At 44.7% G+C, this 144,179-nt stretch overlaps 2 protein-coding genes across 4 annotated transcripts; both read left to right on the plus strand.

Annotated features, from left to right (window-relative positions):
* Nucleotides 1-17,813: 17,813 nt before the first annotated feature.
* Nucleotides 17,814-99,750, plus strand: sh2d3ca (SH2 domain containing 3Ca). Of its 3 annotated transcripts, XM_029657106.2 has the most exons (15): nucleotides 17,814-18,107; nucleotides 26,716-27,402; nucleotides 33,894-34,113; nucleotides 42,259-42,298; nucleotides 43,566-43,649; nucleotides 67,924-68,052; nucleotides 70,942-71,094; nucleotides 73,982-74,259; nucleotides 75,103-75,230; nucleotides 75,462-76,003; nucleotides 76,440-76,555; nucleotides 90,883-91,054; nucleotides 91,173-91,284; nucleotides 91,524-91,742; nucleotides 96,527-99,750. In XM_029657106.2, exons 1-15 carry the CDS (start codon nucleotides 18,086-18,088, stop codon nucleotides 96,700-96,702), a joined length of 3,078 nt encoding a protein of 1,025 aa, XP_029512966.2. In that variant the 5' UTR covers nucleotides 17,814-18,085; the 3' UTR covers nucleotides 96,703-99,750. The 3 variants fall into 3 exon arrangements, with proteins under 3 accessions (XP_029512966.2, XP_029512973.2, XP_029512980.1); XM_029657113.2 differs by lacking the exon at nucleotides 43,566-43,649 and having other exon boundaries at nucleotides 17,815-18,107; XM_029657120.2 differs by lacking the exons at nucleotides 17,814-18,107; nucleotides 26,716-27,402; nucleotides 33,894-34,113; nucleotides 42,259-42,298; nucleotides 43,566-43,649 and adding an exon at nucleotides 48,498-48,933.
* Nucleotides 99,751-102,390: 2,640 nt separating this feature from the next.
* On the plus strand, nucleotides 102,391-116,166 carry urm1 (ubiquitin related modifier 1). Its single transcript, XM_029657129.2, has 5 exons — nucleotides 102,391-102,471; nucleotides 107,378-107,448; nucleotides 113,725-113,806; nucleotides 114,813-114,861; nucleotides 115,272-116,166. Exons 1-5 carry the CDS (start codon nucleotides 102,437-102,439, stop codon nucleotides 115,338-115,340), a joined length of 306 nt encoding a protein of 101 aa, XP_029512989.1. The 5' UTR covers nucleotides 102,391-102,436; the 3' UTR covers nucleotides 115,341-116,166.
* Nucleotides 116,167-144,179: the final 28,013 nt, after the last annotated feature.

Raw genomic sequence — 144,179 nt, forward strand, 5'->3', positions numbered from 1 at the left:
CGCTGACAGGCCCACGCAATCGGATTGATGTGGTTTAAGCGTTGTTGTGGACTTGAACCATCACGTCTTTTTTCTATTTAAAAAAAAGTGAGATTTTGAGAGTGAAAATCGGATATATCTATAGGAAAACTAATAACAAACAGGATTATTATGATTTTTTACACAGGGTGACTTTCTGTAATGTCTGCTCCCAACTCACACTCTCAAACACATAGATCCCTGAACGCAGCTCACTTTCCAGCCTACTTTCCAGTCACCTGAATACAGATCACCTGTTCACACACCTGTATGTAATTTACACACACTATTTAGTTTGGTTCTTTGCGCCCCATCCTTGTGAGGTTTTGATACACATTCTATTCGGAGCTCTGTTTATTTCCATATTAGTCCTCCTGTGTATCGTAGTTTTTGGACATCCAAACTAACGATAACCTTTTGTCTATTTTCTGCCTGTACTTTTGCCTATCAGATTTCCTGTCATCAACCTCTTGCCTGTTCTCCCGGACTACATTATTAGCCTTTTTCCCTGCCTGTACTGTTACCTTTTTGGAGTCCCTGTGTATAACCTTCTGCTTGTCCCTGGACCCAGCTACCTGCCTCCTCCTGTGGTCCTTTACCAATAAACACCTGCTGCAACCTGCGCTTGAAACCAGCACTCTGTCTCCCATCGTATTCATTACACTTTCCTTCACTGGGTAGGCCGTTTGGGAACTATTTTGCAAAATTCGAGTGTACCCTCTTCTCCAGGCACCACTGCATAGGGCCGATGGAAAGACAGCTGTCACACACAGCATGATGTTAAACTTCCGGCGCCGACAGAGATGGCCGCATCGCTTCGCGTTCCTAGGAAACTATGCAGTTTTTTGTTTTTTTTACGTGTTATTTCTTACATTAGTACCCCAGGTCATCTTAGGTTTCATTACATAAGGTCGAGAAGAACTACTGAATATAGGATCAGCGTCAACTCACCATCAGTACGACCAAGAATATGATTTTCGCGACGCGGATCCTGTGTTCTGCCTTTCAACCAGGACAACGGAATGGATCCCATGCGGCGACCCAAAAAAACGACTCTAAAATCCGGAGACGGGCACATCGTGCACCACTCCCTAGCATTCTTCTCGCCAATGTCCAGTCTCTTGACAACAAGGTTGATGAAATCCGAGCAAGGGTAGCATTCCAGAGGGACATCAGAGACTGTAACGTTCTTTGCTTCACGGAAACATGGCTCACTGGAGAGACGCTATCGGAGGCGGTGCAGCCAGCGGGTTTCTCCACGCATCGCGCCGACAGAAACAAATATCTTTCTGGTAAGAAGAGGGGCGGGGGCGTATGCCTTATGGCTAACGAGACATGATGTGATGGAAGAAACATACAGGAACTCAAATCCTTCTGTTCACCTGATTTAGAATTCCTCACAATCAAATGTCGACCACATTATCTACCAAGAGAATTCTCTTCGATTATAATCACAGCCGTATATATCCCCCCCCAAGTAGACACATCGATGGCTCTGAACGAACTTTATTTGACTCTTTGCAAACTGGAATCCATTTATCCGGAGGCTGCATTCATTGTAGCTGGGGATTTTAACAAGGCTAATCTGAAAACAAGACTCCCTCAATTTTATCAGCATATCGATTGCGCAACCAGGGGTGGAAAAACCTTGGATCATTGTTACTCTAACTTCCGTGACGCATATAAGGCCCTGCCCCGCCCTCCTTTCGGAAAAGCTGACCACGACTCCATTTTGTTGATCCCTGCCTACAGACAGAAACTAAAAAAAGAAGCTCCCACGCTGAGGTCTGTCCAACGCTGGTCCGACCAAGCTGACTCCACACTCCAAGACTGCTCCCATCACGTGGACTGGGATATGTTTCGTATTGCGTCAGATCACAACATTGACGAATACGCTGATTCGGTGTGCGAGTTCATTAGAACGTGCGTTGAAGATGTCGTTCCCATAGCAACGATAAAAACATTCCCTAACCAGAAACCGTGGATTGATGGCAGCATTCGCGTGAAACTGAAAGCGCGAACCACTGCTTTTAATCAGGGCAAGGTGACTGGTAACATGACCGAATACAAACAGTGCAGCTATTCCCTCCGCAAGGCTATCAAACAACCTAAGCGTCAGTATAGAGACAAAGTAGAATTTCAATTCAACGGCTCAGACACAAGAGGTATGTGGCAGGGTCTACAGTCAATCACGGACTACAAGAAGAAAACCAGCCCAGTCACGGACCAGGATGTCTTGCTCCCAGGCCGACTAAATAACTTTTTTGCCCGCTTTGAGGACAATACAGTGCCACTGACACGGCCTGCAACGAAAACATGCGGACTCTCCTTCACTGCAGCCGAGGTGAGTAAGACATTTAAACGTGTTAACCCTCGCAAGGCTGCAGGCCCAGACGGCATCCCCAGCCGCGCCCTCAGAGCATGCGCAGACCAGCTGGCCGGTGTGTTTACGGACATATTCAATCAATCCCTATACCAGTCTGCTGTTCCCACATGCTTCAAGAGGGCCACCATTGTTCCTGTTCCCAAGAAAGCTAAGGTAACTGAGCTGAACGACTACCGCCCCGTAGCACTCACTTCCGTCATCATGAAGTGCTTTGAGAGACTAGTCAAGGACCATATCACCTCCACCCTACCTGACACCATAGACCCACTCCAATTTGCTTACCACCCAAATAGGTCCACAGACGATGCAATCTCAACCACACTGCACACTGCCCTAACCCATCTGGACAAGAGGAATACCTATGTGAGAATGCTGTTCATCGACTACAGCTCGGCATTCAACACCATAGTACCCTCCAAGCTCGTCATCAAGCTCGAGACCCTGGGTCTCGACCCCGCCCTGTGCAACTGGGTACTGGACTTCCTGACGGGCCGCCCCCAGGTGGTGAGGGTAGGCAACAACATCTCCACCCCGCTGATCCTCAACACTGGGGCCCCACAAGGGTGCGTTCTGAGCCCTCTCCTGTACTCCCTGTTCACCCACGACTGCGTGGCCACGCACGCCTCCAACTCAATCATCAAGTTTGCGGACGACACAACAGTGGTAGGCTTGATTACCAACAACGACGAGACGGCCTACAGGGAGGAGGTGAGGACCCTCGGAGTGTGGTGTCAGGAAAATAACCTCACACTCAACGTCAACAAAACTAAGGAGATGATTGTGGACTTCAGGAAACAGCAGAGGGAACACCCCCCTATCCACATCGATGGAACAGTAGTGGAGAGGGTAGCAAGTTTTAAGTTCCTCGGCATACACATCACAGACAAACTGAATTGGTCCACTCACACAGACAGCATCGTGAAGAAGGCGCAGCAGCGCCTCTTCAACCTCAGGAGGCTGAAGAAATTTGGCTTGTCACCAAAAGCACTCACAAACTTCTACAGATGCACAATCGAGCGCATCCTGGCGGGCTGTATCACCGCCTGGTACGGCAACTGCTCCGCCCACAACCGTAAGGCTCTCCAGAGGGTAGTGAGGTCTGCACAACGCATCACCGGGGGCAAACTACCTGCACTCCAGGACACCTACACCACCCGATGTTACAGGAAGGCCATAAAGATCATCAAGGACAACAACCACCCGAGCCACTGCCTGTTCACCCCGCTATCATCCAGAAGGCGAGGTCAGTACAGGTGCATCAAAGCTGGGACCGAGAGACTGAAAAACAGCTTCTATCTCAAGGCCATCAGACTGTTAAACAGCCACCACTAACATGGAGTGGCTGCTGCCAACACTGACACTGACACTGACTCAACTCCAGCCACTTTAATAATGGGAATTGATGGGAAATGATGTAAAATATATCACTAGCCACTTTAAACAATGCTACCTAATATAATGTTACATACCCTACATTATTAATCTCATATGCATACGTATATACTGTACTCTATATCATCTACTGCATCCTTATGTAATACATGTATCACTAGCCACTTTAACTATGCCACTTTGTTTACATACTCATCTCATATGTATATACTGTACTCGATACCATCTACTGTATCTTGCCTATGCTGCTCTGTACCATCACTCATTCATATATCTTTATGTACATATTATTTATCCCCTTACACTGTGTATAAGACAGTAGTTTTGGAATTGTTAGTTAGATTACCTGTTGGTTATCACTGCATTGTCGGAACTAGAAGCACAAGCATTTCGCTACACTCGCATTAACATCTGCTAACCATGTGTGTGACAAATAAAATTTGATTTGATTTAAAGGATAAGCAGTCCATAAACTCTGACATAAAAAGCCAGTAGGTCCCAATCATAAGAATACAAAAACACAACCATGAAGCATTTCCCAATCAAAATGTACAACGATTATTTCCCATTGCAAAAAAACATTTAATGTTTATCCCACAAAGTAACCTGTGACCTGAAGTTTAAAGTGGAACTGACAGTGTTTGAACTACTTTGCAGATACGAAACAGACAGACGAATATCAAATTCCTAGTTTATGCTACAAAACCAACTTCATAAGAGGTTTTAAAATAGGTTTTATTTGATTCAACATTCCATGACGTACACAAAGGCATTGTTGGCAGAATAGATAGATACATTGTTGGCAGAATAGATAGATGCAGTTCAATGCATGATTAATATAATTCACCAATACATTTCTTGATAGTCCAAAAAATATTGCTATCAGGTTGTAAATCACAGCTGGCCGGGTAATGTTACATTGTTTGCTGCCTCAATTCGGCATGCACTGTTTCAGTTTCAATGACTCAATATTCTGGACAAAAATGGACAAATGTAACTAACGTTGTGAATGTCAATACAATCAAACTATCAAGGGCAATGACCACAAGTCAGTCATAACGTGGCTAATAGGCTAGTTTACAGTATAAATGTATGTAGCACGCTAAAAACACAGAGCCTAACGTTAGCTAGATAGCTAGCTAGCTGCTAGGAGATTGTCATGACATGCAATTGGAGGAGTAGGTGAGTGACTGACTTTTCCCCTCGTATTGTTTTTTGGTGGCTATACACAGCTAGAGATGCAGGTGTCATTTGGTTAGCTAGCAAGAACTTGAACGACTGTTATCCAGTTGGCAAATCTCTCGCATTCGCAAATTCACTCTGGCGATCTACTCCGATTTCAGAGAACTCTCATCTGTGTGTGCCAGAGTGCAGAACAACTGATTCATTTACCAACGTGCTACGCCCTGCTGAATATGACAAACGTAGGCAAAAAAAAGTCATAGTTGGTAAATAACGCTCTAGATAACATGTAAACAACCTATCCAGCTCTGCTACAGCGAGTAAAATAGTCAGAGTGAGGTGTTCTCTCATTTGTGTCTGGAAATTAGCTAGCGAGCAAGCTAGCCAACTTTAGCCAGTTAGCTTTGGTGCTTGGTTGGGACAAGCAATGCATTGGCAGGCAAGCTGCAGAAGGACAAGGAGGCTACAGTTCCCCATGGTTTATTAGTGCAATTTTGACGGTCAACTAGCTGAAAAAGTTTCTGAGGGTTTAGCTAATGTTCCTTTAGCTCATCTTGCTCTGGCTAGCATTAGTTGTTGATCTTGTTGTTGATGGTGTGCATAACTGAGGGAGAGAGAGCATACAAGCATTTTGCTACATCCGCAATAACATCTGCTAAACACGTGTATCTGACCAATACGATTTGATGGACCTTTTCATGTTTGTTTGATCAATAACACTGTAATGTTATGTAAGAGGACTCCCGTGGTGTTTACACATTTGCAGAAATCCATTCAGGTGTATTTTCTGGCTTTTGGCAAATGCGCTCTAATTAACTAAAGTCGCACTGTAACAACTGCATGTAAACACACAGTAAGGTTGAAAGTGTATGATGACAGGCCCATGTGGCAAATGGCTTGTTTGTATAAAGGCCTACTGTAGCTCTGATTGGCTATAGCGCACGGGTCACTGTAGACTGCGGTCGTGGACAAGACAGATGTTTTTATTCTGTTTTATTTACTGCATTGTCTATTAATTGTATATGTAATCCCCAAACATTCTATGAATTGAAGTTGTTCTTGTCAGATTTCTTGTTGTTGTTGTGTGTTGTGTTATATTCTTCCTGGGGGTGTCACTCCAAAATGTTGCCCTAACACAGTTGAATGGCAGATGTCTTCATCTAGCTTCTAATGGCATAACCTATGGCTGATTTAGGTAGCTAGATTTATCTTCCTAGAGACCAGCAAAGAAAAATCCTGATTGGATATTTTTTTTCCAGTGTTAACCCTTTCCTTTCCCCCCCAAAATGAAGAAATTAAATTAGAACATAATCGATTTGCTCCGGTCTTGTTCTTGAAACAGTCTTGCTTTAGATGGTCTCGAACACAACACTGCTGTCTTGTCATTATTATTATTATTTTTATTATAGGATCTGAGAAAGAATAAACAAAATATTACACATTGTTAAGTCTCTCGTCACAGCCTTAACATTAGTTGATTTAGTTCTCAGTGCCATTATCTACATATTAATTACACCAAATGACTACAAATGCCATTATTAGTCCCCAAACGCCAACCATGTTCAGCAGGTCTCCAGTGTGCTGAGGTCAAGCTGTCCCTCCTCAGCCTCTCTGACCTTTAGGTCATCAAGAACTTGACCCCTGACCTCTACCTCAGAGTTTGGTCACCTGCATCCTCTGGTAACATGTAAGCCTGGGGGGTAATAAGGTTTACCAGATGGTGATACATAAAGATCATTATTCACATTAACTAGTTCTACACCCCGAGGCGTAGCATTTCAGCATACCATAGGAGATAGCACAGAAGTATATCCTGAAATCGACACGACACGTTTTAATCCTCTTGAAAGATCACCAGAGTCACCTAAATAACACACAGAGAGATGTGTGAACCTAGAGAGAATAAGAAAGGATTGCACTATCCCTGAGTCCTTGACCAGAGTCAGGTCCCTCAGAGTAGACACTAAACACACATACTGACAGGATGCAAGTGCACAGGAGAGGAGAGGAGAACATCATGTCATTAGCAGCACCAGTCTTGGCTCCACACAAGGAAGAAGAGATGAGGCACAGATAGCAAGGCAGGGTCTGCGTCTGGCTAGGACTCCTATCGCCACCGCGTGGTGAAAGATACGCCACTGCACCTCCATGTGCTGTGCCAACGCTCTACTGTCCTGTGATGAAGGTTTAGTACCGAGTATAGAAGCTTTACTGTAAGCTTGGAATTGGTTTATCTGCTGATCTGACAGGGATGGGATCAGACTACATGCTCCTTGCTTTGTATTCTCGCTATCTTTGCCCCGCCACACTACCATCCCACCTTACGTAATACTTGTGGTTCTACATCATCATTCTTACGTCATCCTATCTGCTAAGCTCCTATTTGAATTCCAGCTGTGTCTGCACATGCACACACGCACTCACTCACACACAGACAACACACATCACCAGCCCCTAGTATAAATGGGCTGTGTGGCGGATGGTATTGGCCGTGTTGAGAAGTGGAGTCATCCGCGTCAGTGATCAACGCTGTTTGTTGCACGGACCTACGATGAATGATCCTTTCTGTTTACTCCTGAACTACTGTCACGCACACGTATATATATATACACACACACACACAGACACACACACACACACACAAATACGCACGCACACACAGGCAAAAAAAAAAAGATTGAACACAAGTACCTCGATACAGTGTTTCAAAGTAACCCCAAGTCTCCCCACACTGCCATACTACCAACCCTCTCTGTACCAAACCTATCAACTCATTAATCCAAGAGGTCCTAAGGCAAAATGTGATCGCCAGGGCAACAGAGAACTCCTACAACTTTAACGCCAGAGCAACAGAGCACTCTACAATTGATGCAAAGCTTCTATTCTAATAAAGGGACGGGGCCTCTGAGATAGAGTAGAGAATCAAAACACAAGAACAATCTTTGTTTTTTCTCCTTCTACCTCCACTCTCCAGCCCTTCATAACCTAACTGGCATCGCTGATCCCAAGTGGAGTGACTGACCCTGGGGCACGGATGGGGAGGCACTCCCCTCTATCCCCTTCACCTCCCAGGAGCTCTGGACAAGGCCGACTCTTCTGGTGTGAAGAGGACTGGCAAGCTCTTAACAACAACACCCTGTGCTGTGCTGTACTCTGCTGTGCTGTACTGTGCCAGGTAGCTAAAGCTGGAGAAGCATCTTAGCAACCAACTCCCTTGTCCTGGAAAGAGAGAGGGGGAGAGAGAGGGATAATGTAGAGATAGAGGATAAAGGGATGAAAGAGACAGATGAGGGTAGGATAGTAAGAGAGAGAGAGAGAGAGAGAGAGAGAGAGAGAGAGAAAAGAGAAATAAAGAGGGAGGGGGAAGGGAAAGAAAGAGAGAGCGAGAGAGAAAAAGAGAGGGGACGAAGGAGAGCGAGAGAGTGAGAGAGAGAGAGTGAGAGAGAGAGAGGGAGAGAGAGAGAGGAAAAAAAGAGGAAAGAAGGAGGGCAACAGAGAGCAGAGAGCACCTGCTGTTCAGTCAGCTGTGTGGAAGAGAAGAGGAGGAACGAGCACACCATGGAAGTCACCTTCAAGTTCCTGGTCCCTGAGTGTGTGTTTATCCTGATGGATCCTGCAGTGTGTGTGTGTGTGTGTGTGTGTGTGTGTGTGTGTGTGTGTGTGTGTGTGTGTGTGTGTGTGTGTGTGTACTAAGAAGCTCTCAGGTAGAGGGCTGAGGAAGAGGACTGCACCACTGCTGACACAATGACGTCAAACTGTGAGATCTAGTGATAGCAAAAAGTGTTAAAAGATTAATCACATTCACCATCATGCTATAATTTGCCAACATGTTGTATTGATTGATAGAAAATATGGTTAACACTGTAACACCCCTAACCACACAGATATTGCCTAAAGAAATGTCATGCAAAATCTTCATTCAAAACACTTTGATGTCCCCATTGATTCTCCCTGCTGGTACATTGTGTTGGGAGTTGTGGCACATGCAGGCTGGGACGAGTCTAAAGAGAGCGAGAGAGAAAGAGTTGGTACCCCAAGCAGGCTGATTGTTGACTAACCAGCTAGAGAGGTAGAGGGAGGGGAGTCCGAGTGGTGTGATGAATGCTGATTGATGTCACCCCCGTGCTAATGTCTAATGTCTGACTCACTTGTAGAACAGAGTTGATAATCCATAGAGAGCTTCAAGGCCTGTGTGGGAGAGAGGAGTAGAAAGAATCTAACTTCACTTTACCCACACCCACAGAACTAATTCAACGGGATAACATGGAGTGCTATTAATCCACTTTTTTAGACAGGATATTGCATACCAGACACCATATATGGAGGGCTCCCGAGTGGCTCAGCGGCCTAAGGCACTGCACCTCAATGTCAGAGGCATCTCTACAGTCTCTGGTTCAATTCCGGGCTGTATCACATCCGGCCGTGATTGGGATTCCTATAGGGCGGAGCACAATTGGCCCAGCATCGTCCGGGTTTGGTCAGTGTAGGCCGTCATTGTAAATAAGAATTTGTTCTTAGCTGACTTGCCTAGTTAGATAAAGGTTAAATATAAAAACACATATATATCCTGATGCCTAGTCACCTTGCCCCTATACATATCTACCTCTATCATTCCAGTACCCCTGCACATTGTAAATATGGTAGTGGAACTGACTGACGTTTCTTGTTTTTTTTCTATTCTATGTTATTTTTAGTATGACTTATGTTATTGATTACTGCATTGTTGGGTTTGGAGCTGACAAGAAAAGGCATGTCACTGTACTTGGGCATGTGACATTAAAACTCGAAAATTGAAGAGCAGAGATGCAAAACAGCACTCAAATAAATCATTCACACCAATATGTTTCAGTAAGCTGGAATTGAGCCTTCCCTGTGGTGTCAAGAAAATAGATGATCAGGTCTCCCTTCACCAGACATCTGTTTATTTGACGGTCGGTGAGCAGCTATACTCTTCTTTTTCTCATCCCTTCACCTGTCACCCCCCCCCCCCCTCTCTCTCTTTGTCTCACTCTTTCCTCTAAGGCAGCAGAGTGGGGAGGTATGCAATACAGGAGGAGGAAGAAGGCCATGTTGAGAGAGAGAAAGAGAGAGAGAGAAATGGAAAGAGAGAAGTTTTCTGTGTGGATGATCTAATTTTCAACACAATGAGTGCAACTCATTTATAACCCACGGTGTCAATTAATAATACGTTTTCATTTTACATGAACTCAATTAAATGTATCTCAAGGTTTACAGACTGAAATATTGCAGGTGAGGAAAGCGAGGTCAGTATTTCCGTTAATGTCTCTGTATCTTTCTTCATCTCCCTATGCCTATACTGCTGGTCGTACATTGATGTGGCATTGAGGGGGAGTGACCTATTTAATCTCAATAAATGAGATAAGGAAGGGAGGAGAGATGGAGGTGGTGAAAGAGAGAGGAGAGGGAGGGAGTGAGCACGTTCAAGATCGGAGAGAGATGGGGAGAGAGAGAGAGAGAACTATGAATTATTGGCATCTTGTTGTGGTCTGGGTGAAATTAGACCAGGACACACAGAGAGATGACTGTCAACAGCCCTATGAGAACATGTGGGTACACACACACACACACACACACACACACACACACACACACACACACACACACACACACACACACACACACACACACACACACACACACACACACACACACACACACACACACACACACACACACACGCGCACACACACACACACACACATATACAGGAAAGGAAAGATGGGTACACACACAGAGCGTCTGCTAAATGACTTAAATGTAATGTAATGTAATGTCTTAGATTCATTAACCAACTAGAAGCAGGAAGGAGCACTGTGCAGCAACATCACAGATCAGACAGCCCTGGAACAGATGAGGTGCCACAATGTTAGGAAAGCTTCCCGCTGGAGGACTAACCAAAACTAAAGGGAGATAGCAGTCGTATAATAGAGTTGAATAGATCTCAACTGTCCATCTGAGGAAGGAAAAGAGATGAAGGCTGATGATGGATCAGACTTCAGTATTCAGTGACGCTGAAAGCCGTGTGCCTGTGCAGGTCTGAAACCATATTCTCATACAAACTCACTGACAGCCCTGAGCCTCATAACTACCCAGTGCTGTCTCACAACTTCCCCCTCCTCACCCCCTCCTCACACCCCCTCTCCTTCTCCTGACTCTCCCACCTCCCGCCTCCCCTACAACCTCCTCCCCTTCTCCCCTTCTCCTCCCCCGCCTCTTGTCTCTATCACATTGGTTCTGTGATTGATGCCCAAGCTCATAGAGAGTTGAGGGCTCATACGTCAACAGCCGTTGTCACGTTACTAGTTATTACCCTTCACACAGGCTGTCAGAGCAACCCGTGTGCCAACCAAGCTCTTAGAAGACCCAATAAAAACAGGAATCGAGAATATCACACATACTCACGCACGACAGCACGCAAGCACACACACACACACGCACACATACACATGCAAACACAGTGCGCATGCAAGCACAAACAAACACACAAACGAAAAACCTCCTAAAACCAGTTGATTCCAAGAATAGGCCTGCCGTCTGCATCTCAAACAGCTGCGGTGTTGTTGACAGGTTTGTGCGTGTGTGATCAATAAAAAAATCAGTCGATGACTCTCGGATTCTATGGGATGCCACCAAAGATTTCATAACAAAAAATTATCCAACTGCATTTGCATCTGGGTTGAATAAATCCAAATATAAGATGTCAGAATTGAAAATGTCGTTACCTGCGTTAGAGAGTTATAAGACCAGGTAGATCTTACTCTTTCCAGAGTCAAGACAGAACTTCATTTATTGATAAGGCAGAGAGCAGAATTTGCCATCCATCGAGTTAGTCTCAACCATTGCTTCCGTGGTCATCGTCCTGGTCGTTTACTGGCCAACAAGCTACACAGCATTGATCGGTTCGCTGATTTAGCAACTACTGAATCTGAAATGGGAATTACTATCAGAACCCAAATTAATGAATCTGTCACGTTCTGACCTTTATTTCCTTTGGTTTGTCATTATTTAGTATGGTCAGGGCGTGAGTTGGGGTGGGAAGTCTATGTTTGTTTTTCTATGATTTTGGGGATTTCTATTTCTATGCCTAATATGGTTCTCAATCAGAGGCAGGTGTCATTAGTTGTCTCTGATCTGCCAGAGCCGCCAGAGCCGCCAGTCAGCCAGGATCTGCCAGAGTCGTCAGCCAGTCTGGAGCTGCCCCCCAGTCCGGAGCTGCCCCTCAGTCCCGAGCTGCCCCTCAGTCCAGTGGGGCCATTTAGAAGGGTCGCCGTGTTTAGGAGGCCACGGAGGCGGACAATGAGGCGGAGAAAGACTGTGGTGAAGTGGGGTCCACGTCCCGCGCCAGAGCCGCCACCACGGACAGACGCCCACCCAGACCCTCCCCTAACCTAGGGTTTTGCGGCCAGAGTCCGCACCTTTGGGGGTGTCATTAAATGATGCATTCACACCACGCTGCGCTTTGGTCCGCTTCATACGACGATCGTGACAGAATCAAAGACTCTCGCTTCGATAAAGAACTGTATACTTCTGATTGTCACGTTCTGACCTTTATTTTCTTTGTTTTGTCATTATTTAGTATGGTCAGGGCCTGAGTTGGGGTGGGCAGTCTATGTTTGTTTTTCTATGATTTTGGGGATTTCTATGTTTCGGCCTAGTATGCTTCTCAATCAGAGGCAGGTGTCATTAAATGATGCATTCACACCACGCTGCGCTTTGGTCCGCTTCATACGACGATCGTGACAGAATCAAAGAATCTCGCTTCGATAAAGAACTGTACACCTCTGATTGTTAATCCACACCAAACCAGATGAAGTCCTTTCAACAACAAAATAAATGAAGAACTCCTCTTCTCAACAGAACACGCCACCTCGCTGGGAGCCCAAATCTCTCTCAGTGAAGTCAAAAAGGGCATTGCATAGCAAGAATAAAGGCAAATCATCGGGATGGGACCGTATTCCTCCTGAGGTCTGTTAAAAATGTTGAATCAATTAGGTCCGCTATTGCTCGAAATTACTAACACAGCCGTTCACAAAGGTCCATTTGGGAAAGATGTGAATACAGCCCGAATTTCTCATTCATAAAAAAAAAAAAAAAAGGCAAGGTTGCCACCTAATGTTCTCCATATTTCCTCCTATCTTTAATAAACACCATGTCTTTAAACTGCCATCCAGTCTCCAGACTCTATTACCCAAATTGGTCCGCGTAGACCAGAGTGGGTTTGTTAAAAACCCATTTATTCTCGGACAACGTCCTTCGACTATTACACATCTGAGATGCTTCATCAGGAACAACACTTCATTGGGCTGTATTATCTCTCAATGCAGAAAAAGCTTTTGATAGACTAGAATGGACATAATGCCAAGACTGTGCAAAGCTGTCATCAAGGCAAAGGGTGGTTCCTTTGAAGAATCTCACATTTCAAATATATTTTGATTTGTTTAACACTTTTTTGGTTACTACATGGTTCCATATGTGTTATTTCATAGTTTTGATGTCTTCACTACTATTCTACAATGTAGAAAATAGTTTTAAAAAATCAAGAAAAACCCCTGAATGAGTAGGTGCGTCTAAACGCTTGACTGGTACTGTAGTAAAATGCATTTTGGGCAGTTATTTTTCGAACAAAATGTTATCTAGAATAAAAACTGTACAAAATATGAACAATTCCCTCTAGGCAAGTCTGGAGAATATATCTAAGGATAACCACACAACATTTGATGAATGCAGATGCTTCTGAAGCTGAGAAAAAATGAGTTTGCATGTGGTAAGAGTCTGACTTTTGGGAAATGGCTGTTAAGGCGGTGTAAGGGAGGCGAAGTCAGGTGCAGAAGAGCAGAGTAGAGTGAACAGGCGCACTTTTATTCAGTTCAACTCTAGGCACAAAAAAATGACATAAGTCCCCAAAAACACGGAACATAAACTATAAAAGTGTGAACATACACCATTACAACGAACAATTACACACAAAGACATGATGGGGAACAGAGGACTAAATGCATGGAGATTTATTGGGGAATGAAAACCAGGTGTGTATGGAACAAGACAAAACAAATGGACATATGAAAAATGGAGCGGCGATGGCTAGAAAGCCGAAAGCAAAATGAGAGAGCAGCAGTGTGATTCCCATCAATGCGCTATGTAGATATCAATAATAAGTGATATCCGTATAGCCGCAGACCACATCACTGCTGTCATCCTTACCTCCAAACATTTATTCAAGTTGGATAATCTTTGGATGCCGACAGCAGTCGCACCATTGGAAGACATAGCTTGGACTATAGCCTACAAAAGCCTTCCGCCTTTTTTCAATGCTGATTTGAATGTCATTGAGAAAACAGAGAAGTGTCAAAGATTTTTTTCGCAAACATCCTTTCTGAATTTATAAGTAATACTCAAAGTAATCGTCCAGTTTTTCAAAAGTATTGGTAATCTGATTACAATATTTTTGCTGGTAACGTAATGGATTACAGTTTTTTTCTCTCGTAATCCCTTACATGTAACAGATTACATGTAATCTGTTACTCCCCAACCCTGTTGATGGTTGATACATTGTTGATATACATTGACAGTGTACTGGGGTGGGCAATAGATGCACACACAGACCAGCTTGCTCCTAGACAGACAGGAGCTGTGTGTGTATGCGTGCGAGCGAGCGCGTGCGTGTTTCAGCCATCTTGCCTCCTATTTCCAGGACAGGACAGAACGATGTCTGAACAGTGATACCCCTGCCCGATATAGAGCCGTCAATCAGACCCTGTCTGGCTGTCTGGGAACAACCTGGGTCACACACACACACACACACACACACACACACACACACACACACACACACACACACACACACACACACACACACACACAGTCCCTATTCTCACTCCCACATATCTCCCTGTCACCTCACTGATTCATACACAAACATAACGACAATAACCTCACATCATGTTCACATGGGCGAACACACATCAATATAGCCTACTGAATGTGATGGTAATTTATAGATCCATGTGATGCATCATTAAACATTGAACATGAAACATCATTAAACACGGTACCAAATGGCACCCTATTCCCTATATAGTGCATTACTTTTGACCAGAGCAGTGCACTATATAGGGAATAGGATGCCATTTGGGACGTTGTTAGTAAGGCATTCACTGTGTAATTAAAGACTATTTATAATTCTGACCTAATTTGACATGCACACATATGACCAATTTGTCCGTAGTTCCTTGTTTAAACATGCATGCACTCTAAGTTAATAAGCTGGTAATAACTAAGCACTAATTGGGGGCCTGATTCATCTACTGAACCAAAATATAAACGCAACATGTAAAGTGTTGGTTCCATGTTTCATGAGTTTCATGAGCAGAAATAAAAGATACCAGAAATGTTCTATACGCACAAAAAGCTTATTTCTCTGAAATGTTGTGCACAAATTTGTTTACTCCCCTGTTACTGAGCATTTCTCCTTTGCCGAGATAATCCATCCACCTGACAGGTGTGGTATATCAAGAGGCTGATTAAACAGCATGATCATTACACAGGTGCAACTTGTGCTGGGGGCAATAAAAGGCCACTCTAAAATGTGAAGTTGTGTCACACAACACAATGCCACAGAGGTTTCCAGTTTTGAGGGATTGTGCAATTCGCATGCTGACTGCAGGAATGTCCACCAGAGCTGTTGCCAGAGAATTTCATGTTAATTTCTTTACCATAAGCTGTCTCCAACGTCGTTTTAGAGAATTTGGCAGTACGTCTAAACGGCCTCACAACCGCAGACCACGTGTAACCACGCCAGCCCAGGACCTCCGCTTCTTCACTATAGGAATCGTCTCAGACCAGCCACCCGGACAGCTGATGAAACTAAGGAGTATTTCTGTTTGTAATAAAGCCCTTTTGTGGAGAAAAGTCATTCTGATTGGCTGCCCAGTCATGTGAAATTCATAGATTAGGGCCTAATTAATTCATTCATTTAAATTGACTTGATTTCCTTATATGAACTGTAACTCCGTAAAATTGTTGAAATTGTTGCATGTTTCTTTTATATTTTTGTTCAGTATACAGTACATTATAATTAGCTGTAATTCCCATGTCTTCTTTTATTACGATCCTATACTTCTTCTGATACATGTTCTATAAAAAACAAACAACTTAATCACGTGAAGGATCAAACCAGAGCCATGCATTGAGAGAGTTGAGGGACACTGAGGTTTCTGCATTACGATGCATTTATATGACACTACATTTTTGCGGCTGCCATTTTAGCTCCCCATTAAAATTACATGAGGAATGTTTAATCAATGGTGTGTCACTAAAAGTCTACAATTTGAACTTTAAAAAAAAAAATTATCTAAAGGGTGGCCCAGCTCTCAAAATTCTGCTGAGGGGAGAACGGCTCACAATAATGTCCAGAACAGAGCAAATTGAATGACACCAAACACATGGAAACCATGTCTTAGATGTATTTGATACCGTTCCACTAAACCCACTCCAGTCATTACCACGAGCCCGTTCGCCCCCAATTAAGGTGTCACCAACCTCCTGTGATCTGTAGGCTACATTAAATAACTTATTGTTGATTTATAGTGCCTTTGATGTTACCGCTCTGAGACAGAGTTCATGTGGGGGAACAATTCAGGCTACCATTCCAAAGGTGCATGGTTTTGAGTGGATGTTGACTGGAGCACAGAGAATGAATTCAATACAGGACTTGCTCTGTACCGAATACTGTATCTCTGCTGCATTCTAGTGTTCACTTAGAATACTGCAAGTAAAAACCGGAACAGCTGAACACAACCAGGTACACCTGGCTGACATAGATACCCACGTAAACAAGCTTGGAATGTAAGTAACGTAGCTATAAGCTATCTAAACTGAACTCCAAACATTTCGGCACAAATCTATAGGACGAGGCACTTTGCACTTGTCTCAGATAACGACACCAGGCCGATCATTATGCAAAGTAGCCTATACTAGAGAAATGTGAAGTTTGAAATGAAGTACGTTTGCTAATATGGGTGATTGTTAAATGAATGGGACAAATGGCTAAAACCATCAAACTAGTAGTAGTAGTTTAAAGGATTAAAAAAAAACGGTGGAGCACATTAACGTCGTAAACTTATCGTTCTATTCTTCGTAAATTGATGTTTGTCCATATCGCCCAACTCTAAAAGTAAGTGTCATTTCAGCTCTTAAAAACATGCACAACATGTTCCTCATTATTTGACATATATGTAGCTTCATATTTCCATATGGAGGAAATTGAAAACTCCGTAAACAAATACTTTCATGTTTTTGGTTGTTGTTGCATGCTGATGCTTTTCTCTGTCATAGACAGTCTGTGGGGAATGCCTTTCCTCATATCATTCATTGGTCTCCCTGTTCATAGTATATCTTCACTGCATGGGAATCTGTGTTTGTAAGTGTCAGATTGATGGGCCTAGAATCAGATATACTGTAGCCATCTCGTATGTACAAACGGTCCCTCAACAATTCACTAGTGGTCCCAGACTCCCGGGGTAAAATAACAACAACAGCTCAGAGATATGATATCAGACCAGAGATCTGATAGGCAGCTGGGGCTTTCAGTTTCATTAAGGAATCATTCATTATTAACTTCAGTCTGTGGGAAAAGGTCTCACATGCATGCAGCACTATCAGCCTCTGTCAGGCGCTGTCTGTTACATGCAGGGAGGGCCGGTTGTCTGCACCTAAGATTAGCACACACACACACACACACACACACACACATACACCGTACACCGCTGCACTACTTCTGTATAGCCACAATACAGTGACATGCTACAGGCTCCTCTACTCTCACCTCCCTGTTACCTACTCCCCACTGGCTAACACAGGAAGCACAGAGGCCTGTCTACTCCGCTTCTTCTGCGTGCATACATTTACACATCTGTTCTTGTGGAGCGGAACTGAACTGAACTGTGGCTAGATAGAGAAGAAGTTGGTTGGTTAAAGGAGTGGTTGGTTCCTGCTCTTAAAGACAGTCTACTTGGCACTGGAGATCGAGTAGCTCTCTTCCCCCGGCAGTCAGATAGTAAGCCTGAAGTTGGACCCCACAGCCTCACCATGAGCGGAAAACGGAAACTGAGTGAGTAGCCTACTACGGTGTGTGTGGAGTACCACTTCAGTGTGTGTGTGTGTGGTTAGAGGCTGAGGATTCACGCTAATCATTAACTAAATGCACCTCTCTTACAATTACGTCATGCTAGTGACCGTAGTAATGCGATATCTGTGTTTGAGCCACCTGCCATTCCTTTCACTGGTCTCATGCAAATAAAGCTTTAGACAGTATAACACACAAAAAAAGATCTACAGTGTAACATCTATCTTTTTAGGCTGACCTAGATACAGGCTTCTTTCTGATGAATAAATGAAGAGGGACATAGTAAATAATGCACTTCTGATCTAGTTGAAGGGTGTGCTACAGCTGCTAGCCTACACCATTTGCAATAACGTGAGTCATGACTATAGACTATGTACATGCATGACAACACCATGGACATCATATACTAAAGCAATAAGGCACGAAGTGCTGTGGTATATGGCCAATATACCACGGCTTAGGGCTGTTCTTAGTCACGACCCAACGCGTCGTGCCTGGATACAGCCCTTAGCTGTGGTATATTGGCCATATACCACAAACCCCAGAGGTGCCTTATTATTATAATAAATTGGTTACCAACGTATTCAGTATTCAGCAGTAAAAATACATATTTTGTCATAGCTGTGGTATACGGTCTGTTATAAGCTGATTGGCTGACAGCCGTGGTATATGAGACCGTAGACCACGGGTATGACAAAACGTTTATTTTTACTGCTCTAACTATGTTGGTAACCAGTTTATAATAGCAATAAGTCATCTCTGAGGTTTGTGATATATGGCCAACATACCACGGCTAAGGGCTGTGTCCAGGCACTCCGCGTTGCGTCGTGCTTGAGAACAGCCCTTAGCCATGGTATATTGGCCATATACCACACCTCCTCTGGCCTTATTGCTTAAATATACCACGGCTGTCAACCAATCAGCATTCAGGGCTCGAACCACCCAGTTTATATTGTATTAGAATGTATACGCTATATACATGTATATGATAGGCTATTATTGGTCTTAGGTCCTGACCTCAGCCTGGTTTAAGGGAGAAATTAGGTTCATTTTTGTACTTCACTGAGGGGAAGAGGAGGAGGAAGTGTGAAAATACCACACATGCGCGCGCACACACCACAGGACTTCCAAGATAGATGCAGCAGTAGCACACACAGGAAACTGTTCAGTTTCATTGGTTAACTGTTACCTTTGAATGTGCTTCACTCTACAGTGTAGATAGATAATATGAACGATGTCACAGCTACAAAATGATCCTTTAGTGGTATTACAGGCTTTGGTTTTTCTGTTAATATTTCGAGGTTGGACATTAGCACGTTAGCATATTGGGCGCGCAGATTGGTGTCATCTCGCTTCTCGTTAGTCAGAAGGTGTTTCACCTGTGCTGTCCCAGGTGATATTTAAGAGTGGCTGGACCAGTGCTCCAGTTGTGTTGAGAGATGTGAAGGGTTAACACCTTTAGTTGGCTCTCACTATTTGATTTATAAAAAATATAAAACATCTTTTCTTTATCCGATCTTCATTTTCTCCACTTTTTGGTTTGCTTCCTGTCTTTTAAGTATGGTGTGGGTTTGTATTTTGTTTGTCTCTTCTTGAGCAAATTTAGTGGGCGCTCAGAGTGGGTGTCTTTTATGTCCCAGTTGTTGTTGCTTGTCAACTTTCAGTGGACGACCTCCTTGTGTGTCTTTCAGAACCCCTCCTAGAACCCCCACCTGTTTAGTTTTGGTTGTTGTCAGTCACTCTTTTTTTAGTTCCCCCTTCTGTTTTTGCGACAATTTTCTTGCTGGGGAACGTAATAGTGGCCACTGCCTCTTTGAGGACAAAGTAAAGACAAAACGTGTAGTTTCTGTTTCATCCTCCTATCCAGTACAGTGCTGTCCGAGTTCTCTCTGTAAATGGTCTTCATATAGAAACACACATGGGAATCTAGAAAAAGTGCATAGAACAATTACTTTGAAAGTATTGGAGCCTACTTTAGCCTCACTTTCTGAAATCACAGGTATAAAAAAGCAGGCTACCTAAGAAATACAACAAGGCCTACATTCCCCATCACCACTGCGTCATCATCGTCATGTGATGTGCCGATCATCACGTGAGATGTTTTCCCTCCATTTCCCCCCACACAAACGGACTAATTGTGTGCAACAAACATTGTTAATTATCCTTGCAAACCTATGGCTAATCACTCAAACATTATGCTTTTGTTCATGTAAAATAACAAATGTCAGTCTGGTAATCAAGGTTATTATAGTTTTGTTTTTTCTATTCGTTTTTTTCTATTAGTTTCATCAATCTTTATTTGAAATTCAGTTTAGTTTCTTATTTGCTAGTTTTTATTTAGTTGTATAAACATTATTATATTTTGTTTTTTAAATATTTCGTTTTAGTTTTAATTTGAGTGTTAGGGACAGAAAGCATGACTGGGGGCCATTAGTGTTTTTTGTTTTGTGTTTTTTGAGATGTCATTTCTCGCAACTGGGGGGCAGTAATACGATGTGCAAGTGACATTTAAGATACATATACAATTATATTAATTTTTGTGGATGAATTTACTGCCATGATGTTTTTGCCCATTGAAAACTATTCAATAAGCCTACAAATGTTCAAAAACTACAAGGCTACTTCCTGGAAAATATGTCACTTTCATACATAAGGGGCACATTCAGCAGGATGCAATGTTTTGGAACGTTCAGATAGGTTAATTCTATGTAGAACAAACATGCCTCTGACATGTAGAATACGGAATCACATCAGCTCTAATCATGGCATTTTTATCTGGAACGTTGGAGAACGTTTGGCAACTGAACGTAGCCAAGATCTTGGGTCATGTCATAGGTTAAGTTAAAATTGGTGGAAGGAAATCCTCGCTCGCCCATGTTTACAATGAGGTATAAGGGTTTACCAATTCAATGCTTTTTAACTTTAGTAGCGCATGTAAAGAAGAATCCATTTTGCTACCTAGATCATTTTTTCATTGATAGCTAGTAATGGCTAGTGATACACAAGCTAGGCCATTTTAGCTCTCGAAAACCCTTGTTTGCCGTATGTAAGGTTTCCAGAGGTTTGTAGAAGATAAAAAAAAGTTTCCAAAAACGTACTGCAAGCGATGCGTGTTAATGTTTAGAGCAAGCGTAGGGCTCTTAACAAAACTACCACGGTCAGAAGATACTATCGTCAATAGGCGCTAAAGTAGTTAGCGTCTATGAATGGGGTAAGCCTATTTGAAACAGCATTTACTTGCCAGATTCATTAGCTTGAACCGCCCCCCCAAAAAAAAAAACTATTAAAAAACGTATTCAACTTTTGCCCAAAGATTAGGGGAAAAAAACAAAAAGGGACATCATTTTTTAAAATTTATTTTAGTTCGTTTCGGAGTCAAAGATAATTAGTTTCTGTTTAGTTTTTCAAACAGGTTTATTATTTTATTTTCATGATTCATTATCGGATTATTTTTCATTTACTATAACAACCTTGCTGGTAATCATGTCATTCACTTAACAGTGTTTATCTCTGTTTGAAAAGTCAAACAGTTCTAGTCACCACACCGTTGTGAACTGGCCAGCCGGTAAACTCACAACTTTATTCATATCAAATTTGATTTGTCACATACACGTGTTTAGCAGATGTTATTGCGGGTGTAGCGAAATGCTTGTGTTTCTTGCTCCAGCAGTGCAGTAATATCGAAGAAGTCAAATCTAACAATACACACGATCTAAAGTAAAGGAATGGAATTAAAATAGTATATAAATATTTGGATGAGCAATGTCAAAGCCGCATTGACTAAAATACAGTCGAATAGGATAGAATACATGAGATGAGTAATTTTTTTATATTTTTTATTTCACCTTTATTTAACCAGGTAGGCTAGTTGAGAACAAGTTCTCATTTGCAACTGCGACCTGGCCAAGATAAAGCATAGCAGTGTGAACAGACAACACAGAGTTACACATGGAGTAAACAATTAACAAGTCAATAACACAGTAGAAAAAAGGGGCAGTCTATATACAATGTGTGCAAAAGGCATGAGGAGGTAGGCAAATAATTACAATTTTGCAGATTAACACTGGAGTGATAAATGATCAGATGGTCATGTACAGGTAGAGATATTGGTGTGCAAAAGAGCAGAAAAGTAAATAAATAAAAAAACAGTATAAAAACAGTATGGGAATGAGGTAGGTGAAAATGGGTGGGCTATTTACCAATAGACTGTACAGCTGCAGCGATCGGTTAGCTGCTCGGATAGCTGATGTTTGAAGTTGGTGAGGGAGATAAAAGTCTCCAACTTCAGCGATTTGCAGTTCGTTCCAGTCACAGGCAGCAGAGTACTGGAACGAAAGGCGGCCAAATGAGGTGTTGGCTTTAGGGATGATCAGTGAGATACACCTGCTGGAGCGCGTGCTACGGATGGGTGTTGCCATCGTGACCAGTGAACTGAGATAAGGCGGAGCTTTACCTAGCATGGACTTGTAGATGACCTGGAGCCAGTGGGTCTGGCGACGAATATGTAGCGAGGGCCAGCCGACTAGAGCATACAAGTCGCAGTGGTGGGTGGTATAAGGTGCTTTAGTGACAAAACGGATGGCACTGTGATAGACTGCATCCAGTTTGCTGAGTAGAGTGTTGGAAGCCATTTTGTAGATGACATCGCCGAAGTCGAGGATCGGTAGGATAGTCAGTTTTACTAGGGTAAGCTTGGCGGCGTGAGTGAAGGAGGCTTTGTTGCGGAATAGAAAAGCCGACTCTTGATTTGATTTTCGATTGGAGATGTTTGATGTGAGTCTGGAAGGAGAGTTTGCAGTCTAGCCAGACACCTAGGTACTTATAGATGTCCACATATTCAAGGTCGGAACCATCCAGGGTGGTGACGCTAGTCGGACATGCGGGTGCAGGCAGCGATCGGTTGAAACGCATGCATTTGGTTTTACTCACGTTTAAGAGCAGTTGGAGGCCACGGAAGGAGTGCTGTATGGCATTGAAGCTCGTTTGGAGGTTAGATAGCACAGTGTCCAATGACGGGCCGAAAGTATATAGAATGGTGTCGTCTGCGTAGAGGTGGATCAGGGAATCGCCCGCAGCAAGAGCAACATCATTGATATATACAGAGAAAAGAGTCGGCCCGAGAATTGAACTCTGTGGCACCCCCATAGAGACTGCCAGAGGACCGGACAGCATGCCCTCCGATTTGACACACTGAACTCTGTCTGCGAAGTAATTGGTGAACCAGGCAAGGCAGTCATCCGAAAAACCGAGGCTATTGAGTCTGCCGATAAGAATATGGTGATTGACAGAGTCGAAAGCCTTGGCAAGGTCGATGAAGACGGCTGCACAGTACTGTCTTTTATCGATGGCGGTTATGATATCGTTTAGTACCTTGAGTGTGGCTGAGGTGCACCCGTGACCGGCTCGGAAACCAGATTGCACAGCGGAGAAGGTACGGTGGGATTCGAGATGGTCAGTGACCTGTTTGTTGACTTGGCTTTCGAAGACCTTAGATAGGCAGGGCAGGCTGGATATAGGTCTATAACAGTTTGGGTCCAGGGTGTCTCCCCCTTTGAAGAGGGGGATGACTGCGGCAGCTTTCCAATCCTTGGGGATCTCAGACGATATGAAAGAGAGGTTGAACAGGCTGGTAATAGGGGTTGCGACAATGGCGGCAGATAGTTTCAGAAATAGAGGGTCAGATTGTCAAGCCCAGCTGATTTGTACGGGTCCAGGTTTTGCAGCTCTTTCAGAACATCTGCTATCTGGATTTGGGTAAAGGAGAACCTGGAGAGGCTTGGGCGAGGAGCTGCGGGGGGGGCGGAGCTGTTGGCCGAGGTTGGAGTAGCCAGGCGGAAGGCATGGCCAGCCGTTAAGAAATGCTTATTGAAGTTTTCGATAATCATGGATTTATCGGTGGAGACCGTGTTACCTAGCCTCAGTGCAGTGGGCAGCTGGGAGGAGGTGCTCTTGTTCTCCATGGACTTCACAGTGTCCCAGAACTTTTTGGAGTTGGAGCTACAGGATGCAAACTTCTGCCTGAAGAAGCTGGCCTTAGCTTTCCTGACTGACTGCGTGTATTGGTTCCTGACTTCCCTGAATAGTTGCATATCACGGGGACTATTCGATGCTATTGCAGTCCGTCACAGGATGTTTTTGTGCTGGTCGAGGGCAGTCAGGTCTGGAGTGAACCAAGGGCTGTATCTGTTCTTGGTTCTGCATTTTTTGAACGGAGCATGCTTATCTAAAATGGTGAGGAAGTTTTAAAGAATGACCAGGCATCCTCAACTGACGGGATGAGGTCAATGTCCTTCCAGGATACCCGGGCCAGGTCGATTAGAAAGGCCTGCTCACAAAAGTGTTTTAGGGAGCGTTTGACAGTGATGAGGGGTGGTCGTTTGACTGCGGCACCGTGGCGGATACAGGCAATGAGGCAGTGATCGCTGAGATCCTGGTTGAAGACAGCGGAGGTGTATTTGGAGGGCCAGTTGGTCAGGATGACGTCTATGAGGGTGCCCTTGTTTACAGAGTTAGGGTTGTACCTGGTGGGTTCCTTGATGATTTGAGTGAGAGTAATGCAAAATATGTAAACATGATTAAAGTGACTAGTGTTCCAATTATTAAAGTGGCCAGTGATTTCAAGTCTATGTATATAGGAAAGCAGCCTCTAATGATATGTGCTATCGGGAATCCTTGGGATGTCCCTACCCCATTGACGTTTACATTTACATTTATTTGATTGAACCTTTATTTGATCAGGGAGTCATACGGCCAAGGTCTCTTTTACAGAGGATCCCTGATATACATAAATGACAGAAAATACACACATCAAAATATAAATAAGAAATGCAAGCAGAAAGAAAAACACAGTCTTAAAAAACAAACCCAATTTGTCAGCAATAAGGGCCTGTAATCGAACCCACAAATACTGATGCTCCAGATACTCAACTAGTCTAAATAAGGCCAGGTTTGATTGCTTCTTTAATTAGCACAACAGTTTTCAGCTGTGCTAACATAATTGCAAAAGAGTTTTCTAATGATCAATTAGCCTTTAAAAATGATCAACTTATTAGCTAACACAACGTGCCATTGGAACACAGGAGTGATGGTTGCTGATAATGGGCCTCTGTACGCCTATGTAGATATTCCATTAAAAATCAGCCGTTCCCAGCTACAATAGTCACTTACAACATTAATACAACATGTATTTCTGATCGATTTGATGTTATTTTAATGGACAACAAATGTGCTTTTCTTTCAAAAACAAGGACATTTCTAAGTGACCCCAAACTTTTGAACGGTAGTGTATATTTTTTGTAAATGTTTTTTTCTTCACGATATTGGAGATTTTCCCGTTACTCCATTTTCATATCAGGTGACTCCACATGGGGTAACTGATGGATTTTGATTCGTTAATTTTTTAAAATGTTACTTAGCACGCACGGGTGCGTCAATAGACTCTTATTAACTAAGCAGTGTGTTAATTTAACACTGGTTCCAGTGTGCATACGGTCCCAATTTTTCAGTGTTGATTTAACACTGGAGAATTTTATCTCCAATTTATCTCGCTCGAGTTGTTTTGATTATTAATTTGCTATCACAAAAGGGGTCCCCGTTTTTTGGGAGTGGTCTGAGTGGGGAGGGGAAAACTAGCTGTTATTGGCAGAGAGGTTTGAAACTCTCTTTCTTATTGGTCTATTAAATAATTTACCCCCTGGCGATGTCACCATGCAGGCCAAAACTCCATCCAACCAAAACAGGCAGGAATTTCAGGCGGTCACAATTAAAGGGCAATACAATTTCACAGTATTATTCTAACCTCATAGTGTGGAAATATATATAAAACAAAAAGGCAAATCAAATATAACTGCACTGGGCCTTTAAGTCATTGTTGCCATTTGGATCTGGAGTTGTGTTTACAAAAATGTACAGTCTTCAGAAACATCTGCACTGTAAATAGACTAAATAGCCTACCACCTATTTTGCATTTGATCTACTGTCTCTGTTTCAACTATTGCTGCTCCACACCAACTAAATAGGCTGCTAGTGCTGGGTCCCCTATCTTAACACATCACCTTCCTCAATATTCAATTGAAATAATTGTTTCAAAAGAACGAGTTAGCTCCTACACCTAAGACAAGCGCTTTCCGTTCCTGCCCAGTGTTTATGTATTGTTCCCCAGGACCCCGAGAGGCTGTTCTGGCTCTCCCACCAACTCTCAATCTGACCATGTTATACTGTTAACTTTGAACAGCTTGAAGTTTCTGAAGAAAAAACAACAACTATACATGCCAGCAGTCACCTCTTGCACTCCAACAACCCAGCCCAGGGGGTCACGTTCCAAACATTCTAGAACACACGCAACATTCTAGAACACGTAAACAGTGTATAAAAGCAATAATGTGAGGAAAGCAAAGACATCAGAATATATTTTAAAAAACGAGGTTAAAACATTAAGAACTGATTGCTGACATGCAAAACATTTTGGGACTATATATCGACAATGGATTAATGAAGCAAATACCAAATGTTTTTGAGTGGAATTTTATTTGAAGAGCATTCCAGGGTACTACTGTAAATGTATGACACATTATCTGTCTGTTTCCCTCAACAGGTTTAAAGTGGTTTGGAATTCTCCCTAACTTCTCCTTCCGTCGCAGCTCATTGTCTGACAAATTCGACTCCAAGTCCTCCTCCGCCGAGCCTGATGGGGCTGGGGCTGTGGAGACGTTTTTTGACGACATGGATATGATGCATCCATGCACATCCAGCTTCAGCGACAACTACACGCACATGGGCACCTTTCCCCGCTTCCTCCTCAGGAAGAGTGACAAGAGTGGGAATTCTGGGAAGAGAGGGACCAAGAAGATCAAGGAGAAGACAGGGGCAAGGCTGGGCAGGAGTCAGAGCCAGCGGCCGGCAGGGGACCATGTGTGTAGCTCTCACCTGCTCATGGTACAATCCAGCCGGCCTGGCTCCAGAAAGGACCAGCCTCTCTCACCTTTATCCACCCAGGCCGGTCCTGGTCCAAGGCCCCAATGGGACCAAGGGCTGCCTCCCATCCCCAGAGGAGGATCACTCGATAGGAATGAACACGGAGACCCACAGGCCCACTGTGAGGAAGAAGAACCACACCAAGGGCAGCTTATGTCAGCTCAGGATGTGGGGCCTCGTACCTCTAACGCCCCGCCGCTCACTTGTGAAGACGTCTCCAAAGAACGCGCATTCACCACTGATCAGGGTGCAGCTTCAAATACAGCTTCAACTGGTGGGGCTAGAAGGAACCTTGCTACTGTTCCTGGTCAGTCTGATTCCGTCTCATCATAGAGCCAGGGCTGTAACATGCACCTGTTATCCATCAATAATGATAAGCCGGGGGCCTCCCGAGAGGCGCAGTGGTCTAAGACACTGCATTGCAGTGCTAGCTGTGCCAATAGAGAGCCTGGTTCGAGTCCAGGTTCTGTCGCAGTCGGCCACGACCGGGAGACCCATGGGGCGGTGCACAATTGGCCCAGCATCGTCCGGGATTGGGAGGGTTTGTCCGGCAGGGATGTTCTTGTCCCATCGCGCACTAGCCACTCCTGTGGCGGGCCGGGCGCAATGCACACTGACACGGTAGCCAGGTGTACAGTGTTTCCTCCGGCACATTGATGAAGGCTGGCTTCTGGGTTAAGCGGGCATTGTGTCAAGAAGCAGTGTGGCTTGGCTGGTTTGTGTTTCGGAGGAGGCACGGCTCTCGACTTTCGCCTCTCCCGAGTCCGTACGGGAGTTGCAGCGATGGAACAAGACTGTAAACTACCAACTGGATACCACTATTTACTAAAAATAGGAAAGCACCCTTTGCTGGCCTGTTCTGAGTGATCTGAAGGAGAAAATTGTGTTTGAAAAAATACAATGCTATTTTTCAAAGAACAAATTAACTACTGACTTTCAGCATGCATATAGGGAAGGATACTCAACTTACAGTATACTGCACTGACTCAGATGACTGATTCATTTAAGTTGTATTTTTCAAATCAAATTTAATTTGTAACACGCGCCGAATACAACAGGTATTAGTGAAATGCTTTCTTACAAGCCCTTAACCAACAATGCAGTTAAGAAAAATACCCCCCCCCCCAAAAAACTAACAAATAATTAAAGAGCAGCAGTAAAACAACAATAGCGAGGCTATATAAAGGGGGTACCAGTACAGAGTCAATGTGCGGGGGCACCGGTTAGTTGAGGTAATTGAAGTCATATGTACATGTAGGTAGAGTTATTAAAGTTACTGTGCATAGATAATAAACAGAGTAGCAGCAGCGTAAAAGAGGGGAGGGGGGCAATGCAAATAGTCTGGGTAGAAATTTGATTAGATGTTCAGGAGTCTTATGGCTTGGGGGTAGACTTGGCGCTCCGGTACCGAGAGAGAACAGTCTATGACTAGGGTGGCTGGAGTCTTTGACAATTTTTAGGGCCTTCCTCTGACACCGCCTGGAATAGAGGTCCTGGATGGCAGGAAGCTTGGCCCCAGTGATGTACTCTTGCCAAAAGGACCAAATAAAATGTAATTTGTCACATACATAAGGTTAGCAGATGTTAATGCGAGTGTAGCTAAATGCTTGTGCTTCTAGTTCCGACCATGCAGTAATATCTAACAAGTCATCTAACCTAAACATTTGTGTAAAGGAATGAATAAGAATAAATAAAAATATATGAATGAGCGATGGCCGAACGGCATAGGCAAGATGAGGTAGATGGTATAGAGTACAGTATATACATATGAGATGAGTAATGTAGGGTATGTAAACATTATATAAAGTGGCATTGTTTAAAGTGGCTAGTGATACATTTATTACATCAATTTTTCCATTATTAAAGTGGCTAGAGATGAGTAAATATGTTGGCAGCAGCCACTCAATGTTAGTGATGACTGTTTACCAGTCTGATGGCCTTGAGATAGAAGCTGTTTTTCAGTCTCTCGGTCCCCGCTTTGATGCACCTGTACTGACCTCGCCTTCTGGATGATAGCAGGGTGAACAGGCAGTGGCTCGGGTGGTTGTTGTCCTTGATGATATTTTTGGCCTTCCTGTGACATCGGGTGGTGTAGGTGTCCTGGAGGGCAGATAGTTTGCCCCCGGTGATGCGTTGTGCAGACCTCACTACCCTCTGGAGAGCCTTACGGTTATGGGCGGAGCAGTTGCCGTACCAGGTGGCGATACAGCCCGACAGGATGCTCTCGACTGTGCATCTGTAAAAGTTTGTGAGTGTTTTTGGTGACAAGCCAAATATCTTCAGCCTCCTTCAGCCAACCACACCACGCTGTCTGTGTGGGTGGACCATTTCAGTTTGTCCGTGATGTGTACGCCGAGAAATTTAAAACTTTCCACCCTCTCCACTACTGTCCCGTCGATGTGGATAGGGGGCTGCTCCGTCTGCTGTTTCCTGAAGTCCACGATCATCTGTTTTGTTGACGTTGAATGAGGTTATTTTCCTGACACCACACTTCGAGAGCCCTCACCTTCTCCCTGTAGGCCGTCTCATCGTTGTTGATAATCAAGCCTACCACTGTAGTGTCGTCTGCAAACTTGATGCTTGAGTTGGAGGCGTGCATGGCCACGCAGTCGTGGGTGAACAGGGAGTACAGGAGAGGGCTGAGAACGCACCCTTGTGGGGCCCCAGTGTTGAGGATCAGCGGGGTGGAGATGTTGTTACCTACCCTCACCACCTGGGGGCGGCCCGTCAGGAAGTCCAGGACCCAGTTGCACAGGGTGGGGTTGAGATCCAGGGTCTCGAGCTTAATGACGAGTTTGGCGGGTACTATGGTGTTAAATGCTGAGCTGTAGTCGATGAACAACATTCTTACATAGGTATTCCTCTTGTCCAGATGGGTTAGGGCACAGTGCGATTGCGTCGTCTGTGGACCTATTGGGGTGGTAAGCAACTTCGAGTGGGTTTAGGATGTCAGGTAGGGTGGAGGTGATATGGTCCTTGACTAGTCTCTCAAAGCAATTCATGATGACGGAAGTGAGTGCTACGGGGCGGTAGTCATTTAGCTCAGTTACCTTAGCTTTCTTGGGGACAGGAACAATGGTGGCCCTCTTGAAGCATGTGGGAACAGCAGACTGGGATAAGGATTGATTGAATATGTCCGTAAACACACCAGCCAGCTGGTCTGGGCCTGCAGCCATGCATTTAAATGTTTTACTCACATTGGCTGCAGTGAAGGAGAGCCTGCATGTCAAGTGGCACTGTCTTGTCCTCAAAGCAAGCAAAGAAGTTGTTTTGTCTGTCTGTGATACGAGAATTCTGTTCTCAATGTTCATAAACCCAATTCACTACTCTGAAAACCCAGAATTGGTAAGAAACTGGTTGAAATGAATCAGACGGAGGCCCAGCTACGATAGTCAGTAAGTTTATTTGTTGTAAAAGACAATTAATTTTATACTGGCTTCTCACCCACACCCATTCACACTAATATACGCACACACATTGACACTAACATACGCACACACATTTCCTGCTACCAAGCCGACAAAGATTAGGGGATTCCGTGAGATTTACTCCACCTCCTCCCTCAAGATAGGAAGACTCTGGGAAGTACTCTGTGTCCCCAGCCAAGGTTGGCACTGAATCTTGCTCAGACAGAACGTTCTGGTCTGTTTTTAAGATACTATTATAGACATATTGTACAGACTATGGTTATACATAATTCTAATCAATTTCATACGATTATATGGCTTCAGGGTGGAATATTCTAGTCATTCATATAAATTCCATCAACAGTCTGGGAGCACGACATTGTGGTCCGCGATGGGGCTGGTTTTTCTTTAGTAGTCTGTGATTGACTGTAGACCCTGCCACATACCTCTCATGTCTGAGCCTCTGAATTGCGACTCTACTTTGTCTCTATACTGACGCTTAGCTTGTTTGATTGCCTTGCGGAGGGAATAGCTACACTGATTGTATTCGGTCATGTTTCTGGTCACCTTGCCCTGGTTAAAAGCAGTGGTTCGTGCTTTCAGTTTTGCGCGAATGCCGCCATCAATCCACGGTTTCTGGTTGGGGAATATTTTAATTGACGCTGTGGGTACAACATCACCGATGCACTTGCTAATAAACTCGCTCACCGAATCAGCATATTCATCAATGTTGTTGTTCGATGCAATGCGGAACATATCCCAGTCCACGTGATTGAAGCAATCTTGATGCGTGGTATCCGATTGGTCGGACCAGCGTTGAACAAACCTGAGCGCGGGGTGTTTCCTGTTTTAGTTTCTGTCTATAGGCTGGGAGCAACAAAATGGAGTCATGGTCAGCTTTTCCGAAAGGAGGGCAGGGGAGGACCTTATATGCGTTGCGGATGTTAGAATAACAATGATCCAGGGTTTTGCCAGCCCGGGTTGCGCAATCAATATGCTGATAGAATTTAGGAAGCCTTGTTTTCAGATTAGCCTTGTTAAAATCCCAAGCTACAATAAATGCAGCCTCAGGATATGTGGTTTCCAGTTTACATCGAGTCCAATGAAGTTCTTTCAGGGTCTGCTGTGATTATGATCTAAGAGAATTCTCTTGGAATTCTAAGTCAGGTGAACAAAAGGACTTGAGTTCCTGTATGTTGTTATGATCACACCACGTCTTGTTAATCATAAGGCATACACCCCCGCCCTTCTTCTTACCAGAGAGATGCTTGTTTCTGTCGACGCGATGCATGAAGAAACCAGGTGGCTGTACCGACTCCGATAGTGTCTCGAGTGAGCCATGTTTCCGTGATGCAAAGAACGTTACAGTCTCTGATGTCTCTCTGGAATGCTACCGTGCTCGAATTTCGTCTACCTTGTTGTCAAGAGACTGGACATTGGCGAGTAGTATGCTCGGGAGCGGTGCGCGATGTGCCCGTCTATGGAGCCTGAGCAGAAGACCGCTCCGTCTGCCCCTTCTAAATCACTGTTTTTTGGGGTCGCCGGCTGGGATCCGATCCATTGTCCTGGGTGGGGGGCCAAACAGAGGATCCGCTTCGGGAAAGTCGTATTCCTGGTCATAATGTTGGTGAGTTGACGTTGCTCTTATATCCAATAGTTCCTCCCGACTGTATGTAATAAAACCCAAGATTTCCTGGGGTAACAATGTAAGAAATAACATATTAAAAAAAACAAAATACTGCATAGTTTCCTAGGAACGCGAAGCAAGGCGGCCATCTCTGTCAGCGCCGGAAGTTAACACCATCGTTATGTTTGGAGGAAAAAGGGGGAGGCTTGCAAGCCAAAGAACACCATCCCAACTGTGAAGCACGGGGGTGGCAGCATCATGTTGTGGGGGTGCTTTGCTGCAGGAGGGACTGGTGCACTTCACAAAATAGATGGCTTCATGAGGAAGGAAAATTATGTGGATATATTGATGCGACTTCTCAAAAACTTCTCAGGAAGTTAAAGCTTGGTCGTAAATGTGTCTTCCAAATGGATATAAGGGTGATCCTAACATTTACTAGGATTAATGTCAGGAATAGTGAAAAACTGAGTTTAAATGTATTTGGCTAAGGTGTATGTAAACTTCCGACTTCAACTGTACATACCCCACCAGACACGCCACAATGGGTTTCTTCATGGTACCCAAACCAAAAACGAATGTAATGCGTCCATCATGTATGTATAAAACCATGTCATCGTGGAATGCTCTGCCACCAGAGGTTATTCAGGCAAAAAGCAAGTTTAGCTTTTAAAAAACCAGATAAACATCTTGTATCACAGCGCCTCTCCTCTTTCTAAAGATCTAATTTAACTGTATGGTATATAGGTACACTCAACAAAAATATCAACGCAACATGTAAAGTGCTAGTCCCATGTTTCATGAGCTGAAATTAAAGATCCCAGATGTATTTTTCTCCACGCGCACCAAAGCCTATTTCTCTCAACTTTTGTGCACAAATTTGTTTACATCCCTGTTAGTGAGCATTTCTCCTTTTCCTAGATAATCCATCCACCTGATAGGTGTGGCATATCAATAAGCTGATTAAACAACTGATGAATCTGTGGGTTTGCACAACTGAAGAATTTCTGCACAAACTGTCAGAAACCGTCTCAGGGAAGCTCATCCGCCGCCATCACCTTATGTTTCAGCATAATAATGCACGGCCCCACGTCACAAAGATCTGTACACAATTCCTGGAAGTTGAAAATGTCCCAGTTCTTCCATGGCCTGCATACTGACCAAACATGTCACCCATTGAGCATGTTTGAGATGCTCTGGATCGACGTGTACAACAGCGTGTTCCAGTTCCCGCCAATATCCTGCAACTTCGCACAGCCATTGAAGAGGAGTGGGACAACATTCCACAGGCCACAATCAACAGCCTGATGAACTTTATGCAACAGAGATGTGTCGTGCTGCATGAGGCAATTGGTGGTCACACCAGATACTGATTGGTTTTCTGATCCACGCCCCTATATTTTTTTTAAAGGTATCTGTGACCAACAGATGCATATCTGTATTACCAGTCATGTGAAATCCCGAGATAAAGGCCTAATTCATTTACTTAAATTTACTGATTTCCTGTAACTCAGTAAAATCTTTGAAATTGTTGCTTGTTGCATTTATATTTTTGTTTAGTGTATATGAATAGTGTTAAAATAGTATTTTTGTTGTCTCTTGGTGTCTTACCAATATATAACTTTTATTTAGGATTTAATGTAATATCTTATGATGTTCTTGTTCTGTACTTTGTCATGTAATTGTACATTTTATGTGGACCCCAGGAAGAGTATCTGCACGTGCAGTAGCTAATGGGGATCCTAATAAACTAAACTATCCACACAGAGCCACCTCCAACCCCCAAGCTTCTAAAGAAAACCTTGCAGAAGCCTGGGACCCTTGTCACCCATCAGATCGAGGAGGGCCTCCCCATGAAGAGAGCCGATAACCTGGTAACAGACAGTAATTCCAGCCCCCTGCCTGAGAGGGCCTCCAGTGGTTCTACTGATAGAGACCTGGGAGAGGGCCTTCAGAGGGAAAGCCAGGCTGTTAAACCTGTGGACAGGTGAGGTTTATTATTTTATTGAATATCAACCATAACTGCCATTTTGGATGTGGAAAAACTGTACTACAGCTGACTACTGATTCCTAATTGATTACTGTCTATCTCTTGTGTAGATCAAACATATAGAACTCTATTATCTGTGATATATACACTTCTAAGATGTCTGGATGCCTCTGTACAGACTACAGACAGGCTGATGCCTAAGCTCCCCTGGCCTTTGAAAGAAAATAGTGTGTCTTTCTGTCCGAGGACATTCTGCATTCTTCATGATGTCACTCCTTTACAGGAAGGCCTATAGGAGAATACACATATCACAGAGTTCAAGTTCTAACCTATCCAAAACTTACTTTTGAGGCAATGGCAAAATATGTCTCAAGCTTGTATTGATCATTAGTAAAAGTGTTGCAAAAGTGACATGGGTATTGCAGCATTATTATAGCAGCAATCTTCTAAGATGCGCAGCACGACTGGAGTAAAGACGTCCTGGAATGCAACCAGTGCCGCAAAGGGTGGTGCTATCATCTCGAGCATCCTCCGTTCACTATTCAAACCCCGATTCCCAACAGCCGGCCAGTTCACTTGCTGCAAGTTGCCGGTGAACAGACATTCAGAAGGGAATTGATTCTCTTTACTGACCATGGTTGGGTGAGAAAATCGTGGGCCCTTTTTCAATTTGCGAAAAGGTAAAGAATAGCATTAAATAACTCTTAGGCGATAACTTTGCTTGAACAACTTTATTTGTTGTATAAGTCAATGACATCGCTTCATTTCTGTGACGTCTTTGTCTAGTGCAGGTATTCCCAAACTGGGGTACGCGCAATGCCGTCGGGGGTATGCCCCCAAAAATTCACATTTTCAAACAGTCCATTTTATATTTTCCAATGGGGCTATACATTTAGGTGAGTTTTTTTCTCTTGCCTGAGTAGCCTCGTTTCACTGCCAAAAATAACATGAATTAAAACGTTTTAGGGATAGGGGGATGTATTTTCACGTCTGGATGAAAAGCGTCTATGGAGTAAACTGCCTGTTAGGCTCAGAAGCTAGGATATGCATATTATTAGTAGATTTGGATAGAAAACACTCTGACGTTTCCAAAACTGTTTGATAATGTCTGTGATTATAACAGAACTGATTTGGCAGGCAAACAATTTTTTGAGGTCAATCTGTTTTCCATTAGTTTTCTATGGTAAGCCCTTTTTAATAGGAATCTGCTTGCAGTTTCTATGGCTTCCACTAGATGTCAACAGTTTTTAGAAATTGTTTGATGTTTTTCTTTTGAGAAATGAAAAAGTAGCCCTGTTCTTTGCATGTGTCACTCCAGGTGGACTCAAGTCTTTTGGTGCACGCGACCTGGAAAGCGCTTCACATTGTTTTCGTCCGGTATTGAACACAGTTTATCCCGTCTTAAATTTGATCGATTATTTACGTTTTAGGATACCTAAGTTTGGATTAGGAACGTTGTTTGAAATGTTTGGACCAAGTTTACAGGTAACTTATTAGATACCTTGTAGTCATGTTGGGCGAGTTGGAACCGGTGTATTTTCTGAATCAAACACGCCAAATAAATGGACATTTTGGGGAAATAAAGAAGGATATAGCCAAACGTAGCTGCTCTTCTTTGGTATCATTTACTGATGGCACAAAGATGACAGAGAGATATAGTGGAGTGGTATCGCGCGTGCAACAGTTTCTCCTGAAGCCACTTGGGTACACCGAGAGGCTCTTGCTGCCAAGGGAATGCCTGACTGCTTGAAAGACGTTTTGGACACAACAGTGAAAATGGTTAACTTTATTAAAGCTTTATTAAAACAAGGCCCCTGAACTCTCATGTATTTTCTGCATTATGCAAGGATTTGGGCAGCGACCATGTAACGCTTTTACAACATACAGAAGTGTGCTGGTTATCAAGGGGCAAAGTATTGACACATTTTTTAGAATTGAGAGATGATCTTAAGGTTTTCTCTACTGACCATAATTTTCACTTGTCTGACAACTTGCATGATGACGAGCCGATCTGGGTGATGTTTTTTCTCCCCTGAATGATCTGAATCTAGGATTACAGGGACTTTCCGCAACTATATTCAATGTGCGGGACAAAATTGAGGCTATGAATAAGAAGTTGAAGCTCTTCTGCCTGCATTGACAAGGATAACACACAGGTCTGACCATCATTGTATGATTTTTTGTGTGAAAATAAACTCAAACTTACGGACAATGTAAAATGTGATATAGCGAAGCACCTGAGCACTTTGCCGAAACGGATGACCCAAACAACTGAATTCATTATCCCTTCCATGCCCTGCCTACAGGACTCTGAAAAAGTGAGCCTCATCGAAATTACTCAGCGATTATGTGAAAATAGAATTTAATCAAAAGCAACTGCCAGATTTCTGGATTGGGCTGTGCTCAGAGTATCCTGCCTTGGCAAATCGCACTGTTAAGACTAGAGGTCGACCGGTTATGATTTTTCAACACCGATTATTGGAGGACCAAAAAAGCAGATGCCGATTAATCTGCCAATTTTTTATTTATTTGCAATAATGACAATTACAACAATACCGAATGAACACTTATTTTAACTTAATATAATACATCAATAAAAATCTATTTAGCCTCAAATAAATAATGAAACATGTTCAATTTGGTTTAAATAATGCAAAAACAAAGTTGGTACTGTACGTACACCAAGGTCAATCACTAGCAATATTACAGCAAGAAATGACACGTGGATACAGTTCATGGGATAAGCAACATTTCATAAAGCTCAGAGTAATGTGTGTGTGTGTGGGGGGAGGGGGGGGTGAATTAATCAGTTCATAGACCTTAGTCAAAACCTTTTGAATAGCCTGACTGTGCTGCTGTGTTTGTGTGCCAGTTGGCTCCAACAGCATGCCTTCTCTCCCCAGTACCCCTATTAATCCTTATTATATGCAGGCAGCGTGATGAAAAGGCCTTATTCTGAGCTAAACCACGAACATGAACAGACTTTGTTAACAGCAAAGAATACTATGTGTATGGAGACAAGATTAAAAGACTGTGAGGAAGACTGTGTCGAAGTAACAAACATTTATTACTAGAACGGGGGGAAGGAAAAACGACAGGTCAAGGGCAGGTTACCACGTTATGCTACACTCTAAAAAGAAAAGGTTCCTGGAGTATCCTTCAGGGGTTCTTCAAATTGAAACTGTGGGTGAACCCATATAAGTTCTTCAAAGAACCCCTTTTAGCGGATCCTCAAAGAACTACCCCCCCCCCCTGTTATTATTATTAATAATATGCATAGCAATAACAGGCCATGTGTATGTGACAAATAAAATTTGATTTGATTTGAATAACACAATATTTTAGTGGCAAAGCAGAATATATTTTTTTTAAATGAGGTAAACTCCCAGCAGAATCCCAAGTCCCATGTGTATATCCTCTGGCGTGTTGACATTAATGTGTTGATGTTATCCATAGGCAGATTTTTTTTTTTTGAAGTGCATGGTGATCTAACATGTTTCCTGTTATATTCATCAGAGGTGTAGGGAGAGTGAAGTCTGTGAATCCCCAAAAATAGTTATTACAAAGATGATTAACAAAACATGCACACAACAGTGTTCATACCTTGGTTTTTGTTGGTAAATATGAATTTAAAAAACTGTTTTGATAATGGTTTTCATACACATACCTTGTCCATAATGTATAGGCCTATGGGATATTCATTGAAGTGATCTGCATGACATACAGACAAAACTTAGCAGTTCAGTCATCTGCAGTCATCTGCACCCAATACATCTAGCCTTCAACATGTTCTTATAGCCTACATATTCTCACCTCTTTGTTGATTGATATCCATTGAATTGTGTCCATTTTCTGTTTTAGAAAGATTAGCAGAAATATGAAAAGATAGACGGTATGATCATAAAACAATATCAATTTAGATCACACAAGGGACAAACCTTACCCTAAATTGAGTTGATCTTTAAATGTTTCATTTTAGTGACTGCACCTGCTGTCTTTTCAAATTCAAATCCCAATGTTTCTGTTGGGCAGTTCGGTTCCTGCAAGAACCCCAAATCCTATAGGGTTCTTGGAAGAACCTTTTGGGGGCAATTTTCAGTGCCAAGAACCCTAAGGTTCTTCGAAGAACCCTTTGTTGAACCCCTATTTTTTTTAGAGTGCATGTAGTTAAAACCTCTCGTTCTCTCAAACAGAATTAGTGAACATAAAAGTGAAATCAGGAGTAACGACACGGATTATCCAGTCGCAGTACATTTTAATGCCCTAAAACATGACGTTTCTACCTTTTTTATACATTTATTTTTTAGATTTTGTGGCATAGAGAAAGTTAAGATGTCAGACAAGGGAGGTGATATAAATAATGCTCTGAGCAAAAGAGAATGTTTTTGGATTTTCACCCTCCCAGACATTATTTCCTAGAGGTCTTAATGATGAAATGGCCATGCATGTTATGTTGTAAATGTGAACATGAATTATGCCCTGTTTTTGTCTTGTGTTGTACCCATTGATTTATGAAAACTTGCTTGGTAGGTCGATGTCTCATTGTGGTTTTACAGACGTGTTTAATACGTTTTATGTACACACTTTATTCAAATATTTATTAAATGTATGTTGTTATATTGGGTAGCACTTATTTGTTTTCCCTCGACTCCAACCCCATTCGATGCGAGGAACGGATGTGGGTGTGGCTACATAAGTGTACTATTTATTTTTTTAAATCACAAAAGCTCTGACCAAGGCCGTGAGGCCGATGCGTAAAGCTTGTTAAAGAGCAGTGTTATTATCAAGAACAGTGTGCGGGTTTCTTCTTTTTTCTCATTTTACTCATTAAGATTCTCAATTGGATTGAGGTCTGGGCTTTAACTAGGCCATTCCAATACGTTTAAATGTTTCACCTTAAACCACTCAAGTGTTGCTTTAGTAATATGCTTAGGGTCAATGTCCTGCTGGAATGTGAACCTCCGTCCCATTCTCAAATCTCTGGAAGACTGAAACAGGTTTCCCTCAAGAATTTCCTGTATTTAGCACCATCCATCATTCCTTCAATTCTGACCAGTTACCCAGTCCTTGCTGATGAAAAACATCCACACTGGAGTATGCTTAGGGTCATTGGGGTCATTGTCCTGCTGGAATGTGAACCTCCGTCCCATTCTCAAATCTCTGGAAGACTGAAACAGGTTTCCCTCAAGAATTTCCTGTATTTAGCACCATCCATCATTCCTTCAATTCTGACCAGTTACCCAGTCCTTGCTGATGAAAAACATCCACACTGCAGTATGCTTAGGGTCATTGGGGTCATTGTCCTGCTGGAATGTGAACCTCCGTCCCATTCTCAAATCTCTGGAAGACTGAAACAGGTTTCCCTCAAGAATTTCCTGTATTTAGCGCCATCGATCATTCCTTCAATTCTGACCAGTTACCCAGTCCTTGCTGATGAAAAACATCCACACTGCATGATGCCACCACCATGCTTCACTGTGGGATGGTGTTCTCGGGGTGATGAGAGGTGTTGGGTTTGCGCCATTTTCCTTGATGGTCAAAAAGCTACATTTTAGTCTCATCTGACCAGAGTACCTTCTTCCATATGTTTGGGGAGTCTCCCACATGCCTTTTGGCGAACACCAAACGTGTTTGCTTATTTTTTTCATTAAGCAATGGCTTTTTTCTGACCACAAGCCCAGCTCTGTGGAGTGTACGGCTTAAAGTTGTCCTATGGACAGATACTCCAATCTCTGCTGTGGAGCTTTGCAGCTCCTTCAGGCTTATCTTTGGACTCTTTGTTGCCTCTCTGATTAATGCCCTCCTTGCCTGGGTCGTGAGTTTTGATGGGCGGCCCTCTCTTGGCAGGTTTGTTGTGGTGGCATATTCTTTCCATTTTTTAATAATGGATTTAACGTTGCTCTGTGGGATGTTAAAAGTTTCTGATCTTTTTTTATAACCTAACCCTGATCTGTACTTCTCCACAACTTTGTCCCTGACCTGTTTGGAGAGCTCCTTGGTCTTTATGGTGCAGCTTGCTTGGTGGTGCCCCTTGCTTAGTGGTGTTGCAGACTCTGCAGCCTTTCAGAACAGGTGTATATATACTGACACTTAGATTGCACACAAGTGGACTTTATTTAACTAACTATGTGACTTTCTTAAGGTAATTGGTTGCACCAGATCTTATTTAGGGGCTTCCTAGCGAAGGGGGTGAATACATATGCACTCACCACTTTTCTGTTTTTCATTTTTGAGAATTATCTGAAACAAGTCATTTTTTAAATTTCACTTCACCAATTCGGACTATTTTGTGTATGTCCATTACATGAAACCCACATACAAATCTATTTATATTACAGGTTGTAATGCAACAAAATAGGAGAAACGCCACGGGGGGTGAATACTTTTGCAAGGCACTGTAGAGAAAGGGACATTTATCGTGGATACATTCTATAACCATTCTCACATTAATCATATACCTTGCAAAGGAACCACTGCCGTCTGGGTAAGAAATGTAAAGTATTTACGTGTAGATGTCTTTGTTCGTCGTCTCTCTGTTGCAACCAATCAGTTTTTCTATGGGAAGGTCTTGATAGGTGTAAGGCTCTGGTTGTCCACCAGAGGTCACAATGTCCTTCGTAGTTTTCCTGGTCTTGTAGTGGAGTGTTCAAACAGAACCAATCTTCAGATGCACCAATGGTTGTCTGATATGGGATCTTCTCCTTCCTTTCTCGGGTAAATAGTCAAAGTTCTTGATCCCTTTACATGCACAGCTGCAGACTGTAAATGTTTTTGTCTAGCTAGTTTATCTTCTTCAATTCGGATTGAGTTTGAGTTTCTAACCATTTCAACGTGTGGACCACGGTGTCACGTCTTTTGGTCTGGGAGTTTCAACCATTTGTAACATTTAGCTCACGCTTCGTGTCTGCTGGTCTGGTAATTGAATTCTTAGCAAGTCCTTTTAAGCACTCTGATCGAAAAGGGCGTTTCCATCACACTGACACGCTCTTCTGACTTTATTCGGGGTGTGGCTTAGTTAATGTGCAATGGTCATGAAAACTAAGGTCTCGTTAGAAAACTAAAATCATTCCTATCTTAACAAAAATAGTTTTATCGTTTTTCGTATTTCCTACGTAAAGGATGTAAACCTGACATACACAGTGTGAAAGCTCTTCAAATTACAGTATTTTGGTTATACAGTTTTTAATAACATCACAAAATGAAAAGCAATATGACATGATTATTCTTTAGCTCCTCACTGACCATTCGTAGCATTCATATCTTAAAATATTGTTCCAATATTCACTTTTTTGGAAGTTATGGTTTTGTCCTCCAGGAAACTTTTGCCGCCAAAGGCATTGCTTTGGTTGATACTGAAGTGCAGGAGTGGGTTCTCTGCTGCAGAAGATTTACGATTGGCGTGAGGTGTCATAAAACCGCCCCAGCCCCTCCTGTCCTCTCCTGTGGGAGAGAGAGGGGTCTGGCTATATGTCAGCCATTTGCCAAGCTGATCTGAGGCCTTGGATCCTCGATCAGGAGAGTCATTACACTTTTTGAAACTTTTAAATCAATGGTTTTTATTTGGCATACATTTTAAAGTAAAAAAAAATCTGGAATTGCACAGCACCGCTACAGGGCCTATGTAATGTAATGTGATGTGACTGGGCATACAGCTCCTCTGTGGGAACCTGTGTGTGTGTGTGTGTGTGTGTGTGTGTGTGTGTGTGTGTGTGTGTGTGTGTGTGTGTGTGTGGACGATGAGAACTAACAGGGTGTTTGAACTCTGTCCTCAGTGGGCATGTAATTACCCTCTCTGATGGGCAGGGTCATATGATCTAGCTGCACTGTGGGGCCTACAGCTGCACCATGAGGCCTATACAGTATGTCTCCTCCCAGCTCCACTGTGGGGCCTTGACATTTGATCTCTCTTCATGTGAAGTGTAAGTGTTATGTGGAAATGTTAATAGGGCCCTTGAGATTTGAGGGATCGTACCCTGCTTCTCTACGAGACCCTGATACGCGATCTCTTACCCCCTGAGATACAGTTAAACGCACTGTAGCATCTCCATGGGGAATATGCCCACCGTGTGTGGTACGGTATATGTTTACCATTGTACATCTGCACACACATTGATAAAGTTCTCTCTGTCCTCTTCCCGACAGTCACATGGACCATATAGACAACAAGACTGAATATGTCAAGGTAAGACTTGTTTTTGTCTTTCCTTTTATTCCTCCTACACTATGTCTTTCTGTTAGTTTGTAGGCCGGTTCTGCTAGCATCATGGTTCCTACTCAGAAGGCCCAGAAATGGCTTCAGCGTCTGCGAAAAGGAAGGGACTGAGAGTTAAAAACCCATCTGAGCAAGAGGTAACCATTTAGCATCAGTGTGAGTTGGTCTTTCTAGAGTTGGTCTTTTCCAGTTGATCTCCTCACCCTGCTTTGGCTTTGTAGTGAGGTTTAAGGGGATCTATAGTTGAGCTCCTGACTCTAGGACCAGTGTTTGTAATTGAATTAGGATCAGTAGCACAAAGAGGCTCTGCCCCCCCCGCTCCGCTCTGCTACAGTCGAATGGCTGCTGATGAATGATGTTTGTTTCCATGGGCAACTGAGCAGGAAGCAGGATCTTGGCCAAAGGCCTTGTTTCTAAACAAATAAGATGTGGAGTACCTACCTACACATGCCAAACTCTCCAAACCTTCTCTTGTTTTGCATTTTTTTACTTATTTTAAAAAATATATATAAGTTGAACTGTTTTAGAGTAAGTGACTTCACAAACCATAATGTAGTACTCTGCAGAATTCAGACTTGAGGGTCTTAAAAAAAAAAAAATGCAATTTTCTCTAGTTATATTGGATTTTCATTTTAATGTGGTCTTTGAAATGTAATTGTAGTTGATTACATTCCTGCGCTTCTGCGATTATGCCCATATCAGCAGTCTCTCTCAGCGTTTTAGCCTAATTCATTCTGCCATTTAGGAAATGTAATCCAAAGTCAACAGCGCTGCTTCAGCACTTCTGGGTCCCAGTGTGCTGAGTGTAGTTCAGGACCAGGCCACTAGATGACACTGTAAGCCTGGTTTCTGGGTTGAATCCATCCACAAAAGTGCTCAGTTCTGACTGAACACTTGGGATCCATTGTCTGTTTTTCGTTGGAACTCAAAAAGAACTAGTGTCAGAAGCAAGTACTAACACTGACCCATATATCCATCTGGTGTAAAACAGTCTCTATCGCTCTCTGTGCAGTGATACCTCTCCCCTTCCAGTTTCCTCACCCACCCATACTCACCCTCCTCCCCTCTCCACTTCCCCTCCTCTGAGCCTCTCCTCTCTCTTTCTCCTCCTCCCCTCTGATGCCCCGTGTTGCCGTCCCTCGTTTTCTCAACACGCTTCTCTCTGAAACATTTATGTCACTTATGTTTAAATAAACACTTGACCTGAATGTTCAATGTTATGGTACATATCTCTCAGGCGGAAGAAGACTGCCAGGCCCGGCCTGAACTGGACTGGGCTGGCCTGGACTCGACTAGACTGGACTGGCCCGGCCTAGACTGTGTAAGTTTTACACTGGGTGGAAGCAAAGTGCTTTTATTCAATCAGCAATCTGAAAAAACGAATGACAGATTGTGGTTTTTAAATATCATTCTTCATATGCTGGAAGAAACTCGACTTGGTTCAGCTTTTTATCCTGGAAACGTGGACATGAATCCAGACTGAATATGGCCTGTAGTGTATATATGGATATATAAAGTATAGAGTATAGTTCTAAAGTATAGAGTATAGTTCTAAAGTATAGAGTATAGTTCTAAAGTATAGAGTATAGTTCTAAAGTATAGAGTATAGTTCTAAAGTATAGAGTATAGTTATTTTTTAAACCGTTTTTATTTAACTAGGCAAGCCAGTTAAGAACAAATTCTTATTTACAGTGACGGCCTACACCGGCCAAACCCGAACAACGCTGGGCCAACGCTGGGCCAATGCTGGGCCAATTGTGCACTGCCCTATGGGACTCCCGATCACAATTGGTTGGGATACAGCCTGGATTTGAACCAGGGTGTCTGGAGGGACGCCTCTTGCACTGAGATGCAGTGCCTTAGATCGCTGTGCCACTCGGGAGCCCGAGTGGTGTAGGGTACATGTGAATATGGCCTAGATGTATGTCTGTGAGTGTGCGTTGTAGCACAAAATCCTAGAGAGTTCCTCTGACACTGTATCTTTTGTAGGTTTGTATGGGCATAATGGGTCTGGAGGGAGAGGTTGGGCTGCTTTATATGCAGTTAATTAACATATGTCTGGCACAAGACACACTGGTGGATTAATGAAGCCTCATCAGTGTGTGTGTGTGTGTGTGTGTGTGTGTGTGTGTGTGTGTGTGTGTGTGTGTGTGTGTGTGTGTGTGTGTGTGTGTGTGTGTGTGTGTGTGTGTGTGTGTGTGTGTGTCTGTGTGTGTGTGTCATCTGTGTGTGTGTGTGTGCCCGCCTGCATACGGAGTGGGCGCACATGCTTCTTGGGAGAGTGTGTGCCTCATGCATGGTGTGTGTGTGTGCTAGAGGAGGGGGGGGGGGGGCTCAGCTGCAGTGGTGGTATAGGGGGTGGGGTTCTAGTTGTTTCCAGTTCACACTCCATAGTTTCTCTCCGGTATTACTGCCAGTGTTAAGGCAATGCAGACACACACACACACACACATAGTCTTTCTGCGATATCGCTTCACCGAGTCCTACGGCAGATTGAGTCAGGCCTGTGCCTTCATTGATCTGAGGGAGTGTAAATCGACTGGGCTAGACTTGCTAACATGTCTCTTGTAGTCTTGGGTTTCCGTCACTTAGCAAACTGAGCCCTGCTCAGGTAATCCCTACCATTGTGTCGCTGAACTGTCGCGGGGCTGCTGCATATATACATTTTCCTAAAGGGTGTGTCATAATGTAAGTAACCTCGTTTATGTTCCTTTTTAAATGCCGTTGTCGATCATGCGGCCACAGTCAGCAGCAGTCCTGTGTCTACGAACCAGAGTTATACTGTTATCACCCAGACGGTGTGCCGTAGTAGAACGCCCACTGTGAGCGGTTAACCCTGCACTATTGGCTCCTCTATAAATATCCCGGTCGTGTCTACCTCTGATAAGCCTTGCAGTGAAGCAATATAAACAATCAAGCATCCCGGGAAAGTGTGACGTTAACATATGTAGCCTGAGAAGGTTCATGAAATCGACAACTTGCTAGGAACCGGAAAGCGTTCATACACTGGCTCTCTCTGAGACTCGCTTAGACCATTTATTCGATGATACGGTGGTAGCAATATATGGTTAGAACATCTGCGGAAGAGACAGAAATGCCAATGGTGGAGGTGTGGCTGTTTTATATATGCCGAGTCATATGCCTGTAGATCTTAGGGAAGATCTAGTGAGTCCGCCAGATCAGAGGCAGTAGGGATGACCAGGGATGTTCTCTTGCGTGAATTGGACCACTTTCCTGTCAAAATGTAGCAAGTACTTTTGGGTGCCAGGGAAAATGTATGGAGTAAAAAGTACATAATTTTATTCAGGGATGTAGTGAAGTAAAAGTAGTCAAAAATATGAATAGTAAAGTACAGATACCATGAAAAACTACTTAAGTAAAAATACTTTAAAGTACTACTTAAGTACTTTACACCTCTGGCCAGGAAGAACAGGCACAGTCTACTTAGTGCAGGTCTAATTGCAGCTGGTTTATGTATTTTCATTTAAGCCTATATTTTTGTCATATAAGCAGATGCTCTCACCCAAAGTCTCTTACAGTAGTGCATGAATGCATATTTATATGGGTGACCCCAGAACCCATGACCTTGGCGTTGGAAGTGCCATGTACCGACTGAGACACATAGATCTGCATTTACATTTGAGTCATTTATCAGAAGCTCTTACAATCAGTCAGTGTATTCAACTAAAGTAAGCTCAAACAACCACATAGCACACTCATTGCAAGGAGAAGCTCCCTCAAACATAGCTGTTATCTGCACAATCTGCGCCAGTGAGAGCAGGCTCCACAGTTCCCATTCAAACCCTCCTCTCTCGCCTCCAACCGCTCTACTGTATTACAGGGCCTTTGTTTCTGAAGGTGTTTGAGTCAAATATCTAGAGGCTTTATATGGATTAATAATGAATTGGAGTCAATGAATAGAAGCAGCCCTAAACGCTGATGGGGATCTGAGACTAATGGATCATCAGATGTACACACACACACACACACACTCCCCAGCTCCCCATTATTGTGGTGCTCCCAGGCAGGGAACAGGGGGAGCAGGTTTGTTTCCTCTCTCCTCCATTGTGTGTGTGTGTGTGTGTGTGTGTGTGAGGGGCTCCTGCTCCCCAATCCGCCCCCAGGACAGCGTCAGAATGGGGATCAGTAATTAATATTTAACTGAAGAAGACAGACAGAGTGCAGGGGGAGATGGGGGGGGGGGGGGAGAGGGCGGGGAGTTTGTGTGGAGAGGAAAACTGTAGAAGGAGAAGGTTTGAGGGAAAGTAGAGAGTGGGAGAGGAGTATAGAGACAAAAACCAGAGATGGAGAGAGGAAAAAAGAAATAGAGATGGAAAAACAAGATCTGAGATCGGCACAGGAGGATTAAGGGTTGACAGAGAGCAGAGCACAGAAAGAGCCTTTAAGTTGGTCTAAATTACCTTGTGTTATTGTTAAGAGAAGGTGGGTGGGAGAATCAGTGAGTGCAATGGGAGATAAATGATAAGTGGGTTAGGGGGTAGGGTGCAGAGAGAGAGAAGAACAGTGACTTTGCAATGCACTCTCCCATCAAACGCACACACACACTAGCTACAGTGGTTATATCTACAGTGAAATACTGTGCTTCATGCATATATAATACGCAGTGCCCGTCCCATCCTATATGTAATCTATGCATGTTATGCACACTAGCTCCCCTACCCCACCACGCCCCATGCTCCCAGGATTATCTATCTACTCTTGGTGTTCGCACAGCCACGGCAGCGGGAGCAGAGTCGTGATGGGATGCACAGACACTGGTATGCTGTCATTGTCAGCGCAGGACGCTCGGGGATGGAGATAGGGAAACGCATGCATCCTTATGGGATTATTTGTGCTCACAAAGTGTAATCCGCCTACCGAGCCCTGCTTTAGGGGGATTTGTTTAAGGAAAGACTCCGCTAATGAATCTCTCCTGTGTCTCTTCTCTTTGTGTGCCGTTCTCTCTCGCTCTGATAGATTGGGTTATTCCCGTGTATTCAAAGACAAGATTAGCACACTGATTACCTCGTGTGTGTGTGTGTGTTGGGGTACACTACACACACACGCACACGTAGTAGTAGTAGAGGTGACCTCGGCGATAAAGCAGAGGGATTCCGTCACCCCTCCATGTCCTTTCCTGTGAGGTCTCTGCAGTGCAGGGCTATCAAAAGCTCCCGGAATTTAGGATGCTGTCATGACTCCAGATCCGTTGCCATGGCGAGGCGTCCTCTGTGATGTCACTCAGTTCCCCAGGGGACAAAGCCCCACCTCTCCGCTGCTCAAGACGAACGTGACGACTCAGATTGGTGTGCATGTGGCAGTGTGTATGTGTTATTGAGTGTGATGTGTGTCGTGTTTTTTGTTTTTCGCACACTATACTATACTAACTATACTCGCTAAATACGTTGTTCTTGTTTTTTACAACACCCTGCCTTTCTCTGACTCTCAAAAACGGAACATGAATTATGTCCTCAGACACATTCTATACTTAGCACATCAACCCTTTCACAACATACAAGAACACACACCCGCAAACACTTACCCATAGACAGAAAATATTGCAAACAAGTTTAAGATGTACTGGGTGTGTGAGTGAAAGAGTCTGAATGTGTTTGTGTGTGTGTGAATGCATTCTTTGCCCCCTCTTGCCACCCTGCAATTCCTTTCAACTAGGAATAAAGGACAGATTCCTTTGAGAAGGTGCCGAAACTAAAGAGGCATACCTCTCTCTCTCTCCCCCTCTCTCTACCCCCCTCTCTCTCTCATTCTCTTTCTCTCTACCCCCCTCTCTCATTCTCTCGCTTTCTCCTTCTCTCCCCTCTCTCTCTCTTTTGCTCCTTCTCTCCCTCTTTCTCCTCTCTCTCTCTCTCTCCCTTTCACTCTCTCTCCTATCCCCCCTCTCTCTTTCTCTCGCTCTCTCTCCGCCCGGTCTCTCTCTCTCTCTCATTCTCCCTCTTTCTCCTTCTCCTCTCTCTCTCTATCTCTCTCTCTCAGTATTGTCTCTCTGTGGTCGTGAAGGAGGGGGTGGGTGGGGTCTGCCTTGCCAGCAATTCGACAGCACTCCGCCAGTGCCTGCTAGCATCTCTCACTCCTCCTCCCTATCCCTCCCTCCTTTCCACCCTCCCCCACCCACTCCTTTCATCAGAAAGGGATGAGGTAATCCCTGCGAGGGCTCGTGAAGCACAGCCAGAGTGTGAGCGAGAGAGGGAAGCAGTAGGAGAAAGAGCCTGTGCGTAGCAGAGAGAGAGAGAGAGAGGGAGAGGGAGAGAGAGAGAGAGAGAGAGGAGCGAGATGACAGTAGCAGCAGAGTGCGAGGGGCTGGAGTCCTGACCAGCAGTAGAAACTGTAGTGTTAGCTAGCGTTAGTAGCATAGCAGCCACACAGTTTTGAGTGAGATGAGCCGCTGTCGGGGCTGCTAGCGAGGAGCACTGCCTGCCTGCTGTGGGACAGTGACAGAGGAGAGCTGGTGCTGGGGTCCTCAGGGTGGGGTACAGCCGTGAGCTTGAGCCGTAAGGAGAGGAATCATGACTGAACGCTGTAGCCTATGGAGCGCCCTGTCGGCAGCCGCCTGCTGTTTCTACAGAGGCTCCTTCATGCAGGTGCAGGTGAGTGTGTGTGTGTGTGTGTGTGTGTTTGTGTAGGTGTGTGTTTGAGAAATGAAAGTGAGCGGTTGTGATTCAAAGAATGTGTTTTTGTTGGAGAGTTTTGGGTTTGAACAGAATCTGTATATTGTCTCGTGAATTTCTGGACATTTCTGTTAGCAGTTTTGTCTTTGCGTGTGAGAGTGAGTACGGGTTGTGTTGGAGTGTGTTCATTCCTGTTTTGGACCAGCCGCTAACTGGTGATATCATAGATACGATACGACACGGGCAGGCATATCTAGTTGTGCTTGTCTAATTGAGAAGCCGGGGGAAACATGAGGCTGGCTGATTCCTGACAGATGACCTAAGGGGTGTACTGTTGGCAGGTTGTGGTCAGATCATCTATTGTAACAGAGGTGGACAGGAGAGAAGAGCAGGGAGGTGAATTACATTCGGTCACCACTGAAAGTCATGCCGTTTGGATCTGATGGCATGAAGCATCGCTGAAGTATGTTGTTATTGAACATGCCTTTTGGATCTGATAGTACAAAACCTCAATGTAGTACGTTGTTATTGGAAGCTTTTGTATGTGATAGTATGAAACCTCACTGTAATATATTGCTACTCGCTGTTCTGGATTTTGTTTTTCATCTCTTATCTGTGTGTAGTCTCTCTCAACTGTTCCTTGTCTGTTGGGAGACTCTCTGTGGCAGTATTCAGAGTTTAGTAACAGGATTTATAGCAGAGTAGTGGCTTTCAAATAAAATAGGACCCTGACGTGTGTACGTGTGTGTTACTTTGGTGCAGAAAATGGGAGTATGCTCAGTGAAGGGGCTCATTTTGATATTTGTAGATGGGCCACCAGCCCCAGCCACTTGAGTCTGATAGATGGTCTGGTAACATCCTCCGTCTGTTGACCTGTGTGTCCTGTTTACATCACCTGATCTCAGACCAGCACCAGGACAGGAAGAAGTGCTGAGACACTGTCTGTCAATGACAGTTCGAGTTGAAAAGAGCCTCGACTCCAGGGCGATGCTGGAGCATTTCAACCACTACATTCTCAAAAATAAGAATCTGATCGAGGTTCATTTCAGTGCCTCGGGCCAGGGAACAAAATAGCAGGCTTTCAACACTTCAGTTCAACCATCAGCTTGTTTTCAATTTCCAGCTGATATTGTGCTTTAAACTCCCAGCAGAGAGATTACTACTGATCTATGAGTCTATGGGAGTGCGGCATGCTGGCATTGCTACCATTGTGTCTGTAATTAAGACCACTGCCGTCCCAGTCGGTCTCTAACTGGGACATTGTGACGTTACAGCCCTGTTTGTTCACAGAGCAGATCAGCGCTTGAACCCCATCTGCCTCTCGCTCCCCTCTCCATGCAGTTTGCACTTTGATGGTTTTCTCCTGATTTTTAATCCCCCCTTTCTGTGTCTGCCAGCCAGGCTAACTCCAACCATCCAGGCAGCGTAACCCTAGTTTATCTCCAAAGTGACCCAGCTGGGATAGGCTGGCAAGGCCACAGAGAGTGTCTGTCAACCCCAGAGGCCATGGCCTGGCACCACGGCCCCCAACCAGTGGAGGCTGGTGTCACTTTAAATTGGAGGACCGGCTCAAAGGAATGAATGGTATTAAACATGTCCTCTGGATTCAAGTGACACTGTAGCCTCCATCGGCCTTCAATCGTGACGGGAGCTCTAAGGGCCACCACAGCCACCAATTATCCCAGGGCCCCGTACCACCAGTTACCGCGGGGGCTCTTTCAACCTCCACATAGTCAGTTAACCATGTTCAACCCCACCCGTCTGACATACGTAGCAGAAGTGATAGCTGATACTGAAACGTTTTTTTGCGTTAGCGACGTTAGGTAGCATTATCCCCGCGCCGCCCGTAGCCGATTTGGCACGCTGGAGTATTGTAATATGCGACCCTCTGTGTAATCCCCCCCTGCGCCACTCTTCGGGTGTCTCGTCTCGGGTGCTCCTCTCCTCCTCCGAATCCTTTTCACAGCAAATCCTCTTTGCAGCGCCTGCTTCGCCTCTGCCTCGCCCGCCTGCCACTCCCCCCGGGACAGCGAGGGGCTAAGCGGCTGTTTAACTGCTAAAGTTCAAGAGAAAATCAGCCTGTTACTGAGAGAGAGGAAGCTAATTACACTGGGATGTTTTCTCTAGTAATGAGACACACTTAGCCTGTTTTTTGTTGTTGTTTTTTTCGGTTTGCTCGGAGTCCTAACCATTAGTGCCCTTTTCCAACAACAAAAAAAACTATGCCAGTGCATTGTAGCCTGGGTGCCAGTCTGTATCTACTCTCTTGTCATGAGAATTCCATAAAACGAGAGCATAAACAGACTGTTACCCAGGCTAACTGCTTGGAGTTGTAGCTGGATACAGCGAAGAGGGTAGACAGTGAAGCACAAGGGATTATACATGACCAGAGACTGAGGAATGGTAGGGGTGCTGGGATCTGAGCAGAGCAGAGACACTTCCACAGATCCATAGCCCCAGGTCAGGATTAGGGTCGGTAGCTGCTCCCACTCACTGGTTCTCACCTTTCTCCTAATTAGCCAATCGGTCCTTTGTCAGTTCAAAAACCTTCAGTTTCTTGTAGTTGGCTCTTTTCAAGCTTTCATGTCAGAACGTAGGATGCGGACTGCGTGTTTAAGTGTCATTCGATAGTACCTGAAATGTATCCCACAGGAACCTTTTGATCCAAAGATATAATGGACCGATCCACCTCTGAGTATTTAGTAGGGGTTTAGAGGAGCTGAGGAGGGTGTCACCCTGGACTGTACGAGAGAGAGAGAGAGAGAGAGAGAGAGAGAGAGAGAGAGAGAGAGAGAGAGAGAGAGAGAGAGAGAGAGAGAGAGAGAGAGAGAGAGAGAGAGAGAGAGAGAGAGAGAGAGAGAGAGAGAGAGAGAGAGAGAGAGAGAGAGAGAGAGAGAGAGAGAGAGAGAGAGAGAGAGAGAGAGAGAGAGAGAGAGAGAGAGAGAGAGAGAGAGAGAGAGAGAGAGAGAGAGAGAGAGAGATCTACCACTGTACCAGGTAGAGTTGTGTGAGTGTGTTGACAGACGGACTCACCTCAGTCACTCTACTCACACTACTACTACCCACACTAACTGCTCCACCCCAGAGAGACTGTGTGTGTGTGTGTCCCTCAGATCCAGGTGCTACATTAAGGGATTGGAGGTTGTTGCATGCTTCCATGTATGTGTGTGCCATACAGAGAGATCTAAAGGACCCCTCGTGGTGCCTGCATGGTTCCCCCTCAGAAGTCTTTGTGTGTGTGGCTCTTTTAGGGAGCAGAGCAGCACAGCACTGCTGAGATCACAGACTTGGTCTGGAACTTACTTCTACCCCCACCTGCTCTGTACACTCCCCAACCCCCGCTCTCCAACTCACTATACACGGCCTCACAAGCTATTCATCTACCAGTAGGTCTATATCCTATTAAATTCCTCATTATTGAACATTGATAAACATCATTTCATTGTTGACGTGGCAGACCGTTTGCTGCTATGGATGTCAGCGGACTTCTGATGCCGTGTGTTTCTGACGGCGTTCGAGAGCGAGAGGGAATCTGGGGTGAGGATTTAGGCATGAGGGGTCAGGGGGAGGGGTTCTATTGTGTGTCCACTTGGCCTTTGACCCCGGGGGTCGGCGGTTTTCGGGGTCGCCCGCAGGAGGCCAGAGTTCAGCCGGACAGATATGACTGAACCACCCCTACTGAGCCTCTCTGGTGAGCGCAGAGGCCTGAGGATAAGTGGGCCGAGGGTAGGGAAGGTTATGGTAACCTGGTGGTCACAGCTTCTCGACGTGCTTCTTACCCGTTTCTGTACCTCTTCGGAGTACCGCTTGCATTCAAACCAGCACTGTACACGGCTTTAGCAGTAGAATGGTTTTAGCTGTAGCAGTACGTCAACTACAGATGTCGGGCCCATGCTAAGGTTTAAGGCACGAGTAACCTAGGTCTCGTCTTTGTCTGTTGGGTCTCTGATAAGATGGGTGTGAGCATTTAGTGGGTCAGCCAGGGGAGGTTGAGGTGACGTGGTCCCAGTACTCCTCAGACTAGCATTGTTATTTATGGCACGACGGGACACCAGGTCTCCCCTCGTGAAAGACCGTCTTCTAACATCAGTGGGATAGGTAAAGGTTGAACAGAAGGCACGAGTAACCTAGGTCTCCCATTTACGCTGTAGGTTCTCTGGAATCAATCTACCTCACTGGCATTTATACCATAAATAAATCTTCTTCCTCTTCCCAGCGATGGGCCCCCCCAAAAAAGGTCTTTGTGAGTTACTGGGTACCAGAGTCTCGGTGGAATTCTTAATGTTTCAGTTTACTTTATGAAAGGACCCCAGGCAATTAAAGTGCAACTAGGTGATTTGCGGCGTAGGACAGAGAACAGCTCCACAGCAGCAGACAATATGTTTGATCATGGTGGAAGAGAAGATATAGGAGATTTATGTTTTTCACAGACGGTTACTGATAACATCGAAATAAAACTAGTAGAACCATTTTCAAAAATGTAAATCAGAAAACGTTTAAACAACCGTTTCTGTGATCAATTTCATTTAGAAAAAGATGAGACTGAAGATTAAAATGTTGATGATACCCAAACGATTAAAGTAATGGAATCTAACATAAAGATACGTTAGGGATTAATGAATAACGTTTCATTAGACGTTCTCTAAAGATGAAACAATTCAATTGAAAAGCTTTGAATGCAATTCCATTTAGATGAGACTAAGAATTAGACTATCCTTGATTAGATCGTGTTCAAAGGGAACACACACACAGAGAGAATTACCCTGATTAGATGGTTTTCAGCGCTCAAGAGAGGCAACAGTATGCTCTGCTGAAGTGTTGAGCTGACTGAACGTTTAGGACTAATTTAGTGTGACTGAACGGCAGACGCTGATGCTGCTGGTACACACACACACACACACAAAAACATGCATCTTCATGAGCTGTGCCATAGGCAACACCATCGTGCTCCTGAAAAGATGAGACTTCCACATAGCAGTCTCAACATAGAGATGGAGGGATAGAGAGATGGAGGGATGACTGTCCGTCTCTTTAGATACAGTATGTATGCATCTCATCGGAGCTTAGGCAACAGCAACTACAGAAAACCATTACATAATTCTCTGGATGGAAAAATGGACAGAGGAAGGTGAGGAAGGGGGGTGAGAGAGGGAAGACGGGTAAGGGTGACACCACAGCAGGGTATCACAGGCTAATTTCCCATGAGTGTCTCTCGGAATAACACGTCGATCTTGTGCAGGCAGGGCTAGTGTTTCCCTCTGGGAGTGTACACACACACACACACACACACACACACACACACCCACACATATTTTAGGCTGCTTTCGGTGTGCTATGAGAGTCCGGACATTGCAAGGGCATTGCTGATCTTAAGGGATGTGTGTTGTGTTTTGGAAGGCCCTCCCCCTCCTCCCTCCTCTCCAACAGCGCGAGTTCAAGCCAGCAAGAAGGGCTCCATCTGAACATCACCATGGTGACAGCCTAGTACACACACAAGGACAACACCCACCTCCCCGATATCCCTCTATCCCTACCCCCATCAATGATTATACTGTCTGTGAGGAAGAAAGAGCGTGTGTGTGTTTTAGGAGCATGAGTACTGTACCAATACTATCTCAGTCTGTCAATGTAATGGCCCTCTGTGTCGGAGGTAACCGAGGGGTTACTAGCTGTCCATCAAAGCTTTGCCCCGCCCCGCCCTCAGACACTGTGCAAGAGCTGTACCGTAATGTGTGTGTGTGTGTGTGTGTGAGTGAGTGTGTGCGCCCGTGTGTGTGTCTGTCTGTGTGTGCGTGCGAGATGTGTGGCAGCGGGTACACAGAGCTCTGCTCACTCTCTCTGCTCTGTATGAATGAAAGTGATACCTCAGCGCTCCCGCACTGTCTAGCCTTTCTGCCCTGCCAGCCAATAGCACTCAGCGCTACCTTGCCTCCTGGAAACAATGACATCATCTCTAGCCAATAGCATCGCAGCTCTGGGGCATGCTGCCTGCTGCAGCTCCAACGATGATCAGTTGGGACAAGGGGAGAGGGAAGGATGGAGAAAAGAGAGAGACTATTGTACTGACAGTGCAAACGGAAGATAGCAGGGCCCGGATTTGAAGCAGGCTATAAGGCTCAGAGGTATTTCTGTGTGCACTCTTCAAAATAAAGGTGCCAGTTGGAACCGAATAAGGTTTGTGAGAGCGATGCCATAGTGGAACCATTTTAGGGTCTCTGAAGCACCTTTTCATGGGATGGTTCTTTTGATGAACCATACAAAAATCCAAAAAACAGACAAGTTTCGGCCCTCCAGGACCAGAATTCGATATCCCTGCTGTAGGGTTTAAAGTCTTATTTGCATATTCATATTGCATATCCTTGGTGACTTTCAAGTGAATTTTAAAGTTACCACCCATGACTGTGTTTGCTAGTGACACAGACACGGTTCTTGTATTCATTCATTTTCAGTCCTGTGGCCTTCACCAAGTGAGATTTTAAGTGAATATGTTGTCATTTAAATGTAATTATTCGAGATAACACAATAGATATTTCATGCCTTCCTGTGAAGGCGTAGTTTTACCATAATACAGTGGCCTGAAACTCTTGGTTTACAGGCCACATCAGGCCTGCAAGCCACATTATGCCGGCTAGCAAAGTGATGTGTAATTTCTATTGGAATCCAGCCAGAGTGGGGATATCCAACATTTGGAATTTTGGGAAGACTAAGATATGAGACTACCTTAAATATCTAAACTGGAACAACCATTTCAGTAACTGGTGCAGTAAGTCTAAGTAACAGATTGGAATAGTTTAGGAAAATGTATGTCATTTATAGCGTGAGATTAATTAATCAATCAGTGTACATGCAAAAACAGAGATATTGAAACACAACTATTCTTAAAATCAACTTGCAATAGAGCATGCTGGGAAATATGATAAGGATGGGCGTGATTTGGCTTCCACTCTGGTTATTAACACCAACACTGGGGTTCTTTTACACCACTGTGTTAATTTATCTCTTGAATCAACGCTAGAAATGTTACACTGAAAAACCAACACTAGTTAACATAGTGAAAGGGACACATCTGCAGGCTCCCATACATTTCAAGAACCTTTTAGAATTCTGAAGAACAGTGGATGTCAAGAACCCCACACTCAATGTTCTTAATTGGGCAATACATGGTTCTATCACGACCACGGATACTATAACAGCCAGACAGGGCTGTGTGTGTGCGTGTACTCTGCCCATCAGAGGGCCTGGCTAATTCACACCCCTGATTTATATGCATCACCAGTCCACCTATCAGATCAAACGCTGCCTCATTACCATATCATTATCAGCAGTGGACATGGGGAGAAGAGGCCGCGTGTACGTGAGGACTTTCTCTAATCTGTTTATTTTATATGTATCATATAGGTATGACAGCTTTTATATATTTAAAAAATGATTTTTTTTAACCTTTATTTAACTAGGCAAGTCAGTTAAGAACAAATTCTTATTTACAATGATGGCCTAGGAACAGTGGGTTAAATGCCTTGTTCAGGGTGATTTTTACCTTGTCAGCTCGGGGATTCGATCCAGCTACCTTTCGGTTACTGGCCCAACGCTCTAACCACTAGGCTACCTGCCGACGTCTCTCTCTCTCCCTCCTCCCCCTCACCTGACTTTCCTCCCTCTCTGGTCCCCCCACCACCCCCCACCCCGTTCTCTCTCTCCCTCTCCTCCCCGTCTCTCGTATGACCCTGGTCTGTGTGTTTGTGTGCAGAACCCGTCAAGCCCGTCAATAGGTCACCCTGTGTTTGTGTACTGACAGACTGAGGACTGTATAGCGTTGGGTGTCCGCGACTGACTGTCAACTCCGGGCGGACCACGGCCTGTCAGCGACATTGATGCTTTTCCTCTTTTCGCCCTCACAAAGCAAAACGTCCAGGTATCGATTAGACTGGCGTGGGCGTGTGTGTCTGCATGTTGTGCATGTGCTTGCCTGTCTCTTCCTGTGTGCTCATCAGCATGTATACACACACACACAGGAGATCTTTTCCAACGTTAGCCTTTTGTATGCACTGCAGGGCGGTTACACCGTCGACCCACAAAGGCCCTTGACCACACCAAAAGCATAAAAGCACAGCTGAAAGTAAAAGCAAAATAAAAGGGTGTGACGATCAGCTATTAAAACTATATCAAATATCAACACTTACAGCCAAAGCTACAAATAATGCTGAGGCCGTCAGGGGCTCCCTATATTAAGTCATATTGCTTTGTATCTGCTGTTGTCTTTTGTTGTGGCGCATCGAGACTAATGTACGAGCAACAATAGACGTGCTGCTGTTCTCCACTGCTGCTGTTGTGGTTTGATGTGATGGATGATGATTGATGTGACAGGCCCATCCCTCCGTTCTCGCTTCCTTTCCCTCCTCTCCCTCTTTTCCCTCCGTTCCTTCCTCCTCTCTCTGGTCCATGCTTTCCCTCAGGCCTGAAGCCAGTGGCTGGGATTGGGAGTGGTCAGTCATTTGATGAGGGATGAGATGAGGGAGGGATGAGATGCTGTTACGATGCTCTCATCAATTTCCTCTGAAGGATGGGGATGGGGGCAGGATATATTACTGACCATCAGAGTAGAGCCATTCATTCAGTGTCTGAATCAGAAACAATCCTTCAATCTGTGTTTCGCAATCTATTTATCCTTAATTTCACCAGGGAGTCTCTAGAGATTTAAAAAAAAAAAAAAAAAATGTCTCCCTGAATTGAATGATACAGCAAGTTAGACAAGGGTTTCTTAAACTATGGGTCGGGACCCAAAGTTGGCCCTGGGCATGTGAGAGATGGTTTGCGGGTTATGAGAATACATCTATAATACACACTATTTCGACTTAATTTGAGTCATTAAAGGATGATTTGGGTCACAGGAGGATGGTCAATTTCTCATTTGGGTTTCAAGCTGAAAAAGTGTACGAACCCATGATAGACTGATTTTGTCTCTAGCCAGCCCCTTTGCTTCACCATGAAACGGTTCATTTTGGATTCCAGGCTAGCCAGACCCTTTGCTTCACCATGAAACAGTTCAGTCTGGATTCCAGGCTAGCCAGCCCCTTTGCTTCACCATGAAACGGTTCAGTTTGGATTCCAGGCTAGCCAGCCCCTTTGCCTCACCATGAAACAGTTCAGTTCGGATTCCAGGCTAGCCAGCCCCTTTGCTTCACCATGAAACGGTTCAGTTTGGATTCCAGGCTAGCCAACTCCTTTGCTTCACCATGAAACGGTTCAGTTTGGATTCCAGGCTAGCCAGCCCCTTTGCTTCACCATGAAACGGTTCAGTTTGGATTCCAGGCTAGCCCACTCCTTTGCTTCACCATGAAACGGTTCAGTTTGGATTCCAGGCTAGCCAGCCCCTTTGCTTCACCATGAAACGGTTCAGTTTGGATTCCAGGCTAGCCAGCCCCTTTGCTTCACCATGAAACGGTTCAGTTTGGATTCCAGGCTAGCCAACTCCTTTGCTTCACCATGAAACGGTTCAGTTTGGATTCCAGGCTAGCCAGCCCCTTTGCTTCACCATGAAACGGTTCAGTTTGGATTCCAGGCTAGCCAACTCCTTTGTCGTTGTCATAAACGCTATGTAAGACGGTGACAAAGGAGTTGAGTCTAAAACGGAAAGCGATCTGGTGTCTGTCTGGCTGTAGCATCAAACGGAGTCCGTTCAGTCAATGTCTGGTCTCATCTGCTCAGTCTCTGTCTGTCAGATCCCTCATGTGTTCCTGACTCCTCATCAGGGACATAAGTCTCTGTTTTTGGGAGGAGATGAAATCTCCCATCTTTTATTGGCTTTCCACATCTTCATAATTCCAGCCCGCTGTGTCTTTTAGGCAGCAACAATTAATTCAGGCCTGGCGTTTATTGATTAATCAATGGGATGCAGCATCTCTGTATTTCTCCACCACACACACACACACACACACACATTCTGCTCCTCTTGACTCTTTCCTCCTGCTGCTTCCTCCTCTCTTGCCTTGGGGTGGTGGGGAGAGAGAGAAGCATCGTGGGACTTGTGGTTTATCTGGCAGTGTAAAGGCCTCCATTTATAAAGAACAACAAAAAGATCCCATGGCCTCGGCTTAACACATTACCGCTTGTCACCGTGGTAACAGATAGCCTCTGGCCTCGGCCTCTGGCTCCCAGCCGACACACCACACACACACACACAAAACGTCCCACACACTGACACCGCTGGGCTAGAGGAGCAGAAGCAGGTTAGTATTGATGAGGCACCAAGACCCACAATCCATCAGGGCCCTGACCCCTGACCCTTGAGAGCCTTTAAACTGGCCATTAATGGGCCATTCTTTTAGTGTGTGTGTTTTTCTGTGTGTGAGGAGAGGGGCTTAAGCACGGTCTATTCCTGACTACTCCTACATGCCAACACACATTTATTTTGATATTCATCTCACATAGACGGGCAGGTTATGCTTTCACCCAGCAGAGTGTTATATAATTTCTGCGGTCGATATGTCTGTAAACAAAATGAATCCATACCAATTTGTGAACCGGGAATCTTTCTGAATAGGAAAAATATAATAAATCCCAGTCAGAGGAGGTTTGTGGGTTTTTGGGAACCTCATATGACCTGAACAATGAAATTCAGCCGACAGCCATCCAGGGTTTAATCCGGCCAATTTTCTCTTTCTCTGGTGTGTGGATTATCCACCCGTATCCCTGTAAGCCTGTTTGCTCTCCTCTTCCTCTTCCTCCTCCTCCTCCTCTCCCCCCTTCTCCTTTTCTCCTCCCTTTCTCTCCCCGGAGCCCAGTCATCAATGTGTTGCTCCTGTTCTTGTCAGTGTAATGGGCCGACCAGTCTCACTGCTGCACCAAACACACACACACACTTTGATACAGGCTGCTACACAGAGCACACACACTGGCAGGCAGGGAGCAGGTGGGAAAGATAGATGGGGGAGGGAGGTGATAGAGAGACAGGTGGAGAAAGAGAGGGGGACGAAGGAAAGTAGAGGAAGAGAGAGAGAGAGAGAGGAGGAGAAGGCAGAGGAATGGAGAGACCCGAAGCAGGTAAGTGAGACAAGTGCCCTTTCATTTGCCCTCCCTCTATCCCTCCCTCCATCCTAGCCGTTCCTGGCAGATTACTCACTGCCTGTCTGTACTGAGGAGGTGGACCGGAGGCTGTTGCTGGGGCTGGAGGCTGGGCAGTGACAAAGCAAGGTTTTGGGTAGAGGAGACGGGGCCGTGTTATCTCAGTGCTACAGAGAAGTTGTGTAGTTGAGATATGTTGTTGGTAAATGGAGGACCAGGGAAGTCTTATCAGGTCGTGTTGTAGTGCCGCGGAGAGAGCTGTACCTCGGACGGTAGTGTTATGAGTCACGGTTGACTGTGCATGTATGTAGTCTACTGTTATTGGTTAGTGGAGACCCAGACCATGGGGTAGCAAATCAGAGGAAAGCGTTGGCCACACCCAGCCATGTTTCCCCCTTCAGTTCACCCCACTGCACATTGCAGGATCGTCCCCAGCCCGGCAAGGTGCACATTAACCCTTTCAGTCTCCTCTCCACCAGCTTCGAGGGAGGAAGGTAGGGAGGGGGGAGCCACCATGGAGTGGGAGGGGTTACCAAGCCAGTGTCTCCCAGGTGTGGCCCTGCTGAGTAGGCTAGGGAAGGGAGGGAGGGAGGAGCCACCATAGAGGGGGAGGGGTTACCAAGGCAGTATCTCCCAGGTGTGGCCCTGCTGAGTAGGCTAGGGAAGGGAGGGAGGGAGGAGCCACCATAGAGGGGGAGGGGTTACCAAGGCAGTATCTCCCAGGTGTGGCCCTGCTGAGTAGGCTAGGGAGGGAGGGAGGGAGGGAAGGAAGGCGGTGGGTTGGTGGTAGGTGCTGGTTGATGATGGTGTGGTCGTGCTGGGTCTCCTGAGACGGATAGGGAGGAAAGGGCTTGGTTGATAATGGTAGATGTGTTGCGTGAGACCTCTAGCCTTGCGTTTTGTCAAACCTCTCAGCTGTCCTCTCCTAATTGGGTAGTCATGCCCTGATGGAGCCTCCAGTCCCAAAACCCCAAGCCCCCTCCCTGTTCTTTCCCCAGCCCCTGACCCCATTGTGGCCTTGCCTCAGTCTCATCCAGCAGCCCCCAATCTTCCAATCCTGGCCTTTCCCCAGCCAGCAGCCCCCCAGGGCCAGTGAAAGGATGGAAGGGGGGGGGTCAGTGGAGGGAACACAAAGTGACCCCCACTGTGGGTTCTGTGGGGTGGGTGGAGGCTGTAGAGTAGAGGCTGATTCCCCCTGACAGGACTGGCTCTGTGAAGAGTTTATCTAAACGCAAAAAAGGACCTGTTCCCTTTTGGTAGGGTCACAAGGCTGCCTAGCATGGACACACACACACACAGATTGAGTTAAAGATTACCTATTTTCTATACCAGTATGTTTCCAGATGCAGGAGGGAAGCAGCTTGGGGGCATGTTGTGGCCATCCAGATGCATTCTTTTGGGGTGTGTGTGTGTGTGCGCGCTTACCTCTGAACATACTCTGCTACCCTACAGGCGTGTTTAACAGTAAAAACAGAGGTTGAGAGTCAGGGGGAAGAGAATCAGCTCCGAGACATACTTGCAGTCCGAAATCATTAGAGCTGAGTGCATCTCTGTATCTCTCTCACGTTGTGTGTGTGTGTGGTAGTGGGGTGGGAGGCACACACAGCAACTCATTCTTACCCGCTCAGTTAATATTGTCTTTTCCTTATCATCATAAATCACACCCATCAGGTGCAGTATCTTAATCAACTGTCATTAAGAAACCAGAGAGTGGGACAAAGAATGCTTTGATGAGAGAGAGAGAAGGGGGGAGACAAACGGACAGACAGAGCTCTCTCTGAGAGAGGGAGGGAGATGGAGCGAGGGAAATAGAGCAAAAGAGAATAGATGGATGGCCCACAGTGGGAGTCCAGGAGCGTGTCATATCCTGTGGCCCAGCTGTCAGTCAGTGTGGGGGTAGAGGCACTGAGACCATGCTGAGTGACAAGCTCTGGAGGGGATTGTGTGTGTGTGTGTGTGTGTGTGTGTGTGTGTGTGTGTGTGTGTGTGTGTGTGTGTGTGAGAGAGAGAGCTAGCACTGAGCAGCCCTAAGGGGGGTAGACAGGGCATGACAGAGGAAAGGAATGAGGATTTTTCTGCCACTCTGTCGCAAGCCAGTAGCTTTGTGTGTGTGTGTATACCAGCAGTAGTAGGTGTGGTGGAGTCGGTGTTGACAGCAGAAGGGCCGGTTATCAGTCCCACCTCCAGACCCCAGCCTGCAGATATATCAGCCAACAGAGGGGATGTAAACTATAGCCTGCAGAGGTGATCCCTACAGAGGGGGCACAGTCGGACAAGACACCCACGAGGAGTAGGGGTTGACCGAAGAGTGACTGGAGGATGGAATTCATACAATGTAACTAGATGTATATCTGGTTGGCGGGAGAGGAGGAGGAGGGAGGGTGAGGGATACGTTGCTCCTCGGCGATTCCTTAGCTAAGCGTCTACATGGCGCAATTACTGTATGTGAATGACGTTACCGGAGAAATGAATCAGATGAGCTTGGTGGTTATCCTAAAACTATGGGATTTACTTTGGGTTACAGTCTGTGCCAGGCTAACTTAAGCCTTGTATGTCCTTTTAACATTCCTGACACTGCAACGTGGCTTCTCATAGTTTCGCGAGTCTGTGGAAGGGGAGTGATAGTGTTTAGGACTAAGAGACTAGGAGGAGAGAGAGGAGATCAGGTAAGATAGGAGCATGTGAAATAATGGGATACGGCTGAGATGGTGGGAGACAGGGTTGGGTGGGAGGGTTTTAAGCAGTAATCCAGGCCCCTAAACCCCTTAGAAGGGGGCAGATGGAAAGAGGGAGGGAGGGATAGAGAGTACAGAGAGGGACCTCTGCTCTGGCCCAGCGGATGGGGAGGAGGTGGGGTCCCCCAATCTCAGGCTGCTACCATAGCAACGGGGCTGGGGTAGGGGCAGGGGGAAGCTGAAAGAGAAAGGCTCTACATTCTATCATGGGTTTGGATCTAAGAACACTTCATGTCTGTTTCAGTGCATCCCTTATTCCTTGCTTTGCATTGTACCATTTGGGCCAGAGAGGGTTTTTTTTTTTTTGGTAGTAGATTGCATTTGGTAGATTGCGCCTGGTAGATTGTATGTATCTTGGATCCAGTCTAAATTTCTGTGAGTTTGACTGATGGTAACGCCACCTCTGGTTCGGTGATCTGCTGGAGGGAGTGGGGGATGTCATTAGTTGGTGCGATTTGATTGGTCAGCAGTGAGGAAGTGGGAGGGTAGTAGGTGTCTGGGTAAATGAGGTGATGGATCATCCGGTGTTATTATTCATAACATCAGGGAGTGCAGGGACACAGTCCAACCCTCCACCTGCACCCCCATCCATCCCCAGCTAACCCCCGTATCTCCCACCTGCACCCCCTAACCCCCCCCCCCATCTCCGTCCGTCCCTAGCCCTGCACACCCAATCTCCAGCCCAACCCCCATATCCCCTAATGTCCTACTCCAGAATCAGCTGGGGGAAAAGAACCAAGACCCAGCGGTCTGTCCCTGTCCTAACTATCCCACCTCTTCAATAAACCTGACACCTCTGTGCCTCACAGACGAAATGAGCAACTTAAAAAGAATGATGAAGTTGGTATGCACTGTAGTCCGTTGTTTTTTCACCTCCAATGTGATGTATTGGTAGTGGTATGTACTAGAGGTCGACTGATTAATCGGAATGGCCGATTATTTTGGGCCAATTTCAAGTTTTCATTACAATAGGAAATCTGTATTTTTATGCGCCGATTTGATGATTTTTTAAATTTAATTTTTATTATTATTATTTTTAAATTTTTTATTATTATTATTATTTTTTTACACCTTTTTAATCTTTATTTAACTAGGCAAGTCAGTTAAGAACACATTCTTATTTTCAATGACGGCCTAGGAACGGTGGGTTAACTGCCTCGTTCAGGGGCAGAAAGACAGATTTTCACATTGTCAGCTCGGGGGATCCAATCTTGCAACCTTACTAGTCCAACGCAATAACTACCTGCCTCTCTCGTTGCACTCCACAAGTTGACTGCCTGTTACGCGAATGCAGTAAGCCAAGGTAAGTTGCTAGCTAGCGTTAAACTTATCTTGTAAAAAACAATCAATCATAATCACTAGTTAACTACACATGGTTGATGATATTATCTAGCATGTCCTGTGTTGCATATAATCTGACTGAGCATACAAACATACAAGTATCTGACTGAGCGGTGGTAGGCAGAAGCAGGCGCGTAAACATTCATTCAAACAGCACTTTCCTGCGTTTTGCCAACAGCTCTTCATTGTGCGTCAAGCATTGCGATGTTTCTGACTTAAAGCCTATCAACTCCCGAGATGAGGCTGGTGTAACCAAAGTGAAATGGCTGGCTAGTTAGCGCGCGCTAATAGCATTTCAAACTTCACTCGCTCTGAGCCTTGGGGTGGTTGTTTCCCTTGCTCTGCATGGGTAACGCTGCTTCGATGTGGTGGCTGTTGTCGATGTGTTGCTGGTTCGAGCCCAGGGAGGAGCGAGGAGAGGGACGGAAGCTATACTGTTACACTGGCAATACTAAAGTGCCTATAAGAACATCCAATAGTCAAAGGTTAATGAAATACAAATGGTATAGAGGGAAATAGTCCTATAATAAATACAACCTAAAACTTCTTAGCTGGGAATATTGAAGACTCGTGTTAAAAGGAACCACCAGCTTTCATATGTTCTCATGTTCTGAGCAAGGAACTTAAACGTTAGCTTTTTTACATGGCACATTTTGCACTTTTACGTTCTTCTCCAACACTTTGTTTTTGCATTATTTAAACCAAATTGAACATGTTTCATTATCTACTTGAGGCTAAATTGATTTTATTGATGTATTATATTAAGTTAAAATAAGTGTTAATTCAGTATTGTTGTAATTGTCATTATTACAAACACGGAAAAAAAAGAATAATAATAATCGGCCGATTAATCGGTATCGGGGGTTTTTGGTCCTCCAATAATCGGTATCGGCGTTGAAAAATCATAATCGGTCGACCTCTAGTATGTACAGTAGATATTACTGTATGGTTCGAGTGTTACAGTAAGCCAGCCAAAGCTAATGGCTTTCTGGCTCAATATTGAGGTGAATGAGCTGCTGTGTTTAACATCTTATATACATGAGGAAGACTGTGTGTGTGTGTGTCTCAAGACTCCCAGCTGCGTGCTGTTGGAGCCAGGAATGCTGCACTCACTGTACATCGCCCGGCACCTGGCCTCTTCACACACAATGAGATGTTTCCATAGCAACCAAGGCTGCAGTACGGGGTGGGGGGTTAGATGAATGGCATAGTCTTTCGCACTCCATTGTACTTCCTCTATTACTCTCTCTCTCCCTCTACCCACCCTGTATCAATGAATGTCACCTGGCTATTCTCTACTTCTCTCTCTCTCTCGCTGTCTCTCTCTCACTGTCTGTGTCTGTCTGTGTGTCTCTCTGATGTTGCATTAACAAAAAAGTATTGGGTTTGTGCTTTCCAGGAAAGTAAGGAGTGTGAGGCTGTTACTCCAACCCACCAGGGAGGCACTGTAACTGGGCCACAGAACATGGGGCTCAGCCAGAGGTTGGATGGGTGTACCACCCCTCTTTGGGAGTCGGAAGAGAAAAAGTTTGAAACACTGTTTCTCTCTCACACACATCCTGGTCCCTCTGACACTTTCTCTCTTTCTGCCCCTCTTTCTCTCTGTCGCTCTCAGTTTGTCAGTCGGTCTGTCTCCCTCTCTGGTCTCAGTCATATCATAGAGTGCCTGGCTATTCCAATTTGCCCACCACCTACTCTCCTACACACACACACACACAGTGTGTGTCTACTGTAAAACCCAATTACAGGATGGTCCGTCAGCTCAGCAGCAGCAGTCTAGTCTCTCCTGGGTCACCACAGAGACGGGGAAAAGCAATAACTCCACACTTGACCCTGCTGCTCTTTTATTGCCCAGAATCCCTTTCACACAGACACACACTTCACGCCCACTTCACTTCAAAAATGTGACGTCAAATCTAATCTGAGTGGAAACTGCTGCGGTTTTCCTGCCCTCCTCCATCCCTCCATCCTTCCCTAGAGGAGGAGAGGCGAAAGAGAAGCGCAGGAGGAGGAGGTGAAGTAGAAAGTGGGGGTTTAATCAACTTATCCCAGAGAAGAGGAGAGAAGGGGGCGAGTGACCAGAAGCATACAGTGACCCGGGGCGATATGGTATTGATTGTCTGCCCCTCATCTCTTTCTCTCACTCATACAGACAGATAGACAGCTTCACTGATCGATGGATGGACGGACACACACGCACGCAAAGAGATGCAGTACTTTCAATGATAGTCTCACTTGGAGTCAAAAATCTTGCTTGTACAGATGTAGGATCTTAATTTTCTACGGTAGGAAAATAATCCTGCAGCAACAGGAAATGTGAATATTTACATGGATTATAATTAATGGACATTTTTGTAGGGATTGTTTGTCACGGCTGTTGAAGGAAGTGGACCAAGGTGCAGCATTTTGAGCGTACATTTTCTTTTATTATAAAAAATGACGCCAACAAAGCGACAAATGAGAAAACACCCGTGAAGCTACAGGCTATAAACAAAAGTCAACTTCCCACAAAGACAGGTGGAAAAAAGGGCTACCTAAGTATGGTTCTCAATCAGAGAAGGTCCGCACCTTTGGGGGAGGGTACTGTCACGCCCTGGCCATAGAGGGTTTTATTCTCTATTTTGGTTAGGCATGGGTGTGACTAGGGTGGGCATTCTAGTTTCTTTATTTCTATTTCTTTGTGTTTGGCCGGGTGTGGTTCTCAATCAGAGGCAGCTGTCTATTGTCTCTGATTGAGAATCATACTTAGGCAGCTTTTTCCCAGCTGTGTTTTGTGGGTAGTTATTTTTTGTTTTGTTTTTCTGCACCTGACAGAACTGTTCGTTGTTATTTTGTTCAAGTGTTTTTTTTTTAAATAAATCATGAACACTGACCACGCTGCGCTTTGGTCCACTCCCTCTTCTTTTAACGGCCGTGACATTGTCACAGTTTCTGAAATGTCAAAGTGGAAATGGCAAACTTTAGAACCCTTTTTAAAACTCAAACACACTACAGGAATAATCCCTGTAACAAAAGGGTGATCAAATTAAGATCCTACACCTGTAGAAGTGTACTTGGATAGTGTTTACTCCCAGTGGGTGTCAGATAACGTCATATCTTTCCATTTAGCATCTCATCCCTGTGTCCATAGAGACCATGTTGTTATTGTTTGTTTTTGGTGGTTGTGCCTCTACTGGTAGTATAGAGATGCTGTCAGTGTGTTTACTCCTCTCTATCTCATCTCTCTCTCGCTCTCTGTGTCTCTCTGACTCACTCTCTTTCCCCCTTCTCTCTCTCTCATCTCCCACTCACTGTCTCTCTCTTTCAGTTCCTCTCTTCACTCTGACCCTCTCTCTGTCCTCCCTGGCCGCGTATTTCCTCATAGATCTGGACTCGAATGTAAATGTCTTTTGTCGTCATGGTGGTTTCAGGGTAACTTTAGAACAGTACTGTTGAAATGTGTAATACTGTAAAGTCTTGCATTCTGATTGTGTAACTACGGTTGTTGGTGGGACTGTGGTGCGGGAGTTACGCTGTGCTGTGTTCGTGTGAGTAGGAATGGAGGATGTTAGGTCATAGATTACTATATAACAGACATTTTAAAGACAGGCAGAGTACTGTAAGCCTACACACACACACACGTAAGAAAGAGTTTTATTTAGCAAGGTTTCACAATGGGGGAAATCAGACCTTCTTTGAAATCAGGTCAATGAGTGTTGGATTCCACGTACTGCATTGTACTGTGTGTGTGTGTGCGTGCGTGCGTGCGTGCATAGTACCAGTATCACTGCTGTCCTGCTAGCCTGAGGGGTGAGCGGCTGTCTCACAGGGGTGTGTTTCCTGTTCCCTATAGTTCTCCAAGGAGAAGTACCTGCTGGAGTCTCCACCAGAGAAACTACGGAAGGAGCTGGAGGAGGAGCTGAAACTCTGCAGCAGCGATATCAGGAGCCATGGCTGGTACCATGGACACATCCCTCGAGAGGTACACACACACACACACACACAGAGAGTACACATACAGAGTACACACACACACACACAAAGAAGAGTGGTTATCTACGTGCATACTGTTGTCTTCTTAGTTAGTGATGTTTCATGCACAATAAAAGTCCCATGCGTGCATTTCTTTGCCAACTTATACCTTCCGCTGTAGTATTTATTGACATTCTTAATGACTAATTTGCATAATGAACAGCCTTCCATATGCTCTTAGTCTTAGACAAAACGGCAAAATCCTGAACTTGTGAAACGTTCCACACACACACACACACACACACACACACCGGTGTGGCCGCACAGTCCTCCTGACACCCATCCGCACTCCTCCCTCGCTTTCTGTCTGTAGTGCGAGTTAAACCATCTGTGAGTCTGTCTCCCTCCCTCCCTCCGTCTGCGATGCTTCAGCACATTAACATAATGCTACATTCACACTGGAGTAAACAGACAGAACAGGGGGAACCCGTGGCTCACCCTCACTGCTAAAACAATGCACTGTCTCCATGGTGATGGGCTCCCACGCAGCCAGCCGCAAGCAGCAGCACCCCTGTCTGTGTCTATCTGTCCCTGCTGGTGGTGGTGGTGGTCGTGGTGGTCTGGCCTGTAGTAACAGCGCTCCCTGCTGGCCATATGGAAAAAGGCTTTACTACGGAATTACACCTTTAGACATTGTGTACTCCTCACTATGTCCCCTATTATAGCATGCCTCTTCATAACAGTTCTCACAGGAAATCTTAGTTGTGTATAAGCTGTGTTCCCACACTAGATGTGTGCTTAACATTGACTTCGAGTCACTTTGTGTACTTTTCAGGCATATAGAATAAAGGGTACCAATGTTGTACAGTTGAAGTCGGATGTTTACACACACTTAGGTTGGAGTCATTTAAACTCGGTTTTCAACCACTCCACACACTTGTTAACAAACTATAGTTTTGGCAAGTCGGTTAGGACATCTACTTTGTGCTTGACACAAGTCATTTTTCCAACAGTTGTTTATAGACATGTTATTTAACTTATAATTCACTGTATCACAATGGGTCCAGTGGGTCAGAAGTTTACATACACTAAGTTGACTGTGCCTTTTAAACAGCTTGGAAAAATCCAGAAGATGATGTCATGACTTTCAAAGCTTCTGATAGGCTCATTGACATAATTTGAGTCAATTGGAGGTGTACCTGTGGATGTACCTTCAAACGCAGTGCCTCTTAGTTGACATCATGGGAAAATCAATAGAAATCAGCCAAGACCTCAGAAAAAAAATTGTAGACCTCCACAAGTCTGGTTCATCCTTGGGAGCAATTTCCAAACGCCTGAAGGTACCACGTTCATCTGTACAAACAATAGTAAGCAAGTATAAACACCATGGGACCACGCAGCCGTCATACCACTCAGGATGAAGACACGTCGTGTCTCCTATAGATGAACGTACTTTGGTGTGAAAAGTGCAAATCAATCCCAGAACAACAGCAAAGGACCTTGTGAAGATGCTGGAGGAAACCAGTACAAAAGTATCTATATCCACAGTAAAACGAGTCCTATATCGACATAACCTGAAAGGCCGTTCAGCAAGGAAGAAGCCACTGCTCCAAAACCACCATTAAAAAGCCAGACTGCGGTTTGCAACTGCACATGGGGACAAAGATTGTACTTTTTGGAGAAATATCCTCTGGTCTGATGAAACAAAAATAGAACTGTTTGGCAATAATGACCATCGTTATGTTTGGGGGGGAAAGGGGGAGGCTTGCAAGCCGAAGACAACATCCCAACCGTGAAGCACGGGGGTGGCAGCATCATGTTGTGGAGGTGCATTGCTGCAGGAGGGACTGGTGCACTTCACAAAATAGATGGCATCATGAGGGAGGAAAATTATGTAGATATATTGAAGCAACACCAGTTAAAGCTTGGTCGCAAATGGGTCCAAATGGACAATGACCCCAAGCATACTTCCAAAGTTGTGGCAAAATGGCTAAAGGACATTCAAGTCAATGTATTGAAGGGGCCATCACAAAGCCCTGACATCAATCCTATAGAAAATGTGTGGGCAGAACTGAAAAAGCATGTGCGAGCAAGGAGGCCTATAAACCTGACTCAGTTACACCAACTCTGTCAGGAGGAATGGGCAAAAATGTACCCAACATATTGTGGGAAGCTTGTGGAAGGCTACCCAAAACGTTAAACAATTTAAAGGCAATGCTACCAAATGCTAATTGAGTGCATTGTTACATCCGTCGTGGAATGAATGAGACAGTGTTCATGATAGTTTATATTTTGTTGGTGTTTCATTATTAAATGAACGTCAAGTTCTGCAGGGCTAGACAGCTACTGTGCAAAAACAAGATCTCAGGTGGAAAACAGGCTGCCAAAGTATGATTCCCAATCAGAGACAATGATAGACAGCTGCCTCTGATTGGGAACCATACCCGGCCAACAAAGAAATAGAAAACTAGAATGCCCACCCAAATCACACCCTGACCTAACCAAATAGAGAAATAAAACAGGCTCTCTACGGTCAGGGCGTGACATATGTATGTAAACTTCTGACCCACTGGGAATGTGATGAAAGAAATAAAAGCTGAAATAAATCATTCTCTCTACTATTATTCTGACATTTCACATTCTTCAAATAAAGTGGTGAACCTAACTGACCTAAAACAGGGAATTTTAACTAGGATTACATGTCAGAAATTGTGAAAAACTGAGTTTAAATGTATTTGGCTAAGGTGTATGCAAACTTCCGACTTCAACTGTAGATAAAACAGTCTTCTAAAAATGTCACTATAACAATGTTATGTCCCTCATAGCAATCTAGCAATGTTATAATAACTTTAACAATGCTATGAAATAACCCTCCTAATTCCTTTCTGTCAACCTCCAGCTGTCGGAGACTGTAGTCCTGCAGAACGGGGATTTCCTGATCCGTGATTCGCTGATTAACACGGGCGACTACGTCCTAACGACCCGCTGGAACCACGAGGTTCTGCATTTCAAGATCACCAAGGTCCTGGTCAAGTCCAGCACTGAGTCGAAGGTATGTATTGTAACTGGCAGACCTGGGTTCGTGTACTATTTCAGGTATTTGAATGACTTTTCAATACATTTCAAAACAAGTATTTAAATCAAATGTATTTGAAAAAAACTAGTTGCTGAACATGTAAATGCATTTGAAAATACGATTTGAAAAGTATTGTTATGGATTTACAATTCCTTCAAATACATATCATTGGAAGTATTTGAAAGACAGTATTTTCTAATAAATATTTGATTTAATTTTATTTGAAATAACAAACCATTTACAATTATATAGGTCTCGTTTCACTGTTTAATCACAATATGCAGCCCATACTTTACATTGGTGTCTCATGAAAGAGGACAAGATGCCATGTTATATATTTTTTTTAAACATCAGAGTTTCAAAAAGCTCATCAGACATTGAGTAGCGATCTGTTCTGAAGACACACCCCCAATGCTGAAAAGCCGCTCCACAGCTTCGGATGATGCTCGGACATGTAGGTACACAGAAGCAACTCTGCTCAGTGATGGGCGTGTGTGACTGTGTCTTCCGGACTTTCAGAGGATCAGCTCGATGGAAGATATGGGGTGATGAGGGAATCATCCATTTCTCTATTCTGTGGTTGTTCCATGCAACCGAACAGTGTGTCCAAGCGACTTTGTTGGTGGTGATGGCTCACTGTGTGGGACATCCTATGTTGTGCTGGTGAACTTTGTGTCCAGATCATTGATGTCCTGCCGTAAGGGCATCCTTCTCAGTGGCATTGCACTGTGCCAGTTTAAAGTGTGGGATCCAAGACTGAGGCAATCTGGTGCGGCTTCTTCTGCTCATAAACAGTCAGGCACTTCTCAACTACTTCTTTCTGGTTTTTGACACGCTTTTTGTTCGACCTGGTAAACCAATTGGTGAGATGTTTAGTCAGTCCTCTGATGCATGGAATGATGTAGCTGGCTGTGACGATATCAGATCCTTGCACACAATCTGTGGCAACCTCAAAGGGGGTTAGGATGTCCACAGCATCAGCACTGACATACTTCTTGTGCATGGATAGCTTGGTGACAGGCAGTGTGTTATGCTTTCCTTCATCCGCATTGAGAGAATCATTTTCGGTTGAGTTCCACCTTGTGACAGTGGCTGGTTGGCAGACAATTCTTCCCTTTCAGGAGATCCTGTGCAAATGTTAGTGGGAGACAATGTTGGAGGATTTGGAAATGGCTGTGTTGAGGTTATCTGCAGATTTAGGCCATATAAACATATTGAAATACACAGAAGAAAAGCATTTTAAATAACAAATACCGGTCACCAGGCCGGCCAAAACTCCATCCCACCAGAACAGCTCAAATAAGCAAAGAGAAATTTCACCAGTCCATTATTACTTCAAGACATGAAGGTCAGTCAATACGGAACATTTCAAATGCAGTCGCAAAAACCATCAAGTGCTATGATGAAACTGGCTCTCATGAGAACCGCCATAGGAATGGAAGACCCAGAGTTACTTCTGCTGCAGAGGATAAGTTCATTAGAGTAACCAGCCTCAGAAATTGCAGCCCAAATAAATACTTCACATAGTTCAAGTTTTTATTTTACCTTTATTTAACTAGGCAAGTCAGTTAAGAACAAATTCTTATTTTCAATGACGTTAACTGCCTGTTCAGGGGCAGAACGACCTTGTCAGCTCGGGGATTTGAACTTGCAACCTTCCGGTTATTAGTCCAACGCTCTAACCACTAGGCTACCCTGCCGCCCCAAGTAACAGACACATATCAACAGTACAGAGGAGACTGTGTGAATCAGGCCTTCATGGTTGAATTGCTGCAAAGAAACTACTACTAAAGGACACCAATAAGAAGAAGAGACTTGCTTGGGCCAAGAAAGACAAGCAATGGACATTACACCGGTGGAAATTTGTCCTTTGGCCTAGAGTACAAATTTGAGACTTTTGGTTCCAACTGCCTTGTCCTTGTGAGACGCGTTGTGGGTGAACGGATTATCTCCTTGTGTGTTTTTCCCACCGTAAAGCTTGGAGGAGGAGGTGTTATGGTGTGGGGGTGCTTTGCTGGTGACACTGTCTGATTTATTTAGAATTCAAGGCATTTAACCAGCATGGCTACCACAGCATTCTGCAGCGAAAAGCCATCCCATCTGCTTCGGGCTTAGTGAGACTATCATTTGTTTTCCAACAGGACAATGACACAACACACCTCCAGGCTGTGTAAGGGCTATCTGACCAAGAAGGAGAGTGATGGAGTGCTGCATCAGATGACTTGGCCTCCACAATGCCCTGACCTCAGGCAAATTGAGATGGTTTGGGATGAGTTGGACTGCAGAGTGAAGGAAAAGCAGCCAACAAGTGCTCAGCATATGTGGGAACTCCTTCAAGACTGTTGGAAAAGCCATTCCGGGCGAAGCTGGTTGAGAGAATGCCAAAAGTGTGCAAAGCTGTCATCAAGGCAAAGGGTGGCTATTTAAAGATTCTGAAATATATATTTTTTTGATTTGTTTAACACTTTTTTGGGTTACTACATGATTCTATATGTGTTATTTCATAGTTTTGATGTCTTCACTATTATTCTACAATGTAGAAAATAGTACAAATAAAGAAAAACCCTTGAATGAGTAGGTGTTTCTAAAACTATTGACCGGTAAGTGTATAAAACACAGGAAAATCTCGTTTTTGACTGCACCGGGCCTTAAAGATTTAATGACAAGTCTAGTGAGTAAGGTGACTATGGATAAACTATTTATATATTTTTATGATCTATTGATTATTGTATATGAACTGTTGACTGTTGCCGTTTTATGCTGCTATCTGATTTTACTCCTTATATTGTTGGTCATCGTCTTTTTGTCCTTGTGACTGTGTTGCAGTGATTTGACAACTAAGTGTTTCTTATTTTATCTTAAGGTCCAGTACCTGTTGGAGACGGACAGCTTCGACTCCATACCTGAACTGGTGAGGTTCTACGTGGCCGGCCGGCGGCCTGTCTCCCAGCCCAGTGGAGCCCAGATCTACTGTCCAATCATACGCACCCTACCCCTGCGCTACCTGGAGGCCACATTTGCCTTAGCCAATAGCAGGCACAGCCTGGCCCACTCACCGTCCAGTCAGAGAGGAGCGTACATCAAGAGGCGGAGCGTAACCATGAACGACGGATTGACCACAGAGAAGCTGATACCTCACAGGTGAGAGACAGACTGACATGGTAACATTGTTATATTCTCTTCTTCTTCTACCACATTCTTGTTCTGTGTGTGTGTGTGTGTGTGTGTGTGTCTCTCTCAGTGTTGTAAAGCAGATGTTTCATTGCCCATTCATTCCCATTGTGCGGTCAGTGATGTGGAGTCCATCAGTCCAGTGGAACCACCAGTTCTCCCAGTACCAGTCCCAGTAGCTACACCCGTACCAGTGGTACCAAAGCCAGAAGTGAAAGCTGCTGTCGTGGGGTGCAGGTGGTGTGTGTAAGCCCATTTGGGTCAGAACACCGGTGTTATGATAGAGTACTGACCCCTTCTCACTCTCACCCCCTGCCTCTGATTCACTGAGAGCATGCTAGATCCGAGCCATACTTTAGACTCTGTACAATATGGCTCGGTGTTAAACTAGTTGCTACACCGGTCACTCTGACACTGAACTGTCTGCACATCCTTATAACGCATGACTGTCTGTTTCCTCCTCCTCGGCACAGCAACCCGAGGTCAAGCTGAGAGGTCAAGCTTAGCCTGGTCACAGATCTGTTTGTGCTTCCTTCAAATCAAACCTTGTCAACTCGTATGGTCATTGTCATTGCAAACATGACATGACAGTGACCATGTGGCCATGCAGCACAAACAGATCTGGGACAAGGACAAGGTTGACCTGTGTTTCACCTCTTCTTAGTATGTTTATCTGGTACCTACGTTAAAATATAGACTTTTGGGGCATTTAATCAAATCAAAATAATCCTGTGACAACTCTCACACGGTTCATGGGAACCCAGCCACATTACAAAACAATTGGAAATTACTGTGTTGGTTTGTGTTTTGCAGCCCTTCTACTATTCACAACCACAAGGATGCAATGAGGAACTGTGCCGTGAGTATGGATCAGATCCAGGAGTATCGCTGTCCCCTGTCTCCTGTAGGAGAAACACCTCTCTCCCCAGCATACAGCCACAGTGAGTGTTTCTGTCATAGAGATGCAGATTATTTTATAAGGTGGTGCTGTGGTGCACTTGATTGAGCATGCCTGTCTACGGTGTAAGATGGGTAGGGTTTGCACTTTTGAGACAATTCCATTAGCTCCATTGCCCCCAGGCGAGCTCAATCATGCACAGCTAAACATTACGAATTGAACCCTTGTATTGAATATACAATACATGTGTGTAACCCCCTGCTTATCTCCCCAGTCCACAGACACAGAACCCAGTCAGGGGGTAGAGTTCTGGCAGTGGTTCCCCCCTCACCAGTCCTGAGACGCTCCAGCGAGCCCCAGCTCAGCCCTGGCTCCAACAACAACCTACCCGACATGCTAGCTGCCAGCTCCCACTCCACCCCGGCCCACTGCTCCTGCCCAGCCCCAGCAGGGGGCTCAGGAACAGAGGGAAGCTACTGCGACCTCAGGCCCTCCCCGGCCCCATGTCCCGGGGCTCCATGTACCGCTGGTATGCCCCCCACGCCTCCAGCTAAGAGCTACGTGGAGCGGCTGCGTGTGGAGGAGGCCCGAGGGCCTGCCCCAGGGAGGGAGAACGGAGCAGGGGCTGGGGGAGAGGCGTTCAGCGCCCCCCTGGTGGAGACTGCCTCCTCCTTCAGACCAGGGAAGTACCTGTCGCCCCTGATCCCCCAGGAAAACAAGCCCTTGGAGATGAGCGTGCTGAAGAGAGTCAAGGAGTTGTTGGCTGAGGTGGACGCTAGGACGGCTGCTAAACACATCACAATGGCCGACTGCACGGTATGGACACACTTGCATACAGTATGGACCCATAGGACTTTGAATAGGGTTATAAGAGCAGCATTCTGGCACTGTGCACCTTGGACCCCTGAACGTAACTCAGTGATGTCACTAATCTCCTACGGTCAGCCACACTACTCCGTCACAGAGTGTTGCTCAATTAACTCCTGTTAATGGTAGAGCAGCAGAGAGCAACCTGAGGTTAATACAGGGACGACTATGCTACTCTCAACACTATTTACTCAACTCATTATTTGAATTTGAATTAAGAGCCAATTAACCACATGTTGCAGTGACCATGAATACATTAAGATAGAAATGACAATAAACCCTTCCTATCTCCTCTCTCTCACCTCTCCTATCCTTCCCGACCTCTCTGCTTCCTTCACTCACTCCTTCCCTCTATGTTGTGCTTCCTCCTTCTGTCTGTCTGCAGGTGGCAAGGATACTGGGCGTTACCAAGGAGATGCAGAGGATGATGGGAGTAGGTTCAGGACTTGAGCTTTTGACTCTACCTCACGGACATCAGCTGAGACTGGACCTACTGGAGAGGTAAGGGTTAATATTAATATAATATGTAGGGTTGTGGTTGAGACTAGGGTTGAACTGGGATGAAGACATGAAGTTAGGATTAGGGTTGTGATTGAGGCTAGGGTTGAACTGGGATGTAGACATTGTCGCGTCTTTGGCTATGCCGGATTAAGTGATATGATATGCTATTCTATAAAATTATTTCTCCGTAATTAATGTAACCTGATTGAGCTAATCATGTAAATATAATTAACTAGAGAGTCGGGCACCACAAAATAATATTTATAGAGCTGTTATCTTCCAAATAAACTCTTAAAGACCTAGTCATATTTTACATCAATAGCAGTCAATATTAATCGTCATCTTAATTCAGTCTCATCTGAAAGTTGTAAATTCTTAGTTATCTGCACGAACCCTGGCTAACAAGTTGAATCAGCAATACAACATTGGGTTTAATTATTTATTTACTAAATACCTAACTAATCACACAGAATTACACATACACATAATTAAATCATAACTTGATTACAAATTACGTCATAAAGGAAAACGTCCCTAGTGGGAGGAACCGATATGACAGCTTGTTACACAAAAGAGAAGGGCTGGGTTTGAGTGAAAGAGCGGGAAGACTGAGGAACAAAGGGAAGAAGCTGTGCTATCGTAAATACAGTATCCTATGAATTCTAAATTACCGCCCATTTGGAAAAGGAAAATGCAATAAATATTTACTCTGAGCTGCGATTCGGTAGGTTGGTGGAAGATGGAAGGCCGTGTTGCCCAACTGAGTCTTTTGAAGAATGTCTCTGGTTGTCAATTGGATACGTTGTAGTAACGTCATTGGGTGATAGACGGGATACTCTGTCTGTTCCTTCCTAACCCTCGTTGCATTTGCTGTTGCTAACTCAACGGCTAGGAGGTATCACTTCTGTAGTGAATAAGAGTTCAAAGTTCATACCATTCGCAACCAAAGCTCACGCTGATGTTGGCTTCGTTCTGTAGTTATTATCTGAACCATTCTGACATAGGACCGTCGTCCGCACGTCGGAACAGGAGGTTATATTGTCGTCAAGGGCTTATATAGGAAAGGAGAGGAGGGTGTGTTTTATAGCCCATGTCCCTTCACAGGGGCGGGCCACTGATTGAGCAGAGCCCTATTTTATGAAAACCCAAATCTCACATTTTAGAAGCTAAAATCACGTTTCATCCCATCATAAATAATTGAATATTCAAACATTTAAATTGAACAACAATTCCATGTGAATCTGATAACTCTGATGTGTGGACTTTCCACTGTAGAGTTTATGTCATCTTATCATTGATGAGAATGTCTCAGATGACAACCGAACTGACATCATATTCATTAAGTACCACCGCATATGTTCAATTGACCGGACTACCAGAATATAGTTCATTCCCCCCCCACCTTCTGATGTTCCCAGAATCTCTAATGTTAACTAAGGGTTTTGCAAATGTAACCTCAGTTGGGTAGAGAGAGGAAAAAGGGGGGGAAGAGGTATTTATGACTGTCATAAACCTACCCCCCAGGCCAACGTCATGACCACATGAAGACAGGGTTGTGGTTGTGGCTTGGGTTGAACTGGGATGTAGACATGAAGCTAGGGTTACGTTTGTGGTTGAGGCTAGGTTTGAACTGGGATGTGGACATTAATTTAGGGTTGAACTGGAATGTAGACATGAAGTTAGGTTTTAGGCTAGGTTTGAACTTGGATTTAGACATGAAGCTAGGGTTAGGGTTGTGGTTGAGGCTAGGCTTGAACTGGGACGTAGACATGAAGTTAGGGTTGAGGCTAGGTTTGAACTGGGATGTGGACATGAAGTCAGGTTTTAGGCTAGGTTTGAACTGGGATGTGGACATGAAGTTAGGTTTGAGGCTAGGTTTGAACTTGGATGTGGACATGAAGCTAGGGTTAGGGTTGTGGTTGAGGCTAGGGTTGAACTGGGATGTAAACATGAAGCTGGGGTTTGGGTTGTGGTTGAGGCTAGGGTTGAACTGGAATGTAGATATGAAGTTAGGGTTAGGGTTGTGGCTTGGGTTGAACTGGGATGTAGACCTGAAGCTAGGGTTACGTTTGTGGTTGAGGCTAGGGTTGAACTGGGATGTGGACATTAAGCTAGGGTTGAACTGGGATGTAGACATGAAGTTAGGGTTGTGGTTGAGGCTAGGGTTGAACTGGGATGTGGACATTAAGCTAGGGTTGAACTGGGGTGTAGACATGAAGTTAAGGTTGTGGTTGCGGCTAGGTTTGAACTGGGATGTAGACATGAAGTTAAGATTGTGGTTGAGGCTAGGTTTGAACTGGGATGTGGACATGAAGCTAGGGTTGAACTGGGATGTAGACATGAAGTTAGGGTTGAGGCTAGGTTTGAACTGGGATGTAAACATGAAGTTAGGGTTGTGGTGGAGGCTAGGGTTGAACTGGGATGTGGACATTAAGCTAGGGTTGAACTGGGAAGTAAACATGAAGTTAGGGTTGTGGTTGAGGTTAGGGTTGAACTGGGATGTGGACATGAAGCTGGGGTTGTGGTTGAGGCTACGGTTGAACTGGGATGTAGACATGAAGTTAGGGGTGTGGTTGAGGCTAGGGTTGAACTGGGATGTGGACATTAAGCTAGGGTTGAACTGGGATGTAGACATGAAGCTAGGATTAGGATGGAGGTTAGGGTTGAACTTGGATGTGGACATGAAGTTAGGGTTATGGTTGACGCCTTTGTTGAACTGGGATGTAGACATGAAACTATGTTTAGGGTTGTGGTTAAGGGTAGTGTTGAACTTGGATGTGGACATGAAGCTAGGGTTAGGGTTGTGGTTCAGGCTATGGTTGAACTTGGATGTGGACATGAATCTAGGATTAGGATGGAGGTTAGGGTTGAACTGGGATGTGGACCTGAAGTTAGGGTTGTGGTTGAGGATAGAGTTGAACTGTGATGTAGACATGAAGTTTGGGTTGGTGTTGAGGCTTGAACTGGGATGTGAACATGAAGTTAGGATTGAGGCTAGGGTTGAACTTGGATGTAGACATGAAGCTAGGATTAGGGTTGTGGGTAATGGTAGAGTTAACTGGGATTTAGACATGAAGCTAGGGTTAGGGTTGTGGTTGAGGCTAGGCTTGAACTGGGACGTAGACATGAAGTTAGGGTTGTGGTTGAGGCTAGGTTTGAACTGGGATGTGGACATTAAGCTAGGGTTGAACTGGGATGTGGACATTAAGCTAGGGTTGAACTGGGATGTAGACATGAAACTATGTTTAGGGTTGTGGTTGAGGCTAGGTTTGAACTGGGATGTGGACATGAAGTCAGGTTTTAGGCGAGGTTTGAACTGGGATGTGGACATGAAGTTAGGTTTGAGGCTAGGTTTGAACTTGAATGTGGACATGAAGCTAGGGTTAGGGTTGTGGCTTGGGTTGAACTGGGATGTAAACATGAAGTTAGGGTTGTAGTTGAGGCTAGGGTTGAACTGGGATGTGGACATGAAGCTGGGGTTGTGGTTGAGGCTACGGTTGAACTGGGATGTAGACATGTAGTTTGGGTTGTGGTTGAGGCTAGGGTTGAACTGGAATGTAGATATGAAGTTAGGGTTAGGGTTGTGGCTTGGGTTGAACTGGGATGTAGACCTGAAGCTAGGGTTACGTTTGTGGTTGAGGCTAGGGTTGAACTGGGATGTGGACATTAAGCTAGGGTTGAACTGGGATGTAGACCTGAAGCTAGGGTTACGTTTGTGGTTGAGGCTAGGGTTGAACTGGGATGTGGACATGAAGTTAGGGTTGAGGCTAGGTTTGAACTGGGATGTAAACATGAAGTTAGGGTTGTGGTTGAGGCTAGGGTTGAACTGGGATGTGGACATGAAGCTGGGGTTTGGGTTGTGGTTGAGGCTAGGCTTGAACTGGGATGTAAACATGAAGTTAGGGTTGTGGTTGAGGCTAGGGTTGAACTGGGATGTAGACATGAAGTTAGGTTTGAGGCTAGGTTTGAACGTGGATGTGGACATGAAGTTAGGGTTATGGTTGACGCCTTTGTTGAACTGGGATGTAGACATGAAACTAGGTTTAGGGTTGTGGTTAAGGGTAGTGTTGAACTTGGATGTGGACATGAATCTAGGATTAGGAAGGAGGTTAGGGTTGAACTGGGATGTGGACCTGAAGTTAGGGTTGTGGTTGAGGATAGAGTTGAACTGTGATGTAGACATGAAGTTAGGGTTGAACTGGGATGTGGACATGAAGTTAGGGTTGAGGCTAGGGTTGAACTGGGATGTAGACCTGAAGCTAGGGTTACGTTTGTGGTTGAGGCTAGGTTTGAACTTGGATGTAGACATGAAGCTAGGGTTGTGGTTGAGGCTAGGCTTGAACTGGGACGTAGACATGAAGTTAGGGTTGTGGTTGAGGCTAGGTTTGAACTGTGATGTGGACATTAAGCTAGGGTTTAACTTGGATGTGGACATGAAGCTGGGGTTGTGGTTGAGGCTAGGCTTGAACTGGGACGTAGACATGAAGTTAGGGTTGTGGTTGAGGCTAGGTTTGAACTGGGATGTGGACATTAAGCTAGGGTTGACCTGGGATGTGGACATTAAGCTAGGGTTGAACTGGGATGTAGACATGGAGTTAGGGTTGTGGTTGAGGCTAGGTTTGAACTGGGATGTGGACATGAAGTCAGGTTTTAGGCGAGGTTTGAACTGGGATGTGGACATGAAGTTAGGTTTGAGGCTAGGTTTGAACTTGAATGTGGACATGAAGCTAGGGTTAGGATTGTGGTTGAGGCTAGGCTTGAACTGGGATGTAAACATGAAGTTAGGGTTGTGGTTGAGGCTAGGGTTGAACTGGGATTTGGACATGAAGCTGGGGTTGTGGTTGAGGCTACGGTTGAACTGGGATGTTGACATGAAGTTAGGGTTGTGGTTGAGGCTAGGGTTGAACTGGAATGTAGATATGAAGTTAGGGTTAGGGTTGTGGTTGAGGCTAGGGTTGAACTGGGATGTGGACATTAAGCTAGGGTTGAACTGGGATGTAGACCTGAAGCTAGGGTTACGTTTGTGGTTGAGGCTAGGGTTGAACTGGGATGTGGACATTAAGCTAGGGTTGAACTGGGATGTAGACATGAAGTTAAGGTTGTGGTTGAGGCTATGTTTGAACTGGGATGTAGACATGAAGTTAGGGTTGTGGTTGAGGCTAGAGTTGAACTGTGATGTAGACATGAAGTTAGGGTTGTAGTTGAAGCTTGGGTTGAACTGGGATGTGGACATTAAGTTAGGGTTGTGGTTGAGGCTACGGTTGAACTGGGATGTAGACATGAAGTTAGGGTTACGTTTGTGGTTGAGGCTAGGGTTGAACTGGGATGTGGACATTAAGCTAGGGTTGAACTGGGATGTGGACCTAAAGCTAGGGTTGTGGTTGAGGCTACGGTTGAACTGGGATGTAGACATGAAGTTAGGGTTGTGGTTGAGGATAGAGTTGAACTGTGATGTAGACATGAAGTTAGGGTTGAACTGGGATGTAGACATGAAGTTTGGGTTGGTGTTGAGGCTAGGCTTGAACTTGGATGTAGACATGAAGCTAGGATTAGGGTTGTGGGTAATGGTAGAGTTTAACTGGGATTTAGACATTAAGCTAGGGTTATGTTTGAGGCTAGGGTTGAACTTGGATGGGGACATGAAGTTAGGTTTGTGGTTGACGCCTTTGTTGAACTGGGATGTAGACATGAAACTAGGTTTAGAGTTGTGGTTAAGGGTAGTGTTGATCTTGGATGTAGACATGAAGCTAGGGTTACGTTTGTGGTTGAGGCTAGGGTTGATCTGGGATGTGGACATGAAGTTAGGTTTGTGGTTGAGGCTAGGTTTGAACTGGGATGTGCACATGAAGTTAGGTTTGAGGCTAGGTTTGAACTTGGATGTGGACATGAAGCTAGGGTTAGGGTTGTGGTTGAGGCTAGGCTTGAACTGGGATGTAAACATGAAGTTAGGGTTGTGGTTGAGGCTAGGGTTGAACTAGGATGTAGTCATGAAGCTAGGTTTTAGGGTTGTGGTTGAGGCTAGGGTTGTACTTGGATGTAGACATGAAACTAGGATTAGGGTTGTGGGTAATGGTAGAGTTTAACTGGGATTTAGACATTAAGCTAGGGTAAGGGTTGTGGTTGAGGGTTGAACTTGGATGTGAACACAAAGCTAGGATTATGTTTGAGGCTAGGTTTGAACTGGGATGTGGACATGAAGTTAGGTTTGAGGCTAGATTTGAACTTGGATGTGGACATGAAGCTAGGGTTAGGGTTGTGGTTGAGGCTAGGCTTGAACTGGGATGTAAACATGAAGTTAGGGTTGTGGTTGAGGCTAGGGTTGAACTGGGATGTAAACATGAAGTTAGGGTTAGGGTTGTGGCTTGGGTTGAACTGGGATGTAGACCTGAAGCTAGGGTTACGTTTGTGGTTGAGGCTAGGGTTGAACTGGGATGTGGACATTAAGCTAGGCTTGAACTGGGATGTGGACATGAAGCTGGGGTTGTGGTTGAGGCTACGGTTGAACTGGGATGTAAACATGAAGTTAGGGTTGTGGTTGAGGCTAGGGTTGAACTGGGATGTTGACATGAAGTTAGGGTTGTGGTTGAGGCTAGGGTTGAACTGGAATGTAGATATGAAGTTAGGGTTAGGGTTGTGGCTTGGGTTGAACTGGGATGTAGACCTGAAGCTAGGGTTACGTTTGTGGTTGAGTCTAGGGTTGAACTGGGATGTGGACATTAAGCTAGGGTTGAACTGGGATGTAGACATGAAGTTAGGGTTGTGGTTGAGGCTAGGGTTGAACTGGGATGTAGACATGAAGTTAAGGTTGTGGTTGAGGCTATGTTTGAACTGGGATGTGGACATTAAGCTAGTGTTGAACTGGGATGTGGACATGAAGCTAGGGTTAGGGTTGTGGTTGAGGCTAGGCTTGAACTGGGATGTGGACATGAAGCTGGGGTTGTGGTTGAGGCTACGGTTGAACTGGGATGTAAACATGAAGTTAGGGTTGTGGTTGAGGCTAGGGTTGAACTGGGATGTGGACATGAAGCTGGGGTTGTGGTTGAGGCTACGGTTGAACTGGGATGTAGATATGAAGTTAGGGTTAGGGTTGTGGCTTGGGTTGAACTGGGATGTAGACATGAAGTTAGGTTTGTGGTTGAGGCTAGGTTTGAACTGGGATGTGGACATGAAGTTAGGTTTGAGGCTAGGTTTGAACTTGGATGTGGACATGAAGCTAGGGTCAGGGTTGTGGTTGAGGCTAGGCTTGAACTGGGATGTAAACATGAAGTTAGGGTTGTGGTTGAGGCTAGGGTTGAACTATGATGTAGTCACGAAGCTAGGTTTTAGGGTTGTGGTTGAGGCTAGAGTTGTACTTGGATGTAGACATGAAGTTAGGTTTGTGGTTGAGGCTAGGTTTGAACTGGGATGTGGACATGAAGTTAGGTTTGAGGCTAGGTTTGAACTTGGATGTGGACATGAAGCTAGGGTAAGGGTTGTGGTTGAGGGTTGAACTTGGATGTGAACACAAAGCTAGGGTTGTGGTTGAGGCTAGGCTTGAACTGGGATGTAGACATGAAGCTAGGGTAAGGGTTGTGGTTGAGGGTTGAACTTGGATGTGAACACAAAGCTAGGATTATGTTTGAGGCTAGGGTTGAACTGGGATGTAGACATGAAGTTAGGGTTGAGGTTTGAACTGGGATGTGGACATTAAGTTAGGTTTGTGGTTGAGGCTAGGGTTGAACTGGGATGTAGACATGAAGCTAGAGTTGTGGTTGAAGCTTGGGTTGAACTGGGATGTGGACATTATGCTAGGGTTGTAGTTGAAGCTTGGGTTGAACTGGGATGTGGACATTAAGCTAGGGTTGAACTGGTATTTAGACATGAAGTTAGGGTTGTGGTTGAGGCTAGAGTTGAACTGCGATGTAGACATGAAGTTAGGGTTGTGGTTGAGGCTAGGTTTGAACTGGTATGTGGACATGAAGTTAGGTTTGAGGCTAGGTTTGAACTTGGATGTGGACATGAAGCTAGGGTTAGGGTTGTGGTTGAGGCTAGGCTTGAACTGGGATGTAAACATGAAGTTTGGGTTGTGGTGGAGGCTAGGGTTGAACTATGATGTAGTCATGAAGCTAGGTTTTAGGGTTGTGGTTGAGGCTAGGGTTGTACTTGGATGTAGACATGAAACTAGGATTAGGGTTGTGGGTAATGGTAGAGTTTAACTGGGATTTAGACATTAAGCTAGGGTAAGGGTTGTGGTTGAGGGTTGAACTTGGATGTGAACACAAAACTAGGATTATGTTTGAGGCTAGGGTTGAACTGGGATGTAGACATGAAGTTAGGTTTGTGGTTGAGGCTAGGGTTGAACTGGGATGTAGACATGAAGCTAGAGTTGTGGTTGAGGCTTGGGTTGAACTGGGATGTGGACATTATGCTAGGGTTGTAGTTGAAGCTTGGGTTGAACTGGGATGTGGACATTAAGCTAGGGTTGAACTGGGATGTAGCCATGAGGTTAGGGTTGGGGTTGAGGCTAGGTTTGAACTGGGATGTTGACATGAAGCTAGGGTTAGGGTTGTGGTTGAGGGTTGAACCGGGATGTAGACATGAAGTTAGGTTTGAGGCTAGGTTTGAACTTGGATGTGGACATGAAGTTAGGGTTGTGGTTGAGGCTAGAGTTGAACTGTGATGTAGACATGAAGTTAGGGTTGTGGTTGAGGCTAGAGTTGAACTGTGATGTGGACATGAAGTTTGGGTTGTGGTTGAGGCTAGAGTTGAACTGTGATGTAGACATGAAGTTAGGGTTGTGGTTGAGGCTAGAGTTGAACTGTGATGTAGACATGAAGTTAGGGTTGTGGTTAAGGCTAGAGTTGAACTCTGATGTAGACATGAAGTTAGGGTTGTGGTTGAGGCTAGAGTTGAACTGGGATCTGGACATGAAGCTAGGGTCATGGTTGAGGTCAGGGTTGAACTGGGATGTGGACCTGAAGTTAGGTTTGTGGTTGGGTCTAGGTTTGAATTGGGATGTAGACATGAAGTTAGGTTTAAGGTTTAAGCTAGGTTTAAACTTGGATGTGGACATGAAGTTAGGGTTAGGATTGTGGTTGAGGCTAGGGTTGAACTGGGATGTAGACATGAATTTAGGGTTTGGATTGTGGTTGAGGCGAAGGTTGAACTGGGATGTAGACATGGAGTTGGAGTTAGGGTTGAACTTGGCTGTAGACATGAAGTTAGGTTTATTGTTGATGCTAGTGGGCTACGGTTGAACTGGGATGTGGACATGAAGCTGGGGTTATGGTTGAGGCTACGGTTGAACTGGAATGTAGACATGAAGTTTGGGTTGTGGTTGAGGCTACGGTTGAACTGGAATGTAGATATGAAGTTAGGGTTAGGGTTGTGGCTTGGGTTGAACTGGGATGTAGACATGAAGCTAGGGTTACGTTTGTGGTTGAGGCTAGGATTGAACTGGGATGTGGACATTAATTTAGCGTTGAACTGGGATGTAGACATGAAGTTAGGTTTGTGGTTGAGGCTAGGTTTGAACTGGGATGTGGACATGAAGTTAGGTTTGAGGCTAGGGTTGAACTGGGATGTAGACATGAAGCTAGAGTTGTGGTTGAGGCTTGGGTTGAACTGGGATGTGGACATTATGTTAGGGTTGTAGTTGAAGCTTGGGTTGAACTGGGATGTGGACATTAAGCTAGGGTTGAACTGGGATGTAGACATGAAGTTAGGGTTGTGGTTGAGGCTAGGGTTGAACTGGGATGTGGACATTAAGCTAGGGTTGAACTGGGATGTAAACATGAAGTTAGGGTTGTGGTTGAGGCTAGGTTTGAACTGGGATGTTGACATGAAGCTAGGGTTGTAGTTGAAGCTTGGGTTGAACTGGGATGTAGACATGAAGTTAGGTTTGAGGCTAGGTTTGAACTTGGATGTGGACATGAAGTTAGGGTTGTGGTTGAGGCTAGGTTTGAACTGGGATGTTGACATGAAGCTAGGGTTGTAGTTGAAGCTTGGGTTGAACTGGGATGTAGAAATGAAGTTAGGTTTGAGGCTAGGTTTGAACTTGGATGTGGACATGACGTTTAGGTTGTGGTTGAGGGTTGAACTGGGATGTAGACATGAAGTTAGGTTTGAGGCTAGGTTTGAACCTGGATGTGGACATGAAGTTAGGGTTATGGTTGACGCCTTTGTTGAACTGGGATGTAGACATGAAACTAGGTTTAGGGTTGTGGTTAAGGGTAGTGTTGAACTTGGATGTGGACATGAAGCTAGGGTTAGAGTTGTGGTTCAGGCTATGGTTGAACTGGGATGTGGAAATGAAGCTATGTTTAGGTTTGATGCTAGAGTTGAACTTGGATGTGGACATGAATCTAGGATTAGGATGGAGGTTAGGGTTGAACTGGGATGTGGACCAGAAGTTAGGGTTGTGGTTGAGGATAGAGTTGAACTGTGATGTAGACATGAAGTTAGGCTTGAACTGGGATGTAGACATGAAGTTTGGGTTGAGGCTATGGTTGAACTGGGATGTGGAAATGAAGCTAGGGTTATGTTTGAGGCTAGGTTGAACTTGGATGTGGACATGAAGTTAGGGTTATGGTTGACGCCTTTGTTGAATTGGGATGTAGACATGAAACTAGGGTTAGGGATTTGGATGTGGACATGAAGCTAGGGTCATGGTTGAGAGGCTGGGGTTGAACTGGGATCTGGACATGAAGTTAGGTTTGTGGTTGGGTCTAGGTTTGAATTGGGATGTAGACATGAAGTTAGGTTTAATGTTTAAGCTAGGTTTGAACTTGGATGTGGACATGAAGTTAGGGTTGAGGTTAGAGTTGAACTGGGATGTGGACATGAAGTTAGTGTTGAGGTTAGAGTTGAACTGGGATGTGGACATGAAGTTAGGGTTGTTGTTGAGGCTAGGGTTGAAATGGGATGTGGACATGAAGCTTGAGTTATGGTTGAGGATTGATATGGGATGTAGACATTAAGCTAGGGTTAGGGATGAGGCTTGGGTTGAACTGGGGTGTAGACATCAAGTTAGGGTTGTGGTTGATCTGGGATGTGGACATGAAGCTAGGGTTAGGATTGTGGTTGAGGCTGAGGTTGAACTCGGATGTGACATGAAGTTAGGGTTGAGGCTCGGGTAGGGATAGGGTTGTCGTTGAGGCTCGGGTTGAACTGGAATGTAGACATTAAGCTAGGGTTCGGGTTGTGGTTGAGGCTCGGGTTGAACTTGGATGTGGACATGAAGCTAAGTTTAGGGATGTGGTTGAGGCTAGATTGGAACTTGGATGTGGACATGAAGCTAGGGTTAGGGTTGTGGTTAAGGCTTGGGTTGACCTGGGTGGTGGACATGAAGCTCGGTTTAGGGTTATGGTTGAGGCTAGGGTTGAACTGGAATGTGGACATGAAGCTGGGGTTTGGGTTGTGGTTGAGCCTAGGTTTGAACTGGGGTGTGGACATGAAGCTCTGTTTAGGGTTGTGGTTGAGGCTAGGGTTGAACTGGGATGTTGACATGAAGCTAGGGTTGTGGTTGAGGCTTGGGTTGAACTGGGATGTGGACATTATGCAAGGGTTGTAGTTGAGGCTTGGGTTGAACTGGGATGTGGACATTAAGCTAGGGTTGAACTGGGATGTAGACATGAAGTTAGGGTTGTGGTTGAGGCTAGAGTTGAACTTGGATGTGGACATGAAGTTAGGGTTGTGGTTGAGGCCAGGTTTGAACTGGGATGTTGACATGAAGTTAGGGTTGTGGTTACGAGGCTAGGTTTGAACTTGGATGTGGACATGAAGTTAGGGTTGTGGTTGAGGCTAGGTTTGAACTTGGATGTGGACATGAAGTTAGGGTTGTGGTTGAGGCTAGGGTTGAACTATGATGTAGTCATGAAGCTAGGTTTGAACTGGGATGTTGACATGAAGTTAGGTTTGAGGCTAGGTTTGAACTGGGATGTTGACATGAAGTTAGGTTTGAGGCTAGGTTTGAACTGGGATGTTGACATGAAGTTAGGGTTAGGGTTGTGGTTGAGGGTTGAACTGGGATGTAGACATGAAGTTATGGTTGAGGCTAGGTTTGAACTGGGATGTGGACATGAAGCTGGGGTTGTGGTTGAGGGTTGACCTGGGATGTAGACATGAAGTTAGGTTTGAGGCTAGGTTTGAACTTGGATGTGGACATGAAGCTAGGGTTAGAGTTGTGGTTCAGGCTATGGTTGAACTGGGATGTGGAAATGAAGCTATGTTTAGGTTTGATGCTAGAGTTGAACTTGGATGTGGACATGAATCTAGGATTAGGATGGAGGTTAGGGTTGAACTGGGATGTGGACCAGAAGTTAGGGTTGTGGTTGAGGATAGAGTTGAACTGTGATGTAGACATGAAGTTAGGCTTGAACTGGGATGTAGACATGAAGTTTGGGTTGAGGCTATGGTTGAACTGGGATGTGGAAATGAAGCTAGGGTTATGTTTGAGGCTAGGTTGAACTTGGATGTGGACATGAAGTTAGGGTTATGGTTGACGCCTTTGTTGAATTGGGATGTAGACATGAAACTAGGGTTAGGGATTTGGATGTGGACATGAAGCTAGGGTCATGGTTGAGAGGCTGGGGTTGAACTGGGATCTGGACATGAAGTTAGGTTTGTGGTTGGGTCTAGGTTTGAATTGGGATGTAGACATGAAGTTAGGTTTAATGTTTAAGCTAGGTTTGAACTTGGATGTGGACATGAAGTTAGGGTTGAGGTTAGAGTTGAACTGGGATGTGGACATGAAGTTAGTGTTGAGGTTAGAGTTGAACTGGGATGTGGACATGAAGTTAGGGTTGTTGTTGAGGCTAGGGTTGAAATGGGATGTGGACATGAAGCTTGAGTTATGGTTGAGGATTGATATGGGATGTAGACATTAAGCTAGGGTTAGGGATGAGGCTTGGGTTGAACTGGGGTGTAGACATCAAGTTAGGGTTGTGGTTGATCTGGGATGTGGACATGAAGCTAGGGTTAGGATTGTGGTTGAGGCTGAGGTTGAACTCGGATGTGACATGAAGTTAGGGTTGAGGCTCGGGTAGGGATAGGGTTGTCGTTGAGGCTCGGGTTGAACTGGAATGTAGACATTAAGCTAGGGTTCGGGTTGTGGTTGAGGCTCGGGTTGAACTTGGATGTGGACATGAAGCTAAGTTTAGGGATGTGGTTGAGGCTAGATTGGAACTTGGATGTGGACATGAAGCTAGGGTTAGGGTTGTGGTTAAGGCTTGGGTTGACCTGGGTGGTGGACATGAAGCTCGGTTTAGGGTTATGGTTGAGGCTAGGGTTGAACTGGAATGTGGACATGAAGCTGGGGTTTGGGTTGTGGTTGAGCCTAGGTTTGAACTGGGGTGTGGACATGAAGCTCTGTTTAGGGTTGTGGTTGAGGCTAGGGTTGAACTGGGATGTTGACATGAAGCTAGGGTTGTGGTTGAGGCTTGGGTTGAACTGGGATGTGGACATTATGCAAGGGTTGTAGTTGAGGCTTGGGTTGAACTGGGATGTGGACATTAAGCTAGGGTTGAACTGGGATGTAGACATGAAGTTAGGGTTGTGGTTGAGGCTAGAGTTGAACTTGGATGTGGACATGAAGTTAGGGTTGTGGTTGAGGCCAGGTTTGAACTGGGATGTTGACATGAAGTTAGGGTTGTGGTTGAGGCTAGGTTTGAACTTGGATGTGGACATGAAGTTAGGGTTGTGGTTGAGGCTAGGTTTGAACTTGGATGTGGACATGAAGTTAGGGTTGTGGTTGAGGCTAGGGTTGAACTATGATGTAGTCATGAAGCTAGGTTTGAACTGGGATGTTGACATGAAGTTAGGTTTGAGGCTAGGTTTGAACTGGGATGTTGACATGAAGTTAGGTTTGAGGCTAGGTTTGAACTGGGATGTTGACATGAAGTTAGGGTTAGGGTTGTGGTTGAGGGTTGAACTGGGATGTAGACATGAAGTTATGGTTGAGGCTAGGTTTGAACTGGGATGTGGACATGAAGCTGGGGTTGTGGTTGAGGGTTGACCTGGGATGTAGACATGAAGTTAGGTTTGAGGCTAGGTTTGAACTTGGATGTGGACATGAAGCTCGGTTTCGGGTTAGCTGAGACTGGACCTGATGGAGAGGTTAGGGTTAAGCTCAATGCTGGACATAAAACAGCCAGAGAGTACAAATTGAAATGTCCCTCCCGTCATATTCTCGTACACCCCAGACGACCTCTTTCTTTGTCGCAATTAGCCTTGGGACGAGTGAACTCTCGTCATGGTAAGTCAATTGGGCTCCTCAACCGTGACTGTATCCTCATCTACTCTATCTACTCATCTCTTGCTTCCTTCTTCTCCCATCCTGCCCTTCCCAGGTTCTACACCATGTCTATAATGATGGCTGTGGACCTGCTGGGGTGTACAGGCAGTACAGAGGAGAGGGCTGCTCTGCTCCATAAGACCATCCAGCTGGCTGCTGAACTCAAGAGCAACCTTGGGAACATGTTCGGCTTTGCTGCTGTGATGAGAGCACTGGAGCTGCCACAGGTATATGGACATAAAGTATGCGCGCGCACGCACGCACACACACACACACACACACACACACACACATCATAATTATATTTTAATTGACATTACACATGCTGTTCTACCTCTCTGTCAGATTTCTCGCTTGGAGCAGACGTGGATGACGTTGCGTCAGAGACACACAGAGGGAGCCATCCTCTATGAGAAGAAGCTCAAGCCCTTCATGAAGAACATGAACGATGGCAAAGGTATGAAGCTGGAGGCTCAGATAGCACTTTTTTACAAGGCACTCTGTCACAGGAGAGCACAGCACACAAAGCATGATGTATATCTCATGGTGAAGGAATGAAAAGATGAATCACTATTGAAAAGTCTCAAGATAGATGAGTCTGAGTGTCTCTCTACCTGTCTACTAGATGTTATATAGTATTTCAGTGATCAGTGTTTCTAACTCTCTGTATCTGTGTCTCCTCGGTGTGTATTTAAGAGAGCAGTGTGCTGTCCAACACGTCCTTCCCTCACGTGGTTCCTCTGCTGTCTCTGTTGGAGAAGGGTGTAGCCATGGGGGAGGGGCCAGGGGCGGGGATAGAACCCTGGGAGAACGTGGAGGCGGGTGTTGATGTGGTGATGTCACACCTGGAGGCGGCCCGGACCATCGCTCACCATGGGGTGCTGTACCGCACCAATGCTGAAACCAAACTACAAGGTAAGGGTTCTGTGTGTGTGTGTGTGCACACGAGGTCAGTTTCCCAGACCCAGATCACTGTCAGAAACTAAAAGAATCTCATTCACAGAGGTGACCTGTCATTCAGGAGAGAGTCATTCAGGACAGGACAGGTGGGGCTCTTGAGTTGTTGCCTGTTATTTATGTATTTATTTAACTAAGTCAGTTCAGATCAAATTCTTATTTTACAATGACGGCCTACCCCGGCCAAACCCTCCCCTAACCCGGGCGACGCTGGGAGAATTGTGCACTGCCCTATGGGACTCCCGATCATGGCCGGTTGTGATACATCCCGGGATTGAACCAGGGTCTGTAGTGACACCTCTAGCAGTGAGATGCAGTGCCATATGCAGGGAGCCTGTTTTGCATGTTATTTTGCCATTAATACGTGTCACATACCAGTTTGCAAACAATGTAAAAATAAAAATGTTTTAGCGGAAAAAAACTGCATAGAAATGTGTTTTGCTTTTTTGCTTTCTTGAGTACGACAGCTCCAAAAGGCAGGTGTTTCAGCCTAGCTCAGTTTTTAAAATGTGTTTTTATTGAACCTTTATTTAACTACGCAAGTCAGTTAAGAACAAATTCTTATTTACAATGACGGCCTAGGAACAGTGGGTTAACTGCCTTGTTCAGGGGCAGAACGACAGATTTTTACCTTGTCAGCTCGGGGATTCGATCTAGCACCCTTTCTGTTACTGGCTCAACGCTCTAACCACGAGCCTACCTGCCGCCCGAAGTGCTTTCTGTGATAGAGGGGCAGCCAGCGGAAAATACAGAGCGTAGGGGTTGGTATTCTTCTTTAGTTGCGCCTTGATTGGCTCAGTGATCTGTCACTCATGGGGACACTACGTCGCTGTAAAATCTGACAGCTTGAAAGTTCAAGCCCCTTTGGGTGCTGCCATTGAATTACATTCGATGTGCCCATCCAAGAATGCTCAAGGTCATTGGCCACAGATAAAATGACGTCAAATCACGTTATAAACTCAACCAAAAAAAATAAACGTCCCTATTTCGTGACCCTGTCTTTCAGAGATAATTTGTAAAAATCCAAATAACTTCATAAATTTTCATTGTAAAGGGTTTAAACACTGTTTCCCATGCTTGTTCAATGAACCATAAACAATTCATCAACATACACCTGTGGAACAGTCGTTAAGACACTAACAGCTTACAGACGATAGGCCATTAAGGTCACAGTTATGAAATCGTAGGACACTAAAGAGGCCTTTCTACGGACTCTGAAAAACACCAAAAGAAAGATGCCCAGGGTCCCAGCTCATCTGTGTGAATGTGCCTTAGGCATGCTGCAAGGAGGCATGAGGACTGCAGATGTGGCCAGGGCAATAAATTGCAATGTCCATACTGTGAGACAGCTAAGACAGTGTTACAGGGAGACAGGATGGGCAACTGATCGTCCTCGCAGTGGCAGACCACGTGTAACAACACCTGCACAGGATCGGTACATCCGAACATCACATTTGTGTAACAGATGGCAACAGCAACTGCCCGAGTTACACCAGGAATGCACAATCCCTCAATCAGTGCTCAGACTGTCCGCAATAGGCTGATAGAGGCTGGTCTGAGGGCTTGTAGGCCTGTTGTAAGGCAGGTCCTCACCGGCAACAACATCGCCTACGGGCACAAACCCTCCGTTGCTAGACCAGACAGAACTGGCAAAAAGTGCTCTTCACATACGAGTCGCGGTTTTGTCTCACCATGGGTGATGGTCGGATTTGCGTTTATCGTCGAAGGAATAAGCGTTACACCGAAGCCTGTACTCTGGAGCAGGATCAATTTGGAGGTGGAGGGTCTGTCATGGTCTGGGGCAGTGTGTCACAGCATCATCGGACTGAGCTTGTTGTCATTGCAGGCAATCTCAACGCTGTGCATTACAGGGAAGACATCCTCCTCCCTCATGTGGTATTCTTCCTGCAGGCTCATCCTGACATGACCCTCCAGCAAGACAGTGCCACCAGCTATACTGCTCGTTCTGTGTGTGATTTCCTGCAAGACAGTTATGTCAGTGTTCTGCTATGGCCAGCGAAGAGCCCGGATCTCAATCCCATTGAGCACGTCTGGGACCTGTTGGATCGGAAGGTGAGGGCTAGGGCCAATCCCCCCCAGAAATGTCTGGGAACTTGCAGGTGCCTTGGTGGAAGAAAGAACTGGTACATCTGGTGCAGTCCATGAGGAGGAGATGCACTGCAGTGCTTAATGCAGCTGGTGGCCACACCAGATACTGACTGTTACTTTTGATTTTGACCCCCCACCTTTGTTCAGGGACACATTATTCAATTTCTGTAAGTCACATGTCTGTGGAACTTGTTCGGTTTATGTCTCAGTTGTTGAATCTTGTTATGTTCATACAAAAGTTTGCTGAAAATAAACACAGTTGACAGTGCGAGGACGTTTCTTTTTTTGCCGAGTTTATCTACCATAGCTTCGATTGGACTGATCATGTCAACATCATACGTTCAAAATCTTACCTGGCAAGGTAGACAAGCATTATGAATCACTTATGAATCACTTTGACAATCTCCTGGCAAATCATTTTCAATCCTTGTCACATGAAGATAAATGATAGATAAAACGTATCGGTGCTCATCGGCCATTAGACATTAACATTACACAACAAGTTGGAAATCACAAATTCAATGAGTGGTTTGGAAGGAATCAGTGGCTAACTGCAAGCGTTGCAAAGCAATCCCTATTTTGCTTCCCTCGCCTGCTATTCGGTGGAGAGGGTTTATGGTCTAGGTTTAAGAGTCTCTTGTCCAAGCTTAAAAGGATAAACATTCACACCCAACACCATGGGCCAGAAAAGGTTGAATACATTGGCCATGCTGTCAATCCATCATGACTTCTGCTATGTTCAAAACAACTGGAAACTCGGGACTGGGAAATCTCAGACTCCAGTGAGTTCAAGACAACTGGGAACTCAGGGGGATTTTTTTTTTTTAATTAGCTCCGACTGGGAAAATACATTTTGAAGTGTCATCCAACTCTGAATTCCAAGTCGGGAACTCTGGCCTCTTTCTCGAGCTCCAACCTGAAGATCACTGAAGTCATGATTCAACCACGTTTTTCCGAGTTCCCAGTTGTATTGAAAGCACCATAAATCCAGAGAACGCCAGACTTTGATGACAAAGTTTCATGACCAAATCTCCCCACAAGAAGGACCGCTGCACCACTTTCCTGTTCAAGTGAGCACAGCACAACTGTGAGTCCAATAATGTCGTGTATGCTGCTGCATAATTGATGTAATATGCCAGGGAGATACAGTATATATACTGTAGCTAAGAAAATAATACTAAGTATGTTTGTAGTAAGTTGTTAGTAGCCCATGTGCCTCACCTTAATAATTTGGTCCCTTTCCCCCTCATAATTTAGCCTACTGTTCTGACTTGGTAGTGCACATGTAGCCTATAACCTGTTTTAGAGAAATGTAATCAATGAATAACGTAAGCGCTTTCATTGTCTGCTTATATCCCCCCTTTATTTATCCTACGGTTCTGACTTGGTGAATACTGTAAGAACGGCCCATGCTCTGAATCGCTGTCGCTGTACATTTCAAAAGTGCTGAACAAATAGTTACATTGACTACGTCCGTCTTAGCTCGCTCATTAATGTCTTAATCGAAATTACGGATTGCCTCTTATCTGGTCATCGTCCCCTTATGCCATAGTTTGTACATCTGAATTGTCAGTAGAAACCACATGTGTTTAAAGCAAGGCAGCCATATCAGCTATGTTTTTTTAAAGGCAGTAAATGAGGCCGAATGAACGGTTTCGCTGCCAGACAATAGCCAGGTTTAGCGGGGATAAGGATTCACTCCATGGTTGCTGATAAGAAAGCTCTGCTGTTGGGACAGCTTTATGAGGCCCTGGCCCTAACAGTGGGCACCGTTTGTCACCATTATCATGCAATCAATGTATTGTTTAATGTCGTGTAGTGTAGTGGCTTTGCTGGCATGCATCCCATTTTTGTTGTTGTTGAGTTTGCCCCACCAAGACTTACATGCTAAAATCACCACTGCTCATTCGTCAGTCGAGAATCACAGACTCAATCTCCGTCGGATGTGCTTTTTAGCCTCGTGATGGGATTAGGCTTAATCCAGGTCCAGGAGACCGTCCATAGAGTATATAATAGTATTATAGAGTAGTGTGTGGTGTCGGCTTTATTGACATTACTATGGACTAACCACTAAGGCCTTGTCTGAGTAGTGTCTGGTGTGCATTGATTTATTTGACAGAGTAATAACTGTAGTTATTGCGTTACATGTTAAGTTGTTATGTTGCTCCCTGATGCTGAGGCATCGTAATATCTGACGGTGTGGGTGTGTTCGATATGTGTTATGCTTCATTGTCATTGATCTGAAATAACGATTGAGGTGTTGCGTTGTGTACATCTGTGGTAGGGTGATGGTTACAGTGTGTTTACATTGGCCTTGTGTTCTTATTGATTCCAGTCCCTGGTGATGACTGGTGTTTTGAGCAGGATGTCAATCACAACCTTAACTAGCCTGTTTTCCACAATGTCTTTAATATTGATTTCTTCTCTTTTATCTTCTCTCTTATGTTCTGTCCTCTCTCTCTCTCTCTCTCTCTCTCTCTCTTTCTTTCTTTCTTTCTTTCTTTCTTTCTTTCTTTCTTTCTTTCTTTCTTTCTTTCTTTCTTTCTTTCTTTCTTTCTTTCTTTCTTTCTTTCTTTCTTTCTTTCTTTCTTTCTTTCTTTCTTTCTTTCTTTCTTTCTTCCCCCCTCCACCAGGCTTCCAGGAGAGTCAGGAAGTTCTGGAGATCTTCCGGACAGAGTTCCAGATGAGGTTGCTATGGGGAAGCAGGGGTTCGGAGGGCAGCCAATCGGAACGCTATGAGAAGTTCAACAAAGTCCTGACCGCTCTGTCTCACAAGCTGGAGCCTCCTGTACGCCACAGCGAACTATAGCACCCATCTCACTGAACACCCCTATACAAAGCACTGCGCTCACAGTGGTACGACCCGCCTCCCCATACTGCAAGGCACCTTGATGTGGATGTCCAAAGTGAATAAGAGGGGAGGAGGCCGACTAAACCGAGACAAAATAGTGTACTTAGAAGAAGACAGGAGGCGAGAAGGAGCATCTCACTGTATATCCCCCCCCCCAAAAAGGCACAAAGGGCTTTTTTCAGAGCTCTTCAATAGGCTGTAATATTTCCCTCCCTAAATGCTGAAAGACAGAGTGGGTCGAGGAGGAGTGGGGAATTGGGTATTCTTCTACCCATCAGCAAGCTACAAAGAACAACAGGTATGGTGTGCGCTGAGGGTCAAACAGTGCATGAGAAATTGGATCTAGCTGTTCTCTGGTAGATCACATGAAGCTCTGATCTGTCTTCAACACCTTCATTATTACCCTTACTATTACGTCTGCACTTACTGGCTCATTGTCGCACACTGTTCTGTCAGAGAGTAATAGTAAACACAGTGTGTGTGTGTGTGTGTGTGTTCTGTCTGACTTGAAGAGAGAGTCATATTTAACACAATGTGTGTGTACTTCAGGACACCAGTACCCCAGAGATACATCGGCATCTATCTCTATGACCTCTGACCTGTCTCATCGGACCTCAGCTTCTGACTGAGAGGTTGTGTGTTCTAGAATCTGTTCTTCTTGTATAGACTCTCTGCGTGGCTGCCATTACTTCATCACATAGCCCATCGGGTCCCCTGTTGTTGACACACGCAGTGTGCTCATACAGACAGACACTTATCCTCCCCCACAACACACAATAATGTATGTTGCCAAGTCATATCAGCTGTTTGAGGCATACTAAGCAATTCTCTCTGTGGGTTTTGTTTGTGTGCTGTTCAGAAGCAGTTCTCTTATTGAGGCTCTTCTGAGAAGCATCCCCTCTCCTCATTTCTGGCATGTCATCCATTTTTCATATTACTCTGATTTTGTTTGAGTACCGTTTGGTAGCTTTTATTTTAATGGGAGCTATTTTGGGAAGCATTCCTCTCCCGCTCCCTCTCCTTATCTCTGGCATGCCATTAATGTTTCATAATGACTCCAGTCCCATTGAAATCATATGAGCATGTTTGCCTTGTCCTCACTTGTCACAAACATACCATTAGAAATATCCTTAAAGCACTCTGACCTGTTTGAGTGAATTAATGTGCTTTTTTACATGTAAAAACACTGACTACTATTTTCTTCAACTTTATTTAGATAAAAATGTTCTGTGTGGTTTTATTGCTGACCGGCAGATTTTGTTGACATGTTTAAAGACTTTGTTGACATGGTAACATAACATGTTTGAGCCTCTGCTGTTGCCGTATAGGATTCAGGTTTTAACCAGTGTGAATGAATGTGCTTTAGTCTGAAAGTGACCAGAATGTTCTCAGGGCAGAATGGAGGCCCCCTCAGATCTAGCCTGGTCCCAGACCTGTTTGTGCTGTCTTCTTGCCAACTTCTCTGGTCATTGTCAGCCAAAGAAACTATACGAGATTGCAAAACAACATAAATAGATGTGGGATCAGGCTACCTCAAACCCCCTCAGTGACTGTATGATGTGTTTTGCTTTGTATGTATGATAACGTGTGTTTGATATGATATGGACAGAGTGTTGAAAAGGACATTTAGATTTTAAAACCATCAAAAGCGTTTTTGATTTCACATATTCACTGTAGGATCGTGCTATTTTCACTCACTCAAATTCATAAAATGTTCTCTTTTAAATTGTATTGTTGCTGAAATGCTTTAGTAAAATGCAACATCAAGATGAGGGCTTAAAGGAATCTGTCAACGTCCTTGGAACTAAATACAGTGTGACCTTTTGATCAAATAATACCTGGCAACCTTTCCTCTGCCGACTCCTAAGCAGTGTTGCGTTGAAACACAAAAGCACTATGAATGAAGATGACGATTTATTTTCGATCTGTTTGTTGAAGTGTCAGTGTCTGCTAATTGCTTTCCAATCCATGATGTATTTAGGCCTGAGATAGAGAGCTGACTCAGATCTATGCAATCACTTTTAAATCAATTAAGAGTCCCATAGAAAACAAGCAGAGTAGACACTGCTGCCCCTGAGGATGTGAGTCGTGTCCTACTGGGAACAATCCACTTGAACGCCCCTCTAACTGGTATGTACTACTGGGAAACTCGTCTATCATCCCTGAGCTACAACTTCTCCCACATGCTGACATCTGACGTCACCTACTAAGAAAATGACCTTGATAACAGCATTTGAGAGTTCAATGCAACAACAAAACAATTTATAAAAAGCAATCCATTAATATGGGTTTTGAATACTATAATTGGTTTACAAGCATGATAGCTGTACTTTTAGTTTATGGTTGAGCAGCTTGTTGGCCATTAGCCAATCAGCATTCCTCAATGAGTTCAAAGCACGTGAATGCATCCAACTGGTATTTACCACTTTACAACTGGTAATAACCACCTTCCTACTTGGTTATGAATGCAGCATAAGTGCCAGCCAGCCAGAAAGTGCATCCCAGGTCGTATTCATAAGGCACCAAACAAAGGAAAACATACTGAAACGGGGAGCGATTATCAATTTTGTTTTCTGTTGCAAAACGTTTTGCTACAGTGTGCCCTAATGAACACGACCCCAGTCAGCCAGTGAGAATAAAGGGGAGAGCCAAAGTCCAATAGCCTCTCTTGTCCAGTAGAGGGCACTATAGTTCAGTCAGCAAAAAAATATAAAAAAAGACACCTTGATTTGAATCTTTTTTTGAGTGTTTTTGTGATTTATTAATAAAGCCTACTGGTTTAGGAACGATTTGAAGATGTACTGTATGTAATTATGTTTGTCTCACCTTATGTTGTACAGATTACATGTGTTTTTTTTCCTGTTGTAAATAATCATTCTGAAATGATGAACCTATAAAGAAAAATGACAAAAAAACTTCCATGTTTGTGACCCCATGTTTTTTTTAATGTACTGTACATAATGGTTCACTTGTTTTTCAAATAAAATAAAGCTCGAGTCAATGACGCTTGTATGACTTGATTCTATTTACTCATTCCATGTGTTCATGGTACTAACCGCTAGATGGCAGCACTGCCTCACTAACGCTGATGCAGAGTGAAAGTCAAGTCAGCATCCCTCAATTGATCCTTGTCTTCTTACTTGTTCACAGCTAGCTTCATGGGTACAGACAGTTAAGGTGTTGCATACTAGTGTGATACTAGTGTGATACTTAGAACTACTTGACATCAAAGAGGATGTGATGATTTTCCATTTTAAAATGTCTGGCTGTAAGATGTCTGGCTATGCTGTTATCTCTCTGTGTGTGTGTGTGTGTGTGTGTGTGTGTGTGTGTGTGTGTGTGTGTGTGTGTGTGCGTGCGTGCGTCTGTGCGTGCGCTCGCCTGTGTTTCAGCTACGGCGCATGTGCACTGCAGCTGAGGGCAGGGCACGAGTATTAGATAACAGGGGTGCGTCAGGGTCACGTGACCATGGTCAGGGCGGGCGGGGACAAGATGGTGGAGATGGGGATGAACAGAACAGGCAGACCAGTGTGTGTGCGTGCGTGCGTGCGTTAGAGTGAGGTGGTGGTAGAGATGGGGGGGTGTATAGCACACAGATGTTCAGAGTCAGACTCAGACCATGCAGCTGTGGGCCAGTGCCAGTCAGAGAAGGGGCGCGCTGAGCTGCACTCTCTGGCACAATGACGCAGCCATTCCCTCCGCCCTGGTTAGGACGAGACGGGAGAGACAGGGGCACTGCCGCCGATGTCCCCCGTGCAGCCCTCGCTGTCTCTCCCCCCTCCCCCACGCCAAAGAAGACAATGCGGTCAGGCTGTCTCTCATATGTCAGTGTGAGCCTGTGCGAGTCACAGGCTTGGGAGGCAGAGAAACAATCTCAAGCATAAGTTTTATTCTGGTGAAACTATTCAAAAAGGCCACGAGGAAATGCCAGCTAGCAAGTGTTTTACATGTGAGGAAAGGAGTTTATATATTTTCAAATTAGTTATATAACCTACGCAGCAGTAACTATGGGGGGTGTAATTGACAACAGGCCACACAGAGTGCATTCTCTCTGCTATCCCCTCTGCCTCCAAGATCCATGATCCATGTAACATGTTAATTCTTCTATTTCTTTATGTGATCACAAACAGACCATGGCTCCTTTTCGCCCCAATCCCATCCAAACCTCACCAATTCACTACTAATCTAATCCTCTCTGCCTCTTTTCACTGCAAATCCATTGTGTTCCCCATTGTCAGCTATCCATGTGTGACATAGCTGCACGTCCATGGGAGTATATCACAGAATGTATCACAACTGATTTATCACATAGCAGCATCAATTGGGTTGTGTCTATGCGGGTTCAATGCGCCACCATCAAACGCATCTGATCAAATGTGTTGATGAGATACGTGAAGTTGGCTTGAGATACGCGAGCGCGTGTTTGCAATGTTATGGTAAACCAGGAACCATATTCATAAAGTGTATCAGAGGAGGAGTGCTGATCTTGGATCAGGTTACAACATCCATGTAATCTTATTCATTGTAATCTAAAAGGCCAAACTGATCCTAGATTAGCTTTATGAATACGGGCCTAGGTTATGTTCTGGTCTGGGATCAGTGCCCAGGTGTTATGACGGGATGGTGGTAACAGCTGAGGAAGAACTCAAGCAAGCCTAGCAAATGTGAAGTGACATCACACTGATGGGTTAATACTAATATGGTAATACTTAGCTATCTAAATCTATGGGGACTCCTTGTAGCCGCCCCTCCTGTCACAGGCACGCCACATGTGACACACATGGCCTGAACCACTGCTTTCCAGTAGAAAATGACTGTGTCACTCTATAATATTGTTAGAAACTAGTCTGCAAATATGTAATTAGTTTGGTCTGGCCCTGTAAACCAAGTGTTACATGAGGTGTTCACAATTTTTGGATTGGAAGCATTGAGTTGTGAGGAGAGCCGGGACAGTTCTACCGGCTACAAAAACCCAATTTAAATCTTGCCTGTATATAATCATAGGTCCCTAAAAGGATTGTGCTTGTTTAGCCCTAGAGGATGTCTTGTTCACTCCCCTGGACATCAGTCAGTCTGTGATCTCCTTTTCTCTGGACATCAGTCAGTCTGCAGTCTACGTTTCCCCCGTTTTCTGACCCCCCCCCAGCATCCTCACTCATCCACCCAGCCTCTACTCCTGGATTTTCTCATTACCACATGAATGGCGACTGGAAAGGGCCACCGCAGCCTTGGACGCTAACAGAAGGCAGGAGATTTGCAATTCAATCTCCCCCACCCATATCGGGACAGGGCTGTCACCAATGACAGAGAGGACAGGGGAGGGGGGTTGCGCCTTTGACATGGCACGCACACACACACACCTACTACTACTTCAACCACCTATATTTCTCAAAACATAACGTATGAGTTTTCTCATTTTGTTGCACGTGGTGTAGTTATGAGACAGTTAGTCAGATATTGTTACCTCCATTCAACTAGTAGGCTATTATAAATATCCCTACACAAAAAGGCAAAGAAAAAAAAGCTTATTTCAGACTTACATCTTAATTTTCAACAGACAATGCTGGGATAGGCAACAATAAATGTAACACTAGAAGTGTAGTATTTGGGATTGAAAGCATTTTTTCAAAGAGAAGATCATTGGACAGCGTCACTTCCAGCGCTGGTGTGTAAAACTTCCGGCGACAACAATATGGCGGCGCCCATAGCGATACACCTGGAGTTTGGGTTGGTATAAAATACGTTTTTCTTGTTCGTTTGACGCAACCTTTGAACATTTTCAAACACATTTAACAAGACGTCGTCTGTTCCCAGTCGTCGTATTACTTTCAAAAGGCAGGAAATACATTGTTGCTTTTAACTATCGCAAAAGTGTCGCTAGCGCTACAGTGCATGAGAGAATGACTCGTGCAGTCGCAAACTAACGTTCACGCTAAACCAATGCATGACTATAGTTTAACAAACTAATGCTAGTTATCTAGCTAGCTAGGTTGCTGCGTTTAGGAATAGATGATCGCGAATTACTAGCTTTGTTCTGGTTCATCTCGCGACGACAATAAATAGTTGCCTTTTTTATTTTATTTTTTACAATTAATGTACTTTCACAACTCACCAAGTAAAGATGTTGCTAGAGTGCAGGGTGTAAATCTTTATAAAAATATTGTTTAAATAGTGTATGTCAAGAGATTAGCTCCGGTACTCACATACTGCCGCAAGCGCGTGGACCAGAGCTAGTCTGTCCGTGACTAAGGTCTCAAAAATCGATCATTTCGTATTTTTGAGAAATTACACCCTGAGCAGACAAACAAGTTATCTAACACTCTAGCAACTGTGCAGTAATACGAAGGAAAATTAAAGAAGCATTTCTGGACAGGTACCTCAAGGTTGCTGTCACAAGCTAGTGCACGACTCAACTGAGGGCATCACTTCTCTGACTGTTATGCAGCAGCAATTGTCACATCTAATTAGTGTTACATTCTGTAAAAGAATACTGCTTCACAGTGTGTGAAACACTGCACTAAGAAAATGCATACAGGACGTCTGTGATTGTGAGATGACAGCATTTGTCTTGTCATATAGGGAGAGGAATGAATGCTTTAAGCTATTGTAGGAGATGAGAGGAGTAGTGTTTGAGACTGAGAGAACTGGTTGACCCCAGTGAGTGAGTGTTCCAGTAGGCATACAGGAACTTTGCTCAATCGTACATAGGATAAATGCAGTTCTCTGTCATAGACTATATAGGATCGAGATGAATGCTTTAAAATGTTGTAGTAGATGAGCAAACACAGTGTTTGCTTGAAACTCGTTGACCCCAGAGAGTGAGTGATTCATTACTAGGCGTGCTTCTCTCGCCCGATCTCCCTTTGCATAGATATACTGGGCTCTAGGCCAGCTCCACACCAAAGCATCTGAATGACAACTCTGCATTCTCCAGGCGATGTGAGCTCTCTTTATAATGGCCCGGCCTGCACCTGCAGCAGCCAAACACACACACAGTCTATCTTTGCTTCTGTCGCTCTCTGATCGGTGCCCTTTCTATCTCTTGTGTTCACCCTAATCTTTGCACTTGACTTGCTCTCTTTCTATCTCTTGCGCGCTCATATGTTTACATTGTTTATTTCACTTGCTCTGGCATTTTGCATATTAACCGTTAACATTAAACACACACACACACACACACAAGTTTCAAAAGAGAAAGACGTTTGAAATGTCATTAACGCTCCTCTCTCATGCAGGGAGAGAGGCGACTAATGTTTGTCTCATGCTGGCAGGCTAGTCACTGCTGGTCTGTTTACTAGGATGTGTTCACTATCTGCTTACTACATGGGTTGACGGTAGAGCTGGGCGATATATCAAATAAACGTTTCTGTCACAAGGCAATGTGGCACCATGTACCATTGTCAGCATTTTAGCCACCGACTGTTATGTGTTCGCTATCTAGTCTGTGTTTTATCAATGTGCAATGAACATAGACACACACATGCACATAAGGAATTAGCAACTCGTTCTCCACTTGATTTCAACGTCTGAACAAAGTGGACAGGCTAGCACGCTGCTCAAACAGTTGGAGACGGACAGGTGGGTGTGTTCATAGCAGATCAACTGTTATCCCTTGTCAGCTATGAAATAGATCAAAGTTGGCTAAACTTGAAATGTAAATATTAGCTGGCTACTCACTAGCACGTGGGCTTGTTCTTGAGATATTGTTTATGAGACCTGTGTTCATTTTCTATAAAGCCCACTAAAAGAAGTAGGACATTATTGGTGGCGATCTGCATGGTTCTGGATACATTTGTAACAAAAAGCATTTTCATGAACAGACTTGAAAGCCAGATCAGTCATTATTGCAAAAAAGAAAAAACAGGTTAAACTATTTTGATTAAATAATAAGTGGTTTTAGAATGGTTTTATTTAGCTTAGGTATAATTTTCCAAGTTTTTAATTCATTAGATTATTGCTGACTGTTTAAATGCAGTGTATTTAGCTTTAATTGTGCAACTAAGCTTTTATTTATATATATATATATATATATATATATATATATATATATATATATATATATGTATAGGGCCAAAAGTATGTGGACGCCCTTTCAAATGAGTGAATTTGGCTATTTCAGCCACACCCGTTGCTGACATTAAAATGGCCTGTACTGAATGGCTTGGTGACTTTCAACGTGACACCGTCATAGGATGCCACCTTTCCAACAACATTTCAGTTTGTCAAATTTCTGCCCTGCTAGAGCTGCCCCGGTCAACTGTAAGTGCTGTTATTGTGAAGTGGAAACGTTTAGGAGCAACAACTGCTCAGCTGCAAAGTGGTAGGCCGAACAAGCTCACAGAACGGGAACACTGAGTTCTGAAGCGCGTAGCGTGTAAACATCTTCTGTCCTCGGTTGCAACACTCACTACCGAGTTCCAAACTGCCTCTGGAATCAACGTCAGCACAATAACTGTTCGCCGGGAGCTTCATGAAATGGGTTTCCATGGCCGAGCAGCCGCACACAAGCCTAAGATCACCATGCGAAATGCCAAGGGTTGGCTGGAGTGGTGTCAAGCTCGCCGCCATTGGACTCTGGAGCAGAGGAAACGCGTTCTCTGGAGTGATGCTTCACCATCTCATGCTACCTGCTCGAATGCATAGTATCAACTGTAAAATTTGGTGGAGGATGAATAATGGTCTGGGGCTGTTTTTCATGGTTCGGGCTACACCCCTTAGTTCCAGTGAAGGGAAATCTTAATGCTACAGCATACAATGACATTCTAGACAGTTCTGTGCTGCCAACTTTGTGGCAACTGTTTCAGCATGACAATGCTCCTGTGCACAAAGCTAGGTCCGTACAGAAATGGTTTGTTGAGATCAGTGTGTAAGAACTTGACTGGCCTGCACAGAGCCCTGACCTCAACTCCATCTGACACCTTTCAGGTTAATTAGAATGCAGACTTCGGGCCAGGTCTAATCGCCCAACATCAGTGCCTGACCTCCCTAATGCTCTTGTGGCTGAATGGAAGCAAGTCCCCGTATGTATCAATGTTCCACATCTAGTGGAAAGCTTTCCCAGAAGAGTGGAGGCTGTTATTGCACCAAAGGGAGGAACAACTGCATATTAATGCCCATGATTTTGGAATGAGATGTTCGACGAGCAGGTGTCCACATACCTTTGGTCATATAGTGTATATTGTGAATAAGTAAAAAAAAAAAATTGAGATATGAGGGGAGGTTACCAAGAACCCGATGGTCACTCTGACAGAGCTTCATAGTTCCTCTGTGGAGATGGAAGAACCTTTCAGAAGGACAACCATCTCTGCAGCACTCCATCAGGCCTTTATGGTAGAGTGGCCAGACGGAAGCCACTCCTCAATAAAAAGCACATGACAGCCCGCTTGGAGTTTGCCAAAAGGCACCTAAAAGACTGAGACCATAAGAAACAAGATTCTCTGGTCTGATGAAACCAATATTGAATTATTTGGCTTGAATGCCAAACGTCTCGTCTGGAGGAAACCTGGCACCATCCTTATGGTGAAGCATGGTGTTGGCAGCATCATGCTGGGGGGATGATTTTCAGCTATAAGGACTGGGAGACTAGTCAGGAAATCCTTGTGAAACCCAGCTCCAGAGCACTCAGGACCTCAGACAGGGGTGAATGTTCACGTTCCAACAGGACAACAACCCTAAGCACAAAGCCAAGACAACGCTTCGGGACAAGTCTCTGAATGTCCTTGAGTGGCCCAGCCAGAGCCCAGACTTGAACCCGATCAAACATCTCTGGAGAGACCTGAAAATAGCTGTGCAGTGATGCTCTCCATCCAACCATCCAAACTCCCCAAATACTGGTGTGCCAAGCTTATAGCGACATACCCAAGAAGACTGGATGTTGTAATCGCTGCCAAAGGTGCTTCAACAAAGTACTCAGTAAAAGGTCTGAATACTTAAGTAAATGTGATAGTTTATTTTTTATTAGCAAAAAAATGTTACAACTGTTTTTGCTTTGTCATTATGGGGTATTGTGTGTAGATTGATTGAGGAATATTATTATTTTTTAAATAAGGCTGTAACGTTAACAAAATGTGGGGAAAGTCAAGGGATCTGAATACTTTCCGAATGCACTGTTTATAGCCTAGTCCCTCGCAAATAGATGGTCTCCTTATTGTCCCTATACTTGGGTGGTGGCTTTCAGTCGCCTCTCGGATGTCTGTCTCTGTCCTTGTTGAGGGAGGCCAGTGGGACCTGTCGTAACGGTCTGAAGGGGAGGCTCACAGCTGTGATATGATAAGCGTCCACTCGTGCTTTATTGAATTATCTCTGCTGGCGTCCGATGCCACACACTCGTTCACCGCAGGGGAGCCCCATCTCCCTATTCTTCAGTGTCTCACCTCTCTCCCCATCTCTATTCTTCCCTTTTTCTTTACCATATCTTCTCCTATTCTTCAGTGTGTCTAGTCTCCACAGCCTGTTCTCCTTTCCTCGGGGATTAACTCGCCACCATGCCCTCTAATTCCAGATTATGTAAATCTAATACCACCCTGGCTGCACTTTTTATTTTACCAATTCAATATGACACTGCAAAGTTACTCTACCAACCTATGAGATAACTATGGAACAGATATGTAATTAAATGCCCTTTACTTCCTAGGGGAGGGGCGGAGCTACTGTTTGGCAGCGTGAAGGAGCATCATGTGACCCTGCCCAACCAATCAGAACCCTGTGAGTACAAATTGTTTAGGAACATTTTTGTTGATCAATTGTCAATGAATATTTACTTTCATTTACTATATATATATTTTTAAGAGACATTACTTCAAGCCAAGGATAGGCCCTGATTATGCAGTGCAGACTGATTCTGCACAGTTCTGTTTTAAAACAGACCACTAACTGAATTCATTTTAAATTCAGTGACTGAAGGATGATGGAGGTGTGGTATTTCTGCCTCCTCTGATTGCCTCCCCTCCCCCTCTTAATTGATCCTGAGAAAATAGCCTTTCTCTTCCATGTGACTAAACAAAACTCAACTGTCACGTGCATAGATGACTTCATTAGTTCAATATATCTCCTCCCTTTCTCCTCTAACGCCAGCTAAAAGGGAGGAGGGGGTTGTGCGTTAGCCGCTCTTATGGCCCCTACTCAGCGGGAGCTAATATGCAGACACAAAACCCCAGTACAAATCCTACTAAATCATGCTGCTCTATCTTTCTGCTCTCTCTCTTTCTCCTGCATCCATCTCTCTCTCCCATCACTGTTGTCCTTGCGTCTGCCCTCTCCCTTCTCTCCCCTCCATCACTCTCTCTCTGACCTCTCTCAGCCCTTGTTCACATGGTGCCTGGACAGCTGTTGAGCTGGCCATGCTAGCCAGTGGCCTGCCTGCCTGCCTGTCTGGTTGCCTTGGCCCCTCAGTTCGGCCAACCCCCCCCCCTTCTCCATTGAAAATCGGGTATAAAACAGTCCACTCACCCCCCCATCTCCCCTCTCTCATTCCGGTCTTTCCTCAGTAACCATGGTGTTGGAGCCCCCTCCTTCCTTCCCTCCAGCACCACCAACATCTGTGAGCCACCCCGGGCCTCGACCCATTCTTCTCCTAACTGTTCCATTATTAGGCCTCATTCACTTGTAAATGCAGCCAGTGATACTGTTGATGGGTCTTCCATCCACAACGCAGAGTCAGGGGGGAAAGGAGAGTTAGGGGTGGCTGTGGAGGAGAAGAAGAAGAAGGAAGGGGGCCCAGGAAGGGGTATTTGGGGACAATTGTGACAAAGCCTCCAAGTTCTTTTTGTGTAAAATCATTTTGGGGGGTTGGCGGGATGGACGAGTGGCCCTGTTTCCTCTCTCTATCCACCTGTTCCTGTGCTCTCCTGGTGGAAATAGGGAAGTGAAAGTAGGTAGAATGGAGGAAAAGGTCTCCTAAAACTGCCAAGCTCATCCCCGGAGGAGGAGGCCTACTGCAATGGAACTGCAGCTCAACACACTCAACTGGTTTTACTCCTTTCTTTCATAGTACAGCACCTCAGTCATCTCTTGTGATTTACTCCTTTCATTCATAGTACAGCACCTCAGAGTCATCTCTTGTGATTTACTCCTTTCATTCATAGTACAGCACCTCAGTCATCTCCTGTGATTTACTCCTTTCATTCATAGTACAGCACCTCAGAGCCATCCCCTGTGATTTACTCCTTTCATTCATAGTACAGCACCACAGAGCCATCTCCTGTGATATACTCCTTTCATTCATAGTACAGCACCTCAGAGTCATCTCGGGTCTAGATCTAGATAAATCAGTGACATTGAAATCATTCTATTCGTAAACAGAACCAAAGTAGGAGGAGGGACAGTGGAAAATGTTTTTATAGTGGAGGCTAAAGGCACATCTTTTTTGCGTCCTGTTTTGTCATATCCTTTTTAGCACACTACCGTTCAAACGTTTGTGGTCACTTAGAAATGTCCTTGTTTTTGAAAAGCAATTGTTTTGCCCATTTAAAATAACATCAAATTGATCAAATATACAGTGTAGACATTGTTAATGTTGTACATTACTATTGTAGCTAGAAACAGCAGATGTTTTAATGGAATATCTACATAGGCGTCCCATTATCAGCCACCATCACTCCTGTGTTCCAATGGCACGTTAATCCAAGTTTATAATTTTAAAAGGCTAATTTGTCATTAGAAAACCCTTTTGCAGTTATGTTAGTACAGCTGAAAACTGTTTTGCTGATTAAAGAAGCAATAAAACTGGCCTTCTTTAGGCTAGTTGAGTATCTGGAGCATCAGCATTTGTGGGTTCGATTATAGGCTCAAAATGGCCAGAAACAAAGAACGTTCTTCTGAAACTTGTCAGTCTGTTCTTTTTCTGTGAAATGAAGGCTATTCCATGCGAGAAATTGCCAAGAAACTGAAGATCTCGTACAACGCTGTGTACTACTCCCTTCACAGAACAGCGCAAACTGGCTCTAACCAGCATAGAAAGGAAAGAGGAGTGGGAGCCCCTGGTGCACAACTGAGCCAGAGGACAAGTACATTAGTGTCTAGTTTGAGAAATAGACGCCTCACAAGTCCTCAACTGAGCTTCATTAAATAGTACCCGCAAAACACCAGTCTCAACTTCAACAGTGAAGAAGCGACTCCGGGATGCTGGCCTTCTAGGCAGAGTTGCAAAGAAAAAGCCATATCTCAGACTGGCCTATAAAAATGGGCAAAATAAATAACAATAACAAAAGATGGGCAAAATAACAGAGACACTGGACAGAGGAAGATTGGAAAAAAGTGTTATGGACAGACAAATCTAAGTTTGAGGTGTTCGGGAACATGAAGAACATTTGTGAGACGCAGAAAAGATGATGGGAGGAGTGCTTGTCGCTATCTGTCAAGCATAGTGGAGTTAATGTGATGGTCTGGGGGTGCTTTGGTGGTGGTAAAGTGGGATATTTGTACAGGGTAAAAGGGATCTTGAAGAGGGAAGGCTATCACTCCATTCTGCAACGCCATACCCTGTGGACGGCGCTTAATTGGAGCCAATTTCCTCCTACAACAGGACAATGACCCAAAGCACAGCTCCAAACTATGCAAGAACTATTTAGGGAAGAAGCAGTCAGCTGGTGTTCTGTCTGTAATGGAGTGGGCCAGCACAGTCACCGGATCTCAACCCTATTGAGCTGTAGTGGGAGCAGCTTGACCGTATGGTACGTAAGAAGTGCCCATCAAGCAAATCCAATTTATGGGAGGTGCTTCAGGAAGCATGGGGTGAAATCTCTTCAGATTACCTCCAATAAATTGACAACTAGAATGCCAAAGGTCTGCAAGGCTGTAATTGCTACAAATGGAGGATTCTTTGACAAAAGCAAAGTTTGAAGGACACAATTATTATTTAAATTAAAAATCATTATTTATAACCTTGTCAACGTCTTGACTTATATTTCCTATTCATTTTGCAACTGTTTTAATGGATAACAAGGACATTTCTAAGTGACCCCAAACTTTTGAGCGGTAGTGTAGGTGTGTGGTGTGCGTCAGAACGTATTGTATTTTTTTCTTCGTTGGATTGTTTGTCGATTATGTGTGTCTGTCAATGACTGTGTGTGAGTGACCGTGTTGAAGTGTGTGAATGTCCACTCCCCTGCTAGACCCCATAGTAGAACTGTGAGGGATTGATAGGAGTCGTTTGGGTTGTTCTGACCTCCTACAAACAAAGATTTGGTCTCCGTGGCAGTGTAGTTTCCAGGACAACCTTAACACAAAAGTTGGCCAGAGCAGAGAATGCGAGCCTAGGATGACCTTGTTGATCTGCTGTCCGCTGGACCTCTCTCTGTGTGTGTGTGTGTGTGTGTGTGTGTGTGTGTGTGTGTGTGTGTGTGTGTGTGTGTGAGAGAGAGATAATCCCTTTCTGAATCCTCAATATTTCTCTTTAACTCGTGTGAGTGATTGATGACCCTGGCTCTGAATTCCCCCCTGCCTAAGATCCCCCCCACACACACACACACACACACATCCCAGAAAATGTCCCATCACACATCTCCAGCAAGATGGATGATTTATTTCCTCCCACCCACAGATAACCACCATATCAATAGTAGTGCAACGCACGGAGAGAACGAGGCGAATTAAGAGGAAAGAAAAAGAGAGGGAATGCTTTGAGCCTGCCGTTCAGACGCCCTCTCCCCTCCGACCCAGACAGCGCTATCCCATAATGCACCTGCATGGAGCCTGTGACGCACATTCCTCATTTTCCTCCTCCTTTCCATTGTTGTCCTCCATCATCCTCGGCCCGCCCCACCTGCGCTCTCCTACCCCTACAGCCTATGGGTGGGCTGAAACACAAACAGGGTCGTATTCACTAGGCACCAAACGACAGAAAACAGGCTGAACCGGGGAGGGACTACCTGAACTCGTCCAATAAGAAACTCTTGTTTTCTGTTGCTAATGAGTACGACCCAGGACAACGAAAGCAGACCAGAGTCCAGGAGAACCTTCATCTCTGCCCCCTCGGCCACCCTGACCTCTGTCTCTCTGAAGGAAAATCGACAGTCAGGGCGGGAGGGGAGGGGGGGTGCGATAGACTTCAGCGGTTTTTGCGAGAGAGTAGAGAGTATCTTGCTCCCACAAAGGCGAAATTATGAGAGTGGAGTGATTGGCTTCTTTTTTTAGAACTGTGCTGAGGTACAAGTCAATATTCATTGCCTTTGCTCTGCATCACTCTTCTTTATAGGTGCTGGCGAGAGGGAAGTGGGAGCGGGGGAAGAGGAGGGAGAGAGAGAGAGCGGGGGTTCTAGGCAGGGGGGGAGGAAGGAAGGTAGGCCAATCATTACACTTGTGAAGAGGTCTGACAGCCATCCAATTAACCTGATACTGCCCCCCCCAACGCCTCAGAGGTGCCATATAAAGCCCCACCAAACACTTCTGCAAAACCCTACAGTACACCCAGGTACTAGGACTGTTTTGTAACGAGCAGAAAGCCTCAATGTCTTAGACGGACTGGGTTCCACGACTCCCATGCATGGTTTCCGCTTTATCGATGTCCGCAGAGTCACTGATGTAGAGTAAGAGGGGTGTTAGCTCTGTGAAGAGCTTTCTCTCTGTCTCTGTCTGATGGGCAAGGGGTTGGCTGTCTGTGGACTGGCCCCTATGCTTCTTTTACATGTCCTTTCTGTGACATGCCCTGTTCAGAGGTTATGGATCTGAAATAGCACATCAGTGGGGATGGCAATAATGAAATGATTCTACGCTTTAGTGAGCATCGAGCACAGCCTCGTCACATTTCATCAAAAGCCCTGCCTCGGATATTATTTCCGGCCGCAGCGTAGACTTTGCTATTTTATACATCCTTTCGCTTCTTTCTCCCCTTCTCTCTTTCCCTCCCTCCCTCTCACATCCATATCAGCACTGAGCGAACTGGTTGGATCCGGTGAGAGAGGCTGATGATGCTGTGTTAGGGATGGGGAGGCTGGTGTGTGTGTGTTTCTGTGATATGGGGAAACTGCAGTCCCGGTCCTGCTCTCGTATGCCATCGCGAGGCCTTGTCCTTCTGTACATCTGCAGACGGCCATGATCTTATAAGAACACATCGTTTTTCTTATAAGGAACCACACATTGCATTCACACGCACGTTGACGGACAGTAATGAACGCTTAGGTTACAGTATATGGAATCGTATCGAATGGAGGCAAGAGGATATTATAATTGCCTGTAGAGTGTGTGTGTGTGTGTGTGTGTGTTGCTCTCGTAACCCGACGGTTCGGTATATGTTATTCTCTGTAGCCTGACAGTTCAAGTAGCTCAAGCCATTGTTAATGCGAGGTCGTTTTCCCAAACAACAGCCGATCCAGAGGTCAGACTCATGGAAAATGTTTAAATATCACTGACGTTCACGTTCTTTAAAAAAAGACACAGATGTGTTTTATTTTCAAATGCATATAGACACAATCATTTGAATTCCTTATTTTGGGCTTTGCATTTTCTGTCAATCAATTCCTAATCTCCGTTTAGGAGCAGTTTCCTGGACAGAGATTAAGCTATTATTTCTCTCTTTCAAAAAGGCACAAAATAATTTCAATCAACAGAAAATATTTATTTTGTTATTAATCCAGGAATAGGCTTTATCTGAATCTGGGAAACCGGACCTTTCGGGTTTACGAGGACAGCACTGCATGCATGCCATGCACTTAGGAAGTGGAGGATTGTATATGTCAGGATGTTTCCATTTAAAAGCTCCTTTTATATTTTAACCTCTTTGTTTACCAAGAGACCCTAATATAAAACCTAATGTCCCAGAGGTGAATGAGGGCGATGGCCGGCTTCGAGACGTCTGTCTCGCCATCCCCCTCAGCATCACACACACACACACACACACACCGTGATCTCTGGTGATCCCTGGTCCCTCTGTCGCGTCACATCGACCGGCTGGGACTTGGGGGCTGGACCATGCACCTTGAACTCTGACCCCTGTCTCTGCTTCTGTCTGTGTACCTGTGTGTGTGTGTGTGTGTGTGTGTGTAGGGGACATGAAGCAGCTGCTGGTATGGATCAGAGGGAACATGCTGAAGGAACGGCCAGAGCTCTTTGTCCAGGGAGATACTGTGTGAGTATTATACACACACACACACGCACACCGGCAATACATTTTTTTTAGTGATCGACTGTTTATTATTTTTGGGGTGAAACAGTTTACAAAAGGAGCGATGCAGACATGTTTATATTTTGTCCAAAATGTGTCCGAAAGGCACAGCCATCATTAAAGGAGATGGATACTACCGGACAGACAGGAGTTGTGGTTTGTGGATGCCCTGTCCTCCTCACCCATTATAGACTTTTATTGTTCCTTTTTTATAGGGGTCTATTTATAGGGGTAACTAGCTAATGAAGGGAGGAAATCTATGCTACTACCTATAGATCTGTCTACTCTTAATCATTGTAAGGTCACATTGTATTCTAAACTGGGATTATTTTATTTTAACCTGAAAACAGACATTTTTAACAGCTGTACCATATTAGTGGAGGCTGTTTTAATGCTTTAATTTTTAAAAAACATTTTAGTGATTTAGCAGACGCTTTTATCTAGAGCGACTTCCAGTAGTGAGTGCATAGATTTTCATACTGGTCCCCCGTGGGAATCGAACCCACCTGTTTTTAAGGTGTACTGGCCATGTCAGGGGAGGTTATGTATTTTATGCAGTATGGAAAGGGGAAGTGCGTTTTGAAGGTAAAGCAGCCTATCAGAGCATTGCGTGTAGCCCTCTGACTCTGTGACGTCGAGAGCTCACCGACCGCGGTGGGGATGGAGGCAACTTCATACGTACTGCAAGAGAGGAAAGATAAACTACCTGCAGTTGTGGCGCATGTCGCTACGTCTTCAGCTACCATAGTCAGAGTTAAGCGGGCTACCGCAGTCTCCAACACCCCGTCTACAGCACACGATCTCACACACCCGATCCGCGTCCTCCTGTGATGTGTAAAACACGTGCATGTGATTTTTATATCATTTTTCTTCCTTGTGTAGAATTATCTTCAGACTAGATTGCCTTACTTGTGTGTCTGAGGTATTCTGAGGTGTTCAATGCAATGTCTTTTCCCCTTGATTTTAATAGGAGGCCTGGGATCTTGGTACTTATCAATGATGCCGACTGGGAATTGATGGTGGGTGTTCTAAAAGAGTGTGTGTTGGGTGTAAAAGACTAAACACAAAAAGCTCACGCACGCTGTTCATTTGCACGGTATATGCTACAGCGTACATCTAAAAACAATACCGGTCTTTTGAGACTAAATGCATTAAAAATATATATATTTATGAGCACACTTTTGATACCATTTCTGTTTAGTTTTTTTAACAGGAGCAAATCCACACTCCCTTTTGTCTATTTCCTCCATGTCTTTTCTATTTACCTGTTATAGCATACGTGTGAATGTCTGACTGTTTGTGTGTGTCTCTCTCTTTCCATATTTAAACATATGTATATATTAAATATCCCTAGCATGCATGTGTGTCTCACACACACACACACACACCTTTTATATAAATTCAATGAATGAAATCTCTCTCTCTGAAGGGTGAGTTGGAGTACGAGCTACAGGACAAGGACAACGTAGTATTCATCTCTACTCTCCACGGAGGTTAGAAAACACTGGGTGTAGATGTCCACAGGCAGCCTCCACATACAATTCCCCTCACTTCCTCCTACTCCTATTGTTCCACCACAAAACAAAACTCGCTGGACTCTTAGACCTCTCCGGTCCAACCAACCAATCACTGAAAGAACGCTGGGATGCTATGATTTATGTTTTCCCAAGACTTCAGCCTGTATTAATTCCTGATCTAGGATCATTTTTTGAAAACATTTTTTTAGATCATAATTATTACAATTATAAGGACAGGGTGGGCCTGATCCTAGATCAGCACCCCGACTTGTTTAAAAAAAAAAAAGTTATATATGGGTGCTGGTCCTCCAGAATGATTTTTTTTGTTTGTTGTGGAGTGAGGAGAAGATCTACGGAGAGGGACTCTATGGTGATGGTGTGAGTCTTTTCAGGGCCACAGTCATTAATATTCTGCTACAGTTCTGTCTCCATTCAAATAGATTCAGAAGAGACAGTAGGACTTGAGCTGATACTTTTTTGCCTTGAACTCTGCATGTGATTGGTCAAGAATCATAATAATTTACCAGCTTTTAAACTTTTTTTTAAATTCACCGACAAATTGCTGCTTCAATCCTGCAATGTATGTTTTGAGACTAAATGGGTATTGAGACAATTAATCTGTCATAAAAATATGCATTTGGCTTGCTGTAATGTAACTATAAACAAATGTATTTAATTGGCTTACTAGATCAGATGAATAAAAGGATTGCATACTTTAACTCATTTATTACCTATCAAGTCTAACTTTCCCTTTCAACGACATCTTTCTGTTTGCTGCAGTACAGAATAAAAGAAGTTGAATGATAAGGTCACAGTTTACTATGCCTCGCTCTACATGTCTAAGCATATACACAACCTGTTTACATCGTTGCTTATGTTGTCTATCCTTACCTATTCCCCAATAGTTACACGCATTTGAATGATTTGCTTGACAATGTTATTATTATGGTATGGCATATGTTTTATTATAACGGTCCATATAGGCCAATAATAAGCATTTGAAAGTGTTATTTAAAACTGATCGATGTAAATGGGGTATCGGATTTGGAGTTATAGGCTGATTACAGCGGGGATTTAAAGGACTATTTCTCCTCAGAGCCTTCACGTAGAATATTCATAAGGTCAACCTGAAAGAAAGACCACGGCGATTGTGGACTCGGAACCATCTGATAATAGTAGCTATAATGGCAATGCAAATTAGCTTTGCGAGAGAGGGAGAAATGTGGTGTGTGTCAGTCGGCGCTTAGAAGGTTGAGCTGCAAATTTGAGTGTGCGTGTGTGTGGCGCGAGTGGAAGCCTTTTTTTCTTTTTTTTTAAGGGGAGAAAGGGCTGAGAAAAGAACACACGGTGCACCCCGCGGCGTGACCTGTCGAGAGGCCATGAGTCGGTTGGGCTCCACAAAACACTGGATAATTATCAAAGACTCAAAGCCAGCCAAAGAAACGGCTTGTTTTATAGCACGACGTTTTACTGCGTGTATTTATCCAAGTGATTTGTAGAATAGCAGCACATTTGAATTGAGTTTTAATCCCAAACTTTTTTATGGAATTTTATGGAACCATGAACGAGTGGGAGAAGTAGACTAGGGCCCTAAATAAAATAACCAACTACATTTGACGATTGCATTGGTGGTTCTAATTAAATAATTATTTCTTATTACCATTTTTTTTAATCAGTTGATTGTGTTAAAGCCTTTATGGATGGATTCTTCTAAATGTAAGAGAAAACGGGATTTTTGGGATTCCTTGCATAAGCCTGGTCTATATGTGAGGTGATTTTTATATTTAAATTGCTTTATCTCCATAAACGAGCTTTTCACACCTTTCCAGTTATGCACCGTTTCCCAAACTCGGCGTGAACGTTTGGTTTTTGCCCCAGCGCTACGCAGCTGATTCAAATAATCATCTAATCATCAAGCTTTGATCATTTAATTCAGCTGTGTGTGTGTGGTGTCAGGGTGAAAACCAAAACGTGCACTGCTTGGGGTCCCGAGGACCGAGTTTGGAAAACGCTGCATTTATGGAAGGTGAATAGGGTTATGTTTAGAAATATAAATCAATTTTATTTCAGTCTTCATAAGGAACTTATGCACGTTTTTTGTTTTAGCATTTAGACCTGTACGTTTTCATGATGCCCCCCCCCCCCCCCCAAAAAAAAAAAGAAAAGTCAAATCTGTTCCCTGCGTTTTATTGGCTACATTTTAAAAAATAATAATAAAGCATTTATTTAGTTACCTCCTTGCGTCGTTTTTAGTTGACAGCTAAAATAACGCTCTCAAACCAACCATAATAACAGGTGAATGGTGGGGCCTTAATTTACATCAATGCACCCTCGGTCTGAGGATACAGGGGATCGGGGAAATGTGAGATGATGCCCTGCACCCTGCGTTTATTACGTTTGGTTACGTTTGACCAGCAAAGTTAAGAATCAAGGTTGTAGGCCTCTCCTATGTTTTATGGTTAGAAAACGACCCCAATTCTACCACATTACTCAAGTCTTTGGCTAAGATGATATAATATTGTATATTATAAATATAAGCGTATTACTAACACTATTTGAACGTTACAACTATACATATTAGGCTATGTATTGTATGAAATTACTATTATATTTGCATGATTTTTATTATTAATAATGGTATGGTTCGTTGTTTTTTTTTTTTTACCAATGTGTAAAACACAAAAACGTATTTCTCAAGTCTACTAAATATTACATAACAAAAATATTCAATTGTTTTTCAATTCACAACCATTAAATTTGTATTTCAGCCAAACTGCAGGCAAAGCTGGGTGATGGGGCTGGAGAAATATAACCACAATTCATAAATGGGCCTGTTGTCTTTCGGATATTTGTTAAGCTATACATCGTTGTACAAAAACATTGTTTAATCTTGTGTGTGTGCGTGCCTGTGTGACAGAGAGACCTCAAAAATGTTGATCCTCATATACAATCAAACAGGCATTGTGTCATTTATGAAGGCATGCTTATTTACTAGTTTTCTCATACACATTCAGCACTTCTCAGGATGTTGATAATAATAATTTATTTAAACGGATCTAAAACATCTTTAAATATATTTTTTTAACCAAACGTTTAATTTAGAAACTACAACTGACCGCCAAATTACGCCAAGGACTGTTTTACGTGATTCAAGTGTCATGCAACTAAATTCAGGCCAAGTATTCTGGCCCCTAACGTCATCAAACGGTCCCTAATACTGGCATTCTACTGCTCTCTATCCAGCCAAACTCTCTTGACACCTAGTGTACTGCAAATCCATGGGTTTACAGTTGTGCAATCAACTATTATGTAAAGATTACAGGTCAGATGTGTTAGGTTTTAGCCCTATAGTTATATTTCAAACCAAATGAAAATAAGATATTCTACGATAATTAAAATAGGCTATATACCTATAAATCCTAGGCCTGACCTAAAATATCGGAATTCATTTTGGAATTAGCGGTACCATTAAAAACACGATCATCCCTCTTGTAAATCGCTCTGGATAAGAGCGTCTGCTAAATGACTTAAATGTAATGTAAATGTTGTAAAATGACATCGTTTATGTTTACATATTAGTTCGCCAGTTCTGTAAATTATGCAAATAGCTACATAAACAAGACTGATACTTTGATACTAAATCATGTTAGATATTGCCATGATCAAAGACAACATTTTACTAGACTTTATTATGAGGATTATTATTATTTTACTATAAAATCAAACAGGCCTGTTTCCTTGATTGACAGCAAACTGAAACCGTCGTGAGGTCAGGTTGCCCAGTGGCATAGTGAAGAAATAACTCATATCCAAACATTTTAGATGCAACACCTTAGGATGGCTTGATCGTTTTAGCCATTTAATGATGTAGAGCCCTAAAGTCACCGTTCATTATTTTGATAACTTTTGTCCTTTGAATAGGCTAATTTTACAGATGACACGAATCTCTCGGAAGGCTTATGTGGCTAGTCAAGTAACTGCATTGTACAAATGGTCAAAGCACTCGATATATCCATGACTCCAATCGATAGTTGCCATTTAAAACAAACCGATTTAATTAGATTTTCGACTAAGTGTAATACCAATTGGTGGATCCATCGGGCCTACACAAAACATACACCAGGAAACATACAGTACATTAGTCAGTCATATTGGTTTTCTTCCCTTTATTGGCCCAACATAATCTCATATGTTTATATCGAATCAAACTCATTTTAATCTGCTGAAAAATGGTGGATTATTCTTACCTGCAAATGAGACATTTTTATAAAATGGTTATATTTTGTTTCTTCAGTGTTCTGGATTTTTCGTTTGGATAAAGCCAGGATGAATTTGAGTTTTCAGCAACAGATGTCCATGCACAATTCTTGGGGTTTCGTTTGATTTTGCTCAAGAATTGCGTTTGGACAATCAGTCGCTAACACTCTAAAATGGCCTTCTCGGAAAAAACACATCCAGACGTTAATTCGATTCAACACAAATGCATATATTAGTATTATGCCTACAGAATGCACATACTTCCATTTCAAAATGATTTGCTAAATGTATACATTCATTGTTGGAAAACAACCCATCATGTTCTAAAGACAAACGAGATAGAGGGAGAGTGGTTAAAAGAAAAGTTGCACTTGTGCATTTTTTCCCATTCCTTTCGCTGCGTTGTATATGGTCACATGCTTCCATGGTCCTGCCATGTTCAACCATCGGAGCCACAGATGAGCCCGAATTCAAGTTATACATGTGTATTTCCAAACATTCAATAACAAATACAGTAGCCTGTAGCCAACTAAAAGCCTGCTAACTGAGCAAGTGTCTCGTTTCGATGGAAAATGTTTATAGAAAGAAATACACATTATGGCATCAAAAGTTGAATGCACTTGCTGTTTCATTAATTCATTCCCATCGGTTGGAAAAGTAGGCTTCACAATTCAATGTTATGTGGTGGCCTAGGCCTAAAACTGTCACTACTCATATTTACCAGTCTACCACAGTTCAAACCCTCAAATACTTGCAGGTTGATTTTTCTTTCCTCGCAAAAAGGAGATTTGTGCGAGGCAATGTAAACGCACTTTGCCTTTCACTAATATTTTTATGTGGCCCTAAACTGATAGAAACATCATTTACGAAATATCGCCTATTCTCAATTAATTATATAATGAGTGATGTAAAATAGTTTTAAATTAACCAAGACACCCTTCTACAAAGTCCAGGCTGTGTTGATACAAAAAAATTTTTCGCCATCTCTGCTGCACCTGTTAAGGGCGCACATCCACGTAGTTTCCACACCGCGTCAGGAAAGAGTCCGAATCTTGATGGTCATCTTAAAAACAAATCTGCTGCAAACAAACCATTTCCAAAAAATTCTAAAAATAATGAACAATATGAGTATTTGGAGTTGTAGTGTTTCTGTCCTCTGGCGATTGTGAGACGAGGTGATGAAATCGAGAAAACCACTCAGTCCTGCCTGCGTTCTCTCCTCTATTCCCACGACGTGCGCAGCCCAGCCTGGATCATCATTCCTAACGCTCTAGGCAAGATGGGAACGCGTGCAGAGGAAGAATGATGCTCGGAGCGGGTTTGCTGGTTGCATTAAACTCGCGTCTCGGCTTGCAGTACCTCCGCAGCAATTGACTTTCTGGGACCGTTGCTCCTCTCCTGGCTCTTTTCTTAGACTGGCGTAACAATACGGACGGCGAGAGAGAGTGGGGATGCTCTTCGCTTGGTACTGAATTTGAATAACACCACAGGGTGGACGATAAATGTCCATTGTGCTGTAGAAGTAATGAATCTCAACCGTCTTCTATGGGCACACACACAAGCCAGCAGCTGCGAGCGAGGGGACCAGCAAGCTCTTAAAGACACAACAGCCCTATTTTCTAGCCAAAAGGGATTACAATTCGAACACTGTTTATTCAGCACCAAACCACTCTGACAACTCTGCACGACGCTTGTTTGCTCTGTGTTCTCTGTTTTTTTTTTGTAAGAACACAAGTGCAATGCAGTATCCAGGCACTTGGACATAAAGCAGTCCTTTGAAAGCATTTTGTAGCGTTTTGTTAAAGTGTAGAAGGCCAATATGAAGAATGGCATGCAAATGTATGAAAGGATGTGAATTAGTACAATTATTGGCTTTTAAATGTCACAACATTTACAAACAAATTCAACTAGTTAAATGCATATATTATAGATCACCTATAATCACTGATTGCATTGTGAATGGGTTACGCCTTCATATTTAGTTTAAATCTTATATTATGAGTTGAAGTTATTTCAAAGGTTATTTGGAATAAAATGTGTTTTTTCAACTAGGTCTATGGTGTACTTCTAAGCCTATAGACTGACAGGGGTAGGTGAATCAATGAATAACATTCTATTATAGAATCTGAAAACATGTAGTAAAGTACTCTTCTACTTTTGACAAAGGATATAGATTTTACATGGGTAGCACTACAGTTATAGCATGTTGTTTTACTGTCGTAATCATGTACAATTTAGATAGTACTGTTACGTAAACGTAAACCTTCATGACATTTTGCATAAGAGCCGTCTTAGCTGGTCATTTCAAGTTGATCCAACTGAAACGCTTTCACATAATAATAGCAAGCAACACACAGTTAACCCTTACAGGTAGGCCTTCCACCTGCACCCCCTTCACCCGTGACAACTATTCCATCCACTTATTCTAAACATCACCACATTAGCCAGGGGCGCGTTCAGGAGAACGCAACGTTACGGAACGTTCAGAAAGAAATGAGTTATGTAGAACAAATACGACTCTCCTACATGTAGAACAAGGAATAATGTCGTCTCTATTCATGGCATTTCTATCTGTAACGCTCAACAACGTTTGTCAACTGAATGTGGCCCTGTTGTGTGTGTGTGTGTGTGCAGCATATATGCTCAGTAACATGCTAGAGATGGAACCCCAGCCAGCGCATAGCCACTCTCCTCTAGCAGATAAATCACTGGGCAGAGCCTGCCCTCAGGCATGGGGGTCCTCCTCCTTAAAGTAAACCCTTTTCTTTTCATTCGTCTCAAGGAGGAGAGTTAACCTCTCCTGCTTGGTGGGCTCTCCTCTATCTCTCACACACACACACACACACACACACACACACACACACACACACACACACACACACACACACACACACACACACACACACACACACACACACACGGTATCTCCCTGGACAAGAGCTTGGGCCATTCCTACAGCATGTTCCCTCTGATCCACACCAACAGCTGCTTCATGCCCCCCCCCCCCATTTTCATGTTCTGACTAGAGAGAAGGAATCCTGAGAGGAAGTAGGCAAACAGTGGAGCCTCCTCAGGCCTGGTCCCAGATCTGTGTGTGCTGTCTCAGATCAGATCACACAGATCTGGGACCAGTCTACCTCGGGCCTTGTTTATCACAACCATCTATCCTCTTTCAGAGACTAGTCTGTAAATAAATGTGACATTTTCCTCAATTCTCTTTTCTACTGAAAGGATGATTGGGTGGCTGAAGAGGTCAACTTCTATAGAAATAGAGTAGGCCTAGATGTGGTAGGACCGTTTCTGTCTGATATGAGGAGGGTTTTAATAAAGAATATGAACTGCTCCAGATTATCCTGTTTTAAACATCAGAGTTTTGAGGATTGATTTAGCCCTCTCATTGTTACCCTTCAGAAGTAGCCGAAAACTTAGATCACAGACAATCCCTTATATGGTGGTTCATTTCCTTTTAATAATACAAAACAAATACCTAAAGGGACACAGATTAGGCCTAGTGTTTAGTGGGGGGACATCCCTTCCTCAGTGCCACTGGGCTCCTCTCCATTCACAAATGAATGTTCAGCTCACTGGCAGAAAGGAGCAGTGGGGGGGCTGAAGCAACAGGGTGGCCAATGAACTCATCCCTGGGGAGATGGAGAGGAGGAAGGTAAAAGTGGAGGAGCGGAATCCCCTAATATTTTACTGAGAACACATTCTCAGCAACAACCTGGGTAATGGTTACAGGGGAGGAATAGGTGACCATGATGGTATGAGGGACAGCTTGGGAATTTAGCCAAGGCACCAGGGTTAACACCCCTACTCTTACAATAACTGCCATGGGATCTTTAATGACCTCAGAGAGCCAGGACACCCATTTAATGTCCCATCCGAAAGACAGCACCCTACACAGGGCAATGTCCCCAATCACTGCCCTGGGGCATTGGGATATTTTTTTTTACACCTGAGGATAGAGTGCCTCCTACTGGCCCTCCAACACCACTTCCAACAGCATCTGGTCTCCCATCCAGGGACTGATCAGGACCAACCCTGCTTAGTTTCAGAAGCAAGCCAGCAGTGGGATGCAGGGTGGTATGCTGCTGGCTACTAATAATAATACACCTTTTCAGATGAAGGCATCTCTACCCTGCTGCTAACGCAATGTGATGCTAGTGCTATGTGCTGCTAGAACAATGTGCTGGTAGTGAAATGTGCATGGGGCAGACTGCAGTTTGAAACGTCTCTGCTCCTTTGCTGACCTGGTAGTTACTAGTAGTCAAGTAGTCTGATCTTTCTCAGCCCTGCTGCTAGTGCAATGTACTGCTAGTGCGATGTGCCGCTAGGGAAATGTGCTGTTAGAGTATTGCTCTGCTAGAGCAGGGGTACTCCAGTACTCTTTGAGAAGGTCCAGTCACACATTTCCTAGGTGGCAAAGGTCCGGATGGATATTGTCGTTTATCGGTGTATTAACAAACCCCCATCTCACAACCCATGCAACACCAAACTGTTTATACCCTTAGAGTTGGCGCAGAGAAAATGTTGCTAATTTCCTATATTTCTACACATTTTGCAAGGGGCAGCTCATTGTTTTGCTGATGTCCACTAGTTGAGTGTGAGGGTTCTAGAGCTAGTAAAATGTGCCGCTAGTGCAATGTTCTGCTAGTAAATGTGCCCCTTGGAAAATGTGCTGTTAGAGCTATGTGCTGCTAGGCAAATGTGCCACTAGGTCTATGTGCCGCTAGTTCAATGTGCCGCTAGTGCTATGTGTTGCTAGTGCTATGAGCCGCTAGGTCTATGTGCCGCTAGTGCTATGTGCTGCTAGGAAAATGTGCAGCTAGTTCTATGTTCCGCTAGGGCTATGTGCCGCTAGTTAAATGTGCCGCTAGTTAAATGTGCCGCTAGTGCTATGTGCCGCTAGTTAAATATGCCGCTAGTGCTATGTGCCGCTAGTTAAATATGCCGCTAGTGCTATGTGCCGCTAGTTAAATGTGCCGCTAGTGCTATGTGCCGCTAGTTCTATGTGCCGCTAGGGCTATGTACCGCTAGGGCTATGTGCCGCTAGTTCTATGTGCCGCTAGGTGCAACCAAATACCTTCAGAAGTCACATAATTAGTTAAATACAGTCCACCTTTGTGCAATCTAAGTGTCACATGATCTCAGTATATATGCACCTGTTCTGAAAGGCCCCAGAGTCTGCAACACCATTAAGCAAGGGGCACCACCAAGCAAGGGACGCCATGAACACCAAGGAGCTCTCCAAACAGGTCAGGGTCAAAGTTGTAGAGAAGTACAGATCAGGGTTGGGTTATAAAAAAACATCCGATACTTTGAACATCCCACGGAGCACCATTAAATCCATTATTTTTAAAAATGGAAAGAATATGACACCACAACAAACCTGCCAAGAGAGGGCCGCCCACCAAAACTCACGTACCAGGCAAGGAGGGTATTAATCAGAGAGGCAAGAAAGAGACAAAAGGTAGCCCTGAAGGAGCTGCAAAGCTCCACAGCTGAGGTTGGAGAATCTGTCCATAGGACCATTTTAAGCCGTACACTCCACAGAGCTGGGCTTTAAGGAAGAGTAGCCAGAAAAAAGCCATTGCTTAATGAAAAAAATAAGCAGACACATTTAGTGTTCGCCAAAAGGCACATGGGAGACTCTCCAAACATATGGAAGAAGGTACTCTGGTCAGATGAGACTAAAATGTAGCTTTTTGGCCATCAAGGAAAACGCTATGTATGGTGCAAACCCAACACCTCTCATCACCCCGAGAACGCCATCCCCACAGTGAAGCATGGTGGTGGCAGCATCATGCTCTGGGGAAACTGGTCAGAATTGAAGGAATGATGGACGGCGCTAAATACATGGAAATTCTTGAGGGAAACCTGTTTCAGTCTTCCAGAGATTTGAGACCGGGACGGAGGTTCAACTTCCAGCAGGACAATGACCCTAAGAATACTGCTGAAGCAACACTCGAGTGGTTTAAGGGGAAACATTTCAATGTCTTGGAATGGCCTATTCAAAGCTCAGACCTCAATCCAATTGAGAATCTGTGGTATGACTTAAAGATTGCTGTACACCAGCGGAGCCCATCCAACTTGAAGAAGCTGGAGCAGTTTTTCCTTGAAGAATGGGCAAAAATCCAAATGGCTAGATGTATCAAGCTTATAGAGACATACCCCCAAGAGACTTGCAGCTGTAATTGCTGCATCTTCAAAGTGGTAGGCATGTTGCGTAAATCAAATGATACAAAACCCCCAAAAATACATTTTAATTCCAGGTTGTAAGGCAACAAAATAGGAATAATTCCAAAGGGGTGAATACTTTCGCAAGCCACTGTACATACAGTACAGTATGTGATATACATTAGTGTCCGTGTCTTTACATAGTACAGTGCCTTGCGAAAGTATTCGGCCCCCTTGAACTTTGCGACCTTTTGCCACATTTCAGGCTTCAAACATAAAGATATAAAACTGTATTTTTTTGTGAAGAATCAACAACAAGTGGGACACAATCATGAAGTGGAACGACATTTATTGGATATTTCAAACTTTTTTAACAAATCGAAAAATTGGGCGTGCAAAATTATTCAGCCCCCTTAAGTTAATACTTTGTAGCGCCACCTTTTCGCTTGGGGTATGTCTCTATCAGTTTTGCACATCGAGAGACTGAAATTCTTTCCCATTCCTCCTTGCAAAACAGCTCGAGCTCATTGAGGTTGGATGGAGAGCATTTGTGAACAGCAGTTTTCAGTTCTTTCCACAGATTCTCGATTGGATTCAGGTCTGGACTTTGACTTGGCCATTCTAACACCTGGATATGTTTATTTTTGAACCATTCCATTGTAGATTTTGCTTTATGTTTTGGATCATTGTCTTTTTGGAAGACAAATCTCCGTCCCAGTCTCAGGTCTTTTGCAGACTCCATCAGGTTTTCTTCCAGAATGGTCCTGTATTTGGCTCCATCCATCTTCCCATCAATTTTAACCATCTTCCCTGTCCCTGCTGAAGAAAAGCAGGCCCAAACCATGATGCTGCCACCACCATGTTTGACAGTGGGGATGGTGTGTTCAGGGTGATGTGCTGTGTTGCTTTTACGCCAAACATAACGTTTTGCATTGTTGCCAAAAAGTTCAATTTTGGTTTCATCTGACCAGAGCACCTTCTTCCACATTTTGGTGTGTCTCCCAGGTGGCTTGTGGCAAACTTTAAACAACACTTTTTATGGATATCTTTAAGAAATGGCTTTCTTCTTGCCACTCTTCCATAAAGGCCAGATTTGTGCAATATACGACTGATTGTTGTCCTATGGACAGAGTCTCCCACCTCAGCTGTAGATCTCTGCAGTTCATCCAGAGTGATCATGGGCCTCTTGGCTGCATCTCTGATCAGTCTTCTCCTTGTATGAGCTGAAAGTTTAGAGGGACGGCCAGGTCTTGGTAGATTTGCAGTGGTCTGATACTCCTTCCATTTCAATATTATCGCTTGCACAGTGCTCCTTGGGATGTTTAAAGCTTGGGAAATCTTTTTGTATTCAAATCCGGCTTTAAAGTTCTTCACAGCAGTATCTCGGACCTGCCTGGTGTGTTCCTTGTTCTTCATGATGCTCTCTGCGCTTTTAACGGACCTCTGAGACTATCACAGTGCAGGTGCATTTATACGGAGACTTGATTACACACAGGTGGATTGTATTTATCATCATTAGTCATTTAGGTCAACATTGGATCATTCAGAGATCCTCACTGAACTTCTGGAGAGAGTTTGCTGCACTGAAAGTAATTTTGCACGCCCAATTTTTCAGTTTTTCATTTGTTAAAAAAGTTTGAAATATCCAATAAATGTCGTTCCACTTCATGATTATCCCACTTGTTGTTGATTCTTCACAAAAAAATACAGTTTTATATCTTTATGTTTGAAGCCTGAAATGTGGCAAAAGGTCACAAAGTTCAAGGGGGCCGAATACTTTCGCAAGGCACTGTAGGTGTTTGATTGCAGGACTGTGTTTGTTTTGCTTTGCCCTCAGGACTCTAAAAGACTCACTTCCTGTTCCCAAAGTGGTGACTTCATAGAATGTTTTGGGGACCTTGTCTTCAGTCCTTTTGGTCTCCTGCACTCCTAACCCCTGTACCCCAAATACCCCCCCACCCCCAACCATGTTACTGCCTAAATGTCTCTTGGAATACGTTGACATCGCTGCTGAGTAAGAATGTAGGTGCCAGCCGTGGGAGTGTGAATGACAGTTATTGACCCAGCGAGCCCTGAGACGTCGGTGTGAAAACGAGGTTATTGATTGTCGCCACGGCAATAAAGATTCCAGAGGGTTTTCAGAGCATCCCGACTGGGGCCCCCTGAAGGGATTGTGACTTGGGGTTGAAAAGAGAGAGAAGGAGATTGGTAGACAGTGATGGGGGGTGGGGGGGGCAGTATGTATCAGTAGGGGCCCTGGCTGGCAGACCCCCACTACGTGTCACGTGTGTGTGTTGCGTGCTGGGTGCGTGTGTGTGAACACATTTGTCTGTGAGTGAGGGACAAGGGCCCCTCAACCGAGTTCTCCCCTTTCCCCTCCACCCCCTTCCATTCACTGAATAAATATTTAGTCTCTCTCCATCTAGCTCGGCTGTGAACCTATTGGCCCGGGACCCCTCGGCCCTCTCTCCACACCCTGCCACCCCACCACACCACATTACTGACCCTTAACCCTGACCTCTAACCCAGCAGTGAAAAGTTACTGAACTCTTCCAGACCTGCTACTGCAGAGGGTGCTGGGAAAGTGGCCACCGGGTCATGGGGGGTCAGGGGGTGTGACAGGGTGTCATGAATAGAGGTCCCTTTGACCTTCTTGGTCCCCTGTCCAGAGAGCAGGGTAACACTCGATTGTCCCTCCAAACAACCTGAGTGCTGTGGCTGGCCCTCCCAAAGCTTCCTAAATTCATTTTAGATCGCTGTCATCCTTCCTTTCTTCTTCTCCTCTGATCTGTGCCATGCCGTTCTCTCTTTCTTTCTGTCTTTCACTCTCTGGCTCTGTTTTCTTTCCTGATTATACCTTCTTTCACGGTGTTGCTTGGTCTCTCTTCCTGTCCTTGAATAACTAACCGTTCATTGATGAACTGATTTTGGAATGTTAACTCAATGCTTCCCTCTACAGGCAATAAGCTGACATTTATAGAAACAAATGTTCTAAATTTGTAAATATAATTTCTCCCACATAGACAATAAGGAGTGTGTGCTGTTAGATTATGCCGACTATTCGGCTGTTAAATAATTCATATTCATACATTGTGTGTTGTAGCCTAAATTGTAAAGGTATAAAAATATGAAAGTGTGTATTCTTATTTAAAATGTATGTAATTCTGTACCTGTCTATTAATGCTATGTATTGTTATTTTATGTTTTTTTATTTGTCTTTATTCATGTAGATCTTTACTTATGTATTCATGTATCATGTATTCATGTCATTTTATGTTGTTCTGTCCACCAGTTGTAAATGGTGGAGGCAAAATGGTGAACAAGCATGTAAAGTATGATTTGCACATGTCAAATATGAGTTATGTAGTTGCAAAAGATATTTGCAAACGTGCAACCTCTTTGAAGAATAGATGCATCAACACTTGACAGCACAGCGTGATGTGTGAATAAGTACAACAACACTTGACAGCACATAGCATGATGTGTGAATAAGTACAACAACACTTGACAGCACATAGCGTGATGTGTGAATAAGTACAACAACACTTGACAGCACAGCGTGATGTGTGAATAAGTACAGCAACACTTGACAGCACATAGCGTGATGTGTGAATAAGTACAACAACACTTGACAGCACATAGCGTGATGTGTGAATAAGTACAACAACACTTGACAGCGCATAACGTGATGTGTGAATAAGTACAACAACACTTGACAGCACATAGCGTGATGTGTGTATAAGTACAACAACACTTGACAGCACATAGCGTGATGTGTGAATAAGTACAACAACACTTGACAGCACATAGCGTGATGTGTGAATAAGTACAACAACACTTGACAGCACATAGCGTGATGTGTGAATAAGTACAACACTTGACAGCACATAGCGTGATGTGTGAATAAGTACAACAACACTTGACAGCACATAGCGTGATGTGTGAATAAGTACAACAACACTTGACAGCACATAGCGTGATGTGTGAATAAGTACAACAACACTTGACAGCACATAGCGTGATGTGTGAATAAGTACAACAACACTTGACAGCACATAGCGTGATGTGTGAATAAGTACAACACTTGACAGCACATAGCGTGATGTGTGAATAAGTACAACAACACTTGACAGCACATAGCGTGATGTGTGAATAAGTACAACAACACTTGACAGCACAGCGTGATGTGTGAATAAGTACAACAACACTTGACAGCACATAGCGTGATGTGTGAATAAGTACAACAACACTTGACAGCACATAGCGTGATGTGTGAATAAGTACAAAAACACTTGACAGCACATAGCGTGATGTGTGAATAAGTACAGCAACACTTGACAGCACATAGCGTGATGTGTGAATAAGTACAACAACACTTGACAGCACATAGCGTGATGTGTGAATAAGTACAACAACACTTGACAGCACAGCGTGATGTGTGAATAAGTACAACAACACTTGACAGCACATAGCGTGATGTGTGAATAAGTACAACAACACTTGACAGCACATAGCGTGATGTGTGAATAAGTACAATAACACTTGACAGCACATAGCGTGATGTGTGAATAAGTACAACAACACTTGACAGCACATAACGTGATGTGTGAATAAGTACAACAACAATTGCAAACATGTAAGCTGATATGGGAAAACACTCAATGAGATTTGCAAGCATGCAACACAATTTGAGAATGAACGCAACTCATTTACTAAACCTGCGACGGGTTAATCTTCTGTGAATCCAATCCGCACCTACTTTTCTAATGAACAACTTCTCAATCTATTGTACATGGAACACCACATTTTCAATGTATTTAGGATTCATATTCCCTTTTGTCATATAACAGTTTCTACACATCATGGCACCATGCTTGACTGCAAAAACAACAACAAATATTTAAACATGTTGCCCATTTTCCCTGTGAGATATTCCCTGTCCTTTCTTCTTCACTAAGCCCGTGCCTGGAACGGTCATGGGGCGCATCCTGCCATTCGGCTGCATCTTCATATAGCTCTTCAACAGCATCAGGTAAGATCGAGGGTCAAGTCTGCCACTCAACCATGACCCTGAATTAGCCTAGTGGTGCTTGTATAATGACTCACAAAGAAACACAAGTAAATCATTGATTATTAATGTGTAATTAACATTTATAACGAACAAGTAAATACCTACTAATTTCTTTAAACCAAGGTCAACTCGGCCTCTAAGCAAGGAGATGTAATCTGATTGATTGTTGAGTATTTTCTAAACATTTTATCTCACCAGACGTACTTCATGTTTGGTTTCCTGTTCCTGGTGTTCATCATTTCCCCCCTCACCTGCTCCAAGGCCACCATGCGGCTGTGCTAGTTCCACTTGTGTGCACCCATACGTACACGGATCACAATAATGGCATGCTGTGCTCTCTCTCTCTTTGTATGTAAATGCATTGTGTAATATTTGTAACACGTATTTCCAACATTTCCAGATTATCTGTGCCGGTATGTTTAACCACCAATTGTGAAGTCTTCGCGTCAACAGTAAATCTGTTTTAAGTTTTATGAAAACATTCTGAATGATGCAAATGCTTCTTTCCCATATCACTCAATTAATCTCTGCTCGTCGATCCAAAGCACTTAACACAGTGTTAACAAAATTGTATTGAACCGAACCTAAAAGAGTGTTCTTTGCTTTGCATATAGGACTCGCTGGTGGTGGCACTCCTTCCTGCCCAGCCTCTTCATGGCAGTCTACCAGTTTGTCTACGACATGCGCTACTTCTTCTTCAAGCTGCCGGTCATCAGTGTGACCACTACCATCCTCTACTTCACCGTGATCATGGTGCTCATTCTTCTTCTTCACAAGGGAGCCAACAACAATGCCACACTACGCAAGGCTAGACTCTGTAACAGCTTTTTTGCAGAGGAGCTTAATTAAACAAATAGGGTATCACCTGATTTTCACTTTAACAAACAGTGCTGGAGTTTTCGGCAGATTCATTGGCTGTTTCCAGCCACCCCTCTCAATAGGAATTTTATCCGTCTTTAATGGACGGATAAAATAGCGAGCCAGTTGAGCCAGTTGAAAATATTGATGCCAGGGATATTTTTGGTGTCTGTGTGCTCTTTTATTAGTTTTGTGTTTCTATTCATTTATTTCCAGTACCCTCTTACCTGAGTGGCATGAGTCCTGTGTGGCATCGCACCGTTTCCATAGCTAGGACTAAAAGGGAGGACTTGTGAAGAGCAGAATCGACAACCTCTGCATAATCGAAACAGTTGCTTTGTGAGGTGTTAAAGTTCACAGTTGTTATGGAAACGCAGGCTAAAACGTACCGGTGGCCTGGCTTTGGCCCCAAGGGACAGCAGGTCCGCCGGAGCCATGGCCCAGTGAGACACTGAAATGTCTAAGCCTTTTGGGTTAAACACTGATGTACGGTCAGATGGTCCCACCAGTCAATATAATTTGATCCATTATTGATCTCAAAGTAAAAAATAAAAGTAAAAAACGAATCCTAGATCAGTAGTACTCTAAGATGTTTTATGAATATGGGTTCAACAAGTTGACCGTAGCCCCCCCCCACCGGCACATTAGCTATTGCAGAATATAAAAGTATGTGGACACCTGCACGTAGAACATCTCATTCCAAAATCATGGGAATTAATATCGAGTTGGTCTCCCCCTTTGCTGCTATAACAGCCTTCGCTCTTCTGGGAAGGCTTTCCACTTGATGTTGGAACATTGCTGCTGGGACTTGCTTCCATTCAGCCACAAGAGCATTATTGAAGTCGAGCTCGGATGTTGGGCGATTCAGGTTGGCTCGCTGTCGGCGTTCCAATTCATTCCAAAGGTTTTCGATGGGGTTGAGGTCAGGGCTCTGTGCAGGCAAGTCAAGTTCTTCCACACCGATCTCAACAAACCATTTTTGTATGGACCTTGCTTTGTGCACGGGGGCATTGTCATGCTGAAACTGAAAAGGGCCTTCTCCAAACTACTGTCACAAATTTGGAAGCACAGAATCGTCTAGATTGTCATTGTATGCTGTAGCGTAAAGATTTCCCTTCACTGGAACTAAGGGGCCTAGTCCGAACCATAAAAAGCAGGTCCAAACCATTTCTCCTCCTCCAGCAAACTTTACAGTTGGCACTATGCATTCGGGCAGGTAGCGTTCTCCTGGCATCCACCAAATCCAGATTCTTCCGTCGGACTGCCAGATGGTGAAGTGTGATTCATCACTTCAGAGAATGCGTTTCCACTGCTCTAGAGTCCTACACCACTCCAGCCGACGCTTGTCATTGCGGCTGCTCGGCCATGGTAAGCCATTTCATGAAACTCCCGACGGACAGTTCTTGTGCTGACGTTGTTTCCAGAGGCAGTTTGGAACTTGGTAGTGAGTGTTGCAACCGAGACAGACGATTTTTACACACTACGCAGTTCAGTACTCGGCGGTCCTGTTCTGTGAGCTTGTGTGGCCTACCACTTTGCGGCTGAGCTGTTGTTGCTCCTAGACGTTTCCACTTTAACATCTCGAACAGGGCAGAAATGACTTGTTGGAAAGGTGGCATCCTATGACGGTGCCACGTTGAAAGTCATTGAGATCTTTAGCACGGGCCATTCTACTGCCAATGTTTGTCTATGGAAATTGCATGACTGTGTGCTCGATTTTATACACCTGTCAATGTGGTTAAAATAGACAAATCCACTAATTTGAAGGGGTGTCCACATAGTTACTGGGGACTGAGACAAGATGGTTGGGAGACACTGTGGCCCCGTCCAATGTCACAGCTGGACTGGGCCAGCCCGGAAGGCGGTCACCCAACCACTGAGGCAGTGGTGTGCTTAGCACATCTGAAAGAGAGGCACAACCTTATTTGAGGTGCATTTCAGTCGACTTGTCAATACAAACTGAATTCAGTATTCTTCATGCTGATGATTTCTACAACTTGAGACAGATCGCAATACGTTTTTTTTTAAATGTAATAAAACATAATACGGAATGTAACACAGGTACAGATGACGTGCATGTGGCTGTTTCAAATAATATATTTACTACAGATAGCTAGATCTCCATGCTTTTCCTGAAAATGGCTATCTGATATTATTGCTAGCTAGTTGATGTTGTTCTAGCTAGCTCACCCAAAAGCAGGCTTTTCCCCTCCTCGCTGGTCTGCAGATGTATGACTACATGATCATGCTGTGGCGGTAACATTTAACGAACACTAGAACAACAACTAGCCAGCTATATCAGATCGACATTTTGAGGAAAAGCAGCTCATAAAGCAAGCCAATAAAATGAATATCATTGCATTGATATCTAGCTAGCTAATCAAGATATCATCTGAGAGTGCTCCCCTTTTTGTCTCTGTAGCAGTTAGCTCTCACCTCGTCTGGGCATTGCATCCACCAGATGAAGCAACTGCACATCTAATCTTCTCCCCCAACCCCTTCCCTACCCCCTCTTGTCCTGATACACTGTACTCCTCATAACATTATTAGCAAGCTAGCCAACTTGAGCAGAGATCTCAGCTTGCTAACTAGCAGAGCCATTTAACTACACGACAAATATACACAGAGCAAACAATCATTTCCTAATCTAATGTTAGTCTCAACCAATTTACAAGTACATAGCTCGACCTATTGCTCTGTCACACAACGCAAGAACCACTAGATACAGACTAGCCAGAAGGCTGAAATGGTTGCCAAGAAGCCATGTAATAGAAAAGAGGCTAGCTAGCTAGCATTGGCTTTGTAGCAGTTAGGCCTATGCCAGGGATGGGCAACTTTGATGGGGCTGGGGGCCACAAAAAAAGTAACTCATCATGAGGGGCCACAGTGGCTCATGGGTCTGTGTACACACATCTATACAATTTCCTGCAATTCTACACATTTTGCCATAGGGTGGAGGCAAATGTTTGCAGTTTTTAACATGATTACTGATGAACAAACGGGCCTCACCCCAATCGGTAATTCGACCATGCTTACGACAAGTTTAGATAGCTGTCCGCTAGACTAATTTACCAATCTATTTTCTTTAGCTGACGTGCTGATTGAGTGACTGCTGATGCACAATTACATTTCGAAATTGCACCTTGTGTATTCTATTATTCTAATTCTCAACAGTAAGTTGAGACCACGACAGAGTTCCAAAAATTAAAACATTATTTACATTTATTTTATTTTATTGGTCCACGGGCCTACAAAAGGGGGCCTCCAGTTGCCCATCCTAATCCATCTCTCAATTCAATTCAATTCAATTCAAGGGGCTTTATTGGCATGGGAAACATGTGTTACCATTGCCAAAGCAAGTGAGGTAGGTAATATACAAAAGTGAAATAAACAATAAAAATTAACAATAAACATTACACATACAGAAGTTTCAAAACAATAAAGACATTACAAATGTCATATTATATATATACAGTGTTGTAACAATGTACAAATGGTTAAAGCACACAAGGGAAAATAAACAAGCGTAAATATGGGTTGTATTTACAATGGTGTTTGTTCTTCACTGGTTGCCCTTTTCTCGTGGCAACAGGTCACAAATATTGCTGCTGTCATGGCACACTGTGGAATTTCACCCAGTAGATATGGGAGTTTATCAAAATTGGGTTTGTTTTCGAATTCTTTGTGGATCTGTGTAATCTGAGGGAAATATGTGTCTCTAATATAGTCATACATTGGGCAGGAGGTTAGGAAGTGAAGCTCAGTTTCCACCTGATTTTGTGGGCAGTGTGCACATAGCCTGTCTTCTCTTGAGAACCATGTCTACCTACGGCGGCCTTTCTCAATAGCAAGGCTATTCTCACTGAGTGTCACGTTCTGACCTAAATTTCCTTTGTTTTGTATTTATTTAGTATGGTCAGGGCGTGAGTTGGGTGGGTTGTCTATGTTTGTTTTTCTTGGTGTTGGGAATTTCTATGTTTCGGCCTAGTATGGTTCTCAATCAGAGGCAGGTGTCATTAGTTGTCTCTGATTGAGAATCATACTTAGGTAGCCTGGGTTTCACTGTGTGTTTGTGGGTGATTGTTTCCGTGTCTGTTCGCCACACGGTACTGTTTCGGTTTTGTTCACGGTTATTGTTTTGTATTCATTGAGTCATTGAGTGTTCAGTTCATGTTTTTAAATAAACAACCATGGACACTTACCACGCCGCATCTTGGTCCGATCCTTGCTACACCTCCTCTTCAGACGAAGAGGAGGAAAACCCTTACAGAATCACCCACCAACCAAGGACCGAGCGGCGTGGTAAAAACCGCAGCGACGACAGCAGCAGCAGCAGCAACAGCGGCCAGCATCACAGTACTCCTGGACATGGGAGCAGATACTGAACAGAGAGGGACCATGGGCACAGGCTGGGGAAAATCGCCGTCTAAAGCAGAGCTGGAGGCAGCGAAAGCTGAGCGGCGTGGTAAAAACCGCAGCGACGACAGCAGCAGCAGCAGCAACAACAGCGGCCAGCATCAGAGCAGAGTCTGGACTACACGACTTGGGAGGAGATAGACAGGTGGGCGGTCGACCCAGGGAGAGTGCCGGAGCCCGCCTGGGATTCGATGGAGCAGTGCAAGGAAGGCTACAGGAGAATGAGGTTGGCGAAGCCAGCACGGCAGTGCGACAGGTACGAGAGGCAGCCCCAAATTATTTTTTTTTGGGGGGCACACGTGTGTGGTACTAAGCCAGGTAGCAGACCTGAGCTCACTCCTCGTGCTTATGATAAGCAGCGCATTACTGGTCAGGCACCGTGTTATGCGGTTAAGCGCACGGTGTCGCCAGTGCGTGTCCATAGCCCGGTGCGCTATAGGGCAGCCCCCCGAGAGTGCCATGCGAGTGTGGGCATTGAGCCAGGGCGTATGGTGCATGCTCAGCGGGTCTGGTCGCCGGTACGCAGTTTTGGTCCAGGTTATCCTGCGCCGGCTCTGCGTGCTGTGTCTCCGGGGCGCTGGGAGGGTGCAGTGCGTCCTCTGCCTGCGCTCCGCTCGTGCCGGGCAAATGTGGGAGTGGAGCCAAAGGGAGAGGTGCGTGTAGTAAGCACTAGATCTCCCGTGCTTACCCACAGCCCGGTTCAACCTGTGCCTGCACTCCGGAGGGTCCGGGCTAGAGTAGTTGTCCAGCCTGGGAAGTGGTGCCAAGGTTGCGCACCAGAGCTCCAGTGCTCCCCCACAGCCCGGTCTTTCAGACTCCTCCTAACACCAAGCCTCCTGAAGGTCTCCCCAGCCTGGTGGTTCCTGTGGCAGCCCCACGCACCAGGCAGTCTCTCTGTCTCCTCCCTGCAGGTAGTCCCGCCTGTCCGGCGCCGCTGCCGGAGCCTCCCGCCTGTCCGGCGCCGCTGCCGGAGCGTCCCGCCTGTCCGGCGCCGCTGCCGCAGTCTCCCGCCTGTCCGGCGCCGCTGCCGCAGTCTCCCGCCTGTCCGGCGCCGCTGCCGGAGCGTCCCGCCTGTCCGGCGCCGCTGCCGGAGCCTCCCGCCTGTCCGGCGCCGCTGCCGGAGCGTCCCGCCTGTCCGGCGCCGCTGCCGGAGCCTCCCGCCTGTCCGGCGCCGCTGCCGGAGCCCCTCAGCCCAGAGGCGCCAGAGCCCCTCAGCCCCTCTGTCCCGAGCCCCTGCCCCTCTGTCCCGAGCCCCTGTCCCTCTGTCCCGAGCTCCTGTCCCTCTGTCCCGAGCTCCTGCCCCTCTGTCCAGAGCTCCTGCCCCTCTGTCCCGAGCTGCCCCTCTGTCCAGTGGGGTCATTGAGAGGGGTGGCCATGGTGAGAAAGCCACGGAGGCGGACAATAAGGCGGACTAAGACAATGTTGAAATGGGGTCCGCGTCCCACACCAGAACCGCCACCGCGGACAGACGCCCACCCAGACCCTCCCCTATAGGTCAAGGTTTTGCGGCCGGAGTCCGCACCTTTGGGGGGGGGTACTGTCACGTTCTGACCTAAATTTCCTTTGTTTTGTATTTATTTAGTATGGTCAGGGCGTGAGTTGGGTGGGTTGTCTATGTTTGTTTTTCTTGGTGTTGGGAATTTCTATGTTTCGGCCTAGTATGGTTCTCAATCAGAGGCAGGTGTCATTAGTTGTCTCTGATTGAGAATCATACTTAGGTAGCCTGGGTTTCACTGTGTGTTTGTGGGTGATTGTTTCCGTGTCTGTGTTTGTTCGCCACACGGTACTGTTTCGGTTTTGTTCACGTTTATTGTTTTGTATTCATTGAGTGTTCAGTTCATGTTTTTAAATAAACAACCATGGACACTTACCACGCCGCATCTTGGTCCGATCCTTGCTACACCTCCTCTTCAGACGAAGAGGAGGAAAACCCTTACACTGAGTCTGTATATAGTAAAATCTTTCGTTAAGTTTGGGTCAGTCAAAGTTGTCAGGTATTCTGCCACTGTGTACTCTCTGTTTAGGGCCAAATAGCATTCTAGTTTGCTCTGTTTTTTTTTCTCATGATTTGGTTGGGTCTAATTGTGTTGCTGTCCTGGGGCTCTGTGGGGTGTGTTTGTGAACAGAGCCCCAGGATTAGCTTGCTTTTAGGGGACTCTTCTCCAGGTTCACCTCTTTGTAGGTGATGGCTTTGTTACGGAAGGTTTGGGAATCGCTTCCTTTTAGGTGGTTGTAGAATTTAACGTCTCTCTTCTGGATTTTGATAATTAGTGGGTATCGGCCTAATTCTGCTCTGCATGCATTATTTGGTGTTCTACGTTATACACGGAGGATATTTTTTGCAGAATTCTGCATGCAGAGGCTCAATTTGGTGTTTGTCCCATTTTGTGATATCTTGGTTGGTGAGCGGACCCCAGACCTCACAACCATAAAAGGCAATGGGCTCTATGACTGATTCAAGTATTTTTAGCCAGATCCTAATTGGTATGTTGAATTTTATGTTCCTTTTGATGGCATAGAATGCCCTTCTTGCCTTGTCTCTCAGATCGTTCACAGATTTGTGGAAGTTACCTGTGGCGCTGATGTTTAGGCCAAGGTATGTATAGTTTTTTTTGTGTGCTCTAGGGCAATGGTGTCTAGATGGAATTTGTATTTGTGGTCCTGAAGACTGGACCTTTTTGGAACACCATTATTTTGGTCTTACTGAGATTTACTGTCAGGGCCCAGGTCTGGCAGAATCTGTGCAGAATATCTAGGTGCTGCTGTAGTCCCTCCTTGGTTGGTGACAGAAGCACCAGATCATCAGCAAACAGTAGACATTTGACTTCAGATTCTAGTAGGGTGAGGCCGGGTGCTGCAGACTTTTCTAGTGCCCGCGCCAATTCGTTGATATATACAGTGGGGCAAAAAAGTATTTAGTCAGCCACCAATTGTGCAAGTTCTCCCACTTAAAAATATGAGAGGCCTGTAATTTTCATCATAGGTACACTTCCACTATGACAGACAAAATTAGTTTTAAAAAATCCAGAAAATCACATTGTAGGATTTTTTATGAATTTATTTGCAAATTATGGTGGAAAATAAGTATTTGGTCAATAACAAAAATGTATCTCAATACTTTGTTATATACCCTTTGTTGGCAATGACAGAGGTCAAACGTTTTCTGTAAGAGTTCACAAGGTTTTCACACACTGTTGCTGGTATTTTGACCCATTCCTCCATGCAGATCTCCTCTAGAGCAGTGATGTTTTGGGGCTGTTGCTGGGCAACACGGACTTTCAACTCCCTCCAAAGATTTTCTATGGGGTTGAGATCTGGAGACTGGCTAGGCCACTCCAGGCCCTTGAAATGCTTCTTACGAAGACACTCCTTCATTGCCCGGGCGGTGTGTTTGGGATCATTGTCATGCTGAAAGACCCAGCCACGTTTCATCTTCAATGCCCTTGCTGATGGAAGGAGGTTTTCACTCAAAATCTCACGATACATGGCCCCATTCATTCCTTCCTTTACACGGATCAGTCGTCCTGGTCCCTTTGCAGAAAAACAGCCCCAAAGCATGATGTTTCCACTCCCATGCTTCACAGTAGGTATGGTGTTCTTTGGATGCAACTCAGCATTCGTTGTCCTCCAAACACGACGAGTTGAGTTTTTAGGGTGGAGGCAAATGTTTGCAGTTTTTAACATGATTACTGATGAACAAACGGGCCTCACCCCAATCGGTAATTCGACCATGCTTACGACAAGTTTAGATAGCTGTCCGCTAGACTAATTTACCAATCTATTTTCTTTAGCTGACGTGCTGATTGAGTGACTGCTGATGCACAATTACATTTCGAAATTGCACCTTGTGTATTCTATTATTCTAATTCTCAACAGTAAGTTGAGACCACGACAGAGTTCCAAAAATTAAAACATTATTTACATTTATTTTATTTTATTGGTCCACGGGCCTACAAAAGGGGGCCTCCAGTTGCCCATCCTAATCCATCTCTCAATTCAATTCAATTCAATTCAAGGGCTTTATTGGCATGGGAAACATGTGTTACCATTGCCAAAGCAAGTGAGGTAGGTAATATACAAAAGTGAAATAAACAATAAAAATTAACAATAAACATTACACATACAGAAGTTTCAAAACAATAAAGACATTACAAATGTCATATTATATATATACAGTGTTGTAACAATGTACAAATGGTTAAAGCACACAAGGGAAAATAAACAAGCGTAAATATGGGTTGTATTTACAATGGTGTTTGTTCTTCACTGGTTGCCCTTTTCTCGTGGCAACAGGTCACAAATATTGCTGCTGTCATGGCACACTGTGGAATTTCACCCAGTAGATATGGGAGTTTATCAAAATTGGGTTTGTTTTCGAATTCTTTGTGGATCTGTGTAATCTGAGGGGAAATATGTGTCTCTAATATAGTCATACATTGGGCAGGAGGTTAGGAAGTGAAGCTCAGTTTCCACCTGATTTTGTGGGCAGTGTGCACATAGCCTGTCTTCTCTTGAGAACCATGTCTACCTACGGCGGCCTTTCTCAATAGCAAGGCTATTCTCACTGAGTGTCACGTTCTGACCTAAATTTCCTTTGTTTTGTATTTATTTAGTATGGTCAGGGCGTGAGTTGGGTGGGTTGTCTATGTTTGTTTTTCTTGGTGTTGGGAATTTCTATGTTTTACCTAGTATGGTTCTCAATCAGAGGCAGGTGTCATTAGTTGTCTCTGATTGAGAATCATACTTAGGTAGCCTGGGTTTCACTGTGTGTTTGTGGGTGATTGTTTCCGTGTCTGTTCGCCACACGGTACTGTTTCGGTTTTGTTCACGGTTATTGTTTTGTATTCATTGAGTCATTGAGTGTTCAGTTCATGTTTTTAAATAAACAACCATGGACACTTACCACGCCGCATCTTGGTCCGATCCTTGCTACACCTCCTCTTCAGACGAAGAGGAGGAAAACCCTTACAGAATCACCCACCAACCAAGGACCGAGCGGCGTGGTAAAAAACCGCAGCGACGACAGCAGCAGCAGCAGCAACAGCGGCCAGCATCACAGTACTCCTGGACATGGGAGCAGATACTGAACAGAGAGGGACCATGGGCACAGGCTGGGGAAAATCGCCGTCCTAAAGCAGAGCTGGAGGCAGCGAAAGCTGAGCGGCGTGGTAAAAAACCGCAGCGACGACAGCAGCAGCAGCAGCAACAACAGCGGCCAGCATCAGAGCAGAGTCTGGACTACGACTTGGGAGGAGATAGACAGGTGGGCGGTCGACCCAGGAGAGTGCCGGAGCCCGCCTGGGATTCGATGGAGCAGTGCAAGGAAGGCTACAGGAGAATGAGGTTGGCGAAGCCAGCACGGCAGTGCGACAGGTACGAGAGGCAGCCCCAAATTATTTTTGGGGGGCACACGAGTGTGGTACTAAGCCAGGTAGCAGACCTGAGCTCACTCCTCGTGCTTATGATAAGCAGCGCATTACTGGTCAGGCACCGTGTTATGCGGTTAAGCGCACGGTGTTTGCGTGTCCATAGCCCGGTCGCTATAGGGCAGCCCCCCGAGAGTGCCATGCGAGTGTGGGCATTGAGCCAGGGCGTATGGTGCATGCTCAGCGGGTCTGGTCGCCGGTGCGCAGTTTTGGTCCAGGTTATCCTGCGCCGGCTCTGCGTGCTGTGTCTCCGGGCGCTGGGAGGGTGCAGTGCGTCCTCTGCCTGCGCTCCGCTCGTGCCGGGCAAATGTGGGAGTGGAGCCAAAGGGAGAGGTGCGTGTAGTAAGCACTAGATCTCCCGTGCTTACCCACAGCCCGGTTCAACCTGTGCCTGCACTCCGGAGGGTCCGGGCTAGAGTAGTTGTCCAGCCTGGGAAGTGGTGCCAAGGTTGCGCACCAGAGCTCCAGTGCTCCCCCACAGCCCGGTCTTTCAGACTCCTCCTAACACCAAGCCTCCTGAAGGTCTCCCCAGCCTGGTGGTTCCTGTGGCAGCCCCACGCACCAGGCAGTCTCTCTGTCTCCTCCCTGCAGGTAGTCCCGCCTGTCCGGCGCCGCTGCGGAGCCTCCCGCCTGTCCGGCGCCGCTGCGGGCGTCCCGCCTGTCCGGCGCCGCTGCCGCAGTCTCCCGCCTGTCCGGCGCCGCTGCCGCAGTCTCCCGCCTGTCCGGCGCCGCTGCCGGAATCCCGCCTGTCCGGCGCCGCTGCCGGAGCCTCCCGCCTGTCCGGCGCCGCTGCCGGAGCCCCTCAGCCCAGAGGCGCCAGAGCCCCTCAGCCCCTCTGTCCCGAGCCCCTGCCCCTCTGTCCCGAGCCCCTGTCCCTCTGTCCCGAGCTCCTGTCCCTCTGTCCCGAGCTCCTGCCCCTCTGTCCAGAGCTCCTGCCCCTCTGTCCCGAGCTGCCCCTCTGTCCAGTGGGGTCATTGAGAGGGGTGGCCATGGTGAGAAAGCCACGGAGGCGGACAATAAGGCGGACTAAGACAATGTTGAAATGGGGTCCGCGTCCCACACCAGAACCGCCACCGCGGACAGACGCCCACCCAGACCCTCCCCTATAGGTCAAGGTTTTGCGGCCGGAGTCCGCACCTTTGGGGGGGGGTACTGTCACGTTCTGACCTAAATTTCCTTTGTTTTGTATTTATTTAGTATGGTCAGGCGTGAGTTGGGTGGGTTGTCTATGTTTGTTTTTCTTGGTGTTGGGAATTTCTATGTTTCGGCCTAGTATGGTTCTCAATCAGAGGCAGGTGTCATTAGTTGTCTCTGATTGAGAATCATACTTAAACAGCCTGGGTTTCACTGTGTGTTTGTGGGTGATTGTTTCCGTGTCTGTGTTTGTTCGCCACACGGTACTGTTTCTTTTGTTCACGTTTATTGTTTTGTATTCATTGAGTGTTCAGTTCATGTTTTTAAATAAACAACCATGGACACTTACCACGCCGCATCTTGGTCCGATCCTTGCTACACCTCCTCTTCAGACGAAGAGGAGGAAAACCCTTACACTGAGTCTGTATATAGTAAAATCTTTCGTTAAGTTTGGGTCAGTCAAAGTTGTCAGGTATTCTGCCACTGTGTACTCTCTGTTTAGGGCCAAATAGCATTCTAGTTTGCTCTGTTTTTTTTTCTCTCATGATTTGGTTGGGTCTAATTGTGTTGCTGTCCTGGGGCTCTGTGGGGTGTGTTTGTGAACAGAGCCCCAGGATTAGCTTGCTTTTAGGGGACTCTTCTCCAGGTTCACCTCTTTGTAGGTGATGGCTTTGTTATGGAAGGTTTGGGAATCGCTTCCTTTTAGGTGGTTGTAGAATTTAACGTCTCTCTTCTGGATTTTGATAATTTGTGTGTATCAGCCTAATTCTGCTCTGCATGCATTATTTGGTGTTCTACGTTATACATGGAGGATATTTTTTGCAGAATTCTGCATGCAGAGGCTCAATTTGGTGTTTGTCCCATTTTGTGATATCTTGGTTGGTGAGCGGACCCCAGACCTCACAACCATAAAAGGCAATGGGCTCTATGACTGATTCAAGTATTTTTAGCCAGATCCTAATTGGTATGTTGAATTTTATGTTCCTTTTGATGGCATAGAATGCCCTTCTTGCCTTGTCTCTCAGATCGTTCACAGATTTGTGGAAGTTACCTGTGGCGCTGATGTTTAGGCCAAGGTATGTATAGTTTTTTTGTGTGCTCTAGGGCAATGGTGTCTAGATGGAATTTGTATTTGTGGTCCTGAAGACTGGACCTTTTTTGGAACACCATTATTTTGGTCTTACTGAGATTTACTGTCAGGGCCCAGGTCTGGCAGAATCTGTGCAGAATATCTAGGTGCTGCTGTAGTCCCTCCTTGGTTGGTGACAGAAGCACCAGATCATCAGCAAACAGTAGACATTTGACTTCAGATTCTAGTAGGGTGAGGCCGGGTGCTGCAGACTTTTCTAGTGCCCGCGCCAATTCGTTGATATATACAGTGGGGCAAAAAAGTATTTAGTCAGCCACCAATTGTGCAAGTTCTCCCACTTAAAAATATGAGAGGCCTGTAATTTTCATCATAGGTACACTTCCACTAT

This window comes from Oncorhynchus nerka, linkage group LG4, assembly GCF_034236695.1.
Source record: "Oncorhynchus nerka isolate Pitt River linkage group LG4, Oner_Uvic_2.0, whole genome shotgun sequence".
NCBI lineage: Eukaryota > Metazoa > Chordata > Actinopteri > Salmoniformes > Salmonidae > Oncorhynchus > Oncorhynchus nerka.

What these genes read in the sequence shown, in the direction of transcription:
- sh2d3ca (XM_029657106.2), top strand. Translation starts at nt 18,086, where the DNA reads ATGAGCGGAAAACGGAAACTGA. An exon ending in GAACCTTGCTACTGTTCCTG is followed by an intron (nt 27,403 to 33,893) that starts GTCAGTCTGATT and finishes CTATCCACACAG; the next exon opens with AGCCACCTCCAACCCCCAAG. An exon ending in TGCTGAAACCAAACTACAAG is followed by an intron (nt 91,743 to 96,526) that starts GTAAGGGTTCTG and finishes CCCCTCCACCAG; the next exon opens with GCTTCCAGGAGAGTCAGGAA.
- urm1 (XM_029657129.2), top strand. Translation starts at nt 102,437, where the DNA reads ATGGCGGCGCCCATAGCGATACACCTGGAGTTTGG. An exon ending in GCCCAACCAATCAGAACCCT is followed by an intron (nt 107,449 to 113,724) that starts GTGAGTACAAAT and finishes GTGTGTGTGTAG; the next exon opens with GGGACATGAAGCAGCTGCTG. An exon ending in TTTGTCCAGGGAGATACTGT is followed by an intron (nt 113,807 to 114,812) that starts GTGAGTATTATA and finishes TGATTTTAATAG; the next exon opens with GAGGCCTGGGATCTTGGTAC.